We start from the raw sequence: 142,520 nt of genomic DNA on the forward strand, positions 1-142,520 counted from the left end.
TTGGTAAACCTTTGGATACATGTTAATGAACAAGCCCTGCCAGGGGTCAGAAGATAATTTGCTTCTCGTGTCAGGTGGGCCTCATGACATTGTCCTTTCTGTAAAACATATAAAAAAATCTCATCACAAGCACAAACCTCAGTGATCAGTTCTCAAAGCACAGCTGGGAAGGAAGGACACAGAGATCATCTGGGAAACTTGCACCAAAGCATGGTCAACTTGCTCAGGGCTGTGTCCAGTTGGGCGTTGAACATCTCCATGGATGGAGACTTCACAGCCTGCCTGAGTGCTTCTTCCAGTGTTTGGCCACCTTCATATTTAAAATGATTTTACTTATGTTTAAATGAAATTTCCTGTATTTCAACTTAGGCCCATTGCACTTTGTCCTCTCACTGGGTACCACAGAGAAGACCCTGGCCCCATCTGCTTCATCCTTCCCTATCCCTTCCAGAAATTATATATTCACTGATAAGATGCCCCTGAGCTTCCTCTCCTCCAGGCTAAACAGTCCCAGCTCTCTCAGCCACTTCTCATATGAAAGATGCTCCAAGCCCCTAATCATCTTCATAGCCCTTTGCTGGAGCTGCTTCAGTATGCCCATGTCTGCCTTGCACTGGGGAGCCTAGAACTGGATCCAGCACTCCAGCTTGTCACACCATAGAGCAGAGGGGGAGAACCATCTCCATCCACCTGCCTAACGCCCAAGGTGCCGCCCACCTTCTTTGCTGCAAGGGCATGTTGCTGCCTCATGGGCACTTCTTCTGAGACCCTGGGATGCCCAAGGCCTTTCCTGCAAAGCTGCCCTCCAGCCGATCAGTCCCAGACCAGGAGAGCTGCACCCTCCCTCAGGAGCTGGGACTGTATCCAGTGCAGTGCTGGGGCGGCTGCTGCACATGGTGCTGGAGAGTGTGTCCTGTAGCCTGTCACTGCCGTCACTGAACGTGTGCAGGGTGCTGTCAGCAGAGTTTCTCGGGAATCCAGATGCCTTCTTTTGACATCCGTATTGGGCTTTCATGGCAAGGTTGTGGTAGTGGAGAGCTGCAGGAGTGACTGCTGTGAGAAGGCACCAGGAGCTGCCCTTGTATCAGGCAGAGCCAGATCCAGGTGGCTCCAAGAGGGGCCGACCGCTGGCCAAAGCCGAGTCCATCAGCAAGGCTGGGGGCACCTCTGTGATATCATATTTAATAAAGGGTAAGAAATGCTGCACAGCAGCTGAGAGAGAGGAGTGAGAAAATGTGAGAGAAACAGCCCTGCAGACACCCAAGTCAGTGAAAAAGGAGGGGGACAAGGTGCTCCAGGCACAAGAGCAGACATTCCTCTGCAGCCCATGGTGAAGATCATGGTAAGGCAGGCTGTCCCCCTGCAGACCATGGAGCTTAACAGTGGAGCAGATATCCACCTGCAGCCCTTAGAGGTTAATGATGGAGCAGGTATCCACCTGCAGCCAATGGAGGACCCCACACTGGAGCAGGTGGGTGTGCTCTGAAGGAAACTGGAGGCTGTGGAGAGAAGCCCACGCTGGAGCAGGTTTGCTGGCAGGACCTGTGACCCCATGGGGGACCCACACCGGAGCAGTCTGCTCCTGAAGGACTGCACCCCGTGGAAGGGACCCACGCTGGAGCAGTTTGTGAAAAGCTGTCGCCCCTGGGAAAGACCCACGTTGGAGAAGTTCGTGGTGGATCTCCGGTGGGCTCCCCCTCGCTGGAGAGAGGGAAGAGTGTGAGGAGGAAGGAGCAGCAGAGATGAGGCGTTACGGGTTGATCCCAAACCCCATTCCCCACCCCCCGGGGAGTCCGTTGAGCCTGGGAGGAAGGGGGAGAGGTGGTTTTATTTCGTTTCGTTTCTTACTCTCCTACTCTGTCATCAATTGGCAATAAATTAAATTAACCTCCCGGAGCCGAGCCTGTCGTGCCCGTGCCTGTATCGGCTGACTGATCTTTACTCCGGCGCAACCGCAGGAGGGGCCGCCCTGCGGCCCACGCACAGGCCCCGGCACCGGCCGCGGGTGGGCGGCCTCTCCCCGGCTGCCCGTCACGGGCGGCGGGCGGCACCTCCGGGAGAGGCGGCGCGGCGCGGCGCGGGGAGGGGGAGGGCGGGCGGCCCGAGGGCGGCCCAAGGTCGGAGCGGGGCCGGCGGGGCGAGGCCAGGCGCTGCCCGCAGATGGAGTACGACTGGCTGGGCTTCGGCTACGCGGCGCTGGTGGCGGCGGGCGGCGTCGTCGGTTACGCCAAGGCAGGTGGGTACCGGCGGCGGGGCGGGGGGGGTGTCCCGGTCGTGCCCGAGGCGGCCCGGCCCCGGCCCCGGCCCCGGCCCGGCCGCGGGTGTCCGAGCGCTCCGCGGGGCAGGGCGGTGCCGTGCTGCTGCCGGGCCCCCGCCCTTCAGGGGCTTCAGTCCCGCCCCGAGCGCTGCCGCCGCAGCCGCGGGGGGCCCGGGCCCACCGTCGTGCTCCGCTGCGGCAGCCGTGCTGCGTCCGTGTGGCGTGGAAGCGGTGCTCGGCTGAGGTCTGCGAGGTACCTTGTTAACAAAAGCACCCCCGCGGCAGGCGCTTGTGTTTGGTTTAGATTGGGTTTGTGGTTTTTGGTTTGTTTGGGGATTTTTTTGTTTTCTTTTTTTTTTTTTAATAATGAATGTGAATGTGCAAGTGCTTTTGTTTGGTTTGCAGACGGGCTTTATGTGTGTTCTTTCACTGACTGCTTTATCTTTAATTTTATTTAAGGCAGCGTCCCTTCTCTAGCAGCTGGCCTTCTCTTTGGCGGCTTAGCAGGACTAGGTGCCTACCAGCAGTCCAAAGATCCAAAAAATGTGTGGCTTTCCCTCGGTAAGTTTGTTCCATGCCCAAGTACTAAGCATCACTGGTAGCAGTGGGAGTAGTATCCCTTTTTTCTAGCATGTTTCAGCCTGTCTGTGCCCTCTCCTTTATACGAATGTTGTAAGTGGTGGCAGGACCTCCTTCCTGCGCACAGCCAGGAGGTATTCGTGTAATGGCACAGTACAGGCTTTTAAGACCTAGGTTGCCCTTCTGGCAGCCAGCGTTGGTGAGAAATACCTACATCCTCTGGCAGACGAGATACTATGTTAAACTGATGTAGGCACAGGAAACGTACGTGAAAAATGTTTGGTTGTGAAGCAGCACTTTTAGCCTGCGGTCATGGAATAGGCATTTTCAGCAGTACTGAAAGCACTGCGACCAGCAGTATGTGGCTTTATGGGATATTGGTTTGCACAAGCATCTCAGAAGAAGAGCAGTATATGTTTTAATACACTGTATGCTATGGAAGAAACGGTCTGAATTATATAAAACAAAGGGGGGAATGATCTGTTCTCCTTGCTTATGCCAGATGGGACAAGAAGTTACTAGTGATAGGATGAGAGGAAATGGCCTCAAGCTCTGCCAGGGGAGGTTTAGATTGGATATTAGGAAAAACTTCTTTACTGAAAGAGTGGTCGGGCACTGGAACAGGCTGCCCAGAGAGGTGGTGGAGTCGCCATCCCTGGAGGTGTTCAACAAGTGTGTAGATGTGGCACCTGAGGACACAGTTTAGGAGGCATGGGGGTGTTGGGTTGACAGTTGAACTTGATGATCCTACAGGTCTTTTCCAACCTTAATGATTTTATGATTCTATGATTCTATTCTAAGAAGTGGTGGGCTTAGCTTGCAGTTAACCCTTCGGGTGAAGGAGAAGGATAAAATGACAGTGGAAGGTATTATGAAGCACTGGAAGAGATCAGGGGAACCTCAGGGACTTCCATCACTGCAGGACTTTAATAACTGGTTAGACCAGTATCTGTCAGGAATTGATCTTGCCTTTGGGCGCTAGGTTAGCCTAGATAACCTCTTGAGGTTTCTTCTAGGTCTGTAACTATGCTGTAATATTATTAATGTTACAATACTATAGCATTACAGTGATTTAAGACTACTTAAAACCAATAGGACTTGATCATGTAATGTACTGAAAGGCTTTATGAAGCCCCTGGTAGATACTCCAGAGGACCAAACTGCCTTGTCAGTAAGTAGTGAAACGTAACACACAGCTCAATAAGAAGCAAAGTTTCCACTTGTGAACTTTCTCTTCCACCCTGGCATGCTGTGGGAGTGGCTGCGCATCTGTGGCATGGGTTTTTAGCCAGTGCCATGACAGAAAGGTGAGCAGCTTCCTTATATCCTGATGTGTGGTGCAAGTAGTGCTTTCAAGCGGACCTCCTGAAAGCGGTGTTGTGTCCCAGTCTGGTGTCATCCACTCCTCCTCAGCCTTGCTGCGATGTGCAGTTGAGGCTCCCGCTGAGCTTTAGGTTGGTCACAGTACATCAAGGGTAGAAATCCAGAACTGTGACAGAACATCTTTTGAATCCCTTTTGCCGTGTCTGATGCAAACAAAGGTAAAGCTTTGGAGGAAGGTGGGTATGCAACACCTCCACCTGCGCTGCTTCTTTGAAGAAACCACAGCCCTGTAACTTTTATGAGGATGTTGATGGGATTTGTTTTTTTCCAGACCTAGAGATTAAATAATTTGGAGAAATGTTTAAAATGTTAGTTGCTCTTTCAGTTTGATCCCTTAGATTGCTTTCTGTTTGCTAATTCATATTTTGAGGTCAGGTTGTTTTATTTCTTGTAATATTTGTGCCACCTTCCAGCTCAGAATGCCACAGAGAAATGGGAACTGTAATAATATTTGCCTCTCACATAGTGAACTCTGTCACCATCCCAGCTTTCTGGCAGTTCTGAGCCTATCTGTATTCAAGGAAATAATCATTCTTCTGCAAGTAAGAGGAAACTGAGGGAGAGTTAGTGATCTGCCCAGAGGATTGGAGGTTGTGGGCGACCGGACAGCAGTCTCAACCCTGATGAGATCTCCTCGCTTCCAATGAGCGGCGGAGCGTGCTTACCACAGCTGCCAAGGAGCTAGCAACAGCTCTCCTGTTCAGCAAAAATAAGTAAAATATTTGGAGGCGTTCCTGCCTGCAGCCACGGGCCTGTTTGGTTGGCACTGCCGAACGTCCAAGCGTTGCCGTGCTGTGCCGGTGTTTCTGTTTCAGATAGATCTGACCAGGCTTCTTTTCCACAGTGGCGTCTGGAACTTTGTCTGCTGTTATGGGAATGAGATTTTACAACTCCAGAAAAGCAATGCCTGGGATAATTGCTGGCGCCAGGTAGTCACCTGTCTTTTGTTCTTGTCTGTATTTTTGAATAGGCATTTTATGTAACTGATTTGTGGATTACATTGTTTTAAAAATGTAACCTGGTAAATTCTGTGAAAAATGAAATCTTATGGTGGAGTTCAGCTAAATGAAATTGTGCCCCAGTGTTTTCTTCCTTCTTGTTCGTTATAGGATTTTTGCCTCTCCCCCCTTCTTTTTTTTGTAACGACTATTCTGTTCAACAGTTTACTGATGGTTGGACGGCTTGGATTGCAGATGATGGAAAAGCCTCTTAAACCATAATTCTGCATCAAGTCACTTGAAGATACGTGATTGAGAAGGCTGAAGATGCAACTGCCTACATGTGCTACACAAAAGCAGAAAAGGCACTGCTGTCTGTGCATTGTATTTTTCATATCCTAATGCACGTGGGTTGTGTTTTTGAAGGACTGACATTGAAAGCCCTTGTTACGTCTTCCAAAATGGTATTTGTCTTAATGTTTTCTGCACTGTGAAGCAACAACATAGAGTATAGCATTAGTTTAGCTTCTGGTCCTGCAACTTGCTGCAGGCAAAGACCTCTTGGCACAGTTGCAGGATTGAAGCTTAAATGTACATCTAAACTTGTCATTGTAAAATCATCTGTACCTCTAGAACAAGGGGAGAGGAGTTGCCAATTTGTCACTGGTAGTTAACGTAACAAACATGCTTATTTCGTTACCTCTCCCCTTCTGCTTCCCTGCCAGTTTATCTGGTCATCATGTTTGTCAGCCAGGGACTTTGTTCTCCCAGCGCTGTGCGTTAGAACCTGGTCCCACAAAACACAATCACAGAGCAGGTGGTCAAGGTTCTGCTGTAACGCAATGAAGGCAAACCTGTTACTTGCAATTACTGCTAAGCAAAAGTGCCTGGCTAGGTGTTGCTCATTTCACTTTTACAGATTATTATTCATAAATCAAAAATATACTTTATTAGATAATGCTGAATCGTAGGCATAGCTCTTGCTTTTCATGAGAATTAAAATGTTATTCTAAATAAACCAACAAATAATTATTACGAACTTTTGCGTTCTACACAACTATTTTTTTTGCTTTAATTGTTCATCTGGATACAGCTTGGTGCCTTTCCCGCAGGGTGCCTGGATGTAGCTGTGGACGTGGGTTGTATAAATTATCTCTACTCCATTCCCTGAATCTGCAGACTTTCAAATATAAAAATGCCATGAACTGGCAGGAAATGTAAAGAACAAAAGCATACAGACCATATATTCAGACAAGTGTTACTTTTTGGGGGGTGTTTCTTGAGAGGAATCATCAATTTTAGATTTGAAAAATGCTCTATGAAAGTTTATTTAAAGACTGAAGGGCTCAGTTGATCTTTATCCTCAGCTGATTCCCTTGATGCCTAAAATCATTCTAAATATAAACCTGCCACACAGAAGTAATCCTGGGAGCTACACATAGATGGTAACATACCCCTTTTCTGGTCTCATTTACCTTATGTCCCTTTCTGTGCAGATCCTGACCTTCAATTTCTTCAGCCTTTCTTCTCTGGTGGCTGGTACTGGAAGCAGTGGGATTGATCTGTTAGATTGGTGAGACCCTGTAATTGCTCTAAGTAGCTGGCTAGCACCTTGGCAGGAGGGTGACATCTTTTGGTCTCCCTCCCTTCCTTCCTTCCTTCCTTGCCGCAGCAACACGGGCAGGGCAGTGGTCCCGCGCTGCCTGAGCAGGGGGTGCAGAGCTGGTCGGGTGGCGGCAGCCAGGCTCTGTCAGCAGCGCAGTGGTTTGCCAGGTGAGTCGCAGCGATGAGGCAGGGCTGGGGTTGAGCCAGGATGCTGTCAGCGGACTGTGTTCTGGATCAGCAGGGGCTGGCTCTGGCAAGGGCAGGGGTCTCAGCAGCCTGGTCCCAGGCCACAGAGTTTGGGTCAGAGCTGGCTTGAGCACAGGCAGCGAGAACTCCTGGGGGGGAGCTGTACTTGGGGAACCTTACTCAAGCCGTTATTCATCAACCAGCAGAGGTCAGCTTCACGCACTCACCCCTATTTACTTTTCCCTTTTACCTCCCTGCATATAAACCAGGCGTGTGCAGATGGTGCGTTTATAAGTCGTCCTTTTAAGTGCCTAATCCCGGGCCGTGGACCCAGCGTTGGTGGGCAGGTGTCTGAATGTCTCTGCTCTAGCTTGAAAAGGTTAATAAGCCAGACATGGGCATTTAAGACACTTCTCTCTAAAGAACTGTAGGGTTATTTGCCTCTTTGTATTGCTTTTGGAGCAGTTACCTTCTGTGGAAGTAAGATGCAAAACTAAATGCATCTCCTGCAGTAAACTGAACAGCCATGGTCCAGCAATTTTCTAATTGTATAATGCTGGTCTCAAATCACATAAGTCGTGAATCTGGGCTGCAGTTGTAAAGACAATAGAAAGCAGGGATTGGACTGATGAGCTTTCAAACTCAGACCAAAACGTTAAGCCTTGCTGCTGTTTCGTGAGCTTTGGAAAGCAGTAGCTTGAAATGAGAACTGCTGCTGGAACTCGTTACCACTTTTCATGTTCAGGAGAAACAGCAGTAATCCTGACAAAGGGAAGGGAGAAAAGCTTGAGCCTTAGATACTTTTCCCCCCTTGGAACTTTATCAGCATATACTAAATTTCTTGAGCATCAGATGGCATTTCTGCAGTAACAGTTCAGTGTATCAATGAATCAGAGTTAAACTGACTGTACAAAGCCTATTAGCCTCTTACGCTGTTTTTTCCTTTCTTCTTGCTGTTTACAAGACGACTTTCTTAATGCTTGTCATGCTTTGGTTATGGACAAGTAAAGGCTGTTACGGTTATGTCAGAGCCGTTTCAATGTTCATTAGCATATGGCAAGGACAGCATGTTTCTTCTAGCCGTATTTAGTGCCATAAATAGTACCTATTTATTTTTCGGCTCTAGGTGACTTACGGACATGTGAGCTGGGGACACGTTATTAGTTAATTCCTTGATTAGAATGTGATTTTAGTCAAGTCACTGGCATCTTGTATGAGAGATGAGTGATTCATTTATCTTGTTTTTTAATTATAAACCCAGTGCATTTATGGCTGTTATAGAAAGTCTGAGGTTGTCTTTCATTAACATAGCCAGTTATAGATATATTCTACAGATTAATTAACATGCATTTAAATAGCATAGGGACATCAGTTACTACTACGGGAATGACAAATACTTAAGCCTAGGACAATGGCAATTGAATTAAAGTCTCTAGTGCATTACCAAGCAGATATCCCTGTATAGCTCTTGAGTATTGAAGTGGTGTTTTCTTTAGGTGCAGTTTTCATAACAAAATACTTGACTTTTTGGTACGACTGTTTTAGATTAAATTGATTTCCAGTAAGTTAACATAACCCCTATATTATGGCAACAACAGGAATTTAAATCTTTATATACAGTTATAAAAGCCATACAAATAAATTTTTTTATGATGCTTAAAGCAATCATTAACAGCTTTACACCTTTAAAGAATATACTCATTTCATACTTTCAAACGGCACGTTTAATCTAACTACTAAGTCTAAAGCATCTATTCTAAATGCAGTTGTTAATGGAAGCAGCCTAGCTCAACATGCTAAAAAGACTTTATTGTACATTGCAAGGTCCTTTGCAGGATATTACTATAAAACTTAGGAAAGATGCCAGGGAAAGTACTGAATGTATAAACATATAAACAGTGAGGTATTGCAAACGTAAAGTTTGTGTGTGTTTTCAGGTACCTAACTTGGCCTTTACGCTCTAAACCAGAAAGCAACTTCTTTGAAGAGCAGCCCAATATCCTCCCTCAGGTAGCTTATTCAACTTCTGTAGTTTAGTTTGATCACCCAGTAGAGACTTGTGCAAACAGGAGTTTAGAATCATTAAGATTGGAAAAGACCTGTAGGATCATCAAGTCCAACCATCAACCCAACACCCCATGCTTCCTAAACCATGCCCTGAAGTGCTATGTCTACACATCTTTTAAGTACCTCCAGGGATGGCAACTCCACCACCTCTCTGGGCAGCCTGTCCCAATGCCCGACCACTCTTTGAAGAAATTTTTCCTAATATCCAATCTAAACCTCCCCTGATGCAGCGTGAGGCCGTTTCCTCTCATTCTATCACTAGTAACTTGGGAGAAGAGACCAACACCCACCTCAGTACAGCCTCCTTTCAGGTAGTTGTAGAGAACGATAAGGTCTCCCCTCAGCTGCCTCTTCACTGATAATTTATGCCTTCTAAGTTAATTCACCCTTAAAATGACTGACAGACTACAGTGATTCAGGTTCCTTAAAATGCCACTGTGACACTCCCTTGACAGGAGAGATATAAATCTCCACAGATCTTTGACCAAAAATGGTCATAATTAATTGTAACAGTAGACTCTAATTTTTAGGCTTCACTACAGCTTGGTAAGTAAGTCTAGCATTCAGTATTTGTTTATTATCCACTATTGCTATATCATTCTATAGCTGTATATGGGCCAAATCTTTAGACCTTCCCTATGTAGTATTTATCAGTGCTACAAGAAGTTAGGTTCTCATTGCTAGTATGAATATTTGCACATTACAGCCCCTAAGTAACTCCAAGGTACAAGTGAGTTCTGACATCCACGTATGAGAGCGTGGGGTTCTTTACAAAGCCCCATCTGTGCTTTCACTCTCCTCTTTCTGGTAAGGAACCAGCCTAACACCTGAAAGCCTGGTGCTGCTCTGCTTTAGCCCTGCTTCTAGCTGCTTGTGTACTTGAAATGCCAGTGGACGTTGTACTGGGCAAACAACCGTAACAGTTGTTTTAAGAGTATGAGGATAGGAGATCTGCAGAAAAATGTTGAGCGAAATCTACTTTTCAGTAGCTTTGGCAATGTGTTATACAATATTTCAATATATCCTACTTTATAGCCAATATATTACAGGGTATTATATGTATTATACAGGTAATGGAACACAAGGGCTTTTCTTCTCCTTTACTGTTGCATAGTCTTAGGAAAAGTGAGAGCAAACAGGCATTTCAGGTTTCTGGTGCAGGAGAACCGAGCATAGCTCACACATTATCTATATAGGATGGCATTTTCTATCTGTTTCCTCCATATTTGGCCACCCAGTCTGTTCTTCCATGTACCGGCTGAATTGTTGGTGGGCGAGTTAAAACGGTCAAATTTTTTGCTGCTGAATTGAAGGTAGGACCTGGTAACTGAGCACGGGCAGCTTTGGTTTTCCAGGAATAATCTGAAAGGAACAAGAACTCAGAATTAGTTATGACTCAACAGGTATTTCACTCCTTTACAGATAAAAGAATGAGATCTTAAAGATGACTTGTGGTATTCAAGGATGCTAACATGGCAGGATGCTTTGGTCTCTGATATGCTGTCTCTGCTTGTTTTCAGATAAGGTTAATGTTTCCTATACTTTGTGTATCTTATTAGTAATTCTCATCTACTTGTTTTGCAACAATCCCTTAAGGAAACACTGAGACTGAAATCCAGTGGAAAAACTGATGTGTATATCTAGAATTCTTTATCTCCTATTACAAAATGGCTACAGAATGGAAGTGTTCTTTCTTCTATCTCAAATATTTGAAAAAGCATATAATTATAACACTGCTAAACTTACTAAAACCCAAACAGCCTAGACTGAAGGACAGCTTCTGGAGACCCTCTTGTTCCTTTTGAGATTTTATGCCTTCTATTCCCCTCCTGCTTAGCGGAGAACTCCTGGTGTACCTGGTAGCGAGCCCTTTTCATCTCCATTTCACATTTCTCTATCAATTTATTTGGATCTGTTCCAAGTCCTTGGGGTTTTTTTATCCCTTATATTGGCATCCACGTGGTCTCAAGCACTGGTAGGAGTGCGCTACTATATTCCCAGCCTTCCTGCTTAGATTTCCCCTTTCTGCATTTCAGATAGTCACTACTTCCTTGAGCTTCATGTGATTAAAGTAACTGCCCTGCTGCAGGGGCTGACTGCTCATGGTTTTAGTCATGTTCATCACCAATTCTGCCATTTCCCAAGCCTTTAAAGTCAGTCTCTTACAGTCTTTCTCTTACATATAAGAAATCCTATTGTATGTCCTGCCCCTTCTATCCCTGCTTTTGTAGTTTAGTCTTCTTTTATTGGGTATTACTGATACTTTTTTTTTTTAATTTAACATGTTATGGATAAAATATGGGGGGTTTTTTTGTGTCTATGTATCATTCTGTGTCTTATGGAAAACCACCTTTTTTTGGTGGTATTTTTCAACAGTGGATTAAGCCTGTTCAGGAACAGCTGAGGATCAAGACATTTAAAGAGGAGGAATCTCAAGGAACTGAAACTGGGGGTCAGGTCTCCACCTCTTTGAAAACTAATACTGTTCCTTTTTATTGTAGGCTGGCATTCCCTATCTTTTATCAGCAAGTGCGACCCCAGCCTACCCTCTCTTGGCATTGAAGGTCACTTTTCTCTGGTCCTGACATTGCATTTTGCTCAGAGAAACTGATCTGTTATAATACATTAAATTATTTAAATTATGGCATTAAAAAACTTAACAAATTAAAAGAGCAAAAACAATGGAGAGCATAACTTATTTCAGTTTGTGTAATACAAAGCAAAGGGTCACCAAAATGTTAATGTTCAAGTATTGACAGATCGGAGATTAAAAACTGCCATTTGCTTCATCCTTATCTCTCATCCCATGCAAGTCTGCAGAGTTGGCTAAATGTGAGGGGTTTAAGCAATAGGATTCTTGCTCTTCTCCAGGACATGGAAGAGTCTCTTAATTGACCTCCATCTGCCAGCCTTTCTGACTTTTACTACACAGTCTCCATTTCTAATTACAGATTAACAGTGAATTTATTTCCCTTTGGATCACCATAAGTAATTCCTTTTCATTCTCACTATTCACAGCAGTCTAGAGATAGTTGCAGATTTTGTCCTCCTGTGAACTTTTTGATCCACACACTGTGACAAATCAAAACTCTCGTGTTTCAGCGGTGAGTTGATAAGATAATGAAGTGCAGCTCCAGCCTTCCCCAGTGGGTTTCTGATCAATTCGGACTCAGAATATGCATACATTGAAGTGTATTTTAATATTTGTGTGCCATCTCCTTCCTTCCTTCCCTCGCTCCTCCTCAGAAGTCACTTGCAAGTTTCCTGAGAGAAGCACGTAACTCAAAAGAGCAAGTCAGCAAAAAGACAGCATCAGTAAGCAGGACCATATCAGATTGGTCTGCCATAGGCCCTTTAGCTGAACAAATCACTATTAGTTTAGGGCCTTGCTACTTCCTCTGAAGTAACTAGGGAAGTGTGCTGTTTGGTTTTGGACAACATCTCTGAATCTTCGCTCACAAACCAGTTTCTCCTGCATCCTGAGCACTTCTGTTCATCTTCTCTGACTCAGAAACAAACCAACAAAGAAGGTGCTCAGAATGACACCCATACTGCAGAGGATCCAAGGTAACAGTTACACTCAGAACAGATTTCACATTGTTTTTAACTGATGAATGGAACAGTCTTTTAAGGTGTTTGTTAATGTAATGTACAGCTACATCATTACTGTATTATAACTATTAAGAACTGTTCATTTGCATGCTCGTTTGGCTTTTACCATCTATAACATAGCAACATTGAAAGTTTCACTTCACAAAGCACCCTTGTGATATTTCATAGGTACAAGTGTAGCGTCACCTCAGTATCCACAGACTTGCATAGCGAGATGAAGACACAGTGAAAACCTACCTTACACGACCACTGCAGAAACCACAGGCCAACTAGAAAGGGCCAGTAAATAAGACAGCAAATAATTTTAAGCTACTGCTTGTACCGTATCTGTAACATTATTTGTGAATTTACAAAGTCACTTGATGAAGGTCTTTGCCTTTTTTTGAAATTGTTGAGGCCACTGTAAGCATGGATCAGCATCACTCAGTTGCATTAAGTGACATTAAACTGATGAAAGACCCATACAAGAGAGCCCCAAACTACATGAAAGTCACTGTAAAGAAAACTCCAAACTCACTCAAATATAAGACTCTCTTAAAATTTTGAATTTATCAGTTTTGCATACTTACTAGTTGGTGACATTACCGACTCTTACTAGCTACATAAATCATGGATTTATATTTGTGTCCAGTCTATGTGACCCTTCACTATGGAGTTACATATTTTTACAGTTCTGCTTAGCCGTTCACCACTAATGAAGAGCAGTTTAGCAAATGGCCCAAACCTTCTAGAATTAGAAAATGTTTGCACCTTGATTTTCTCTTTTACCTTACATACAATAGTAGCAATAGTTTCTCTGGGTACCAAGACTCCCTCTAGGCACCTACATTCAATTCACTTAAGAACAATTTGTGGCCAAAAATTTTATTTACAAAACTTGAGGGAAACCTTACTAAGGGCTAGTAAGTCTTTTAGGAATCATGGGAAATGTACATTTCTCTTTGTCTCAGATACGTATGGTAAAAGGATGTTTCTTACCTGACACAGGTGCACCAAGAGGAGCTAGCTGTATCCGCTGTCCGGCTGATCCAACTTCTTTTTTATGAAAGGAAGGGATATATACTCCTGATGGGTTGTAAGCGGCACCACTTACAAAGCCAGGATTTCCTGTTGACATTACAGAGTTTTAGTATTTTCAGCTGCATTCAGAAAACCTTGCCCACTTTTTATAGCCACTTCAAAATATATTTGCAATGCCACAAGAGTAAGTGTGAGTGTTCTTTAAAAACTCCCTACTGCTTGTTTGTTGAAAAAAAAAAATTCATTCTTTGCTTTGTATATTATTTGGACCCTTTACAGCACCTAATCGACTCGCTAAGTTGCAGATTCAGTACCTCTGATCTGCAGTTCAGCAGAGCAAGATGATTGTTTCATCGGTACTTTCATTAAACTTAGACCACATAGAAAGGTTTACACTGAGTTATAGAGAAAGGCAGGATCTTACCTTTTACTTACAGCTACTTGCTTTACTGGAAGCTGGTTTAAGCAGTATTTGAAAACTAGTGCTCAATAGTACTCTTGTTCTCAACATGTTCGGCCCAATCTATCTAAAATAATGGAACCAAACTTCTCTTGTGGGAAGTGGTGCACCGCCTGAATTTGACTTTGCTGGTTCCACAGTCAGACCCAATTACCTTCTTTCTTTAACCCTGGTTATAATTTTATTGTGTCTAGTTTTGGTCCAGATCTTTCTTTAAAGGAGTGCTACCTTGGGAAGGTTGACATAACCATCCTCATTTGGAAGCTGAGAAACATGGTGCATTTACACACAAAATTAGTACTGAAATTATTGTCCAATGGCAGAGGGATCTGTTACAGCACTTAGACTCCCTGGTCCAAGAAAATTTCTTACCTTCTCCATGTCTGTCATCACCTGGGGCAGTATTAAGACTGTGCTGGCACAATGTCCAGAGAGAAATGCTTTTCTCTAGTGGTGTGGTTCTGTATTCAGTAGTATTACATTTGTGAAATACAAGGCTGTACACAGTAGTTTTAATTTGACCTTTATCAATAAAGTGTGAGCATTTTTATCATATTAATATTCAGCGTGGTTTCAATTGTAGTTCCAGCAAAACATGCAAAACCGATTTGACAGCTTTTCTATCTCTTAAATTTCTGATTTCAGTGCAATCCCAAAACATTCCCCTTCACACAAATACTCCCAGTCCTCTGTAATAATTTCAGAGCTCAAAGCAGTGGATCTATAAGCTGCAAAATTGGTCATCTAGCAACCTGAAAAGGTATCCTCAGCTAATTACAGCTGTGCTGTGTCACTACATACTTCCCTGTTCAGGAGCACTAACAAAAACCATTCAGCTCAGTTTTGCCACTCTCCCCAAAATCTCACTTCTATCAGTCCCGCAAATAGTTGGGTCTCCACGTGGCTTCCCTGTGCACAGTGATGCCAGTCTTCAGTACAGTAAAGAATGACACAAAAGTCCTGGTTAAAAATACAATTTTATTGAAGTATTCTAATAAAAATTTCTTCCAGTCTTTATGTTGTTCTTCCTTTTCAGGAGTTACCCTGAAAAACAAAAGCAACACAATTTTAGTGGTTTGTTCACCTGCCTGTGCACATACACACATATTCTCTTATTCCCCCAGTTCCTAATTATTTCACTGGGCGTGGTTCATAGCCCTGACAGCTCAGTAGCATTCCTTAAAATTCTAAGGTCTGAAAATAAGAACATGACAGGCCTCAATTAATATAACTTCAAAAAGACTACTTCTGTCTGCTTCTTATCAATGGCCCAGTAAAGCTGTTTATCTGTCAAAAATTGCTCAACCACCTTTTGGTTCTCCTTACCTCTCAGTGTCCATCCAGTGTTCTTTCTGAACCCTTCTGCAGGAAATGGAAGAGTGCAGCCAGGAGGAACAGTCTGGGTGAAACAGAGAGGTCTGGAGGGGTGAACTCTTGCTGGATGAGAACAAGGGAAGGAGGAAAAAAATTCATTATAAAATAACAGAATAGCTACAAATAAAAAAAATCCCAATAAAAAGCACAGTTCCTTACCTCTGACCACTGCTGTAGAAGTACTCATCCATCAGGCGTCCCGGAGGTCTGGCAGCAGGTATATAGGCAAGCACTCATAGCCATGATGTCAGCAAGTGTAAGCATGGCCCACGCTGTGCTCCCTACCTCAAACAATGCATACTTGATACTTCATAAAGTAATTGAATCATTTGAGCTGAGTAGTGACTTCAAAAACCCCTATGAATGGTTGCAATGGCACGTATCACACAGACAGTACACACCAGAGGAGCCAGAAACCAAGGGAGAGGTGAAACTGCAGCAGCTTTACAATGTGAGCAGTGTGTTTAGATACAAACTAGGCTGTCAGGAAACCTGAGTTTCCACCCTCTTACACTAAAGTAACCACCAAAATCTCTGCAACCACTGTGCTGTAAAATTAATGTAACAGACAGAGAATCAGAACGCAATCAACGGTGCAAGCCCCAAGTGCTGTTAGGAAAAAGCAGTCCTTCAGGAGAGATGCATATGGTGCTTGTTTAGGATCATTTCTTCACCATTATCCAGCAACAATGCAGTGACATGCTATGGATTATAATTAGGGCAATAAAATATCCTCTGTCTTTTAAACCACAATAAGCACCAAGAGTCCAGAAGAAGCCACAATGAAGGCAGTAAGGCTTGACCAAACAGATTACAACTGAAAATAAAGTATATGATCATCTGGAATCTGCATTATAAGTGCAATTTTTACAAGAAAAATGTAAAACATAAATACAAAATGTGCAAAGAACCAGGCTATAATTACTATAAATTACCTTTTGGATCCTCTAATTTTTCATTCAACCTTTCTTTGCATGATAGCTTTTCAATAGGTATAATTAAGTTCTCATCTGTAGACAAGGAAAATGAAAGGAAGGAAAAGATGGAAACTTTAGAAAAAGTGTATGAAGAACCTCGCTAGGTGATGTAAAAGAAATGAGGGAAAACAAAGCAAGAAAGAATAAATATCTGACATTTTTATAACTATCATGTCTCATTCCCATATTTTCTTAAGCAGGAAATGTTACTCTAAAAAGTTCCTTTACAAGGTCCTTTCTAATAATGGAATAAAAACGTGATTCTCCAATAATGCAATCATATTCCAGTCACAGAAATACATAAATCACAAGTTTAAGCACTCAGGCATATCTGCAAAGTTGACAGATCATAACCTTACAATTCTTCATAAATAAAGCATTTGTAACTATTTGTTCTTATCTTATTTCACCTTAGGGCAATGTTGTGGATGAGGAAAAAAAAAGCACTTAAATAAACCAAACATAGTTATTTAAACAGTAAACGGCACAGCGTCAACTTTCAATTCTGTCAATATGAAAAAAGAAAACACATAATTTACATGTGTTGTATTTCCATGATCAGTGATTCCGCGATCAGCTATCCTGGTTTCATCTGCTTCTGTCTTAAATGTTGCCTCCCCAGTATATGAAACATCACACGCAATTTAAGATACTGATGGAAATAATACCAAGTATTTTCAAACATACAAAATACTCAGTTTTAGGGTTTTTTTCTGTCAACTTCTGGTAAATACCCAAAGTAAGCCAGTAAGACAAAAGCAGGATTTTTATCATTAGCATTCATCTTAATTTTATTTTCAGTCCAATTCAGTAGGTAGATGTCTAGCTTATTGAGGCGTGCTTTTGGAAACAGCTCTTTGCCTTTTTGTGCCTAATTCCCTTGCAAGACTACTTTATGAATATATTAATTAATTCTGAGGCACCCAGACACTATATTTTGGTAAACAAAAAGGTACTTATGATGATTGCTTAAAAATGTCTGCTCTATTCCATCAATATTCTGGAAAGTGCTGTTATTTTTCCACTTTGTAAAATCTTTCACATAATTTCAGATGAATATCTTAAGCTAACCTGACTTTCAGAGGGAAGATCAGGCTTGTTGACACTGCAGAATGGCTACGAAAGTTCTATTAAAAAGGGGAGCAGCATCTGCATGTAAACAAACCTCCTAAAGTTCTTTCTGTATAAGCATGTAAGGCTGGGCAGTTTACTGGCATTGAAGTGTTTGGGTGTGACTCACACTAGCTGGACGCTGGCTGCAAACTTGGTAACAAGGTAACCTCCTGTAACAGGGTGTGTATGTAAAGTATAGGGCTTGGTGGTCAGAAGATAGATTTTAGTCTTGAGTCTGATGCTTTCCTCAGTGAAATATTAGATATGGCGTTTAACTAGTCTTAGTCTTCACTCTGTAAAATGCTGGTAATAGTGTTCTTCACAAAACACAGTACAAAAAGGCACCTTATTGCAAGTTTCTTGCTGAAAATATGGGGACTTTTAATGCAGTGAAATATTTAGGACAAGGCTAAGAGATTGTTAAAAGACATGTTTGGAATATCAGGCAGTATTTTTATTACATGAGCACACCACCCACCGTCTTGTTTTCATGTGTGAGGCTGCTGGTTGATAGTGTTCCATGGCACACTGAGCAGGAAGTAATGAGGTCCAACTATTTGCTTAAATTAACACAGTAAAATAATGGTCTAAGAGGATTATGGACAAAATTCATCGTGACAGAACTTTATAACAGGGGCTGGTCTATACTTCCTTTACACTCTGAAAGCAAAATTCAGTTTCCATATGAAGATGTTGTTACTTTAAGAGTCTGTCCTTAAAACAAGGAAAAAATACGTTAGCCTAGAAGCTGAACCTGACAACAGAAATTAAACCAGATGGTCTTAACTAAATTAATTAAATAAAGTATGATGAGATACAATGTGACCACTTTTAATTACACTTTTACCTGTAGTATTTCTGTTGAAGGTCACTCCTCCTCCAGTATGTGCCATTGCTTTAGGAAACAACTGGTAGTTCCAGGTTCCATGTGATCCTTCTTTATTGACTGCTATTAAAGAGACACTCTTAGGGTTTACACCTTAGAAAACAAATGATGGAAAATGTTATAAATGTCAATTTTCAAACATTATTCAACCAATGAAAATGGACATTTCTAGAACAGTAAACCAACAATGAATTATTTGTGGTATAATGTAAACACCATCAATGTAAAAGAACAATGTCCATTGACTAGGTTAGATTTTTCAGCCAAACCATGAACACTAGAGTTACTCACTTAAGAACAATTCTCTTCATGCTTTCAAAAGAACTTTTAAACGCCTTTTCAGTACAGTTACTTGGTTTCTATACAACCATAGTCTTGTTTTTTGTATTTTTGACCTTCAAACAATTAACACAAATTAAAAATATCTATAAAAATCTAGGGTTCTCAGGGCTGAAAATAAACTATTTCTTCAAGGGATAAGTTTAAAAGTAGGACAAAGAGGTTCTTGTTACTTCAGCATGTTACGAGCATTACAAGAGTTAATGGGATTACACAGCATGAAAGCAGCTTCCAGATCTGGTGGTAACAGAACTAAAGTAATACAGATAAATAACAAGTATGATTGGAGCTATTATTCTCTTAAAAGTTGGTATTATTTTTTACATCTGTGCCTTTCTCACTGAAAACTCCACTAAAATCAGAGAGACAGTAGGAAAAAAAAAAAGATTCAAAAAGATAAGGAATACAGATGAACTTTCCATTTGTGTAACCTTTAGAGAGGGAACCCTCCCCCCGCCTTTTTTTTCTTTTTGAACTTAAACTCTTGAGTCTCTGGGCATCCTATTTAACATTCAAGAATGATTTAATACTCAGAAGTCAACACAAGCCTAATGTATTCCTGAGAAATTAGTGATACATTGTAACAAAGCATCACAATCAGGAACTCGTCTATGAGCCACCTGAATTCTCATATGCGGATTACAGTAGAAGTCACAATACACATACTGTAATTGTGCAAACCATCATGGCAATAAAGAGAAGATTCTAAGTGAGACACCAAAGCAATCATTTTATTATAGAATATATTCAGAATACTAACTGAAAGAAACATTCCCTTTTCTTTCTCCCATTCTTATTCCTAGCAATTACATAATTTCATGTTATTTTCCTGGTAAAACCACCCAGATTTAGACTAAGCTATCTATTTATTTTTAAGGAGGATAACTGCCTTGGGAAGGGAAGCGAGTGGGTGAAATCCTACCAGTGCAAGTGGCTGACATTTCTAAACACTTCCTACCAAGAACACTAACTGTGCTTATCAGAACTTTAAGGTGAAAAAACACCCAAACCTCCTGATACTGCAAAACTGGGAACTATGCACTATATATATAGGTAGTTTCTTTACTCCTCAGATCCACTTGCTCATGGTCAATCAGGATATATTCCTAGGAATCCAAGAGATCTTGGATTCGTATTACTGAGGGTTCTATATGTTACTGGTCATAAGAGGGCCTGTGAACTTTTATGGTATACAAGTAGTGTTGAGTTCCCTTCCGTGTTCACAAAGCGAGGACCTCCTGCATCAGCTGTGATGATACACCTTTCCCAGAATGTATTCAGTTCAAAACTTGAAAATTTAGGCTGGTTATGCAAAGTGAAATTACCCAGCGTGAAGCCTGAAGTTTAAAAGCATTGTACATAGATTGTTCACAGCTTGTATTTTCCATATGTATTGACTTTTACCCTTACCAGGTAGATATCTTGATTGTCTTAGATAGTACTGTTTTGCTGATGAATTTGATCTTCCAGAATCATTTGTCATCAGAACCTTATTTTCCCCTCCTGGCTGGATATAGCATGACGCTTTTGGTTCTGGCACGCTGAAAAATCAAAATGTTCAAACAATGCGACCAACAACTCCAGTTCAGAATACCACAGGCTGACCCTAGCTTGAAGAGTACTGTGCTCTTCTCTTATCCTGCCTTCATCAGAAGAACTTATTCTCACAGAAAGTAACAGCCAAATCTCATACCTCATGAGAGTTTGACCTGGGACTTCAAAGAAAAAAAAGTGCATCCAACACTACTGAATAAAAGCAAATGTAGATAACTGTAGCAGAACTTTCCCTAACGTAACTGGGAAAGGAAATGAAGTTAGTATATCTGATTTTAGTAAAACACAGTTTCTTCATAACATGACAAACACCTAAACCATACAGTGCCTGAAAATAAATTTAATTCAGTTTGGATATTACTGGTGCTATATCAACACCACACCCAAAGCTGGTCTGCTCATACAGCTCTTTGCATTCCTGCAGACATTTGGTGACTTAAATTTTAGCAGATTTGTATTAATCAATGTATAAGTCTGCTGGAAACTGTTTACTAAAAAAATACTCATTTTATAATTATAGGACTTACCTAAAAAGACATTCTTTGTTTTTCTTTTCTTTTAACAGTGCAATGCTAGGCTTCTTTGAACATGACATCCCAAATTCGGTGTCATCCAAGTCATCCCAGCTATCCACAGCTTTTACCAATGTCTGACCCCATCGTCTTCTACAGCTTTTAGGACCTGCACCATTCTGAGAGCCACTAGCTGCTTGTTTCTATTTTAAATAGGAAAAAAAAAGCTTCAATTCAATTCTAACGGTTTATATTTTGTAACTAGTTCACTTCCTGACTACCACTGAAGAACTTTGAGGGAATTTTTCCCATTGTGTTGTACCTATTTTGGTCACAATATTAGAATGATCTTAAGCACAAAACACAACAATAATGCTGGCAGGTATTTTCAATGTAGCTCTTTTTTTGACCGTCTTCCTTAAATTGCTCAAATCTACCTGAAGTAGTGAAGTTAATGTTCTATTTGCAGACCCAGTTCAGTGCTCAGCCTCTCTCTACTTCTGGTATCTTGCTGAACCCATGCTCTCGACAGCAGTAGATGAACTGTCAAGAAGTCAGGCACAGTAGTGCAGAACACTCACAGCAATCACACTCAGGGTCTATTAATGCCAATTGCCAAGGCTCCAAAGTAAATACAGCAAATAACAGAAGTTAGTCATGACTTCCCATAACATTCTCTTCCAAAGAAATTATTAGATTTTAAAGCTGTCCTTTCATCTGACTGCAATTTGCTTTCCAGTATTTTCTGAATACCTGTTACTTTTAACATGCCTTATATTTAAGTTCAGTGGGTATAAGTGGAAAGCAAAAAGTTAAATATTTATGTTGCTAAAAATCTTACAAGCTTAGGAGTTGAAGGGTTGAGTTCTATGTGATTACAAGCATTGCTCACTTTGCAGCTATCTACTAGTAGCCAACAGGTGATAGTCACGGAACTACTGTCATAAACAAGACTGAGCTTTCTCAGGTATTTTCCTGCTTGTGGCAAGTGAAGTTCTCACTTTCCACTCCTCTACTGTACACTTTTTTGTGAATTTGTTTCTCAAGGGTCAATAAACAATAGTTGTTGTAACTACATTACTGCATAAGCACATCAGTAAAGGCTATTATAAGTGAACACTCATTGTTACAAGCAATCTGTTCTTCTGATTTGCTGTAGAATTCCAGTAAGTAGCCATTTACAACATTGATTAGTCCCTAATAATCTATCTGTAGTTCCTCTAATAAAAAGTATGCCAATTTTCAAGGGATCCACTGGTTGAATATAGTATGAACTTTTAATAAAACCACCTAAGCATTTGTTGAAGACAACTTACTGGGGAGGAGTTTTTAATGATAGTTGGAAAAAACGGCTGTGCCTGTGGCTGCTGCTGTTTTGGTACTTGCTGGTTAGCTGTATTCTGAGGCAACTGAATTTGCTGGAGAGGCTGGTGGTTAACCTTTGACAGGGGCTGTGGCTGTGTTTTGTCAGGTACATCAGGTGAAGACAGAGGTTCTGGCTTAGATATAGCTTCTGGCTTAGATACAGCTTCTGGCTTGGATACAGCTTCCAGTTTAGGTAAAGCTGGCTTTGGCTCTGTTGGCTGAACTGGTTTAATAGGAGTCTGCTTCTCCAGGTACTGTGGAGGAGGTCCTAAAACTTGGCCAACTTGAAAGTAAGGGTGCTTCAAAGCCTGGAGAACAAGATACGCTAATTTTACTTCAAAAAGTTGACTTTGGTAACCTCATCAAAGATCTAAGCAGGTTTCTGAAGCCTTCGAGCAAGCTCTACAGCACAAATGCAAGATGGATGCATAAGGATATCATATGTAAACAGTGCGCATTGATAACTGTCAGTTGTGTATTTAAAACTCTTCCCATCATGTAATTCAGTAAGATGGATCACCTGTACATGTTACAGCAGTCATGCTTGCTCTTTCCCTCCTTTATTTCCAGGTTTTGTACAGTTGTTTTGTTCTGAGGTGCATTTTACATTCAACACTATTCTATACTCATACAGTAACAAATTTCAGTCTTATAACAGGTAGTCTCCACTACCTTTACCACATGCTTTATTATGTTTCCACTGCTCACTATGTTTTGGCAACTCTATGAACAGCTTTTTTTATTTTTTTAAATTTAAAAAACCAAAAACTCCCCGGAAATGTGATGATTCCCCACTTAATATTAATGCATTGGTTTTACAATTAGACGATGGTAACAAAGTTTCACCTTCATTTTCTTATCACCAGCTCTCCCTGTTTTTGTTTTGCTTTGAAGTACATTCACTGTGCTTGCTGTGCCTCCATGGTATTTATCAGGAAACTACAGTGTCTGTCTTCAGGCAGATGTGTATTTCATTCTTTTTCTCTGACCTTTTCATGTCTGCTGCTAGACGCACAGCACAGACATACCTTACTAACACAGCTCCTCCTGTATCACACTCTGCTACTCCTTCTGGGTAGGATCCTACTCTTTGTTAGTTCTCAAAGAGATATTTTGCCTCAGCTGCACTTGAGAATTGCTGTCTTTGTACACATTTCCATGTATGTGCATTAAAGTCTCCCTTTTGATTGTGGATTACACAACTGCTGCAGCTGCTTCCTTGGCAACTCACTTGGACAAAAGCTGGTTATTTGCTTTCATAAAGCACCATGCAGCATTCTGTGTAGAGATATATAGCACTAGACTACAGTTAGATCTCAGTGACTGTAAAAATATACACGCTTTATAAAGTGGAGAGAAATGGTTGCTCTACTTGGTACCATCTGCTTAACCACTTCTGAATCACTTACAGCCACCTAGGATAACTTGCAATATGTGTTTTTTCTTTCCCAACTGTACTCCGTCTTTATACCTTCTAAATAGGATTGCATTGGGTATGAATAGTCAAAAAAAAAAAATCAGTAGAATGTAACCATCTTTGGTACTTGAAATATGGTTTTTAAAATTAACTTTGAAAAAAACTGTGACCTTTGTGACCTATTGGTATGTTCTTCACAAAGTTCTTTCCTTAGCACTTGGTACAGGTCACATCTCCAAGTAAAAATAATCCTTAGTCCTTCCATACTGCATTCCATCTGCAGCTTCACAAAAACCAAAGCTTAATTTCCAATATCTCTCTTCATACAGATGGGGGAGGAAAAAGGTGGTGGCAGAATTGACTTATAGTGACAATTCAGGAAACTTGCAGCTCAGATCTTTCTCTATCCTGTACAGAAGACGTTTTAGAACATGCCAATATAGAAGACAACACTGCAGAAATAAATGAAGAGTTTACAATGTCTGCTGAGCCAGATTTAGAACTTTCTCTCCTGACTACTCAGACTCATTCCCACCAAAATGTTCAAAATGAGATGTTTCTCTTGCCATCAGTATTATGACAGCCTACAATTTTTTAAACAATGCAAGAAAATTTAGTCTTATACTTAATTTGGGTGCTCAGACCTGACTGGCTGTAGGTCTCTTCTTTGGATTCCAGTTCAGCATATCACTCATAAGCTGTATTGCTTCATTGCTTGCATTTGGGATCAGAGTTTTTAGGCTTATAGGGACACATTGTGGGAAACGGAAATTCATGGCAGAAGCAAGGTGGTATCCTTCTGGCCAGTCACTCTGTTCCAAAGGAAAGAAAAATGAGTACCAAAAAAGAACCAAGACTATATACCTTTGAGATATTAGATAAAATTTAATCTTATGCAGCTTGAGTCATGCTTGTTCTGCAAAGCTCCTTCCTATATAGTGGAAAACAGGCATCCCTATTTTCCATTACAATTGTTACACCACCAGCGAACTGCAGCATCAGTCTCCGGTGGTAGTCCTCCTCAAGCTCTCCTGTAGGTAAAGGTGGAACTGTCACTGTGGATACCACACTTGGACATATTCTATATGAAGGAGGAGAGAGTACAGCAGTACCAGGAGTAGTACCAAGCATCCCATTTACTACAGAAATGAGCTCAAACAGCTGATTTCAACATACCTTCTTTATGGAAATAGAGGTGAGGCCCTTCCACCGAGCATACCATGGTTGTGTAAGCATGATACAGCCTATACAATGTACCACTGATTCCACTATTAAGATAGTCCATGAACAAATTACAACTAGACACTATTGCAACAGAAAAAAAAAAAGCCATGACCACTAGATGAATTTGGTTTTGAGTGCTTAACTTCCCAAAAGTAAACCCTGAAGTCCTTAGTTGCTTCATAATTGCATTGTTTGAATACAGAATCACAGGAATTTCAAAGACCTCAAGAGATCATCTAGTCCATGCCCTTGTCCCTTCCTGACAGGCATTAGTCTCAAAAAGCTTGCAGTTTCTGGCACTCCACAGCCACTATAAAGAGTCTATTCTAGAGCTTAATCCTCCTCAAGATTAGAAAAATGTAGGTTTCTCTTTTGACAATACAGGACCGTTGCCAAATGTGCTGTCATCCATGGATACCAAGAAAGACTATTTCCTCCTTCTCTCTTGAACAGACTTTTTATACATTAGAATGCGTATTATTTCTATTTTCTTCCAGTCTTCCTTTCTATAGGCTAAAGAAATGTAAACAATTAAATTCCTGGGTCTAGGCTTTTTAAGTTTCTCTTCTTCTCTGGACTCTGATTTTTCTCTCCTGAAAGGCAAAACTTATAAATGGATATAACACAGCAAGTGGAACAGAAAGATTAGTTCATATGTCTGTGGACAATACTCCTTTCTCTACACACTCGTATGGTGTATGTCTTTGTGGCAAAAAAATACTGTTGACATACAAAGCACTATATAGCTCCTACATCCTCTTCTACAGATGTGTTAGTTATCCGCAGATATTTATGCGGCTGATTATTCTTGCTTAAGTACAGCGCTCCACACACTACTAAAGGGATTTTTTTTAAAAGCTACCTCTCTAATTTTATAAGAAACTCTGAATTCTAATCTTGACTCAACTTCTCTCTACTCAACCTGTCCCAGTCTGCTGTCTACCAACTTAAGTAGTAAGATCTATTCCATCAGAAGGCCTTTAGTACAATCTGTCTTTCATTTTGAATGTGAACACCTAAAGCTTACTCTCTAAATAAGGCTTTCAAAACAGGTATGCACTTACGTGGTTTGTTATATAAATATGCTAATGAGAATGTTATGAGGGACACTGTCGGAAGCCTTACTGAAGACAATGTATGATATTAGTGCTTCTCCTCTATCCACAAAGCTTGTTACACTGCTACAGTAGTACACTGGATTGATTTCATAGAATTTGGTGTTAAGATACCATGTTAGCCATTACTCAGTCTTTTTATGTACATCAACAACTTACAGTTTTAGCTCTGTTAACAGAGTCTATGATAATCAAAGAACTCAAATATAATTATAAACCCAGCCTGGTTAAAGTAAGTCTCAAGACTTCCTGTGACTTCCTCTTCCACACCTCAGGAATAATTTGTTCATTTAAATTAATGGAGGTAGGCTCTTTCCTCCTCTACGCCATCTCCCTCCTTTACTGGAGTCAGTGAAATTCTGTCTGCCAGAGGTAGTGATAAAGGAATGAATTAGAACAAAGTATCAAGGGCTGAGTGTTGAACTGGTGAACTACAAGGATAGGGTGAAAACAGTACAAGTGCAAAAGTGAAAAATACATTTTTATTTATAAAAAAATGAATTTGGAATTACTTAAAGTGCCATTGCCAACCTTCAACTAATGAAAATGCATTTCATTAATCTCTCCTTTTCACACTGTCATCAGTTTTTTCACTGAATTGGCATACTCTTAGTGCACCATCACGCCAGTACTCGAATGGTGCAACTTATTGCTTTATTTATTTAATAAATAAAGGAACATTTTATAAATAAAGCAACTTCATTTATAAAATAAAGCAACATAGTTGCCTGTCACTATTTAAAAACCCCAAACTCACAGAAGTCATTAGTATGGTATTAAGGACTTAGCCAAAGGAAGGTAAATTGGAATGAAAATAGCTTCCGGGCATAATTCCTGTAATTCTTTATTGCAGGATAATGTAACAAACAAAAATATATATCTGCAAAAAATACTATTTGTAAAACTATCTGCAAAGCCAGACTATTAAAATAACTGCTGATGTTTTTCAGAATGCAGAACAGTACTTCACTTTCAAGACATGCATCATCTGTTGTGATAATTCCTATCATAATATTTAAGTAGTCTTACACGGTGATCTCCCTGAAGAATGCCTTAGCATTGTCATAAGGAGATAAAATTCCCAAGTCTGCCCAGCAGAGGACAGGGGCACAATGGAACTAATCACAGCTTCCTGATCCTAGAGGGCTGATTTACAGTCTCTCAACCCATAGGGTCTTTAGATGAGGCTACAGTTTTCTCTGAAATACTCAGCTGGTAATGCTCCCAGATTTCTCAAGCAATCAGCTTGGTAGTCAGGGAATAAGAGAGTGTAAACAGTCATGATTTCCTTCTCTTCAGCTCATTATAAGGTTAGAGAAAAGCCACAGCAGACACCTCAGCACTCCTCTACTACTACATACAGTGAAAATCTCTCTCTGATCTCTCTGCACTTCCAGAACTTGTTTATGCTATACATTGAAAGTGTTCCAGAAGCTAGTATGTTGCTCTTTCACAGATATTCTTAATATACATCAAAATGTTCTTCTTACTATCCTAGACTTGTGAGCTGCTTAAGAAACTTAATATCCATGTTTGAAAACTCAAGTCTTAAAATACTGCTCATATGCATTACTTCTGATGCATAATTGTCATATCAAGCACTGTTTTACACATCATAGCAAGTTTCATTTAGTCCTCTGACCTCAATTTTTACTTCTACGACGTGTCATCTGTAACTCTCCACCTCTGACATTTTGTTCCCTGCTCTGTCATGAGTTTGCACCTCTTTCACAATATATTCTCTTGGATGTCTTCCCACCACTTCAAGCTCTGCATGTTCCTAACTAAGCTTAATATATTTCTGTTTAAGTTTTCTGTTCCTCACTTCTCTGTTGAAAACAGCTCCTTTACCGGACAAGAATTATGCTTTATTTTATATCAGTAGAACACCAATCAAAATGTTTTTCTCTCCCACCCTTGGGTTTTCCAGATCTAGAGACTGTGTTCAGTCACTCATTTAACAAAATTCTGTTTGTGCCTATAAAGTACTGATAAGCATCTGCCATCTCTTGTTCTCCAACAAATATTTATATCATACAGTCTTTTTTTTGTTTATTCAAAATTTTGAAGGTAAACTTATTATTTTCTTGCATGTTCATGTATCCATTTGCTAAAACAACTTTTTAACTGAAGTAAATATAATTGCATATATTTTTATATGCACTACCCAAACCTTCTTTGTAATTTTTAGTATTTAGTCCTTCCAGAAAATAATTGAAAATAATTGTTTCCTCTCTAAAATACTGCACATTTTTCCTCCATTATTTTTATTACTAATAATATTTTATGAGAGATCTGCATTTGAGATCAGTTTCCTTCATGCTTTCAAAATAAGAAAAGCATAATTTGTCTTATTTATCACAACTTCTATAAGGTCCAAATTCTGGGTACCAGCCTTGAAGGATTATACTTTGAGGAAAGAAAAGCAAACTGGCTGTGGCAAAATGAAATCCTGGGAGACGTCTGATTCTCTTTCCAATACACATAGTTTTAAAAAAACCTAAATTAAATTATTTTATCTGGCTTTCATCAGGGGAGAGCAAGGCTACGTTTTTATTTATGAAATGTTATGAAACACAACGGATGCTAATATACAACAAAAGACTAGCATTACATGCCTTAATGTCAGCTTAAAAGAAATACAATACAAATAAAAACAAAACAATAATTCATGTGTATGTTCTGAAACAGAGATAACATTCAAAGTTTTATAATAATTTCATTTAAATTTATTTTTTGTTTAAAATACTACTGTGTGATTTTTTCTAAAAGTCTTACCTTCTTCGGAGTCCCTAATACTTGGCAAATTTTGAAGATTTCATCTACTTCACTTGTGCCTGGGAAAAGAGGCCTTAGTGTGTACAACTCAGCCATTATGCTGCCAACTGCCCACATATCAATAGGTGAGCTATAAATAGATGATCTTAGCAAAACTTCAGGAGCTCGGTACCTGTAAGGATAATTTAAAATTATAAATTTTAAATTAAAATGGTAAAAGAAAGGTAATCAGTTAAGATAAAGTATTAATTTCTTAACATACATACCACCTGGTAGAAACATAATCTGTATAAGGTGGCTGAGATCTTAGTTCTCTAGCCAAACCAAAATCTGCTATTTTCACAAGTTCTGGTCCAATACAGAGAAGGTTTTCAGGCTTCATATCTCTATGAAAAAACCCTACAGAAGACCAGAGAGAAAAGAATATTGAATTATTGTGTCATCACTTCTTAAACAGCAACCTCTAACAGAGTAAACAAAAATTTACTTCAAGATGTTTTGGAAGAATATAGCTTTTTTTTTTTTTTTTTTTTTTAATTACAAATAAATGAATGGTAACCCTCCCCCCATGCAGCGCACATATTTTCCCTCCGGTGATTATTACACCAAGTGTTCTTAAAGTAACAAATGTAAAGTGTGTCACTAACACACTAAGGAAAATTAATTGGCTATTGCAGCAATATCAAACAACAATCCCATTTCAGAATGAAGTCTTTTGCAAAAACTACAACTGCTTTGTCAGTTTTGGATAATGGAAATTTGAGCATCTGACATACTTACTTGATTTATAAAATTCCTTGAACAATTTTTAACTAGTTTATTTACCATTGTGACAACAATCTGCAGACACAGACATAGAGAAGATAGCAAAATTCTGCTCAGGAATGCTAATATTAGTAATGCAGGCACATAAAGTTTCTTTAATATGATTACTGTTGGCTTGAGCACCTATACACCTGGACAGTGGTTAAGTCGCTAAGCCAATCAATTCTGCTGTTTAATTGGTATACACAATTTGTTATAATATAAATATAAATATAAAAATAAATAGAAAGGACTGAAAGGCCTTTGCTACAATAAAGCATTCCATCTCTGCATGCAGAAGTGGACAACCACTGTAAGAAATTGGCTGAAATTATTAGTGAAATGTAAATGTTCAAATTTATCATACCCGTCATTCCCAAACACTTAAGGTCAAAACAAAATATTAATATTGTAACTTCAAAATGGCACTTTTTCTTAAATTCTGATTTTCTCATTAATTTCATGTAGAAATGAGGAAGGAAAAGATGATGCTGATAATTAGAGAAAAGTATATGATCTTGATCAGAAAGACATAAAATGGCAATTTCTGGGTATTTGATAATACTGAACAGAACTAATAATTTATTGAATTCACCAACAGCCCTTTGCCAGGGTACCTAAAAGCCAGCGATCACTGGGAACACTGTTTCTTATTTCATTTTCAGCTAATATTTTATTGCCTTTGGAAATTTTTAGGGATTGTGTTGGGAAGGACAAGTACAAAATAGGAGTTGAGCAAAAGAGTAAATTACTACTTTTTTAAATGCAAAGGAGCTTAATGCCAGTATTTCAGAATGCAGTTTACAGATAGATATTAAACATGAGAATTAAAAGTTTTGTAAATGCTGTGAAACTTTTTGTTGTTGTGAACACACAGCATCTCTTATTTATACTGTACTTATAATTGCTAGAAAAGTCCTCTCTCTTACTATACTTATTCCAGATTGTATTTCATAAGGAGACTGTTTGAATTTCTTAGTGAACAAGTTATTTTAATATTTTTTTAGATGTAGGGTATCGTATTAGTTGTAATATCTCAAGACAGCAGAAACTGCCACCTGTAAAGTATCAATGCTCCTTACACAGATATTCTTGAGGAAACAGAAATGCATAGTGTAGCACAGCATACAGGTGTCTTTAGTTTGTTTATTTGTCTTGTAACTAAGGTGGAAAAAAGTACTGAACAGTGTATGACAAATATCCAATGCTTTCAAAAAGAAAGGAATATCTCATTACAGAAGAACAAGGTGTAACTTCAGCTATGGTTTAAAAATGCACCGTACTCGAAGCAGATAAGAATAATTTGTATTAGAGATATTAATAGTTATTTTGATTCATGTTATTACTGTGCATTATCTTATTTTCTAAAAAAAGTGCTACATAGCTAAATTCTAGTATGAAACCTACCGTGTTTATGGATAAAAGCTAGCCCTTGTAATATTTGATACATCATGTTTCTGATGACCGACTCGGGGAACAACTTGTTTCTGTGAAGGAACAGATGAACAACTTCACATAATTAAAAAAATAATGTATTTTCAGAACATACGTATTTCTTCATTTTGCACAACACATCATGAACAGATGAAAACAGACCCGTCAAGCCTTGCACACAAAGTAAGACATATGCAACTGGCTCATCTCAAAACTCACTTGCTGCCAGCCTTAATTTCACTCACTTGAAGTGCTGCAGAGGGACTTCCCTGCAGACAGGTTCATAATCCTATCTCACTGTAGCAGCTGGTTGGCCAGTAGTGTGCTTGACCAGATGAACATGGAACACACAGTAACGTAGCAAGGAAGAGACCGCACAGCATAGCACTGTGGTAGGTGTGTTACCCAGTGGTACCCTTAAAGGAACCCTGATTGAGAGCAGTGCTTCTCAGCTATAGGGAAAAATTGTGCTAATCTCTGTCTTGGAATGCGAACCTAAGAGCTTTGCATGTTAGGAGATAAAGGTGCATGACAGTGTCCAAAGGAAACACATGTCAAAGGCAAAAGAATTCAGCAAAGAAAAATGTTATTCAAAAGGCAGGTCCTGTTTCAAAGTCCACCTTGCAGGCTTGAACTGTTTGCCCAAGATTGCAACATCATAGTCCATATGTAGGTCTGCCTTAGGAGCATGCATGCATGTACACGCAGATGACCATCCCCACCCTAAGCCAAATCCATGACCAAAAGCAGAATGAACAGTTTATCCAATCCTTCATACATTAAAGTGAAGGCTAATAAAGAAAAAAAAGAGGTATTTGGAATTTCTCTCACGGCTCTACACACCAAAGACATGCAAACTATTGTGTTAACAACTGAACAAACTCTTATTTCCAAAAGCATTTACAATATCCAATATTGTAATGCAGAGCAATGCAGAATTCTACCCTCAGATAAGCAGGTGCAGCAACTCCTGTTTCCATCAGTGGGGCTGCAAGAAGAGCCAAACCCAGAAATTCCAATGTGTTCTTCAAGATAGCATGAGAACATTACATAACGCATGACAGCACACTATGTGTTCTGTGAAAGAGACATACCTGTCCTTCATTAACTGATAGAGATTTTCCTTCATATATTCGAATACAAAGTAAAGGTGGTCATTTTCCCGTATAACTTCTTTCAATTTTATTACATTGGCATGATTTAGCTTCTTCAGAGACTGCAATAGAGCAAAATACAGCTTCAGATAACTCGACAGTGACTTTGATTCCTTATCAGAACTAAATTTTTAACATGTAACAGTTTATAGCACAGAATTTACAAAACATGTCCATCTGATAGTCTGTATTTATCTTGCAATCTGTTTCAAAGAACAAGAAAATACATTTCAAATTAATTTCAATTTGAAAAGCAGCAACGATATTAATAGTTGTTTAAAACCTCTATTTCTAGGGATTATATCATAGCTGGGGTGAAGATCAACACAAAAACCTAATTCCCTACAATGAAAGACAATTCTGAAGCTCTAACAGCTCTTGCTCACAGAACTGAATAAGAAAACCCAGCAATTTTTTTTGTTATGAAACAAGGATTCTCTTACAGGTGTTCGTTTTGGAGATACTGATTATGTGCAATCTCCAGTAAGTTAAATTATGGATACCCAACTCCTTTGTTAGGGAGTTTTGTATATACAGAAAATCAGATACCCCAAACATGGGATGACGTGGAATTTAAGCCCATCGTTTCAAGTGTTATTCTATCATTTGGCTAGCCAAAACTCCCAGTGCTTTCTACAAATGCTCCAAATACAAGATATAAGGGCTGGATATACACCTAGAAGGCCACCAGTAAAATGAGAGAGCAGGATGGTGAAACACAGAGACACCACCACCCCCCCAAAATCAATTTCTTTACCTTCTCTCAAAGACAAGAGGCTTGTATATGAGACATGGCCACTGCTTGAGAATATCGGGATATTCCACAAAGCAGGAGGAGCTCTAGGAGTGCCAGCAGCCCATGGTTTTGTGGAATCTGTCACCCCCATTAAAAGAGTTCACAGAGTTTGGCCTTATGCTTGGACAATGTAGATGCCTTTTTCCTTCACGCAAACCTAACCAGACACTTTTTTGAAATGTGGTATGTTCACCACTTTACCTTGACTTCTCTCAAATTCATACATTCATCCCACGAATAGAACTTTCTTTTCATTCTGAAATACAAGTCCGAGATAAAGTATTTTCAGTGAAGAGTGCAGAATGTTTTTAGAACAAAAAATCTAAACGTGTTATTTTTCAAGTGTAGCATTAGCTGTATTTTGAACTCAATTTAAAACATTCTAGAACAGCCATCAGCAACATAATTAAAACCAAACTCAACTCTTATAATCGCTAGAAATTTAAATGTTCGATGATTAAACACTGCAAACATATTCTTAGAGTGGTAGTTAGCCAGAGAGACCATGATACTCCAAGGTATTTACAGAAACATCAGGGACACAAAATCCCTTTGTATCACTTCAGTTGTGCTCTTAATAACAAGAAAAGCAACAGCGACACTGCACATAAAACATGGATATTTCAAACCAGGAAAGTCACCTCTTTGTGCCGAAGTTGCACATTCTAGGGAAACACGAAAAGTTATATTTTTGAAATCTGCGAAGTATCTTGACTGCTTCACATTATAATTTAGCATCTGACTTGATCAGTCATTTTTACAAACTTGTTCCAACTTATTAAAGACCAAATTAAAACACTTTTCTTTTTTTCAAGCAATACTCATACATACAACAGTCTCTAACCGTTACATATAATGGTGTAATAGATTTATTTGTAAGTCTTGCAAAGATACAAACATGGGTATTCAGTGTTGCTCAGATCTTGGGAGGCGGCCGTGAATGTCATGTTGTTTGCTGTGTTTCTGTAAAATTTTAGCAACTAGAGCGAAGAGATTCAAACCCAAGATTTTCATTTAAAATAAATGTATCTTCAAGCAAAACTGTCCCCTCTCAAATCCCAAACTTAAAAATCACACAAAGGAATTCCAAATCCTGAAATCACGAGAATGAAAAACACTTCCCACAAAATATTGTTCCTTTTGTCTAAAAATAATTAAAAGAATCAATTGCAGGGTTTTTTTAAGCTTAGATTAATATTATTAATTTAGGTAACAGTACTAGAAGTATATGCAGAAACTGAAATTCTCAGAAATTCTTAAAACACAAGTCAGTCAGTTATATCACAATTATCTTCCTGCAGTAAATCCACAAGTGGAGAAGAAAAGTCTCAGTGACATACAATTTCTGGTATTTCAACTTATGCTTTACATCCTGCTTGCAATTCTGTAGGAATAGAATGGGAACTTCCTCACTTCTCTAGTACAACTTTTGTTGTTTTGTAAGTAATCTTTTTAGGTAAGTATGACAACGCTGACGATTATGCACAATACAACTTTATTAGATCCAAGGTGAAAACCTTTATTTACCTGACCAGATTGTTACCTGGTATTTATCCCTGTAGGAATAATTGAAAATTAACGCAGTACCTAAAAAGATTTGGGGGTGGGAATGTATTTCAAATCTACTTATTAAGATGGGTATTCTTACAATTGATATAAATAAACTCCCTAGTTAATCAACTGCACAGTTTTGCTTTGGTACTAGCCTAACAACATTTTTAGAAGGAAGCATGATTGAACTGAAGAAAAGCAACATGCAATTTTATAAGCCAAGACAAATCAGTAACTTACACAAACCGATGGGTCTCTCTATTGATCTGTTAGCTGAAGTCTGACCCACAATCTCCTTGTTAAGCATCTTAAGTAAAAAATTTCATTTTGTTATGTTAATTTCCTTAAAAAGAAAAGGGACATTTCTTTCTATTCTACACAGACGGCAGACAACAATAAAGTTAAAAGTGAAAATCTTTTGCAGGTACCTTTACTGAATTTAGATGTTACATACCTTTTGATAGCCACAAGTTCTCCTGACTCGTTGCTCTTCCCCATCAACACGCTGCCATAGGTGCCATCACCTAGTTGTTTCATGATTGTGTAACGGTTCATTTTTCTTTTTTTGAAGACTCAGATAGCCAAAAGCTCATGAAATTTTGAATGTCTTCTGTTTTGTTAAAGGATTCTCTGCTCTTCAATTTTCTCAGACAAATTTTCTTCCAGACTGTTTTATGTTGGTAAATGTCTTTTCATAACAGAGCAGGACATTCACTAGTCTCCTCTAAATTACAGCTACTTTGAGATCCAGATATAAAGTTCAAGAGACAGAACATGGCCATTCTCACACAGATCTTTAAAATAAAAAAAGGAAATATGTAATTTTACAGTTTTTTAGGAAAGAGACACTCTACTATTTGTATCTAACAACAAAAAAACCCAGATCTATATGTGTTCTTTAAATAGAACACTTCAGTGTAAACTAGTTCCTTTAAATCCTTCAAGCTACAGAAGGTGCCTAGTCTAGGATTAGGGTTAGAGTAAGCAGGGACTGGAGAATCAAGATTACTGTCGTAATTCCCTAGAACCAGAGAAGTATGTTTAAGGATGGTGTCCTCTGATGGAACTCCTTATTCTTAATTTGCAGACAGCAGCAAGTTCCTGATCCGTTACAAAGGCAGGGCTGAAGTTTGGGAAAACAGACAGAAGAACCTAAATTTTGCACAGGATGCTATGGTAAACCTGGGGTCTGAATGCCGTGTTTCGGATTGGTAGTGCAAGCAGGCTCACTATGCTTAAAGTTAGTGAGGAAGGGAGGTAGAAGAAGTGAGATAAATGCTGCATTCTTTGCCAAGGTAAATCAAGTTGTTTTAAATATACTTGGAAATATTGCTCTGAAGTTCACAGAATTCTTAGTCTATAGCCACAGTTAGGATTAGGCACAGTAATGGTCGAAGAGTTAAGTTTATTGTTCAGTTGTACAAGGCCTGCAGAGAGAAGTATAGAGCTCACATGCGTTGATATGGAAGGCTAGATCTGAATTAAAATTTGAAAAAGAATTTGTATTAAACAATGTTGAACCTTCATCTTTTAATGAAGGTAAACCTTAATTTGAATACTGATCCAAACTTGAATCTGAATCCTAGCTTTCATTATACACAATGCTAGCTGGCACCAACACTTCAGATGAAAGCCAGTTCCCATAGGTTCTACACACAAATCCTAATTCTACCCTTAGCACTGGCTGCCCACTAGACACAATCCTAAAAACTGATGCCGAGGTACTTAGGCAAACTCACAGTAGTCATCTACTTATTTATGCAGGCCTAGAAAAACTAACCACCAATCCCTGTACCATTTACTCACTGTACCCCAAATCCTTAAACACAGACAATTGACTGCTAACCTAATTCCAGCATTATCTCTACCTTTTGTCTCTGCTGTCTGAAAATGCAAAATAAAGCTCAAATCAATGGGCGTCCACTGTCAGCCTACCTTTATAGGAGATGCAGAATTCACATGCAACTCTGTAGTCCTTATCCTTATGCCAGAATTAGCTACAGGCTGGTAAGGCTGTCCAAACAGATTAAGGAACTCAAAGTCAGCTAGTAACAAGCCTCAGGTCTGAGATTTACAGGCCTGAGATTTACAGGCCTGGCAAAGTTCAGCAATAAAACTGGCCTCTTATGAGGCTACTCTTATGAGTAGACTAGCCTGCTGTGTAAAGGAAACATCTACCTAGGCAAAGCACTGATGTTTCTAAGCTGTTATTACTTGAAATGCTGCTTCTTTGGAGAAGTAACATGCACCTTGTTACTCCTTGTTGCTCCTGTTACCAGGGAGGAATCTTAGATCAGCTGTCAAGACGCCAGTGACCTAGTGGACATCTCAGTTTATAATCTTTGCACCAGACAACCACCAGTTTGACAGCAAAATATAAAGACGTTTTTATTCAGCCCCGCCCCAAGCCATTGCTAAGTAAAATAAGCTAGCTGGTTAATAGGGTATTCTGTAACAAAGCTAAAAACAAGATTAACAAAAAGTAAAAATCATAGACACTTAGAATTATGACTGGGTTTTAAATTGGACTTTCATATATTTAAGCCTATTGTTTTTCTCGGAATTCAGCTTTATATCTTATTCCCCAAAGTGCCTGCATGCACTCTAGTCTTTAATACCACGTCTTCAACAAGACTATTTGTTGACTCTGTAATAAGCAGATGATCAAGCGTTTATGCCAAGTTAAGAAACATGCTCATATCTTGCAATAACTTTCTGAAACTATTATAATACACATTTTAAAACACAGCATCTCCATCTAAAGCATCAGCAATGATAAAATGCATATGCATTTTCTGTATAGGTATACACAGGCACATAACAAGTGAAGTTAAATGTAACAGGATTTGGGTGCCCGCATTCCTCTGTTTCAACAAATATCGTACATTGTTTAGGACTTGGTTTTTGGAGGGGATTCAGCAGAATCTGCCGAAGATGTCCCTAGCCCAAACTCCTAGCATTACATACAATAAAAATTTGAAGAAGTCACAAGCATTTCATGCCCAGCCTTTTGCTCTCTAATGAAGTGAACCAAAATATCAAGATGCAAGCCTCTGTATTTGCAATAGACAGACCCCGATCTAGACAAAAACCTCAAGTTTTGACCTCTAAGTAATCTTTAAGTAATTTTGGTGCCTAAATCCTATCAGCTTTCCAAGCAATTTTTGGAGTGTAAGTTAATCACATACTTTTACAATTATTCCTTTTGTCCAATTCTATTTTTTCGGCATGTGCACTTGCAACAGCATCACATAAAGTGTTTCTTCCCTCCAGAAGCCCTTTGTAGTGTAACATCACAGACACAATGGTGCATTTTCTCTGTTTTGTAATATATTTTATTGCGTTATTCTTTTTCTGCTGTATACTGTAATTTTCAGGGTATGAAAGCAATCAAGTAAAGTACAGATATGTCAGCACATGCCTTCAGTAGTCAAATAGAAGTGTCAAAATCACCCTGCGGAAATGCATAAAACTAGGTATGAAAACTACATACCCTGACAACAGTATTTATGTACCATCATACGCACCACACACATTCACCACCACACTGATGCACACTAGGCCATTCCACTAACGACTCCCACAAAAGAGTTGCCTTGCCTACCCACACTTAATAAAAAAGGCAAACGAGGGAACTCTTCTAGTGAGACGTCACCAACTGAGAACCAAATGCAGTGAAAAGAGGACTGCAGGTGTCACACTCGACTCTAAGCTCTTCTCCAACTTTTTAGAGAATTCCTCCTTCATACTGAAGTACCTAAAAAAATTGATAAGACTTTTGTGGACAACTAAACAGTCAATATTATGGCAATGCTATGGCACGCAATAGTCCCTAAGAAATGCTGGAGGGTGACAGAGGTTTGCTGACCAAGAAGTACAGCAATGGATCTTGCAAGATTCTAACTGCCACTGTCCACCAATACTAGAATAAATAAGGCTGCCGAGCACATGTGTTCATCAGCCTGGTGTGACACTGGGGCCAGGAGCTTCTTTCGCTCTTACTGGAATTACACAGCACGATGAGTTAGAATGTAAATGATCTAGAGATTCATATTTCACTACAACAGACTTTTGCACACTTTGTACTTGCACCACACATACCCAGCTCAGGTGTGCAGTCTTTCTCTCTGTGGTCTCTATTTTTTTTTCGAATTTGCAGTTCAGTTTTCTATTTTATAGCAACCTGGGGAAAAGCAAGGCCTCAGTCTAGCTTTTCGAGTGAATGCAAGCCTCTGAAGTGGCCTTTCCCATCCTAAAGCTTATATATTACTTCCTCAGTGATATGAAGCTCTAAAATATAAGATTGTCATAATAGCTCCCAAAGTGAAAAGAGAAATCCTACTGTACATAACAGCTTGTTTTATACTCCTAACGACATAGTGCCTGTAATCTCTTCACACAGGATTAAGGAAGCATTAAAGCAGGGGACAAATAGAGGACAAAATACAATACCTTGATAGAATCTGGTAATTTATACCAATTTAGAGAATCTGAATAAGTACTAAATAATTTAAGCAAATTTTCAATTTTACTATATTACTGGTATTATATTTAAGCACTAGCAACAATTTTAAATTATTTTAGATGTCTGATTTACATTTCAAAATTTAATGAATAACAGCAAGTCATCTGCATTTATGCTGCACAAGTATTATGCATTACCGGAAGTTTTACATTTGCACCTGAAACAGGCTGCTCTCAAATTAAAATAAACTAGCACATATGACCTGATAAAGGCCACACACACAGATAAGCAAAACATAACCCAATTTGACCAATCTGCTTACAGTAACTGCTGAAATCACCAAAACCGTTCACAGAGCATAGTACTATTCTCAATGATCAAACCCGGCAGTATTGCAACAGTACAGAATGTACACTGATACAAATTCTAAAAGTTAAAGAAACATAACCCCACCCACAAACCAAGAAACAAATTGTTGCTATAAGAACCTTCTTTGTAGTGTCTGTATATTACTAAAGCTGACAGTAATTGGGTCCCATGAAGAGGTGGATCCAATTCTTGAGATTAACTACAAATCCATTACTCTAATCAAAGACCAGCTGTTATTTAAAAGCATGACTGCTCAGCTGCAAATAAAAAGTTAACAACATTGACCCTAAGTATTTGTACCTTCAAATAAACTGCATTAAATATTTTTTTTTTCCCAAAAGTCTCTTCAAAAGCATTGTTTCACTTATTTGTATCAGGCATTCAGGACCGGGCATGTAAAAAAAGCAGGAACTCCAGTTTGCTGGAAGTATTTTCCTTCATTTTGTTCCCAACCAGCTGTGGTTTCAAACCAAAACGATTCACGCCAAGTTTTTCAGGATAGTTCAGCAGTGACCTGCCGGATGCTGCCATCCCGTGCCAGCGAGGTTACCTCTTCCCACCCCTGCGAAACCTCCTCCCGCAATGCAACAAGCGGTACAGGAAGTTTCAGGGCAGTAATGGTTTCAGTGAGACCTACTGCTAGACTTGCAAGAGTCCAGCCTTGGGTGGTGTCCAGAAGGAACACGGACTACTCATCTTTCACATCCCTGCACCTGTTCCCATGCCAATTTTAGTTTCACCTGATGACATCCAGTTACCTCCCGAGCGTGGGTAAGTACCTCCTCCCTCAATACATGCTCATAGTAGAAAGGGGAGGGTAAGCCTGGCCTAGAAGTTTCACCCTGCCTCCCCTAAATAAAAATTCACCTCCCCTCAGTGGCTCTGAACACCTCAGGATGCCAAGGCCTGGACCAGCCCTACTGAAGCCAGCACCGACAGGGTCCCCGTCCGCACACGCTGCGCCTCCCATCCCGACAGAGCTTTCGCTCCCGAGCCCAGCACCGAGGAGCGGGCTAGCTCCTCACACACGCGCGGAAAGGCCACTGGTGGCCACCCGGCCCACCCGAAACCAGCCCGGGGGCCGGGAGAAGCCGTCCTGTCGGTGGACGGACGGCGGACCCCGGGGCTACCGGCCTAAGCCGGCAGTTCCCGCCGGGACCCCGGAGCCGCCGCCGGCGGCGGGCAGGCGGGCGGGACGCCACCACGCACAGACACCACCTGCTCGGGACGCCCACCGGCCGCGCCGGGGAACCGGCCCCCTCCCCTCCGACACCGAGCGCGGCAGCCCACTCACCGCGGTGCCGGCCGGGCGGTGCCAGCCGGGCGGCCGCCCGCCCAACCGCCGCCGAGCCCCCGGCCCGCCCGCCAACCGCCACCGGCCCGCTCTGCCGCGTCGCCAGGGCGACGGCGCGGGGCCGCGGTGGGTGGGAGGGACCTGCCGCTGGCCCCGCCCCTCGGCACGGGGCGCGGCAGGCGGGCGGGAGGGCCCGGCCAGGCGCGGGTGCACGCGGGAGTGCATGCACGGGTGCCTATGCGTGGCCGCGCCTATGCGTGGCCGCGCCTATGCGTGGCCGCGCCTATGCGTGGCCGCGCCTATGCGTGGCCGCGCCTATGCGTGGCCGCGCCTATGCGTGGCCGCGCCTATGCGTGGCCGCGCCTATGCGTGGCCGCGCCTATGCGTGGCCGCGCCTATGCGTGGCCGCGCCTATGCGTGGCCGCGCCTATGCGTGGCCGCGCCTATGCGTGGCCGCGCCTATGCGTGGCCGCATACGCACGGGTGTGCGTGCGCACGTTGAGGACACGGACGCCTCTCAGCGTCCAAACGCTGTTCGGGAGGGTTTTCGGACCCTGCTGGGAGGCAGTGGGCGAACACCAGCGTGGGAAGCGGTGGCGAGGCAGAACGCTGTGAGGAAGGAAGTGCCGTCAGACGGGATCTGTGCCCGAAGGCGGGAGCCGCGTCACAGGTGTCCTGAAGGTGGCACCATAATACGCGAGATCGTCTTGAGGATGTCCGTCATTGTTAATGCTAATTATATGTTAAATAAAGCCTCCAGCTAACCCACCGCGTCCTTAGCATTTGTGCAGAAAATCCCATCTGTAATATTCATAGCTGTAGTGAAGTCTGAAGGGTTTTTTTCCCCCTAGCGTTTTTCTTTCATCATTTATTGCAAGCAATTTTTTTAAAATGCACATTGCTAATATTGATGCAGGGGAGAAACTTTGGATGTATTCTAAATATATATATATATGTATTTCGAAAATATAGGTATTTGTATTATAAAAATAACCGTGAAGTTTCTCGCTCCTTTGTAACCTGCATTTCTCCAGTGTGTACAGAAGGCATGGTTAATAAAAACTGCATATTTAGTGGCTGAGTCAGAGAGCAACTGTGGCAGCAAGGTCTCATTTTAAGCTTTAATGCTCACCATTAGTTTGAACTTCCTATTTTTTAATGTTTTTGAAACCAAGGGCAAGAAAAGGAGGAGATCTTTTCAACACGATAACTGCTAGTGGCACCGTGGAGGGAAAGGCAGAAATTTGTTTCAGAAGTTCAGATTCATATCTGCTGCTCTGCTTCACCAAGCTGGCAGCTCAGGCCTGCTGAGCACGAACGGGAGGCTGTCGTAATTATACCTCCCTCCCCCCCCATGCCTTATTAACTGGTGCGGTAACTTTGTGATGGTTTAAGCGTCGTTGACAGATGAATTGCTTCTGCCTCAAGTCAACTGGGTGGAACGGGGCTATGGGAATCGGTTTTCTGGAATCCAAAGGATTCGACCACTCACACATAGAATCCTGAAATGAAAGTACAAGTAAACAACATTATATTTTCTGAAACAGAATATGCCCATTTCCTTTATTGAAATAAAACATCAGAGGTGCCTCCCGGGTAAAGTGAAGTTCAAAGGTGAGACCTGGATGTGAGAACGGAGAAGGGACCATCACCCAGGCGGGCAGAATTCAGGCAGAGAAGCAACAGGAGTTGATCATATGGAGCAAAGCATTTAGCCATGCGTTCACCTAGAAGGATGTGTTTGAACGCTATTGCACGCACACGTTACGTGCATGGAAGTACCTCTCCACCGGCAGTGGAAACGGTGCAGCCGTTGCCCTGTGATGTCCCCTCCCTGCCCTCGTGTCCTTTCCTGTCCGTCTCTTTGGCTTAGCCTTGTCCCACGGCTGCCCTTCCTTCCCAGTGATGGGCTCCCTCCTCCTCCTCTGGTGCTGCCACCCGATTTCCACAGCTGTCCCTCTGGCTGCCTTCACTGGCAGGGCCGTGGGGCTAACGTGAGATTTCCCAGGCTCTTGCTGTGCTTGCGTGCCCGAGTGTTATGTGGCCTGTAAGACTGGTTTGTGAAACTCTAATCCCTTCTCCAAAGAGATTAGACAGTGGCAGGGAAGGAAGCTACAGCTGCTTTCATGCTTTTATCTGGGGACTCCCTAGAACAATGTTCTTGGTTGCTTCTGGGGCAGTTCTAGTCTAATTACAGTCACTTGTAAGAGATCTGGCACAAGCAAGGGACCTGATGCTTAAATAATTTCAATATTATTTTTGCACAGCTGCAGCAACTAAGTCTAAATTCTGTTACAGGGACTTTGTGTCTGTCAATTGTTGGTACTTTCTGTAACACTTCCCGATGTTTCACATGCGGGAAGACAGAAAGGCTGTAGACAGAACTCGTCAGTGTTTACGTCAAACTGCAACATAGTGCAGAGTTGCAGGACAAGCACAGCAACCCCATCACTTAACACTTCATTTTGTCATAAAGATGTGAGAGAGGTGCTGTGCTGTGGTCTTGCTATGAACCAGGAAACTGAAGGAAAGGCAACAGACTGGAACAGACACCCAGGAGCTGCATGATGTTTGTGAGCCTTGTGGAAGGACCTCCAAGAACATCCTCATGCACCTGCTTCCCTGCTCGTTTTACACACCACCACGAGCAGACCCACTGCTAATTTTCTGTTGAAAGAACCCTCGTTGGTTGTGGTCCATAAAGGTGTCGATGCTTTGCTTAAATGCTAACCTAAGTACCAGAAACGGGCTTCTCCTAAACACCATCGCAAGAAGTGACAGCATGCATGTTGAAGCTAACAGGGGTTGGGTAAACTTCATTTTGTTTGCATTTGTTTGAATGAGTTTGAGTCAAATGAACAATGTTTCTGTGTGATACTTAGTCACACCTGTATCATCCCACTGATCCTCGTGCTGCATATGGACCCTCGCGAGCCCACGGAGGTGACGTGTTGAAATGCATTCTCAGTTTTGCACAATCCCAACTGTAGCACTACCTAAACAGTAACTGGTTTGCCCTTGCTTTGCTCGTGAGTGACAGGCAGTTACTTACTTTACACAGCTAGAACACCAAAGGCAGTTATCTATCCAGACATGGGACACCGCCGTACACGGGTCTCAATACTTCTCAGGCAGGGGGTTTTTAAGAGGCCTGGCCTAACTTTTCACTCTGCATGTTGGGAGGAACTACTCCAACATTGGAGGTACCCATTCTTCCCTTTTTATCTGCATGTGACTCCTACTGATAACGGTGGGAATGACATGAATTTTCCCAAGTGTGTAATTCATCTCTTCAGAAGGCCTCCTGCAACTCTCAAAATGCATTGTGCATCCTGCTAAATGGTCTCTCTCAAGAAGCATGATCCACTTTTGTAAATGGGAAGAGCTCGGTTGTATTAGACAACTTCCCCCCAAAAGACACAAAGAAACCCCCTAGAAATCCAGAAATAAAACCCCAGAAAACCCCCAGGAAAAAACCTCCAGGCTCAGAGATCATATTCTGCTCTGTTACACCATCAGTGTCTATAGAGTAGCTCTGGTTTCCACCCTAGACCTTGGAGGAAAACTTGCTCCTGCCTTTAAAGATGGTAGGCTGTACCCCAAGCAAGGGCATCAACTACTGCAAGCTCAGTAGGTGCAAAACAGTCAAGTTTCTGCACGCCTTGTATGCAGCATTTAGTGTATTTGAAAAGGCCAGAGGTAACCTGCTTTTGGAAGAGGAGCAAGTGCTAAACAAATTGCTCAGACTCCCACTGGAGGTCTCCGGCAGAACTGGCTGGACACAGATGGCCACAGCATGGACCAGCATGCCAGGCGCTGTTGTCCCAGCAGGAGGAGATGGGATCATGGAATGATGCCCACATGTAGGTGCACCCATCTGATGTGGGACATACGGCTGCATCTGGTGGGTACAAGGTTGAAGAACACTGTCAAGCAGCCTCTTGTCTCTCGGAGGGATCCATTCAACACCTGGGCTTTTAAAGTTTGCCACTAAAAGGCTGCTGCTCTGGTTAAAGGGCAGCCTCAGCATGGGGACAGATGGTACTTTGCCTCAGTAGGACCCTTGTAGTCTATATGAAGCCGGAGCCACAGGTGGCCAAGGTTTGAAAGCGGCTTTCCCCCCCCCCCCCTGTGGCTTTGCCATAACAACTGGAATTTGTTAGATGAAGATGTCTGCTGCAGTGCAGGATGCGGGCTGGCGAGGGGCTCCTCTCATGTGCTTGAGGCAGGACCAGAAACTACGCTTGAAGGGGACAATTAATGGAAGAGAAGCTGCTTATTCAGGGACTGAAGAGAGCGCATCTTTCTTCAGGGTGCTGTTTTGCTTGAGAAACATGCTTTTAAAGTCAATCCTGCAGCTAGATGAACCCACACAGAGGCTTTCAATTTCACTTTTCTGTTACAGAAGCTCACGTTGCCTTTAAATTTATATATTTTTGAGGGAAAACTATGTACAGCACTAGACTTTATCTATCTGGTCTTTTATCTGAAAAAGGTAACACACAGATATCTTGTCCCAGATGCTTGTGCATGAAGGGGAGCAAAGTGAAGAAAGACTGCAAGAACCTTTGGAGTGGTTTTATTTGTTCTAGTGCTACAGATGATGCGGTGAGGTAATTGCTACTGTAGCTTTTTACTGTGCTTAAACAGCTGTCATGTTTATTAGACTAAGCCCACACCCAAAAAGTAGCATCTTAGCACAATTGGCTGCATATTCTTAACCGATGCGCAAAGTTCTGCATACAAGGCTGTGTTTAAGAGCATGGCATAATGATTTAAGCATACAGCTACAACGACAAGTTTTATACTAGTAAAGTTAACAGCACAAAACCCCACAGCTTGTCTTAATGTTTTAATACACTTGAAGCTTGAGTTGTGGTTGTTTAACTCCTCTAAAATCGATATAAAATGGAGCAACTTACAGCTTTACAGATTTTTGTAGCGATTTTGTTTGGCTTTATTCCCCTCCAGTATGTTTCTTTTAAACTTAGAAGACTGTAAATCTTGATTTTTATTCTACACTCCAGATGCCTCAGTATGATTTGGAGTACAGATGAGAAATCTCCATTCTGTAAGCAGGTGTAGTGTTCTATATTCCCAAACTCTAAAATTTTTATCAGTCTTTCTGGGCAGTAACTTGGTGGTGTGGGTTGTTTTTTTTTTTTTTTTTTGTTTTGTTTTTTTTTTTAAAGTTAGTATATGAGACAATTATCAAACTGATATTGCTCACCTGAATCAGTTCTTGTCAGTAATTTCAAATACCTGGTAGAAGGATTGCCATGCAAGTTTAACAAGAGCCAAGTGAGGTATACAGCAAATACCCTAAAAGACAAACTAAGCTTGCTGCAGATGCAGATTAATTTAGTTTTGTTGTAAATTCCAGCTTCACACAGCTTGAATGTTTAAAATGCTGAACAATCCACTACTGAAACATGATGCTGTTAGCTAAGTTCCTGTGGGGCTCAATTTCACATACCAGAATATACACGTTGTTTCCAGAAAACTGCAAAAAAAAAACCAAACAAACTACACCAGAAATAATAATATGGTGTTTGTACCCCATGCTTTGCAAGTAATATTTGTTTAGCGGTTTGATGATAGCATTACAAGGTTCTGTATGTCGAAGCCAACTAGCCAGCTGCTCATGCTAGTTTAAGTGGTGCTCCGTTTTTAACCACCGTTTCATGTTTATTGAAAGGGTACAGTTGCATACCGTTACTCAAAGAATAGCAAAAATATACAAAACCCAGATTTTTTTTTCTGAAATATTTAAATGTCTAGAAAGTTAAAGATACTTGGTAACTTACTACTACTAATACATTCTGTCACCCTGACCAATCCCCTGTGCCTACATAGCTCCCTTGCTCAGCACGCGTGGTCTGGGTACAGGTTCCATTCCCTGGCACTAGGCAGCTTTCAAAGTACCCAAGTTTTAAACCAGTAGTGCTCCTCCATTCCTCCTCCTTCCTGGACTACTGGAGAATTAGTTCAATTCACTAAGAATCTGGAGATGCAAGTCCTTACGTTTTCTTTGTTTAGCTCAGGGTGTCTGGAAATGGTTTTGACCTCTCAGTTTGTTGGTTGCTTCATTTCCAGAACAGTGCTGTCATAGGGAGTTATGACTGCAGAGAGAAAAATGACTAGGAGAAGTCCCTTGGAAGAAGGAGAAAGATCTAACGGAGATGCAGAGCAGAAAGGCAACCAGAGAAGGTGCATTCAGCACTAACCTTTATTGCTAAGCAGCTAGGGTGTTGCAGTTTTAGACAGGAGGAGTTGTAGTTGTGGGTAAAGCGAGTTTCTGCAGGAATACCTGCACAGTATTGATTTGATCAGCTTGCAGAAAAAAAGCTGTTTCACTGCAAATGGTTTTCAGGACCACACATGCAACCCTGACACCCACACGATGCCGGGCATGCTTGGTGGGGGTCACCCCAGCCTTCTTGCCTCCAGGTTGAGTATTGCAGGGTGTTGGTTCCTGGTGGTGGTGGGTCTGTGCCTGGGCTTTCCCGCTTGCACAGAGAGGCTGGACAGTCTGTACTCTTGACTCAGGGGATCAAAAAGCAACATGAAGTTAGTGTGTAGGTTTTTCATCTCTCATTTCAGAGAAACCTAGCTGGTCTTTCCATTCATCAGATGGATCATGGCAGGTGAACAGACCATTCGTGTGAATTATTCAGCAAACTGCCTCGCTATAATTTCTTTCCTTTCTTTCATTTTCTGTAATTTTTTTTCAGTTGACCATAATCTATAGCCACCTTCCTTCATCCTTTTTTCCATTACCTGGTAAGCATTTTCTTTTTTAAAGGTGGAGCATTTCCTCTCAAAGCTGGAGGTGTCTGGCAGTTGTGGCTACAGGTGGATCTCATCCCCTGCCTGAGGAGGCTGTTGACTTCCAGGGGTGCTGTGCCTCCACGCTGCCTTCGCCCCGGCATGCTTGGGCTCAGCTCCCTGGGCCGTTTTAGAGATTAGGTGGGGCTGTTTTGAAATTTTGTGCAAAACACGCTTCACTCAGCACAGTTCCAGAAAGGCATTTTTGGGGGATAAGCTGTTGTGATGTACTGCTTCCTCGTCTCTCCTCAAATCCCACTAACCACTGGGTTTAGCATGCACATGGTCAGCACAAGAATATATTATCCCATTTGCCTGTATGCACCATTTAGGCAACCTTTAGTCAATATTCAGCACTCTCAAACCTTAAGGTCTGTCCTTCGTGCTCAGCATAGCTGTTCCCCAGCGGTGGCCCATACCGATAGGTCTCCATGCTCTCAGCTGGTTCTGACTTTGTGGGGAGCGGGTCATGCTGGTAGAGCAATGCTGACTTTATCATCCCAAAGTCTTCCTGAATCTTCATTCCTGAATAGATAGCACCTGAGACGTTTTCTGCCACATGGGCGTAGCTCTGAAGATTTTTCATATCGCAGAGGTTGTCACTGTATTTCAGCGCAGATGGCTTGTAGGCCTGGTAGGACACCTTGGTGGTGGTTGTGATGACGGTTTGCAACGGTGGGGCTATGGGAGAAGGGCTGGGACCATACCTGCAGGGGTAGTCCCCACCGTAGTAAGGGTGGTTAGCACTCATTTGCATCTGTCCATAGTCACTCCGGTCTCCGCTGCCAGTTTTCCCCCAAGGTGCTTTCAGTCCATAATGTCTGCCAGGGTTATCAAAGCTCTTGTCATGGGTGGTCACAGCATTGTAGTGAGATCCATTCAAACCAAGGGGGTCAGCATCGATGGCAGGACTTGTCAGATCTTTGTAAAATGCTGGGTAAGGGTTGGAGCTTATAAAGGTGGGAACTCCAAACTCATAGCTGCATGGCCTGGGCATGTAGATCCTTGGATTGGGGCACTTTGGGTATGGCGATAGCTGGTCCTCTTGGAAGCTGGCTGAGTCGTAAGGTGCTTTGTAGAGGTCAGCGTTTTGCAGTGAAGGGTAAGACTGGGCTGAAATCGAAAAATTGGTGTCTGTGATGATACCAACCCTTTCTGGGCCATCCATGCAGGGCAGATTCTGTAGGTTATTGGCGTAACCACCGCTGTCATGGTACCTTCCTGCCTGACAAGGACAAGTAGATCTTTGAGATTTGGGAATCGATACTGCCCGCAGACATGTATATGTCCCAACACTTGCTCTGTTGCTCACTTCAGCCCCAAATGAACAGATGTAGTGTGGTGTCAAGCTTTGTTTTGCCCTGGGATCCCTAGTATATACTCATGACACCTTTTTAATTGCCTAAAAAAATCTTGACTTACCTCTGGGTTGAGAGGTCTCTTTTTCTGGGAATGGTGAGAGAAGGACATTTGTTTCTTAATTGCACTTCGTCTTGCCTCTGCCTCCAGTTTGCTCTCTGGCCTGGGGTGGTCGTGGACTCCTTTAGCCTAAATTAGGTTTAACAAAGAATTAGATGTGAGGTAGAAGGGGATAAGAAGAGAAAATGCAGGAGTAGGAGAGGTAGCCACAGCATGGTCTGTGGTTTGGCACGAGAGAACAGGGGGGAGAAACTAAAACAGTGAGGGATTACATTTAAAAATGAATAAAATGAATCATGATTTGCAGGTAGCTAGAAGGAAAAAAGCAAGGGAGAAGTCAGCGACAACTGCAGAGGTGCAAGGCTGGATGATGAAGGAGCAAAGGTGTAACCTATGTTACTTTCAGGAGTAGCTGATTAGAACCAAAGATAAAAAAAAAAGATTTTAAGTTTAGTTTGGTTCATTTTCTGCAGTCCAGGATCTCGGTTCTTGTTTGTAACAGCCACCACTAAAAACAGCATAAATAGGCATTAAAGAGGTTTCACACTACCAGATGACAAATATTCTCTACTCTGAAACCAGTGAACACCTTCCTGAAGAGGACTGAAAAGTATACCCTGGAAAGCCATCCAAAGATGCTCTGCTAGCGAAACACATGTGGATATGCAGATCTATGCATCCAAAGCTATACTGGTATATAATAAAATGATATATTCCACATGTCCCTACACATTACATTTCCCTAAATGGACCTCCCTAATACAAAGTAGGAAACTTAAAATTGCTTTTAAAATGCTGTCCTTTCTCAAGTAAAAATTAACTTCTAAGCAAGGATTTATTTACTATTTTGATGGTAAAAATCCTCAGTTTTTGTATGTCTGTTATAGGATATCTGAATACTACTAGTACTACTACTAATAAAAAAAAAAAAACAGGTGAAATTTGGGATGTGGCCATTTGATTTCCATTTACTGACTGGAGAACAGAATTCACTGCAGTGTGGGTCAGGGGGAAATCATCCAGCAGAGAATATAATCTCATAGAACAGAAGCTTTTTGTGATTCTTTTTGTCCTAATGTGCTGAAAAAGAACAAATCATCATGCAAGTTCAAATTTTAGCTTTCTAAATTTTCTTTTTTTCTGGCAAGTTTTTAAATTATCTTAAAAATCAATTGTTATTGTCACATGAAATAGAATTGTCACGTTTCAGCTTGTGCAATTTAAGTAAGGCTTTCCTTTCCCCATTTATTTATTTTAACAGGAAATAAATATTAGGTCCTTGGTGAGATTCAGTCGCCAGACATGCCAGGGTGCAGGACAACCTTTGTGTTTATATTTGTGTACTGTAAACCCGAGAATTTTAGACACCTATAATGAAGTTATAATTAAAATTGAATATATTTAACCCTCAAGTACTGCTTTTAGAAAGACACTTAAGTATTATTATTTTATTTGTTCTTGCCATGTTTGTACTACAGAGGAATTCAGTCATGGACCTCAACTCCACTGGGCTCACCATGCTCAGTGTTAGACAAAAAAAAAAAAAAAAAGAGGAAAAAAAGGGGATGCGGAAGAAATATCTCTCTATATACGTATAGATATAATTTATATATATATAGATATAATTGATGTGTGTTTGTGCACATGTGTATGCATGCTTTTTACCTGGAAAAATATTGCTTTACCATCGAGCCTCCAGAAGTTAGTGACTGGATAGCCACTGTGTCCTCGGCAAGGAATCAGCTCAAGGGCTGAGTTACAGTTCGGGCAGGCTTTCTCTGCGAATAGAGATAAAGAAACTACTGAAGACACTGCTTAAAGATGATGGTGTCACCTGAGAGTAAACAGAGCTCAAGAGCAGCCTCCACCGAAATTCAGATTAAAATACGGTATCCAAGGAAATGCAATGTAGACTACCGAGCGTAAACTAACGGTATGGACTAGCGCTGTATACTTGATATAAATGCTAATGGGTAAAAGGATTGCAGATCCATTTCCCCCAAAGTATTTACAGACCGACAGACATTGATGAAACGTAGAACTAAATATATTCATCACACTCTTTGCAGTGGGTGATCCCAGTTTAGAAATCAAGCCTGCTGAAAGAAGCCGGGTCCCTCGGGCACCCTGCCTCTCTTCGGACGCCCCTCACTTTGCTGCTTCTGCCGAGCCTTGTCACAGATGGCGGGGCGAAGCTGCAGCCTGGCTCCGCCGGGCAGCGCGCAGCTCCTGGCGCACACCACCACCCCCAGGCAGGACTTCTTGAGGATCTGGCAGTTGTGGTTGTTGGTGTTGCGCATGGCCCAGCCGCTGAGGTGTCTCTGTGCGTTCTTCTCCTCGCTGGAGTAGATGAGCCGCACGTAGCCGTCGGGCCATTCCTGGAAGGCATCGAAGTGCTTGGGCTCCTGCGGCAGGGCAAGCGGGTTGAGAGAGCAAGGCAGCGAGGAGGAGAGCAAGACAATATTAGCGGGATACCACAACCTGAGGGTTTTGCCCTGTTAAAAAAATACATAATGGGAAAAAAAGGCCTTTTTCTATGACCACCCAAGCAGCAGTAAAAAAAAAAATTACTGAAAGACTAGCTTATTCAGAAATGCTCTATTAAAGGGAAAAGGCAGTCTGAGCTTCCACATTTCAAGAGAAAGTCAGGATCCTTCCTCTTTTGCATCATGATCTGTAATAACATGGTCTGTCACCACAGATGCCTCTTTGCAGTGAGGTTACCCAGCTGCAAAAGGTCAGCCTTGTTACCAGAACTGAATGAGTGGTCTACCAGATGTGCCCCGACAGGACAGAAGCTGCCCCACTCACACTTGCTATGAAGTTCTCCTCATCACGGGTTTGTGCACCTGCAGGCTGGAAACTAGAAATTTTAGCTAAGGAATGGCTTCTTATAGTGCACCTATTGTAAGTTGAATAAGGCTTCTACCAAGTAATAAGGAAAACTGCCATTCCAAAGATACTTCTAATGTATATATAGTAGTTTGGAGAAAGAATATTTCAATTTGTGATGTCGCTGGCTTTCTGGAGTTCCTTACCAAATGTAATTACCAGGGCAGTTAAAGAATCACTAAGATTTTAAACTCCAAATATTTATGGTGCAAGTAAAGAGTTCCTGCAACACTCGTTTAACGTACATATGTACCACACGTGAGCAATCCCAGCGAACGCAGCTAAGCTACCTGCATTTACAGCATTAAGCCATTCTACGATTGCATGGACTCCCTACAATTCAATAGGCTCCAAGATGAAAAAAAGTTGTGAATTAACAACGCATTTAGAGCTCACAACTAGAAAGAAGCAGAGTGCTCATTGACAATAAAATGCCACACCAACAAATTGATTAAATACTTAGGTAGCTTGAATTATAGTAGTGGAAAATAGTCGATCCAAGCTTCTTTTCAACATTTCTTTAAGTGGGGAATGAGGGAGAAGGGAACTGGCCAAACAGTGGAGCTGAAGATTGTTTTAGGAGTCCATACACAACTGGCCAAAGCTGCGTATCAAATCCATATTGTTATTACAGGCCATTTTGTAAGGACTGTTGCAGCCCATCCGCACCCACGTAATTACACATAAAAAGGCGCGGGAAAAGTAAACCAGCCATAAAACGAAGCTTTGCTCAGAGGGGACGTTTTCCCCTTGGCCCCCCCACCCTCGCGTTACAGCCCAGCCGGCGGAGGGTTTTCTGCTGTGTCGTGTGTCCGTCCGTGTGTCGTCCCCGTCCCCCCACGCCCCGTACCTGCGGCAGTTTGGGGTCGTTGATGTCCCAGGTGAGCTTCATGTCGGGGGGCAGCGGCGGGCGGCGGCTCCCGCTTTTTTATGCGCTCGTGGCGCCCCCGAGGAGGGGGAGGGGGGTCCCGGCCGTCCCCGCAGGCGGGGCAGCAGCGCCCTGTCTGTGTCCCCCCACCCCGGGGTGGGCAGGGTCTGCTCCCCCTCCGCCCCCCAAGCGGGCTCCGCTGCGGTTGCCTGCGGGGGTGGGGGGGTGTGTGCAGCCGAGGGGGTCTTGCTCGGATCCCCCCAAGCACCGGGGGCCGTGACCCCCACAGATTTGAGCGGGGTCTGGAAGGCTGACCCGGCTGGTCCCCGGGCGCCGCTCCGCTTGCATTTCGGCTTGAGAAGCCCCCGGAAGGGGCTGAAGGGGGCCGTGGGGGCCACCCTGCGCTTCCTTAAATGCACGCGCGCACCTGCTCTTTTTAACAAATTAAGAGGATTTTAACAAATTAAGAGTGATTAAGCATGTTCTCCCTTCACGCCGTGCTCTGTGACGCCAGGTTTAAAAGGCAAAAACCAGGGTCAGTGCCGTCTTATTGATCAGCCTGTTTTAACTTATTAGGAAGTTACAGGTAGCATTTTTCACTTTATTCTTTTAGGAAGAAGTAGCCGATGAGGATTTTTTTTTTTTTGGGGGCGGGGGGGAGGGGGGAGTTTACTCTTAGCTCTCAGAAACAGAGAGAAAAGAAGTAAAGTATGTATAATACTATGGAGACTGAACCTTTGAACAGTTAGTGCTGCTATAATCCTTTAAGTGATCCCACCTGTTCTCACCAATTTTTGCATTTGCTTCCATCCCCTTCTGGCCCACCTCTAAAAACTTACTGAACTTACACTTAGTTTTGCAAATTAAAAACCAGCCTCTAGCAGAAAACACTGGCTGTGGTTCCCCTGACAGAGAGCTGCCCCGCTGGGGTGGGTGTTGCACTCCTCTTTCCTACCCATCAGCTGGGATGGGGTTTTAAACCCCATCACCTGGATGCAGAGGGGCCCTTCTGAGCTGCTGCACAGGTGCAGCTTTTTAGTGTGAAAACCAGCTTCTAGCTTCCCCCCCCCCGCCTTTTTTTTTTGTTTTGTTTTGTTCTGTTTTGTTTCCTCTCTATGGGATTTACTGAGGAGAGAAGAGTGGAGCTGTGGGAAGTGCTCTGGTAGTGTCTCTCCTCTGCCCCAAACACAGGCTTATCCAAAGGTAAAGACCGTGATTGTGTAAGGGTTGTTGGGAAGGGAGTGAAGCAGCCCCAGCATTTTCTACTTCCCCCCCACCTGTTTCCTGGAGCTGCATATTGGAGCCCCCTGTGCCATGGCCCAGGTAAGAGCTGCTCCCTGGGGGGGCGTGGAGGGATAGGATGCCCCGTGGGATCCCATGGGGGCCCTGCTACAGGTTCTCCTGGTTGCAGCTTTGGTAAACCTCCAGTTTGGAAGTGTGGGGTGGTTTTGAAACTTTCCTTAGGAAATAAGGAAGGAAAAATGGCTTTTTGGGAGAGAGGGTGAGTCTTTATCTTCTGGGCAGAAAAAGTGGTTTTATTCTGTATTTTTCTTTTCCTTTTTAAAGGAAGAAAGAGGTGAAGAATGGAATAGAGAGGTGAACAGCAACATGGCAGCCAGAGGAGAAGACTATGTAAATATCTTTTAAATGTATCCTTAGTTTTATCTTACAAATAGCTGTATGTATACTTAAAGGTGCATTCTTAAGTGGATATGGCATGACCTACAATTTTTAGTAATTTAATGTAATGGGGGAAGTGCAGCAGACCCCATAATCTTTTCTTTAGTAAGTGGGAAGAAATGATTGTAATAGTTGCAGGACACGGTAAGAATTACAAATTGAGTGCACTGAAGGAGTTGCTTATTTCCTTATTCAGCATCCTTTAAGATTACTCAGTTTTGAAAGTCCTGTCTCTGTTGGAGATTAAGACTGATGTTTCACCTTTAGATGTAACAGTAAAATGGAAATAAACAAACAGAGTAAAACCAAATACACAAAAAGCCTACAACTTTTAAAATAACATCACAAGTATTTTCTCAAATCAGTGCTGTATCAATTCAAACGCCCCCTTATTTTAATCGCTAGTTGTTTGCTTCCTTTCCCTCCACAGCTCGAATCGCTTCTCACTGATGCTTTTGAGGGGAAGGGATTTCAGAAAATAAGTGGAGTGCTTGAGGAGAGAGAAATAGAGCCTCTCCAGAAATACAACGAATCTCTCTTCGGCCAGCTAGACAAAGCACTGAGAAAGGTGAGTACCATAAATAATCTTAACCATCTTAGCACCCAGCTCTATGTGTATCGGACTAATAAAGCACGGTGCTCTGTGTTGCTGTAGGAACTGGACAAGAATGAATTCCTGAATGTTTCGCTGCTGCTAAAATGTATACAGCTGTACTTAAAAAATGATCTTCAAGAAGGGAGGAGTTTGTTTATTGAGCAAGGACTGGTAGAAAAGATGAGTATAATACCATATACAAGTTACTAATGTGATTTAAGGTTGCTCGCATGAGGAAAAGAATGTAGAGGATGGCTTGTTGTCCACACAGAAAAAAAATATGGGTTTTAGTATATTGCATGAGCTGAGTGGGGAAAAATATTTACTTTCATTGCATTACTTTCAGTACAGCAGCTAACATCACAGCTTCACCTTATCGTGAGTTAATGGGTTTGTGGTTTGTTTTTTTTTTTTAAAGCTGACAGTGGAAGGAGAGGATGAGTTTCAATGAGCCCCATCTGTGAAATTATATAGAATTTCTAAATACATTTTAAGTGCTCCAGCAAAATACAATTTTAGGAATAGAATTGATGAGAAGTTTGTGTTTTTATATTTTTGGAAACTGACATACTCTTTATGAAGGTCCCTTTTTAGATACATAGTAGACCAGATGCATTCAATCTGAAATTGTATCTTATCTTCTAATGGCACAATACCGATTTCAGCTGGTAATACTGGTAGTAGCAGAAATGCACTTGTGCCTCAGAGGAGTAATACCTGGATCTAATGTAGCTGGGAAGGAACAGTTAACACTTGCTCTCTGCTAGCAGAGTTGTACCAAGGAGTCCTCAGTCCAGAACATTATAATCCTGCCGTGTAATCATGCTTTTCAGGGATACAGTTGCTCAAAATTCTGTATGAAGAGATTATTAACGAAATTTCAATAATCTGTGCTCTGTATCTCCAGTGAAGCATAGATTTCTAGTTAGCCACAGGTGTGTGATGCTATGCAATATGTTTAATAACATAAAGCATTAAAATAATTACTTTGAAAAAGCTTGATGGATTTTAAAATAATACTGCACTGAGAACTGAAGTCCTCTAGAAACTTCCATAGGAGTTACGATGCTACTAACACCGTGCGTTTTGTCAAGAGGGTCCTGAGCACCAGGAGTGTGTGCCTTGAGATAAGAAAGAATGACAGGAGGGAAATAAATCCTGCTGAGTGGGTGTGAAGGTGGTACTTTTCATGTTGTCTTCCTAGCAAAATTGAGCTCCGTAATGCTGTGTAGCTTTCGACACAGTACATGACTCTGAAGTTCAAGGACTTAAAAAACCCCGTCTATGTATATAATGTTTCCTGCAGATCTATTTAGTTTAAGGATTATGAACTCTTCTTCCCAGGTTTTAACTGATTCTTTTAATTTTTACCTGGTGTCTTGGTTTGAAAGAGCAAGAGCATTTGTGACTCTCATCGACCCAAATGAGAATAAATTTTTGATGTTGCTTCTTGAAGACTTCTTTGACTCTGCATTGGTATGTACGTGTATTAAGGGGACAGAAGGGCTGCCTTTATTGGATAGAAAGCCGTTGTTCACAAACAGCTTTCTATTAAAAAATAAATAGTTAAGCAGACCTTGTGCTCTAGGACTGAGCCAGGGATGCACCTCAGGTGGTGGGGACAGGCAGGGCCCAGGAGCCTGCTCTGGGCTGGCGTTAGGCTGAGATTTGATGCACCTGGGAGAAGTTGCCATGGGGTGGCAAAGGGCTGCAGTGTTTGTTCATTTTCTAATGTGAAGTCAAGTGTTTGTTTTTGCAGGAAAATGTGCAAGTTCTGACACATCTTGTAAACAAAAGCTTTTGTGCTGAAGCCCTTGTTTTAAAACCCAAGATACTGCCACTGAGCTGCACCTTACATGCAAATGTGTCTGCCACAGTGGTCTTGGCAATTTGTTCCTGCTGTGGTTTGAAACGGATGATTTATTTCTAAAGAGTAATCTGAACTGCTTACAATTCTCATTTAGGTTTCTATTTTAAATATTCATAACTTTAAAAGTATTGGAGGCCTAGTGACATAAGTTTTCAGTAGGAAGAATGTGTTTAGCTTCTTTCCCCAAGCTGTTCCCCTAGTCTTGCCTGTAGCTTACCAGAACTGTGTCACTTTTTGCATCAGAATTTAGTTGAATACTTAGGACTCTTTTCTGGAGACTTGAGAAAAAGTATTTGAGCAAAATAAAATTTTCTTCTTTCTCTACTAACCACAATAAAATTAAACACTCTACTTATTTGTCAAAATTTGATTTCTTTGTCTTCCTGGTCCACTTTTTCCATATGCTTTCACTGTGGAGGATGAAGTGTTGTTTTATTTGTGTTGTAGTAGTTATTTTTTTAAAATTATTTTTAATTTTCCTCAGTAGTCTTTGACATCCTTCAGATATCATATGCTATGATATCTGGTACTTTATGTGTTAACATAAAATGTGTTTCTACATAGGCCCATATGTGCAGTAAAAGTAATGAAGTGGTGCCACGATGTGGGTTTTCCAGGGAACCTGCAGGCTCTGCACACTCGAGTGCTGCTGAAATCCCTGGGGGAAGTGGGTGCTTTGCTCCCTTTACTGTCCCTGCATAATGCCAACCTGTATGCTCGGGGTGACCATACATGATATACCTGTATCAGGTGGCACTGCTTTTCCTGATGTGGGTACAGTAATGTTTTATGTTATTTTAGCCCCTGAAAGGTGTGACAGTGGGGGCATAAATGCTTCGGCACTTTGAGTACGGCTGTTCTTGGGTTGTGGTGTGTTAATGGAGGCTTCCTTTACTTTTTCCATCAGGTGATTTGCAGGTGTAGTAATGAAGGTCAGTATTGCTTTTCTTTCTATTCCTTGAAATCCTGAATCTCAGTCTCAGGAGCGCATTATTTAATTCTGCTTGAACTCTATTCCCTTTCTCTTTTCCCCTCCACTCCCTACCTCCTCCTTCCCTCTGCAATATTTTCTTTAAATCCTCCTAATTTCCCGCCAGCTAGCTTTCATTAACATTTATGTTGGTGTACAAAACATTTTATTGTTTCTCTTTATTTGCTTGTTTTGAATATGCTGGGGGAAAAAAAAAAAACAACTAGTTGTGGTATCTTGTTTAAACAATCCACATCAAGTATTTCACTTGCTCAGAGTAAGTGGTGCTTCTGAAAGGACTTAAGGTTAGACAGTCTGCTCTTGCACATCTATTCCTAGTGGCTTCAGATGTTATTCCCTTGTTGAAGGCAACCACCTCCACAGAATAACATGGTAACTCCTTCTGCCAACCTAACTAGGCGGACGGATGTCTGCGTGTGTCTCGTTCGTTTCAGTGGCAAGATGTTGTCTGTGGCTGCAGCTGGCTTTCCATTAGGGCAGGGGAGCAGGTGCTTTCAGAAAGAGCAAGTATCCACGTGCCCAGACATCCAGGCTCACTAGTCATGTAAAAACAAAGCATTAGATTGTGGGCCTGGTAACTTGAGCTTATTCGTCCTTGTAGCTTATTCTAGCGGGAGGAGAGTGGGCATGAGTGTCTTCTGGCTAATGTTCTAGTGGTTTGCTTTGACTTAGTCAAAAGCTGTATTTTACAGATTTATCTGTTGCACTTAGTAGCTTCTCCTTTCTGTACCTATTTCAATAGTTAGCCAGGTTGAAGCTTTGTTTAAAACTGAATCCCCAGCTGGGATATTCTTATTCCTTCAACACCACAAACTGTAGTTACTTCAACTATCTTTTATATGGACCAGCTTGTTGCTAGCTTGTAACCTTTCAACTGATTTTTCTAGGGAAGAAAGAGCTGGTGAATTTATTTTTACCTGAACTAGGGCATCTAGTGACAGAAGCAGATATTTGCTGTGCTCTGCGTCAGGAGGTAAGACTCTTACTAGGAGAAGAAGATACAGATATGTGCACACGCAAGTGTGTGTGATTAGATAAAAAAAGTGAAAAAACATGTTACTGAATTCTTTCCCTTCCTATTCTACTCCTTCCTCTGTGGGGGGAAAGGCATTGAGGACCCTCAACTCTATACTCGACAGTGTCCCGCGGGAGGAGAGAAAGAAATTCCCTCTGTCTGAAGAGATGTGCTCACTCACGTAAGTGGCTTTCCCTCCAAATCTTGTTGCAGGAAGATGGTGTTTAGCTACAGGAGTTAAAGTTATTTCCACTTTAACTCATTGCTTTATGTTGTTTCAGGAAAGACATTGCAAAAACTATACTGGAGGTTGGTGGTAAGAAGTGCTTAGTGGTTATTTTTATGAAGCTGGGGTTGTCCAGCTTTACTTAATCTGCTTATTTATTAAAGATGAATTATAATGTAAATTATTTCCTTATAGATAGTTGATTTTTGGGGAGGAAAATCAGATGGTACTTTAAGAAAATATTAATCAAAAATTGTTAGATGCAACAATGCATTAGTTCTTTCTGGTTAGTATTAGTAATTCATATTACCTAATAAGAAAAGCTGAACTGATGTATGCAGAAATGTAATTAGATCAGCTTTATGTACATGTTTACAAAATATGCTTGCTGTTAGTTAAAATTTATTTTTTGAAAACTACTTTGCCACAATGTGGACAGACTTCAGTCAATAAGGTTTATAGCCTCCTGAGGGAAATCTTGATTGGTTTCTCCCGGCAGTAACCCTTTCTAGGGTGTTACCGTTGTATGTCAAATGGAACTGAATTGGAGTGAGTTGGTGATGAGGCTTTGCTCTCATCCCCTCCCTGATCCTCACAAACATCTCCCAATGCATGCCTGTGTCTTATGGTTAGCAGTGCTCCGCACCTCGACCTCACTGAGCCTGGAGCTAATGCTTGGCTCTTACCCTCTGCTGTTTTCCTAGGTGAAACTGAAGCTTGCTGATGAATGCAACTGTACGGTATACTTGTAGCAATGCTATAAGCCTCTGTTATGCTGGAAGGGGATATTCATCCTGTGCTTATGTTTACCATGTAGATTATGACCTTCAGGTTGCCCTTTCAGAAGCACTTTGTAGGTTAATGACAAAAAAATGGAGGGATGACCTTGTTCACCACTGGTTTGAAGATAGCTATCTTGCTGAAGCTTTCAAAGAGATCAAGGATAGAGAATTTGAGACGGTGAGGGTCCTTATTTTGAAAACATACCTGACAAGTCTGTATAGGGGCTAGTTTTGGTTGAGTTCAGTTAGGATGTCCTTGTAAGAAGTTCCTAAAAAATTGGTTTTATAAATACACAAAGTTAGTTATTTGTGGATGGTGAGGTTTGTTTTTTTTTTCAATCTAGGAAATATAAAATGGCATATTGTTAAAATAGCTCTTGCTTCAAAATTATTTTACTTCTAAAACATAAATAAGTTAATTTTTGTGGTTTAGGTTTGGAGGCTTGCTGGCCATAAGTTGGGCCCAACCATTTGTAGCACTCTGAGTGTTTCTTCCCCAGTGGCCTTTGGCATCACACTGACTAGTTTAAGCTTTTAACTGGAGTAGAGGTCACAGCCCAATAAAATAACTTTGCAAAGGAAATGTAGCCTGATTTTTAATAAGATGTCATTTGTCTTGAAGGACTGCAGAAAATTTCTTAACCAGCTAAATGAAAGGCTTGGGGATGGAAGAAGGTAAGCTGTGAACCAACAGAATAAAGTGGTGCCGTCATTAGTGCCGAGAGGAAAATCTAGGACTGTAAACTGACCTGGGTTATATTAAAAAAACCCTGAAGGATTTACATCACGAATGTGAATAATTAAGTTCTTAAGACAGAGATTTCATTCATTTTAATGGTGGTTCTTTTGAAAGTAAAATCAATGAAGACAATGCAGCATTACTAAAATACTGTATTCTCTAAGCTTTTCCAAGCTTAATTTACTTCTAGGAATTTATTAATTCTTTTTTTGAAATCAGATTAGTAACCCATCTTAATGATTTTCTTTCATAAAGTTGAACTCTGGTGTTGAATGTATCACATGAAGTCTGCTTTTCTTCCAGAGTCTATTCATTTCCTTGCATATCTGCTTTTGCTGATGCAAACGAGGTAATAGTCCTTAACGCTGTGACACCTTCCCTACAGTCTTACTGCTGTTAAAATGTTACTTTCTGTGGTATAGGTGGGTTTTTTTCCCCTCCCTGTTTTTCATTAGAGAGCTTAATGTTCTGGAGTGTAGAGTCTAACCTTCTGTTCTAGTTGGAAAGTTTTCTTGTTTGTCACTTACCTCCCAAATTACAAAAGCAGAGTCAGCAGCAGTATCAGCCAGATAGAGGCAGTGCTTCTCTTCATGGTGATGACAGAAGAGAGATCTCTAATAGGAAACAGGAGGACAGGACAACTCTGATTCCTCTGGCAGAGCTGCTCCTGGGCTGCCAGAAAACAAGATTAGCATCGTGCCCATGTAGGGGAGGTCATAGTCTCAGTTACAGATCCTGCCGTTTGCTTTACTGGTCTTTAAGTAAATGCATTTGTGGCACCATTCCTGACCATTTTATCGAATCAAAACCAAGTTCCACTGCTTCTGCTTATTTCAAGTGCTCAGAAACAGAGAAAACTTTCACAGACTCTCCTGCCACAAACATGCGAGCATTTGTGCATTGCTTTTCCCTTGGTTGATGTAGAGCCCCGTCTGACTTTCTGGGTATGGTGGGGTGAGTGGTAAGCTGGCAACTCACAAGTTGATCCCAGCTCTTATTTCTGTACGGTATGCATATGTGTACAAACATGTAGGACAACTTTTTCCAATTTCATCTTGTTAAAGAAAACTGAGACTGAGACAGCTGTTGTGGGGTTTTTCTGGGAATGGCAGCACAGCTGTTCTTCTCCAGGTGAAGAAGCCATCGGATGAGAAGCTGGAGGAGTTCTGGATTGACTTCAACATTGGTAGCCAGAGTGTGACTTTCTATGTGGACAGTAATGAGGTATCAGTAAAGCCCACGTGGCCCTGGGTTAGCCCTAATGCAGCGTGTGCTCACTCAGCCCTTCTGATGTGGTGGCTTTGGTTTTCAAAGGGTGCTCTTTGGGACTCTGTGAGGCTGTCGAAAGAAGCTGTCAGCAGTTACAGCCTGAAGGGTAAGGTTTTCCAACCAGCATTATCCTATGTTTGGATGTGGGCCCACAAAACATAGGGAGCAAACCTAAAATCTTAGCACTGCTGAAGAGAGTTCCTGTGTCTTCTCTGCTCCCTGTCATGTGCTTTAATGGTCCCCTCGCACCAGCTCTGTTTGGACTGTCTGAGGGCCTGTTCTGCACAGTTACCTACCCTCCTTACCCAAGCAGGACATGTTGAGGGGTCAGTTTATAGGTGTGCTAGGGAATAGCATAATCATCTAGATCAATAAGAAAGAAATGGGTGAACAGGGTAGTTGGAAATGCATGGGCAAGTTGTAAAAGAGACAGTTTAAAAAAAAAAAACCAACCAAGCAAAACCAAACAAAAAAAACCCCAAACACTTATTCAAAAGTTTTTGGAGTGATAGACTGAATGTCTTGCTCTAAACAGATTTAACTTTTTTTTTACCCAGAGGATTATGGAGAAAAGATCGTTAAAATTTACATGAAGGATCCTGCTATTCTTAACAAAACAGAAGCAACAAAAATCAAATTATCTTTCAGTGCTGAGTTTGAAATCTTAAGTATACTTAGAAAAGTCCTGGGAGATGAAAAAATGATGGTAAGTAGCTACCTTTACTAGATAAGGACTACTTTTTGTAAGATCACTTTCACATGAGATTAATTCACACCAACAGATAAATGTGGCTGAAGAGTCTGTCCATGCTGGGATGCAAGCCAAGCAGAACGAAGCAGGTGATTTAAAAAAAAAACGTTATTTTATTTCATGAAATTTAAATCGCTCAGTTTTGAAAATAAGTATCTTCGCTTTCAATCCACAGCTTGCAGTTAACCACAATAAAAAAACAACGCAAAAACAAAGCAACCCCCAAGTTCAGTGTTCTGCTGTTCATATCTTGTGAGCTTTGTAACTGGTGTTTGTGGTGGGCACCATGGCCATCTGTGGCTGGGACTGCATGGGCGGGGGAACTGCTCACAGAGAGGATCTGTGCTCTGGCAGGTAGTCTTGCGAGGCACGTCTCAGCTGCTGGCTGACCTCTGACATGTTAAGTGTGCGCAGTAGCGTTCCTCCACCTGCAGGTGCAGTGCAGTGGGATGCCCCCATCTAGCCTCCCTTGCTTGGCCCACGCGTGGTTCCTGGTTTGGCTGGGCTGTGCAGGTGCCTGTGGGAGAATCCCTGCAGGAGGGGACAGTGGCATCTGTGTGCCCATGGAAGCGCAGGTCCTCTGGTGGACCAGCGCTTGCGCCTTGGCACTTAATGCGCCCTGCTCTGCGCAGTGGAGGTGTGTGGTGGGACGGTCCCTACCAAGGCTTCCCGCAGGGAGGCGAATTCTGTTTATCAACAAGGTGGTGTGATAGAGAATGGTGCATTCCAGTGCCCTCACCCTGCACAGAGTGGATGATGCCCTGGCGGTGCCTGGGACTGCTGCGGAAGCACATCCAGCGGGGCAGAAATGCTCACCCGCAGTCCCTGTTTGTAGAGGGAGATGAGCAGCAGCACAGCTCCTCTCTGCTGGAGGTCACCTGCTGCTGTATGCAGGGGCATCGCAGGCGCTGCAATAGATACCTTGTGTTGCAGGGCTGTGTCTGTGTGTGCCCCAACTAGAAGCATAGCTATGTGCCTTACAGTAGGGAAGGCTCTTAGCAGGGCCTGGGATAGCCGTTATTTCCTCCTTCTCACCAGCCTACAGCCAATGCTTTGTATTTCTTTGAATTGAGCACATTGAATTTGCTGTGATTAAACGGTGTCATTTCCCATGTTGTCAGTGAAGGACGACATCTGCAAGATGTCCCTTTCCAGGATCTTTTGGCTGAGTTCAATTTTGTTCCAAATGATAGACGTTGAGGGAACGTAGAGCCCGAAGCACAGGTGTTAGACTGGGTGCCTTACCCAAACAAATGTCTGAGGGGAAGAGAAAGCAGCTCCTTTTCCCCCTTTATCCCACTCTGAAGTTCTGTAAATCCCCACCAAGGCTGTGACATGGTTTGAGGAAAAGCTGCTTTCAGCACAAAAGCAAAAGAGGTGCACACAATCAAAATTGGTCTTAAACAGGAAATGTTTCCTTGGCTCAATTTCAGTATCAAAGTATTTGAGAGGTGGCTTTTTTCTGTATAGTGATCTTTGCTGTTTGAAGGCTGGTATATGTCCTTGCTGCAAAACTGGCAACTGTATTTCAGTTTTTAAAGTGATTTACTTTTTGTGGTAGGCTGTTCCCTGGTGTAACTTGCTTAACATATTTCCACATCTTCTAAGACTATGAACTCACAGCTTGCGCTGTACTGTTACCACCTGCTGCCTCAGGAATGTATCACAAGTTTGAAGAGCCCTTAGATTAGGTAGCGTTCTTTCTGTGCCAATGTTAAAATCCAATTTTTACTTTCCTCTTAGTTAGCTTTCCTCTTAGTGACTGTGCATTTCAGATTTCTCCAGCTGAATACTCAGAAGAGCTACTTCCAGCTCTAGATGTCTGAGGCAGTAACTTCTTCAGTAGTCCTTCCCATCTTCCTCTAGTTACAACCCAAAATGAGCTTGGAGGTGCAGGTGAGGGAGAAGCTCATTTATCAGTGTCCACCATGACACACACACAGAGGTACAAGGTGGGCACTACTACTTGAAGCAATCAAGGAGTACAAAGGGCAGAAGGTAGTTCATCTGTAGTGAAACGATGTTTACGGTGCCTGGTGGAGATTCAGTGGAGGCAAACAGAGAGATGGTGGAAGGTCTTGCTGGTCTGTTGCTTTAGCTAGACACAAAGGGTTTTTCTATGTCTTCTAGAACTAAAAGTCAAGGTAGCAATAAATACATACAAGTTTATAATATCTTATATAGTATCAAGGGGCTTAGAAGGGATAGGCTCAAGATGATGTTTATTTAGCATTGTTATTCTGCACTGGGTAATTTGGAGATGTTTATTTTTGCTCTCTTAAACATGATCTTGATGTTTGCGCCTAATAAGCTGCACTGCTATGTTTTTATGCACATGTGTAAGAATGGAAAGAGGGAGTGGTGTGTGTGTGTTCAATTACTGCAATGACATTCTTACCCCAGTTGCTGTTCTGCAGTGATACCCGAGTCCACTGATCCACAGAGGAGGAAAGATCCTTCAAACTCTGAAAACACGGAGACTGTATCAAACAACTTAGCCTCTCAGCACAGCCAGCAGTTAACAGGCAATGTAGCAGTAAGTGTTTGGTACATGGTGAAACCATCCTTGTGCCTCTTTTCCCCCTTCTCTAGTCTGCTAGTGGTTAAAACCTTCTTTCAAAGAAAGCTGGTTTGTACTCAAATCCGACACTGTTTTCAAACTCCATCTTATATTGCTGGGAAGTCAGCCTCCAGAGCTGAAATTTTGGCAAAACTGCTTTAAAAAGAACAAAGAAAATTTACTCCATCTTGTAAGGGGATGGTGGGATGCTCTTAGTGAGAAGCTGATCGTATCGCTTATACAACCTAAAATGTTTTATGCATGGCTAATAACAAACCTGTCATCCAGCTGTTGCCACAGGCTAGCCCTGAAAAACCTCTGTTCCTGAAAAACTCCCACTTCTCTATTGGTCATATGCATGCTCTGTTCATGGTTTCGTGTCTCTGAGCAGAAAAAGGTTAACTCTGGTGTCACCGTGATTGCAGTGAGCCAGCAGACTGACGCAGAAGATACTAACCAAGGCTCAGGTCAGGCATGGCTCCCTTCAGTTCCTTAAGTCTGACCCGGTTAAGTGTCACCCAAGTGACATGGTGAAGGCTCTGCTTTTGTGGGCCTTACAGCAAACGCAGTTGAAGCGTTTCATAGTAGCTCCAGAAGGTGAAGCTGTAGTTTCCTTGCCTTCTTCAGCAAAAAAGTCCAAAACTCCATCTCCAAGGACAAAAGCTAAGCCTAGGTGAGTGTCTTGCAGACAAAAAATTGCAAGGTGGTTTTATTTCCTGGGGTTTTTTTGTTCTGTTTTTCCTCCCCTGGGTCTTTAATGCATGTGATTTTGAGGTTTATTCCATCAGTTATTAAACAGAAAAAAAGCTTCTGTTTTGCCACCCTGGGTAGTAGGGCTGGTGGCCCAGAGTTACAGCACTTCGGACTTGCAGAATGGTGATGTTTGGTTACTGGCTCGGCTGCTACCTTGGTGTGACTTTTCTTTCTCATCACTGATTTACTCCAAATACAAGGTGAGCGTACAGCTGTATTACAGAGAGTTTAACTTCAGCTGTGTAACCGGAGCTCACCAGATATGTAGCTGTTCATAATGAAGACCATGAATTTTGTGAAAGATCATGTGAATTTGAGTTCAGTATTATATACTGAAAAAAAGTATTATATACTTTTTTTAGAGCTTTGCGGGACAGCATTTCTTATAGTTAATGAGCTGGACTTCTGTAGAGGGACTGATTAGCTTTTTTCCCTACACACTTTTTGAACCATTGCTTTGATGCTAATTGGTGCAAGGTTTTTTTTCCTCTTAGTGCTTCACAAACTGACTCTTTGGGCTTTAAATGAACAGCCCCCTCAGCACTACATTCCCCTCATGTGTCCTCTTGTCCCCAGTGAGAAGCCCCCAGAAGAAGAACCCATGGAGGAGTCACCACCAAAGGTATGTTTGCCTTGGGGCCCACCTGAGTGAAGAGACATGGGGCAGGGAAGAGATAATCTGGTGGAGTTGCAGAAGGTGGCTAGGGTGCACTGACCTGCTCCTGCCCTTGAGCAGTGTCATGAGCCCATGTGGTGTCATAGCTGATGTCATGTGCCATTGAGCACCAGGAAAGAGCCGCAGAGGCAACAGCTGACAACCTCATTCTAGTGTGGCCCAACCAAGTAGTTAAAGCTCAGCTGAGCTTTATTCAGTGTATATACCCTGGCAGTGGTGTGCTGTACTTGTGTTCCAGGAGCACGGTGTGTGGGCAACCAGCCCGGACCTGTGTGTGGGACACTCATGTCACAAGACGTATGCGTGGTCTGCAAGAGCAAAGGTTTGCTTCCTGAAGGGAAGCAAGTCTTAGAAAACTGAATAAACACAGCTGTAGACTTCCATCTGAGCTCTAATGATCCTCCCACATTAGATCCATCTCTGTACTCCTGGCACAGGAGCTTGCAATCTGTGTCAATTAACAAGTAACTGAGGGCCATCTGTAATTGTGTTTCTTCAGACAACTTGAGCACTTGGAAATTTCTACTGAGGTGTCCAGGTATTTAAAAAAAACACAAACCTATGCACTACACAAGAGAAATTAAATTCCCAAGGCAGTAATTTTAATTTGGAGTAGGTACTTACGTGTTATAAGAAATGCACATTTTGGGCTTGTCCTTGGGTTTACGTTTCCAGGTACTAGGTTTAGGGGTTGTTTTTTTTAAATAATTTTTTAACTGACAGTTCAAAGGTTTTGTAACACTTGCCCGCTGCACAATGAATTCAAAGCTTTTGAGCTACTACTTTTTGTATCCTCACCCCCTTGGCCCCCCAGTCTCAGCTCCAGGACACTCATACTTTCTGGTAGGAAAGAACCTGGCAGGAAACAGTTGCAGGTGGACAGTTGTGATAGGAGGAACGAAGCTTCCTGACACTCCTTACCTCTGCTCTTAGCAGCCTGTAGGATAAGAATATGATTTGGCATATGGTGGTCTGTAGATCCTGCAATTCTTTTCTTTTCAGAAGGATTCTACCTGGGAAAAGAGAAATAGAAAACCAAGTTTTGCCAAGCAGAGGGCTGAAGGCAGGTATGACACACAAGCCTTGTGCCCATGCAGCGTCTGGTGTACTGGGTGATTTTAGACCATTTCTAGCACTAATGGGGGGAAGGAGTGCCCACGGGGTGGGCTGTCTGAACAGAACAGACAGCAAAACAAGTGTGAGACTATGATGGGTCATAGCTGGTCTCAGGGAACCTTTGGGTCCCCAAAGTAATAAAGATTTCAGAAGCTAACTCATGTCTGCCAAAAATGCCCACACCTCTGTGATACTATGTCATGTTGGCTTTTCCATTTTTTCCTCAACCAACTGTATTCTTCCCATCCAACAGCGAGTGGCAGCTTCATTCACAAATACATAAGCTTTTTCTGATATTGTCCCAGTTTTTTGGCATCTCATGTCCTAGAGTTTCAGGATGGCCTCTTTCTCAGCTTGTCCCCCTCCCTCACCTGTATAAATCCGTCTGCTCATGTTCAAAGCTAGTGGGACTGAGGGCAGATGCACTCAGGGGTGTGAGGGCCATATGCAGTCTGTGGCACTGGAAGTCTGCCTTGTTGCACCCTCCCCCTGTGCTCTCTGCCAAGTGTTGTGTGCAAGTTAACATCTGCTGCTGGGCAACTGACCAAAATGAACCGTACATGAGGGTCCCTGCTGCGGTCCTGGCTGTTCCGGGGCTTCCTTGGGTGACTTGCTTCAGCCTACTGACCCTTAGCTTAAAAAAAACCCCAAATGTTTAGATGATTGTTTTTTTCTTTTGATTACTTGTAGATAAAAATGGGAAAAATGGGTGCAGAACTCTCTCATTTCTACAGGTTCTGGGTTTTAAGATCAAATAACTTGATGCTGCAAATATAGGTGTAAAATGGGAGTAGGACTGTAGAAGTTCGAGCTGGAGGAGAAGGTCGTAGTTGGTCACTCTGCTCCCTCTAGTGTTTCATATCAAAACGAGCATTTCTTTCCTTCAGGAAGCTTTAACGAGAAGAGCTCAGTTCTTTAGTCTTCCTATTCTTTCACTAGTAAGAAGGGGAGGATATACTGTATGTTGAGCAATAGTTGTAGGATTTATTTTTTTAAATAGTTATGACTTGGAGAAACAAATAAAGGTACAGTTAAGTTTAAATGTTGAAAGACATGAAAACAAAATCTAGATGCATATAGGGACGTGATTAGAGAACAAACATTAAATGTTAGAATTTTCAAAAGGGAATTAAATGGGTTTTTTGTTTTAAATGCTTCTGCAATTATCTTTCCATTCATGATTTCTTCCTACCATGTATTATTATTGGTGACGTGGGAACAAAGTGTCCACTACATAAACAGGGATAGGCTAACTTATACCTTCTGAATATTTATTGTAAAATTAAAAATCTACAATTGAAAGAGTGAGAATCAAGGCAGACAATAATAGAGGCTAAGTAGGAAAGGAACAAGTGTTTTTTCAGAAGCTGAGAAAACAGCATTTGAGGCATATGAAGTATCTGAGTGTTTACTATATAACAGGGTTCATAGCGGAGGGGGTGGAAACAAACCACTTTATCCCCCCCATATTCATAGTGAAGTTCTGTAGGGTGACTCATCATGATTGTACGGCACTGCCACATATATGTTGTTTTGCAGGAAGGAAATCTATGACTTTGAAAACTCAGACTCTGCAAGTCGTGAAAAGGTAAAGTTGAGACGGCTGTTAGGAGAGGGGCTGAGGTCCCAGCTCAGCACCTAATAGACAGCAGTAACTTGAAGCAGGGGATGTCTCTTACTGCAGGAATGCAGTAAGGATGGACACGCTGTTATAGTAAAACAGGCAACTCGGATTCTGAGGTTCCGGTATTTCTGTGTGGTGCTATACATGGGAATATTTTTTTGAGGCGGGGAGAGTGCTCATCACTTCTTGAATCTTGTGGTGTGTACTGTGTGATAAAACCAACCGCAATAGGAATTTGAGTGGTTGCTTGAGCGAGGCTGTGGGATATCTTTGTAATTGAAGGCCAACTTCTGTTTGCATTTTATGGAATATTGCAAGCAGATTGCTGAGCATCCTTCACTTTGTGCTCCTAGGCTAAACTAGAATAGACTGAAATCCATTTCAAGCCACACTTGGCATGTTGGGAATCCCTGGTTAAAGCCAGTCACTGCAAAACTTTTGTTGGAAATTCAGCTTGACTTATATTTGCAGACTTGGAAAAATTGAATAAAAATGAATCACTCTGCTTTGAAACTTTTGACCAGTTCAGATTTTCTCAGGAAGCTGAAAACTTGTTCCTGATGGCTTCTGTCAAGGTGGCTCCAGTGTACAAACCTTTTGGCTTTCAGCCTCTTCCTTGGTGCAGGTGCTCTTGCTGCTGCCTGTTAAATCAGAGATGATGGGTGCTTAATGGGACACTCCAAATTTGTTATAAACTGGACACTGTCCAGTCCTTGCTACTGCCACTGGGTGTCAGCATAAAACCCTGCTTCATGGTACCCTGCCCAACATCCCACAGCCCTGTCCAAAGGCTGTCCAGGTACTGTGCGCTGCATTTACAGCACGCTGCTACTAGTGGTGTTAGTGCTTAAAATGACATTTTTATGACATTATTGTTTAAAATAAGCATTATTGATAAAGCAAGTTAAAGAGAAACTAAGCCCATTTTTAAAAGCCAAATGTTTGTCTATTATAATTTGACACTTTCAATCAACAAATCCCACTCAATTAAAAAAGTTGAATTTCCATTCTGGACTTGTAATCCATTCCTCCTCTAGCCCTTTTGAGTCCTGATACATTTTAGTTTTGTATACTATTTTACAGGGTAATTGAAGTCTAAGAAAAATACCTGCTTCTGTTTTAGGTTGCTGAAGCCAAAGGAAAGATTTTTGGCTACAGAGCTTCTTCACAAAATCAGAGGTACAGGATTTTATATCCACCATTTATGAACCTTTTGCTCTGTGAAAGAAGAGTTCATTGCCTTAGTTAAGCTGTTATGAATTGGGATCAAAAAGGCTGTGTGATGTTTCTAATAAAATAGTTCGTAGAATGATAGAATAGAATCATTAAGGTTGGAAAAGACCTCTAAGATCATCCAGTACAACTGTCAACCCAACACCCCCATGCTTCCTAAACCATGCCCTGAAGTGCTGTATCTATACATCTTTTAAATACCTCCAGGGATGGTGACTCCACCACCTCTCTGGGCAGCCTGTCCCAATGCCCGACCACTCTTTCAGTGAAGAAATTTTTCCTAATATCCAATCTAAACCTCCCCTGATGCAGCTTGAAGCTGTTTCCTCTCATTCTATTGCTGTAACTTGGGAGAAGTAGTAACTTGCGTAGCTGCCACAGCATCTATGGATGTTGTCAATACTAATATTTAAAGAGTACCTGAGAGAATAATGACTCGTGTCCATTTTGGCAATAAGACTTAACTCTCAAACATTCCCCTTCTGTGATCGTATTCCTGAATTACTGATTTAATTTTCAAAACTGTATACACTCTTTGCTTTGCTTTGGCCACTTCCAGTTATAGCAAACTTCCAGGGACTTGCCACCTCTAAGTAAGTTGATTTTTTTCTTTCAAAAGCTGATGATTTCCAGGTATTCCCAGATTTCTTTGGTTAGTTTCTGAAAGTAGCAGAAAAAACTTCGCTAATGACTGTGCATTAACAGTTTTGTTTTATTTTTATCCAGCTTGCCTCTTAAGGAGCCCCCTGCCACTGCTATTTGGCTGTGCCCCTTCTGCATTGCTGTGATGTGCTGTCACAGCATCTGCTAGTCTAACTCTGGTCTTTATGGGTTACTTGGCAGGAATTATGAAACAGGAAAAAAGAATGAGGAATCAAACAAGCTTGAGAGAAGGCTGGTAGGTCACCTGTGCTTCTTCATCCCTAGAGCCTTTGATTGCTGTGTGTATCCACCTGTACAAATTGGTTGCATCCTTCAAGAGGCTGCAGTTCTAAGGCTTACCCAGCGTGGAGGTGGAGAAATCTGTGCCTGGGGTGCCTCAAAATAGTCTGCTTGTTGCTACCAAAAGCAGTGCCAGGGTGCACCAGGACTTGCCAGGCCAGCAAACGAATGTCTGTTCATTTTTTTCCTTGCTCCGCTCTTGGCTGCAGCTCAGGCATGCTGAGGCTTTCCTCCTTGTGAGAGCTTTTTATCTGGATGCAGGAGGGAGGGAGAGATGAGGATGGAGGATGCTGCAAACTCCACAAGGCAAAGGGCAAGAGCCTGCCTTTTGGTGTTTTTATACTGCTGGTTTTATAGTTAACTGTTGCTGTTCTTCTGGCAGATTTCACAACTTAAAATACTTCACGTGGTGCACTGTGGGGAGGAAGAAATGGAATAATTTGGTAGCAAATGAAGGGGAATGGCTGGGGGGCTTCTGGGTGGACGTGAGGGAGTTGACTGAGCAGGACTCACTCTTAGTAGTGTCTTTAGTCTGGTTATAGGAAACATCTTTTCTCTGAAAGCAACAATGAAAATACAAGCACTGGTCAGAGTGAAAAAAGCTGGATCCTTGACCCTCAGCAACGGTCACTGACAAAATCTCTTGACTATACCCGAAAAAGACCCAGGGTGAGAAGTAAATTAAAAGGTAAGCTTGGTCCCCTGTTGACACTTAGCTATGTGCAACGTAGTGTGCTGCAGGTAAGGAAATGGCTGATGGTGGTTTGAGAAGGAGGATTTGCCTGAGTCCTGGACTGAGTAGGAGAGAGCAAGCTTGAGGCTGACAGCGAGGGCTGCCCAAGGAGGAGGTGCATCGTGCATCCTTGTGCTCGAAGAACTGGGCTCTTGTCACCTTTGCTCCGGTGAATGTACCGGGGTTCAAATGTTCATTTGCAAATTGGGCCTCTAAATATCTGCATGGGTGCAGTCCTCTGTATAACAAGGCTGAAAAGCCTATGGGTACTGAACTGATGGCTGTGTTGGTGCTCTTGAACATAAGAGGAGGAAGATCTCTCTGGATCTGCCGTACCTCCTCCCTACAACTTTCACTCCTCTTGTCTGCAGAAATACAGTTGACTTGGGGAATAAACCTTGAAAAACCACAGTTTGCAGACGATGGCACGATGCTTCCCTATTTATATGCTGACAGGCCAATTGTCCTCTGAGTCACTTACAAAATCAGATACGATAATCTCTGATAGTATCCTCTGCTCAAGCCTGACTAACAGCAAACCTCCCCTGTGTCTTTGCTCTATGGCTGCCTCAGCTGCTGGGACCTCCATATTCAAACTGAATTGCCCTGAAAGAGTCAGAATGTCTCTGTCCCTCTCACAGAGGATGAGCCTGGCTCAGGTAGATGTTGGTTTCTGTAGGGATGAAAAAGCAAAAGAAAGTTGAGGGAGAAATTATGCTTTACACTGTGTTTCCGTGGGAGGAGTTGTTCTCATTCCAGTGTCAGCCCACGCACCCTGGCTGGGCCGTGGGGATCATCAGACAAGCTGCTGAGCCTACCCCTTTTTTGGCAACTGCTCTGGATGCAGCAAGTTGCATACGTTTGCATCATTTAGAAGGTTCATTTGAAAGGGGTTTTGAAGCTTAATGCAAGTGTAATGAAGTTTTCTCTTGCAAATGCCTGGAAAACCAAATGCAAAACTGGATTATTTAGCTGCAGTGCAATCCTTAACTGGGTAAGACATACAATTACACTGTCAGTAACCAGGTAATCTTTTCTTCTTGCAGTTCTTCCAGTGTCTTCCCCAAGTAGTGGCAGCGACCAGCAGACAAAGGAGGTAAGGAGGTGCCATGCCTGGGTGCCTCAGATTTAAAAACATTACATATGCAGAACATGCACAAATGAGTGGTAATTAAATAAACTGGTGTCATTTTTCTTCTCAAATGTTCTGATGGACAAATTTTCCTACTAAGTGCTGCTGAGACTGTTGAGCTACTAGAGGCTGGGGAAACAAGGACATCTTTAGGCAAACACATGAAACTTCATAGAAACAACTGTGCATGAGCCCTGAGTATAATATTTACCTGCAATAGGTAGAAAATTGGGGAGGAGTTCACAAGTCTGGTGTGACACCAAGCTGATGAAGGTGTCGTTCCAACAGGAACGAATTTGGCTTTAGGGACATGCCTCAAGAGCCAGACCTGCCTGTCCAAATACCTGCAGAAATCCCAGTTGGGTCCCACCAGTCTGTGACCCTGTGCTGTCCTCTGCCCTGTCCTGCCAGCTGGTGCCTTGGGAAAGCTCATGTTCTCATTTGCGTTTTGCTGGCAATTTTCAGGGCTATTATTCCAAGTCCTGTGTTCATGCTGCGTCCTGGTCGTCCTGGTTCATGCGCTGTCATTCTCCACTTTCAGCTATAGCTCTGGGAAAACTAACGATGGATTATACTGGTGGGGGAATTAGTGGACTAGATATAATCAAGCAAAATAAAATACAGTTTAGCAGTGTCAGAGTTTTCCAGTGGCCAGCCGTTAAGTGCTGTGTATCAAATGTTTCGGAAAGGTCCCCATGTAAATACAGAAAGTTTGGGGAAACCTCTCCAGAACTGGTGGTTCCATTAAAAGCTTTTATTTTCCCCTGGAAACATTTTCTTTTTTTCTCTTGACTAAAATGCTTTGATTTTGCATATGAAAAACTTCATTCACTATACAACTCTAATGACTAAATGGAGAACTTAGGCATGCGTTGACCTTCAGGGCACAGATGTCCTTGAGTGTTGGAGAAGGCTATCAGTATGTTAGGCACATTTCAAGTGTATCTTTGCTCTTATTGTGTTTAAAAAACCAAACCCTTCCTCCCCCCAAAAAACCGAACCCAAACCCCTACTTCTGTACTTAAAGTTTAAATAAAATACATATTTAACTTGGTTTTGTTTTAGCAGGGAACATCAAGGCAAAGACCTCAAAAGGTGATGCTACAGAAAAAACCCACATCCAGTTCCAAGGGAGATAATTTACCTACAGTAGATCTTGCTGGTATTTATTACTCTTTTTCAATGCATTAAAAAGGTTGTTTTGATACCTGTGGGTGTGTGGTGGTTTTGTTTTGGGTTTTTTGTTTGGTTTTTTTTGTTTATGAAGAAAATATGAAGGAAAAAGGCAAAATTAAAAAAATTCTGCCTTGTGATATTTCTTGTAAAGGCTATGGGGGTGGATATTGTTTGTAGATAAAGCCTCTTGAGCAGGGAAAGCATTAGCTGGGGCTACTGAAAGGTGAAGGAATGAACTTAACTGGCAGCCAGAAATAAAACACCTTTTGGGCTGTGTTTGAGCCATTGTCTGTTCCCTGTATGAAGAGAGGGTGGTGATTTCTCTTCTTCCCCCTCCGCACATGTCATTAAATTGAGGTTTCTAGTCAATACAGGATTCAGCCTGTTTTGCCTGTGCCATTTGGCTGATCTCTCATGCAGATGAAATGTCCTCAGAGGAGATCGAAGGGAGTCCACTATTACTTGATCTGTCTGCAAAGGCCTATTCCAGTGATGAGGAGAAGGCCACGCAGGTGCAGTATGCAGCGCTTAAACTCCTCCTAATCTGCTGTCAGCCTACTTCTCATCTAAAACAAATGCATCATGTCGCTTTGCTTCCTATAACTAGGCAAGTACCTGGCAGCTTGTCTGCAGTGCAGGATGGGTACCTTCTTATTTTGTTGTCCTTCTCTCCTTAGAAGTTTCATGATGCATCTGGCAAATTGTCAAGAGAAGAAGAAACTTCTAAGCTGAAGGACTCAGGTTTGTCAGTCTCAATAACATGGAAGAGCTGTTTAAAAAATAGAAGGGGGTGTTGATGGAGTTGTCATCTTCTTTCAAAGACAAGTAGGCACTGAGCTCTTTGATATTTGAAGGATACTTTTTGCATAAGAAATATCTACTGTTTCTGTTTTGTATATCATGATAGGCTACGGCAAGATGCTTCATGTATGTTCCTGAGTTCATTACTAACTCTTAAATCCTGTCCTTGACCACAGGGGAATGACTAGCATAGCTTTTGAGAGCTAGGGATTTACAAACCCAAGATAAAATAGGTTTTGGGCGGCTTTTACTTATTTCTCATATTTTTTAATGATTTGAAAGTGCAGTGCAGCTTCATTTTAAAAAATAAGTACCCCTGAAAGTTGTTGACTTTCTTTGTACCTAAGGATGTAGGCGTAGACATCATTATAAGCATTTAGTAAATGGTGACTTTTATTACTGCTGTAGCATTTTTTAGGTAAGTGACATTTAAGGACCTTTCTTTAATAGAACAGAACTCAGATGAACTAATTCAAAACTGCAGCACAGTCTCTGTGATGGGAAACAACCGACCCTCAAGAAAGTCAAGCAGCAACGGGCTGCCTTCATCCTAATTCTGATGCTGATATAGTTCTGAGAGAGACTGTCTTAAATTACTGCTGTGACTATGAACCAAGTCACTGAAGCTTTGACTGCAGACAAAAGCATTCTCATGAGCTGGCTGTATTCGGGTTCCCAATGTCTCTCACCTATTCAGCATTTGCAGAATATACCTTTGCACCAACATATCTGCTCAATTTTGGAGGAAGATAAGTGCTGAGAACTTAATTTTTATCACTGTTTACTGTACAGTCTTACAGTGGGAGAGGAGTTGATACCACATGAAGGCAGAAGTTAGGGTTATGTTCAGAAATTTCAGGTCTGCTCTGCAACTGCATTTGAACACTTGGGCCATGAACCCTAAATCTACTTCAGTGTGCTCTTCGTGTTCCAGCCGGCCCCCTTGTCCTGGACTCCACCACCTTCCTGCTTTCTGCCCTGTGGAGACTCCAGAGAGATGGTTGTTCAAAAACAGACACCTCACTGATCTCAGAAAAAGTGGACAGTGAGACAAAATTATTATTTTTTGCTTTTTCAAGTTTTCCTTAATGTACAGGCTGCAGCCTCCCTCACCACATTCCTAAGGGTTTTCCTGGGTTAAAAGTAATTGTATGACAACTCTAGTGAAGCTGCAGAAAAGGCGGCTGTTATGCGTGTGAATAGTTTTCCTCTGTCCTGTATATTTATGCAACTCATATTTAAGCAGTAACCGAAATTAGCTCAGGAGCAAATGAGCATAAACGGATTGTGAGCTTGGACTGGAAAAGAGAAGGGGAAGAATCTGGGCAAGAGTCTTCTTTCTGGTTAGAATAGTGGGCCAAGAAATGAAGTTGTCTCCAAGATGGAGATGTGGTAGCTTTCCAGTTACCTGCATAGCACTAGGTAATGTAGTTGCCCACTTCTGCGAGGGAAGAGACTTGCTGGTACAGTCTTGTCCTGTCCTGTAAGTGTGATGCCAGAACCTAAAATTAAGTTGCCTGCTTTTCTGCAGGATTGGTAATTCCAGTGGTGCTTTTTGCTTGAGTAGGTGGTAGGTACTGCCACGTACCTCTTGCAAAACTACAGGTCTGTTCTGAAACATCTTCTATTCTCTTTCTAGATATATTTAGCGGCACTGTCATAAAAAAGCCTAAATTTTCCAGTTGGGAAACAACTCATTTGTCCTCCGACGCTTCCTATACACCAAGGAAATTTCTTGATTCAGTAGAGAAAGAAGCAGAGAGCCAAACAGGTAAAGTCAGGTTGGCAATTAAGGTGAAGTGTTTAAATGCTTTCAGCTTTTCTTTTTTGATGATAGAAATCATAGTCATATGGAAGCTTAGAGATGAACATGTAGGGGAAGAGATCATCTCCAAAAGTCAGAATGTAGGAGAATACATGTATTGCAGCACTGCCATTTGATACCACATATGTAGAGCTGTGAATAAGGAAATTTGGGTTTCCTAACCACAGTCCACTTGGGAGGCCCCTCAATGATGCCAGCATTTTCTAGTCTTTCTGAATAGTGATTGTCCAGAGCTATTAAAAAAGAAACTGGAAAAAGCATGCAGATAATGGAAAAAGTAACTGCAAAACACTGCAAACTCTGAACAGAAGGGGTTTAGGGTTTCCTCGAAATTAATAAGTAGAAGACAGGAAAACGGTGGCCTGACTCTTTTTCGTTGTGCTGTACTTTTGCAGTGCCATATGCAAATATGTTGCTCTTTGTGTTTGGTTAATATCGTGCCTCTTCTCCCACATTGCTTTCTAATAAGTCTTTCTCAATGCATTTTGGAGCAGTTTCCGTCCTGTTTGTGAGCTCTAGAAGAGCAAGACTCAAATTCAGGCTCTCTAACAAATGTTGTTGTTCACATGAACGACAAACCCTTTAGTAGCAAAAGGGTTTATATCCCAATAAGCCCTCCAGCACAGCACTAACTGGGCATATGCTCACTCTTAGGTCAGGAAATGGACGATGGTGTAGATGATGTGTTTTTTTCCAAGATGCTGCCTGAAGACTTCAGTGATTCAGGGGTGATTGCTGCATTTGAAAGCTTTATCCACCAACTAAAGAAATTGTTCTGGGTAATGTGCATTCTCGTAACATATGTGCCATGTTTGGCGTTTTCTCATAGTAAATGAAATTACCTTTTTATCACCAGGGCAGTTTGCATAAATATCCCATATATATTTTGTGGCCAAGAACAGATCTGTACTGGATCAGCACTTTGTACTGTGCAACCATGATTATTTTTTTTTGACTTGGTGTTAGGTGTTCACACTAAATTTTTAGTACTAGTCCTAGAATCAAGGCTGGAGGTGGTTGCATTTACAAATCAGTTATGATTAAAATGCTTGTGTGTGTTTGCATAATGCACAGTTTGCATTAATGCTGGTCTGAAGTGGTGATAATAAAGACCTGGTTTTGTGCAGTTAAATGTGTGGAGTATAGGTGAAGTTTGCTGCTTTGCTGGCTGGAGAGCAGGACCTTGACCTGAAGTCACATGGGTTACATAGAATTCTGTTGGTGTAACTAGTGTGGCTGAACAAAATCAGTTCGTATTTGCAGTATCCTACTTATGTGTCATCTCACTTAGGTTTACATTTGACATAAGATGGTTTCCACTAAGCTGAAAGGCAGCCCACGGAGGGGTTTGCCTTCCAGGGAAGAGTTTTGCAAGCTAGACTTTGAGGTTCTGGCTTGGGCCGTTGCCCGTCCCCTAATGGCTTGTCTTGTGGTTAGTCCCGGTACAAAAGGATGGAGACCAGTGCGCAGAACGCCCTGAGGACTTCAGAGAAGAATGTGTCTGCCCTGCTGAACCAGATACACCAGTGCAGGTAAGCTGTCTGCTGCTGACTGAAAACAGCTTCAGCTTTGCGTAAATTTTGATGTGAAAAGAAATGCCTCTTTGTAAGTGAACCTGACAGTAAGCTACTGTGCTCATTATGGTTTGTAAGGCAAAATGGCTTGTCTGTGTATCTCTCCTTCCTTTTCCATAAGATGAGTTTCAGAAGCATAGCTCCTGGGATTTTTCCTGCCTTTCCTGAAAGGGTAGAGTGGGTGAATTAATTAATGCCAAGTAAGCTTGAGTTAGCAGCAGTTGATGAAGCAGTCCTTAGACTGTCTTCTGATTGCTATCAGTGTTCACAAATCTGTGTGACACAACCCTCTTGTTACAGTTAGTAGCCCCTGTTTCTACATCTTTTGAGAAAGAAGCCAGACTCTGATTTACTTAATGAAGTGGGCGAGAAGAAAAGTAAGGGGTCTGTTATAGACCCATTTCCATAGATTGTTTCCATGTGCATGAAACAAATGCCAACTAGTAGACTTCACAGGCACTCACCAGATAGGGCTTTAAGCAGGTCATTTTGCTTCACAGGCTCTCAAATTTCTCAGATAGGATTTAAATTAAAAAAAAACTATAATGGATTTATAATAAGTGAAATACAAGCATAGCTTGAGATGTGAGTAAGTCTATCAGCATTCCATATCTACTACACGTTCAGTTTGCAGGATTTGGATCAAACGTAATATTAAACAACAGCCTTAAAGTGCAAAATCCCTGGTATTAATAGGATGTCTGAGTAGAATTTGCTTGTCATTAAGGTACATGGAGAAATTTGAGTTCCAAAAACAAAACCAGGGAATGTTTTAGGACAGAAGAGTTGGTGGTGGTGAGCTGCTGCCATGCTTTGATGTTATTAACTTAGTAATATGGAGCCAACCAAAGCCATATAGGACAGTGGGGACAGAGCTGTGCCAAATCTGTCATACCCCAGTGGGTAGTTTCTAAAGTCACCATCAGATGATGGCTTGGCATCCCACTGCCAGGGGAAAGGTGACAAACCCAAATGGATAAGGCTGTTGCTGTTTAAGGTTTAGAAATCACTGGCATCCGGTGGCAGTACCATATGTGTGTATCGAACCCATGGTAAAAAAAAAACCATCAGAGGTTATATGTGCCAAGATGCTGTCTTCAGCTTGGGATGTCTCTGCTGAAGTCCCTGGAGGTTGAGAGAGTATGCAGGGCAAATATTGCACTGGGAACCCTGTTGTATGCTCTGTCCTGGCCCTCCATTTTTGGCTGTTGTCTAAGACAGTCCATTTAGCTAAACTCCTTTTCAGTTTGACCTGGTACAGCTATTCATGTGCTCTGTGACAAACCTGAGAACAAAACTGCCCTATGTAGTTCAGCAGGACGTTTGCTTCTGCCTAAAGGCAGGTTTGGTGCTGAAGGGCTTGTCATCTGCCTGGTGCTACTGCACATTAAAGTGTCAAACTTGTTTCTGTTCTTCATCGCTAGGCTGAGTAAACTGGAGACCTTCCAGAAGATTGTTGTTGAAGAGCTTGCCAGTCTAGAGAAGGAAACCCAAATCTTGGCAAACATGGAGAGGGATGCAGTGGTGTGTACAACTTCTTGTGTGCCAGCCTGCGGAGGTACCCCTTCCCAAGTAATGGGGATTTTCTTTGGGGCTCTTTTTAGGACTTCTGGAATGCACAGTTGCTCAAACTGAATTCTTTCTGCAACCAGCAAAAGCAAAGGTATGTCTCTACTGGCTGTCCTGCATGCTCACAAGTCCCCTCACGGTCAAAGAGGGGACTAGTTAGGCTGGTTAGTACCCTTGCTGGTATATTGGAAATTATTCTGAACCCAGTCTGGCATCTTCACTTGGTGTCCATTGATGGAGCCTTTGCAGCCTCATGAGGGTTTTGAATTGGGACTAGGGTGCAATGAGGGACTCTCTGCATGGGAAGTTGTGCAGGACAAGGCACATACCTCAAGAGATCTGTACTGGAATCTGGAACAAGGTGTGCACCCTTTTATCATGTCTGTATCTATAGGTCAGAGGAGGTGGAGGGAGGCAATAATTTCCTATATTAAAGATACTGTTGGTGCAAATGCTGGGCAGAAAATTGCAAAAGGGGCAATCCTCAGGTTCATTTTTATTGGTAACTATATCTGTTCAAGTTGCATCAGTAAGTACTAATGCTTCACAGACAAACTAGCCAAGATAACTTTTCTTCCAGAATTCAGTCTGTTGACTCAGCCCTGGGTGAAACAGCAAAGAGTTTTGCCAACGCTACCCAGAATACAACGGTATGTACAGTACGCAAGCAGCTCTACATGAGTGGACTCTGAGTTGTGGCCTGACTGATAAGTGTTGGAAGTGAGCAAAATGAAGCTGGAGTCCTGGGAGGGGAAACCCTTAGTTAGCTGAGCTGTAGGACCCCCACTTCTGATGCATGGAAAGCATTGAGAAAGCAGTGTTTGCCCTGCTAGAGACTAAGGAAAGTGGTCGAAAAGCAGCTGCCTAAGAGAGAAGGTAAGGACAAGGACCATCAGGCAGTGATGCTTCTCCTGGGTTCATATCTTGGGGTTTCCTTCATCCCAAGGCTGGTTTCTGTGTAGTTAGTAACCCCTGATGCAGTTCTCTTCTGTCACTTTGTCCCACTTACCCTTGGAGTTGTGCGTCCGTGACATACAGTGGCTAGGAGCTCTGCAGCCCAATAACACCATGCAGGCTTTCTCTCATCTGCTTTTTAGGTCTGGCAACATCTAGCCTTGATGCCTCCAAGTTTCATTTCTAAAAACCGAATCTATTCATTTACCTTATATCCCAGTTAAGTATTTCTGTTTAAGAACTTAAACTCTTCAGAGTCTAATCACTAACTTACGCCCTCATTTTAACTTGTAGGTTAAGCTGAATACTCTGTTAATTATGATACAATACTTAGTTTCCATCTTGTCCATCCCATCACGTGCACATATATTTTTTGCTGCTGCTGCTGTTCCCGCTTTTATGCACAGACCTGATGGCTTTGGGGTTTAGCATTCCTGCAATAGGACTGATGGATTACTATGACATGTGTGATGCCGTGTGCCTGCACTGCACAGAGCTAAAGAAAGCTCCCTGTGTTGAAGGAACAGCCATGTCTGTAGTCAGTCCAGTAGGCTGGGCCTGGGATTTTAGAAAAGATGCTGAAAACAGAGGGCTTGCTTCTTTTAGCTGTTAAAGCTGGAATACTGAGCCTTTCCCTAGAGAAAAGTTTCCATTACAAGCACTGAGTTGCTTGGGGACACAGGCTTTTCCCTTACCAGAGGTGCTCCTTATGGAGGACACCTTTGAAGAGGGGCAGGGCTGAGGAAGGAGCAATCATATCATGGGAGCTGCTCATCCTGCAGTATCTTGTTCCAGGGTGGGTGCTTGAGAATTAAAAGCTGAATCTACATGTGCTTCTAAGATCTGTATAGTTTCCTTTCTTATGCAATACAAAAATTTGTGTAAACTTCTGAAATGTTTTAATTATCTTTTTTTTTTCCTTCCCTGCAGTATGAACGCCCAATGAAGAAGGCAGTAGAAAACAATGTGTTCCTGGTTCCTTCTGACTAGCAAACCCTTGAATTCATTAAAGCTCTTCATATTTGAGCACCTTATGCAGTGTAGAGAATACATCCTGTGAAGGATGTTAATTTATTTTAAATGGAAAGGAAAAAAAGGGGAGAAAAATAACATTGATGTTGATCCTTTTTTTGCTTAAAAAGAATACACACTGCTGAGTGGTCTGGCTTTGACTCCTGGGTTGATAACATCAAGTTTTTCTGAAAAATTGCAAGATGGGTCCATTAAATATCAAAGAAATAGAAAATGAACTGAATATTATGATTTAGCCACCAAACTGATGCATGTACTGGCTTTCTTTGAGTATTCTGCTAAAACCTTTATCAAATGTAAAAGCATTTAATGATTAATTCTAAGTAAAATATTGTTTGCATAGGATAATGATCTCCTAATTTCTTTTGAGTCGATGCACTGTGCATGCCTGCAGAAAGGTACTCTAGAGTCCTGTTATACCCTGCGTGGGGTGTGTTAGGGGTAGCCTTTCTTGTCTGCATCCAGCACTGTGGGAACTGCTGGCTTGAAACCAGAGCTGCTCGATTCTGGATTGCGGAGATGAAAGCACAGAGGGATATACTGGATATTGGCCAGATGCCTGATGGCAAACTGGAGACTGTGGAGGGCAAGAAACTTGAAGCATGGCAGAGAAAATGGTAGGTGAAGCTCGAGAAGTTATTTTTAAAACCAGTGACTATTGGCTTCTAGGAGAGTTCAAAGTCCAATGAACAACGTTAGGATTAGATAAACTAGCTTCAAAGGTCTCTTGAAAGCAAGTAGCAGATAAACCATGCTATTTAACATCTGCTTCGACAGAGTTCCCTAAATCACAGTTGCTCTTCACAAACTGCCTTTAATGCTGTGGCGGACTTCACACATGCTAGTGTGTCTTAATGAATTTGTGGGAACATGGCATGTTTCCAAGCTCTGTCTTTCTATCTATTTATCTTAGCAATCTGAGGTCAGTTGTATATGTGGGTTGGAGTGGAAGGAGTCATTCCCTGAACACAATGTACCTTCATGACAAAAAGCCTCTTCTGCCAGGATTTGTTTCAACACTGAATGTCTTTTGGGGGGCTGGAATTGTTCCTTCTCAAGAAGAGGATGCAGGGTAGTGCAATAAGAAGCTGCTGTTGCTGTCCTGTAATCACTTTCTGGGGATTATGCTTATTCCTCTATCTTAAGTAGTCCTGACTGGAGTTGACATGGGTGAAGGTGGAATCCTGACTCATGCCAAGGGGTGGTTGGCTCTTTCCTTCTGGGCTGGTTTAAAATAAAAGACTTCCCAAAGCTCCAGATCCGCTAGTCTGCGCTCTCCTATTCACAATGCGAAGGGCTGAAGCTGCGATTTCACATCCACTACCTTGCACTTATTTCTTTTGAGGGCTGGCTCTGGTGACCTGACTACGCTGCATCCTCCTGTTGCTCTTCAGTGACTTTCCAGCTGTTGTTTGAATCCAATCTCTCAAAGCACTCAGCCAAAGCTGCTGTGTCTTCTGGGAGATGAAGCTGCAACCTCTGTGAACAGATCTGCTTGTGCCTGGTAAAGCTGATTGTATCCCACTTACAGAGTTTTCAGCATGCTTTGTGTCCTACTGGTGTGGTGGTATGCTGTGTGTGCACTAGCGGTGTCGTTAACAAAAATGGGTTTTAAGACATTAGCCCGAGTGATCTAAGCATCCATTCCTATTGTCTGGCTGTACCAGGTCCAAAATAGAAAACCATTTGGGCCTTTTACTACCTGAGTAGTAATGCCAAGGTCCTGGGCCTAAGAGTGCGGTAAGGGCTTGAACTGGCCTGTTGCTTGGTATCGTAACTCAGAGTTCACACTAGTGAATGTAAAGGGGTGGTTTGTGTGATGTTGCTCCCAGTCCTAAGTACCAAGGTGAGCCTCCTAGTAGTTCCTGGGAAAATGACTACATCCCATGACCTGGCCAAACATGGTGGATGCAACCAGGCCTAACAAGCTGCTTGATGTGAAGCAGACCTAAGAACTGAGAGGAGACTTCCACACTGCGGCTGCTCTTGTATACTGAACTCTGCAAAGCCACAGAAACAGCATTGATAACCTGCATCCTTGGGGCATGTGTCATCTCCCTCAGGGTGGATGTTGCCTTGGCTGGTGTAGCCTTGCTCACCTGCATCTTCAAGTATCTTTCTGCCCAAAGCAGAGGTTTGAAATAGGAGGAGGATGAGATGTGATGGCTGTCTCTGGTTTAAGGATTTTTTTAAATTACTTTTTAATTTTTTTAAACTACAACAATAATGGTTGTTCTTTCATTTCTGAGATGATGTGTGATGGGTTTATTGCTCTTTAAGTTAGAGCTGCTAAGTGTTTAAGCTTTGTCAGCACAATGGAGTAGATGCTTAGCAAGTCTTGTTTTGCTACATTTCCCCACCCTTCATGTGCGCTGGCAGAATGCTCTCTTCATGTCTCCTGTGACTGTAAAAAATTTAGGAATGTTTTTCATCTAAGTATCTTTGCTAGATCATTTACAGAAACAAGACTGTGTCTCTTGCTGTCAAATCCCTGTGTAACCTGTCACTACAAAGCCTGGAAGGTGGCTGTTGAGAACTTCAGAGGACATGGATGGATAAAGGAGAAATCAGGATCTCTTACTTATTAAAAATTATCATAATGTTGTATGTACCTACACTTGCTTTTAACTGTTTTATTGGAAAAGTCTGAATGCTGCTTGTATTGATAGGTATGGGAGAGTGGAAAGGGATGCCATACAGCTTAGATGTCTCTTACCCCTGCACTTCTTTTTCTATCCCCTCATATAAAACACTTTACCTATTGAGAAACTCAGTGAGTTCTAGCTTGGTAATCTGCAAACTGCCCAAGCTGGGAAGACATGCTGGAAGCTTAGGTCTCTCTTCAACCTGTAGTCAGTAGTAGTCGTGTTTGGAGAGAGCATCTGGGGCAGGAATTACCTTTTCTGGTCTTGGACAGCCCATCTTATACCCCTTCCTGCACTGTTCGGTCAGTTCAACGTGTTTGAACTGAAACCCCCTCAAGGTCGTAAGTCCACTTGGCTCCTGCAGATATCATCTTGGTAACACAGACCTGTCACTGGGCTGCCCTAACATTTCCTTTTGGAAGGTAGGTAGATGACTATGGCAGGTTTCCTTTGGTTTCTCACTTACGCTCTTTTATGTGTTATTTATTCAGTTATTTCTTTTTATTTTTTCTTCCTTTCCATATAAATAAACAAAGGTCAATTTTCAACCTGCTCTTCTGTGCCAGAAAAACAAAGATGGTGTGGGTGCCTAAGTGCAAAAACCATGCATTAGTACCCAGAAAAAGAAATGGGAAATACAAAGTGCAAGTTAAGGACAACTGCTTCATGCATTTTAAGCCCTTAACCTCATTTAATATTAAACCCTGTCATAGCCCCTGCTATCTTTACGCTCTCTCACTTGCAGGGGATGATGCTGTGCCAAGTGCTTGTTTACCTACACATTCTGTATTGATGCAATGGTCCATCCAAGGTCTAGAGGGCTACTGATACCTAGTGGCAAGGCTATGTGAAGGCTGCACAATGCCAGCAAAAGGGGTATCTGTCTGCTGTGGCTGGACTCGGGTGAAGTGACCAGCGGAACTGTGTGTTTGTTTGCCCTGGCTTGGGGTCGGCTCGCCCTGCTCTCAGTAAGGTGTGCTGATGTGGGCTGGAGTGCGCTGGGACAGGTCCCGCTTCTGCAAGCTGTAGGACTGTGTCTAAAAGAAGGGTGTACTGGAAAATACGGGTGTTTCCAGGAAGAGCTGAGAGCTGTTGTATATTGGAAACAAACATAGCAACAGAGCCTTTCCTGGGTCATATATTACAAGGTGTTTTTTGTTTATCATCAGCATGACTTGAGAAAGTGTTATCTGTAGCCAGACTGTGAAAGAAGCCCTGTAAAGCTGAGCCTTGGCACGCATCAGCAGCCTGATTTGCCTCCTTCAATTCTGGTGTTCCTGGAAGGATCTTAGTAAAGCTCATTCTTTGGGAGGCTACTAATATCCAAAACCTGTGAATTAAACTCAATAGCTTTCTTCTGCTTTACTTCCCTGTTCTCCCACACACACCCTCTGGTGAGCCTGAAACAGCAGGGTCGAATGTTTGCACATCTCCCCCGTTTGTATTTTCAGTATGAAAGAAATTATATGTTTGAGATTATTTTCAGTTGGGACCTGATGGTAGAAAGCTGAGAGGAGAGACAATGGAGGAATTAATCTGAGAATCAAAGGATGACCTGATAGGTAAATATAAGCTTTGAACAAGCAAGTTATCGCATCCTTCACTTTGTTCAAAACACCAAGTTTTTACAGGTAGTGGGGCTGTGTGTGGAGGGCTAGGAGTTCCCAGCTACAGTACTGTGTGATAGGAAAAAGGGCAAATATGCTTGGTAGTTTGGGCCGGTTTAAAATTGTCAGATGCCATGTGTATGGCATTTCAATGGGCACCATACCGAAGTCTAGACACTGCAAATCAGAGGTGGGAGTGTTAGTTAAACATAACTCCCCAAAACTCTGGTAGTTTATTGGAGAATACCCCTTGTTCTTAATCAATATGACTCCTTGTAGCAATAACTAGTTAGGCTTTAGGCTGCAGAGTTGTCCTTCTTGTGCCTCTGCTTCTGATATTGCAGTCTTTGCAAAGCTGCTAGCTATCAGCCTGGCTCACCTGAAGGAGTAACCTTGGAGCCAACTACAGTGGCAGAGATACTTTGTAATGAGTGTCTTATTTCACAGTAAATGAATTGGAAGTATTTTTGATGATTGTTCTGGTGCTTATTTGGCTGCTTCAGCCTTCATTTGCAAAGGTAGGAAGTGCTGCTGGACTTGTGTTTCGTGCTGGATACTTGTGGCTGAAGGAAGATTAAAGCACCAATGAGACTTGATGTCATGTGGGTGAATATAGCTGATCCCCTCTGCTTGCTTTATTTTCCTCCAGAATTTCAGATAGAAAGGTAGGTTTGGCCAAATTTAAGGAAACACTTTTGCAAATGGGAAAGTTGCTTATGTGGCTTGTACAGGTAGTTAAGCATTTTAAAAGTATTGGTAGGAAAAAATACTGATTTGACTGGCTTGTTTTGGACTTGAGTATATTTCAGTACTTTGTTGCCAACACAGTTCACAAACAACAGAAATTTAGGAAAACAATTCTAGCAAACTGTTAGGGAGATCATGAGTGACATTAGAAGTGCTGCAGGGCACCTCAGTGCCCTTCACCAATCCGTAACCTCTGCTTGGCCCATGCTGACACCTAACCAAGGGACTTATTTATCTGAGAGTCTTCAGGCTTGCTGTGGGTGAGAGTGCCTTTCCTAGGCTTGGGTACTTTGTAGGACAGAGGTGCTGCTGGCAGCATAAAGCTGTTTTCGCGTCCATTCAGAGGAAAGTCAGTGCCCCAAAAGCATATTAGAAAGGGGATTGGTACTGCCCTCGTGTTTGGAGTATTGCCAGAGGATGAGCTTGGTAAAATGCATTGGGGTTTTTTTTCCATACAACAAATGTTTCTTAGTGAAGGCAGGCATTGTTCAGTTGTGATTTTGCCTGTTGGCTTGCATGAGGAACTTCTTCCTCTCCTGTTCCCCTGGAGAGGTCCAAGCATGCTACCAAGTGAAAATATGCCTGACAAACTTCATTTTCAGCTGACAAAATGTGGACTTTCCTTCTAAACCATTTAAGGACTGGCAGTTCTGGCAAAGAAGTCAAATACAGAGAGACTGCTGCTTGCCATGAATAAAGCTTGAAGTGCCCCATGAACATGTAGTTGCCAGAATCCCTTCTTGGCCTATATGGTGGTAGCAGCAGCTTTCAGACTGGATCCTCTTTGCCACTATCAGCTGTTAGAGCTCTTATCTTGTTCCAAGAATAACACCAACTTCTTCCATCCATGGTGCTAGACACCATCTCCATGTCGTAACATCTAGTACAGGGCTTTACAGCAGCACTCAGTACTGCTCTAGATAAGCTTGAGATTGGTTGTTTTTTTTTAAATGAGGGTTTGACCAGGAGAGAAGCAATGGACTCACTGCCCATTTGAGAGTAAGCATGGTAACCATGGAACATCTCTGCTTTAACATTGTCCATCTTAGTATCTTAACACTTTCCAGGTTTCCCTTAGTGGCCAGAGCCAGGTGTCAAGGGTTCCTTTGCACACGCTTTCTACATTTGGTGGACCAGAAACTATAGTCAAGCTGAATGGTTCAATCCAGAAACACTTTTTCAGTGGGACTCTCTTCATGAAGGAGAAGGTTGCTGTATGATGTTTTTATTTTCCTTGCTGCCCAAGTGATTAAATCGCTCTCTTCTGGTGAAACAAACCAAACCCTATATCTCCCATGTTTCAGGAGACATGTATCAACTAAAAGCCTCTCATAGCTGCAAACTCTGCACAGGATTTGCTACAAATCCATATGCTTCTTTCTAGGCTATCTTGACTGCTGATTTACTTATTTTTGTCAGGTAGACCTCGCAAATGACACATTTTAAAGCCTTTATATAAGCAGAAACAGCAGGCTCAAGAAGCTGCGTTGCCAGTAAGGAAGCCTGGACTGACTCACAGGATTCCACATCTCGACAAATAACAGGTAAACCAGGTCACTCGCCCCAGCTAGGTATGTTTGGGTGCTGATGTTCTGTAAACTGTATCTCCACCATGTCTCAGCTGTGGTGCTGCAGTTAAGCATAACTGTGCTGTCACACTGTTGTGCGCAGAAAAATATGGAGATATTTCTGGTGTTGTGTGTGGGGCACTACTGAGTGCGTTTAATTTAATGTGAATAAAAACTGGGAGTCAAACTCTGAACTAATGAGTGGGATGTGATGGTTTTCCTCCTGTGCAGTATTTGGAAACTTTCTTCCATCTTCCATCAAAGTCAAGACTGCTCTTTTACCCTTTTGTAACAGACGACTCAAAAGGATCTCACCAGCCTAAATCTGCAAGGCGAGAGAGCCTGGGAACAGGGAGGCAGCAGAACCACACAGGATAATTTTAACGAGTCTTTCTGGACTGAAGTTTGGGCTGAAAGTGTGTTTTCTTTCCACTGGAATAGTCAAACTCAGTATGAGGTATTCACATCACCCACTTCATGCATCTGAAATAAAACCCAAGAGCAAAGGTGGGAGCCTGCGTTGCCTGCAGAGCCACTGTTAAGAAGCAGGACTGTCTGGGAGGGGCAGGGGTGTTCGGTCCACCAAAGACAGGTATCTCGAGCAGAAAGTGTAAACATGCTGTGCCTGCACACTGTAGAAAGCTGTCTCCTATCAGCCTCATTAGTGTGTCTGTGTGCATGAGCATGACATACAGAAATACCACCTGCCCAGTCAATGAGGAGGGCAGAGCACAGCCAACAGGTGTACAAAAAACACAGGGGAGCTTTACATCGGTGTACGTGGAGGTGGTGTGTGAAATTGTTTCTCAGTCTGAGGTGAATGCCCTGAGAGCTTTCTGAAAAAGTTTCACGACAAAACTGGCCTTACATAGCTGCTTCCCAGCAATCTGATGCCTTAAATAAAGGGGAGTTGAGGCAGCCTGATAGTAAAATTTGTTTATTTACAGTGTTATGTATTACAGGAAAAATCAGTTTAAAAAGTCAACGCTTCTCTTTCTTCAAAGTTGCAGCATTTTGAAGATGTTAAGACAGATATGAAGAATTTAAAACATACCTGATTCCAGCCTTCCTGGCCAGTCTGGATCTGCAAGGTGAGACCATCTTGGTTTTTCTTTTTTTTTTTATTTTATTTTTTAAATTTTTTTTCCCCCAGCCCTTTGAGTTTCAAGTAAGGCATTTACTTATTTCTTTTTCTTTTGAATGAGGTTTCAACAAAACAAAAGACAATATCTGTGGGTTTGGTTGCCATAGTAAACTTCAGCACTTAACATGCTGACACTGTCCACCTTGATAGTCAAATGCATGCTTTGTCATCAAAAGGTTATGGGCTCTGCTCAGCCCAAAATCCGCGCTGGGCCATGCAACTGTTCTGTTGCCTGCCTTAGATGAGCGGCTCAGCTAGTTGCCTTCTGCACGATCTTGTTAAAAGTGTTTGGGTATTGCAGTTACTTTGGTGGCCCAGTTCATGATCATAGAATCATAGAATGGTTTGGGCTGGAAGGGACCTTTAGAGGTCATCTAGTCAACCTCCCTGCCATGGGCAGGGACATCTTTAGATCAGGTTGCTCAGAGCATGACAATGCAGTTTAGAAGCTAGGCTCCCCAAATGTACTGCCTGTGCTGCAGCATTGTGGGGATTTCAGCTTTCTGCTGGAGCAGAAATGTTTTGTCCACATTGTACTGGAGCAGGAACTGCCTGGAGACAGATGGGATCCAACGGGACTTTCAAGCACAAACTTAAACTGAACTCTGTCCTGAGACACGCTTCTCTGTGCCACTTCCTTCTCTTGCTTTTGCTGGGACAAAATAGTCTGTGCTTCCCCCATCCTGTACCACTTACTCAGCCCATTCCTTTCCTATCCGTGAACCCTCCTGGCTGCAGCCTCTTGGGCTGCTCCCAGCTAGGCTGGCTGTCCTGTGCCCACACCGCTCCCCGGGACAAACTTCTCTGCCGTCTCCAAGACCCCCTGATCACAGATCATCTAGAGGGGATAACTGACGCAGGAGGCGGAGGAGAATTGGAGGAGCAGGTTTTGGGACAGCCTCCTCTCTGTGTGGGCCCTCTGTGGCTGCTGGGGCCCTCTGCGCTAGCTGTGCACGTGTTTAGTCCTCTTCCTGGCCTGGGACCCTGTGGGGTGACGGGAGGGAGAGGACACAGTCCCTTTACAGAACTGCTTCGGTCCAGGGGCTTGCTGGGCTGGGAAGACTCCGAAAGATATTTTTGTTGAGAAAATTTATGCACACCAGATTGGAAGAGACCAGAACTACTTCACTGTGAAAAAGGGAGAGGAAAAAGGCCGTGCCCACTTTTAGTAGAGATTTTGAAATGGGCTAAATGAGAAAAGGGCAAGGGCAGATCCCCAAAGCTCACCATGGGTATTCTTAATTTCTAACCGTTTAAGTGGGTGGTAAATCCAGCTAACATAAGCAGAGAATATGGTGACTGGCTATTGTGAGAGACACCTGTTACAGCTGCAGACGGCAAACGTCTCCTTGCTTTTCCTACAGAGGATTGTGCCTCAGTCCCATCTGTTTCTCCAGCCACAGGTCAGTCAGAGTAAGGCCCACCTAGCACAGAAATTCCTATATAATGTGATTTGCTCATTACTGAATTCACTTTTAAGATTTTCTGTGTCTTCCAGTCTATTAATATGTGGCATGTCAGTTTGCTTCAGATTAGCAGTGATTGTATAGGATTAACTTTGTGCACATTTACACTCAAGGGATTTATCTTCATTAAGTTGTTGAGCTCCTATTTCTTTCAATATCCACTTACTCAGAACTCCTATTGATTTAACATATCCGAAGTGTCTTGTTTTGCTCTGACTAGAGCTCAGAAACCTCATATCATGTGATATCATGTGTGTTGAATACCATACGGGGCACTCCCAGGTGCTGCCAGTGCAGCCCCCTGAAGTGGCAAGCCTCTTGCCAGCCTTTGTAGCGTTTGAGTTGTGTTGCTCGTATATAAAACAAGCAAGCACCGTGTTATGTCTGTCTGCAAACTATGGGATGGTTCACCTGGGCTCTGCCCTCTGTTACGTCCTTTCTCAGGGTTCCCACGGACCAAAGGGATGGCTGCACCTTGCTGGTGTCCGTGGGAGGGAGTGTGCTTTGGAGAACGGCTAGGAAGAAGCAGAGAGGGGTATGGTGATGCAAAAGGTACAATTCTCACCCCCTTTTTTGGTTGTTTTTTTTTCTTTCCCCCCTTCCTTTCCCTGACCTTGACCTCAGTTAGCTGAATGTGTTGGGTACACTGCAAAGCCCAGCCTCAAGACCTCTGACGTGCAAGAATGCGCTCGCTGTGTTAGTCTGAACAGAGTCCTAATCTTTTCAAGGTGTTGATGGATTTATCCATCAAGTGTTTTATAAGGCGTTTTTGTGTCAGCATGAGAGATCAGAAAGGTTTTCTTTTTCATATGAGAAAGATCTTGGCCTTCTTTGTTCTGATGGTGATCTCTGACAGGACAAGTAATTCTACTAGTTTTGTTAAAACCTAAATAGCAGTACATTAACAAGTGTCTGGTACAAAGAACTGATGAATGTAATCAAACAGGTTTTAAGCTAAAGCTTGTAACTCAGTCTTTTTTTTTTTTTCTTCTTTTAGAAAAAAAAATCATAGGAAATACTATACTTATTGTGCTTTCTTATTATTCAGGAATCCATTGGCAGCAGCGAAGTAGTCCTTATGGAAACCGTTCTTGATTTCTGTTGCGGCAGGGTGTTCCTTTATAGCCGTTCTTGAAGGCGCTTTCCGGTATGTCTACAAAAGCAAAATCCAAAGTAAATACTTGGATTTATTTAGTGCCCTCCAAACACTACTTATGGTTAACTGTAAAATGGAGCTGTCTGGTGTTTGTTGATGCAGATGTATATATTTCCTTCAGACTGCATTAAAGAAACTGTATTATTTTCACTGCTGTGGGTGATATTACCTTGCTAGTATTACTGTAATATTTCTTGACCTTAAAAGATTTTTAAGCCCCTTTCCCTAGAAGCTCTATGTATGCAGACAGGCTGGAGCAGTCCCTGCTAAAAAAAGGTTGAAATAAACAATGCAATGACAGATCTGCTTTTTTCCTTTTTCCAAGGAGAGAGGGAGACTCAACATTGCCCAACTCTACTGTGAGTGTGACAGAGCAGTGGAACCGGCTGCCCAGAGAGGTTATGGAGTCTCCTTCCCTGGAGATATTCAAAACCTGCCAGGAAGCAGTCCGGTGTCGCTGTTCAAGCAGGGGGTTTGGACAAGATGATCTCCAGAGGTCCTTTCCAACCCCTACCATTCTGTGATTCTGTGAACAGAACAAATTCAGACCACCTAAGTCTGTGGTACCTGACTTGCTATACAAGTGCAGAAGACCTGAGCTGCAATGGGGAGGTCATTATTACTGAATAACTGTCTCTTGAAGATGTTACTGTACGTATCATTCTTAACTGATATACATATTTTAACACAAACATATTTTAAGTGCTGATGCTCATTCTACATGTGAGTTCATCAAGACTGCTGTCCAAAAGGTTCTTTTGCGCCCCCGCCACCCCCCCCCCCCCCCCCCTTGCCAGAGAGCTCTTGGAGGACTGCTTACCTTAATGTAGAAGTTAATGAAGAGAATGACCAGTGTGGCCATGTAAGAGGACTGGAACATGAGGCAGCCAAATGGGAATCCACATGGCTTCACAGCTGCACTGAGTGTGTGCACAATAGTGAGCAGAAACTGGATCTGTGGAGGAGTGATCATACATGAGTATTTGCTGAGAAAGGGTAAGTTCTAGCTAAATCAGATATAACAGCGTCACCTAGTCCTGCTCTTTGAGAGTTTGAGTACTCTTGAACTATTGAAAACTATCCCTTACTGAACCTGTGAATGTTTTGTGAGGGTTAAGTTAAAATGGGGCTCTTATGAAATTATAAAAAGCCATCAGGGGTCAGAGATTTCTAAAAATGAGTTTATAGATCTAGTTGGCAAAATGAAAGCGCTTTTTCTTTTTCTTAGATAGGGGTTGTTCTCTCTTCCAGACCATGTTGCGCCAGGTACAGCATTGTCTCTGTCACTGGACAGAAACTGGAGAAAGCTCTGAAGACTCCAAGCAATAGCTTTAGAAGTCTGAACAGAATATGGAAATCCCAGGTCAGAGGGAAGTTCAGGTAGGCTGGCATTTACATTAACAGAGTTAAGATGGGGGAAAAATGCAGCAAAAATGAGATGGAGGAGAAATTGCAGAAGGCTGGCTGTGTTTAGGACTGTGAACCACAGCCCACGCTGGTGCATCTGATTCTCCCCAGGCAGCTGAGCGCGCAGTCAATTCAGTGTGCTGAGGTGCATTTCAAACAGGGCAGCGTGTTTCAGCTGCAGGGATGGTCTCAGCTCAGAGAAGAAGCATTTGCTAAACACATTTCTACATGGGCATTTTTAAGCTCACTGCAAACATCTAAACTCCCAAATAATATGAACAGGGCCTGAGATAAAAAAGTGAAAGGAGCTTTACGTCACATCAAGCATTATATCTTGTTGATAGAAGCTTTTGGTGCTCAGCCTTTTGGGTACAGCAACTGCTGAGGTAGACTTTTAGAAGTCACACTAATTCTGTCTTGTCTAAGAGTTCATTTACATAATTTTGTAGTTGTACCATGGTGTAGTGGCTTAACCTTGGTTGGCTGCTGGGTGCCCACCCAGCTGCTCTCTCACTTCCTCTCCTCAGTAGAGTGGATTGAGAAAATAAGAGGAAAAAAAACTCATGGGCTGAGATAAGGTAAAACTTACCAACTACTGTAATGGGCAAACCAGACTCAACTTCAGGAAGTTTAGTTTAATTTATTGCCGATTAATAAGAGAAGGATAGTGAAAAAACAAAACTAAACCCACCTTCTCCTAAGCCCCTGTTTCTTCCCAGGCTCAACTTCACTTCTGACTCTTCTATTTCCTTCCCCAAATGGTGCAGGGGGATGGGGAATGGGGGTTGCAGTTCAGTCCATATTGCTTTGGCTCTGCTGCTCCTTCCTCCTCAAGCTCTTCCCCTGCTCCAGTGTGTGGTCCCTCCCATGGGAGACAGTTCTTGAGGAACTGCTATAGTGTGGACCCTTTCCATGGGGCGCAGTCCTTTGGGAATGGACTGTTCCAGCATGGGTCCCCCACAGGCCGTGGGTCCTGCCAGGAGCCTGTTTCTGCATGGGGTCCTCCATGGGCTGCAGGTGGATATCTGATCCACTGTTGACCTCCATGGGCTGCAGGGGGACAGCCTGCCTCACCATGGTCTTTACCATGGGCTGCAGGGGAATCTCTGCCCCTCCTCCCCTCCTGCTCTGACCTTGGTGTCTGCAGGGCTGTTTCTCTCACATTTTCTCACTCCTCTCTCTCAGCTGCTGTGCAGCATCTTTTACTCTTTATTAACTATGATATCACAGAGGTGCCCCCAGCCTTGCTGATGGGCTCACCTTTGGCCAGTGGTGGGCCCATCTTGGAACTGGCTGGAGCTGGCTCTGTCAGACAGTTTTTATAACTTTCTAAGCAGTCTATTTTCCATGATTAAGCAATGTCCATTTTCCATCCAAGACATTAAAAATAATGGAAATTTATGGACTGTAGAGTTTCTGCTGTATTGTAGAAAATATTTCTGAGCATCATTTCCTTTAAGTTATACAAGCCGAACTAGTGACTTAATCTAGATGATAGTTGATGTTTTATATTTGAATTTGAACTGGCTTAATTCTTCAAATGACAATATTTATCTGTCACTCGACTCTGGTATTTTGAAGGATGTCTGGTCATTAAAATCTGGAAATTAAAATAGAAACATACCAGTTGTGCCTGAGTGAGGTATTTCTTCCACCACAGATACTTGCGCATAGAGGGGATGACTGACAGTCCGTAATAAGAATACATGAGCACGTGGATAAAGCTATTCAAAGTAGGTCCAAAGAAACCTATAAAAATCCAAAAAGTGAAACAGCAGTTGGCATATAAAATAAGATGTGAGAGAAGATATTATTGTTAGCAATGTCCCCTGCATACAGTAATTCTTCCCTTGGTGCTTATCCTTTGCTAAAGACGTTCCTGATGTGAAGAGATGCTTTCTTAGGGACAACTGACACACCAAATAATACTTCCTACAGGGTTTTTCTCATGCTGAATATTGTATTTTCATCCTGTATTTTCATTTTCTCCACTTTTCTATTCTGTAGCTTACAGGTTATTGCTTTTGTTCCCCTCCCAAATGTTATTTGCATGAGTCTCTCCATTATTGTCGTGGGTGACTCTGCCGCTGATACTGCAGCTTAGTGCCCTGGGAGGCACCTGCTGTTCTGCTCCCTGATACATTAGTAAGGGCTTCACTCTGGATTAAATTAGCCTCGTGTGGCTGTGTTTGAGCAACGCGCTCTCTTCTTCAGTGGCTCTTCTGCTAGATGCGGATTTCCAGAATTTCACCTCAGATAATACCTTGACAGTCTAATTATCCGTGCTTGACCAATACTACTTCTGGAGCAAATGAATTACCCTCTGTACCTTACAGACTATTGTGAAGTAGCAGCACTACTCTATCTGCTGTACAGGCATGTGTTTGATGGCAGTGCTTGACAACTACAAGATGGTCTTACTAATTATTTTGATTTTTCCACTGATTAATTACTTAATAATTACTGATTAATTACTTAGCTACTGATTTTTCCACTCTGTTAATTATAATAGTGCAAAGCTAGTGCAAAATGTGAGGAATATGTTCAGACACAATAGAAAGCACAAACCCCCACTAGTTTGTTTACACCTCTGTAGAAATGACTCATGATGGCTATAAAATCCTTGACCTCTGCTTCTGCCTGTAACAGTGATCTACTTTGATTTTGTGCTGTCCATAGTAAATACCAACAAATGTGAATTCTGCTTTTTGTTTGGAAAGATACCTGCAACCAAGTGCTTTACAAAATATTACAGTGGACTGAGGTAACTCCCTTTAATAGCTCAAAGTAAGAAAGTTTGTCTTCTCAACCCTGACAGCAATGCCACAAGAAGCCTCCGGCTGTATGAAGCCCTGGATGTTGAGACACCTGACGTAGTTCTCTGCTGTTTGGACTTAGCGTACAAATGCCAAGTGACCAGCCTGTGGCACGGTACATCTTCCCCACCTTGAGGGGGGAGATAATGACAATTACAACATCCTCCTAAGAGCCAAGTCATTTAGAGATTGCTGTTTTGAAATATATTGAACCTAAAATATAACAAGGCAAAGGATGCTGTACTTCTGCTATTTCAGTATGATATGCAAGATGGTATCAATCAGTTCTGGCTGCCTATTAGTTCTACTGCTTGAATGAGAATACATCTCATTTAAAACTAAACAAACTCAAACTGGTATTTTAATTAGTGATTATGAAGTAACTTGCTAAAGCAGAATGTCAGATTGATGCATACAGGAGGTAAACTTGTACAAATGCTATTGAGTTCATTTGTTGTGATTGATGCTGACTTTTAGGGTCATGATTTCCTCCTATAGCTGCTTTTGGAGTAGGTCTTGTATGTGATCACTCTTGTGTACTACTCAGCAGTGTATCCTGTCTAAAAGTGGTTTGAAGAGAAGTAAATATGAGGGATTGTGGCAGCTAAGTGGAAAGTCTAGGTATATACTCAGGTATTTTTTTTTGTCCTGAACTTTTAACAATGCTTTTAAATTTACTGCAGTCGGCAGGTGTTCATCAGTTCTGAAAGGTTATGAATGCTAATGGTGCTGTCAGTGGTACACTTGCTTTGGATGGTGATGTGATTCTCCTCCAGCTACAGGTGACTTATACCCCAGGTGATGAAGTGAACACAGACTTACTTTGCCCACAAGGTATCCAGTTCAGAACACACCACCAAATGTTAAACATAGAGGCATGGTGATACACATGAAGGAAGGTGATCTGGCTGCTTTTCTTTCTCAGTACAAAGAAGATAGTGTCCATGAATTCAATTACTTTGGAAAAATAATACCACCACAGCACCTTGGCTACCTGTGCAGACAAGAACAGAGGAGATCAATATCTGTCCATAAAAGGGCAAAATATTGTACTTGATCGGTCCCTAGGCATGCAACTTCTCAAAGAGCATTAGTGTTCTACTGAAGGAGGAGCACAAGCCCTGGCTTCATTTTTATTTCCCTTTTGATTGAAGCAGCTTAGAAAAAACCATATACTTTGAGGAAGGGTTTTCTAATTTTCTGGGGGTTTTTATCAAACAAAGTTGTGAGGGTGCTTTTTTTTTTAAAGGCTGTTACCATTTATACTTTCTTGGCGATGAGCAGATTTTGCTGCCAGCTTCTTAAACAATCCAAATTTGACACTCAACACAATGGAATATACCCTCCTCAAGTTGAGACACTTTATCAGAGCTCAGGATATGTCCTAGGACAATTGAAGACAGTTAGTTAAAACAGAAAGAGGGAAAACACCTTGTTGATAGGAAAAGGTATTTAACTGACCTTTTCCTTGACGTAACACAAATTTTGAGGGTTGGTGAAAGTTATGTAAGTTAACCAATCTTTCTGCCCTTGAGCTCTAATGTCATCTGGAAAGTAAGCCTGACATGGGGAATGACAGAGGGTTAATACATGGAATTGCTGTGAGGCAGAAATTAGGGTTGAAACTAGAGATGAGCCAAGCCAGCAAAATGCCTCTGCAGTTTTCCAGAGTTTAGAGCTGGGCTTAAATCCATTCCCAGCTACAGCCTAATGAGTGTTACATTTTTGATGACTGATTTTTATTCCAAGTTTTTAAATGATCCATGTTCTCTGTTTCAATAGTCAGGCAACACTGTTTTGCTCACCGATCTTGATATATCGGCTTTTCAAAATACTGTCATGCTTTCTACAGCAAGCATGCATCTGTGTTGACTCAAAGATAGTCAAGCTGCAGCAAACAAGAAGTGTTAAAACCCGCATGTTAAAGACGTCCTCAGTAACATTCTTATAACTGCCGTGAATGCAGAAGTGTTACACTGAGGACACGGAGGGAAGGACTGCCATAGATGGTGGGCGCTGAGCTGCTGCGGTTCTCTCACCCGGATGTCGGCCTCCCCTGCGCTGTGGAGGTTCTGGCACTGCAGATTGTAGCCTCCTTCCAATGTGGCAAGGATGAGCTGGAACAGAAAACATAGCAATTATGCTCATGAACAGACATAGCAGTTTGCTTTACCCCTGCAGTTGTCCTGTGCTTATTGAAAAAAGCAGCACAGAAGTACAGTAGGTTCCTACTCCTTCTGTGAACTGATGCTCCTAAACCAGACAGCTTAGAAATATCTTCTGTTTTGAAACGGAAAAGTCATCAGGTTGTGTTGGAGATACACGCTGAAATGGTATACCTTTTACATTTTTCTAGCTTTAAAGCCTTCAAGGCATCCATTAAAATCTCTCATTACTTAGTGTAGTGATCCTCACTCTAAAGCTCATGCTCGAATATTGTATCTCTGTCCCGAAGCAGTATGAGCAGAGCTTAACATAGCCACTTGTGCAAAATCGTCCTTGAGAAAAATTCCCTAATGCCAAGCAAGCAAACAGAAGGCAAATCTGAAGTAGCGCAATGGGAGAAATATTTCCTAATGCCATACACATGCCTCTCTGCCCTACACTGTTAAATGCAGGAGGAAGTAGAGGAGAGCAGGGATAATGCTGAATGGAGACCTGAATAGACACACAAGCAATTTCTTAGATTCAGAGCATGTCATACTGGGAAGCAGACAAAGCAATGAGATGTCAGGCTACCACACTATGATGGAGCAGAGGGTTTCTAGAAAGCCATATGGTACTTTTTGAGGTGGAATAATTTTATGGTAACGACCACTTAAAGCATTCAGCAGCCCTTTTGGAACAGGAAGCATAATCTGTTGTCCATAAATGCTATGTAGAGTCCATTGATTTTGGAAAAAGGTCTTGCTTATTCTTGAATATGTGAAAAGTAGTTTATGAGGGCCAAACTGAGCAATTAATGTTCTGGGGTCTGTCTCCCACTTTAGAGAGGATGCAGTGGGTGATGGTGGGAGAAATACGTTGAAGTGTGTTATGCTGTAAGCAGAATTGCAAGGTGCTGTGAGAAGTGGGTTACTCAGGGAAGGTGTGTATTAGCGTCTGTACAGGCTTTTTCCCTCTGCTTCAAAGTGAAAAGTAGTCTCCTGTGTTGCATGTGTGACAGTCTATACAAAAGCGAAGCAGAGGTTTTCTCAGTGATCAAACTGAATTAATTCCTAGAGTAAAAAAATTTGTTATTGCTAATATTATCTGGAGAATTAGTAAATAGCCTAGAATGCTTATTATAAGTTCACATGAAAAAGCAATGAAACTTGGAGACCCAGGGTCTTCTGTTACTTTTCTTCTGAACTGCAATTCTGTGACTGTCCCTGTAATTCCAACATAGCTGGTATATGTGCCAAAATAACCGATAGAGATTGCAGAGAGAGATGAAAAGACAATAAATAAGTATTTTGCTGATAACTGCTATATAAAACTGAAACAAACCCACTCCTTTTTGGAACAGTCTTTGTTTTGGTGGATTTGCCTAAAACGTGTGTCAGAGGTCACCAAACCAGACAGGATGGTACCGGAGTCTAAAAACTGGGGAAACAACAAAAACCCAGCTAGGGTTCCTCATACAAATGCTCAGTGCAGCTGAGATCACTAGTCTTGCCAAGCTGGCTTCTGCTTGGGTGTTGTGCCTACAAGCACGCAGGGCTGGGATATGTGGGCTCTTCTCCTTTCCCTGCTGTGGCAGGCGGGTGGGAAGGGGAGGCATGGATTGCTCCTCTCCAACTAACTTAACTTGCAGAAGTGCTGAAGAGAAGGGGGTTAAAACTCCTTGAGAAGAGCATATTATGCCACTTCATTTCCCTATTATCTTTCAAAAAGCAGCTGAGTGGGAAAAGGGTCATTTCTGTTCTCTAAGCAGGAGGCAGAGGGCATGTAGTTCCCCAGCTGTCCCTCCTGTGGCACGTCCCTGGTCCCCAGATCTGTGCCTGTGCTGTAGCTGGCAACAGGTGGAAGCTTCATGGGGGATGGGGAGATGTTACTGCGTGGTTGCTTTTCTGGGTAGCTCATCTCAGTGCCACCTTTTTGCACACTCCTGCCTTGGATTTTCTCTCTAAATGAGAGGTGACTGAGTCATCCAGGAGAGTGAAAAAACAAGGCACTGAGAAGATCCATGCTGGATTTCTTATGCTGCTGGAGCATCCTCACTAGAAGAATACTGGTTATTCCAGAGCAGAGGAACTAAGTGGTCCCATGCTTTCTTATTTTGAGGTCAGAAAGTTCATATTACAGTGGCAAAATTAAAAGCTCCTTACCAAATGAAGTTTTGATAAATGTCTGAATGTTTTTGTCAACTTTCATATGTAAAGCCATGTTGTTGGTAAACTCCCAGCCAGTTTCATTTAATACCTCATAAGTAAGTGGGAGAAGGATTAGTGAACTAATGACTTCAAAATGACTTGAACTTATGAATGATGATTTCCTCTGTGTGTTGCTGTTGCCTGGGTAGTGGAATAGGCTGAAAGAAATCCCTTCTAGGCTTGTTTTCCATGAATCTTTGATTATATCTCCTATTCTGAGTAGCTCCCATATGTTACTTTGTGATACTAGTGATGGTGTTGGAAGCTTTGCATGTGTGAAAAATCTCATCACATGAATTTTTACTCTTGATTTCCAATAAAGTTCTACTGAATTCTATATGAATGTGCAGGTGAGATTCAGAGCACTGCCTTTTTGATGAAGAGGCTAAATGTTCTACCTAAATGCAGAGCTCAGAAAGGTCAGTAGGAAAGACATGGAGGGCTCAGAGGATGAAAACTGAGATGCGAGGACGACATGTCCAGCTACAATAGCTGCAGGCAAGGACCGCAAAGTCAGCTCCTCAGCGCTCCAAACAAATGATTTGATTAAGATAGAACACCTAGGAATCTAATTCTATTCAGAAAAAGTTCTTGTTCAAAAAAACTGTTTGCTTTTGTCCTTTCATTTTACTGCTTCACACTGCACTCTCAGTGGTCTTTTGCTGTCTAGGTTTTGTTTTGGTTTGTTTTTTTTTCCCTCACTTCTTCCAAATGATAGAAGAGTGCACCTGATCTCTTCTGGTTTCTCACTTCATTCTTTTCTTCTTGCTCCCCTAAGGGTAAGACAGTCTTTCTGTCCCAATTAAAGAATTACTTCAAAGGAAGCCTTTACCTCAAGCACCATTATGGATCTAGGATCATTCCTTACTTCTCTGCTAAATTTACATTTGCTAACTTCTGAACAATTAATGGAGTAAAGAACCATTTATGACAATCTTTAGAAAAAAATCATGTTGAAGTTGGATTTCTATAGTAAAATTCCAGGACAGTTCAAACCAGCTAGGATCTATGTCTTTTTTTCGCCTTTCCTCATCACTTGCACTGTTAAAACTTTACTTAGACCTTCTGCTACTCAAGCTCTATCTTTTTAACACTTGCACAGTTAGGAAGCAAATCTTGCTGATGTCAACCATTATAACGATGGAATAAAAAGAGTTTAAGTACTGCTTTTATTTTTGGTTTGTTCCTTTCATTTTGCCCACTGTTATTTCAAATCCAGGCATTTTACAAGGCTTTCTAGTAATTTGTGAGATGTAATCCTAGTTGCAACGTGTAGGGCTAAAAACAGTGGCTGGTGGCCCTGATTGTGCCAGCCTTGTGCTTCTGACCTTTCCCTGCTATCAGACAATACAGACAAGGCAATTCTGGTACTCCTGGGAATCCTCACATCACCTTGGCACCTATGGATCTGCAAGTCATGACTAAAATTCAGAAGTTGGACTTAATGTGGGGTGAATTTTCATCTCCTAGAAACTGGTGAAGTGAGCTAATTTACTCCTCCCCCCCCCCCCCCCCCTTTTTTTTTTAATCCTGTACAGTAAAAGACTCTTCTTCTGGCTTCACTAAAAAGCTTAATGCACTGGGCTTGCGATACTTGCGCAGTTCTGCTCTTTCTCCTTTCCTCAGAATTGAGGGGTCCTCACATGCAAGTCCTGCTTCCCCACATTGGTTGGTAGGTTGCTTACAAATCCCATGGATTTATAATAAGTTTGTGAAGCTACCTGGGGATACAGGCAGCTTAAGACATCACACCACCCCTATGCTAATGACACATATCTCTAGATCTCCTTTTTAATCTGACCCAGATGGTACCAGTGTCCTGGTTTTCTCAGTGCCTGATCAACAAAAGGACTTGGGTGAGAGCTTGATGACTAGCTGAGATTTAATTTAAATAGGGCAGATGTGATACTTACTGCTGGGAAAAGCAGCCTAAGACCATGGTAGAGATTATGTCTTTTCCTATTAATGAGAGAGAGTATTCTCACCTCAGTAATTTCACAATTTGGAGATCAGCATTGGTTGTCTTTGTTTCCAGTTTTAATTTATCATTGGAGTTGTGACAGTTTTATCCTGCGGTGAACTTCAAAACTTTATCCTGGCCTCTCGTGCCTCACACTGCATCCCTGAAGTGTGGTTTGTGAGTTAACTTGCACATGAAAGAATTTTAAAATATGCAGAGACTTGATTGCTTTTCAAAGTAAGCTGGTTTTCTGTTCATGGTTGGTACTTTTAGGATCTTAGGCAGAAATTTGTGTAGAGGAAGGGCATATTTTTTTCAGTGAAATTGCTAAAAGTTTTTATTTTTATTAAAATAAAAAGGTGGTGGTTGTTTATGCACATTTTTGGCAACATTACTAGAAATTATTGGAACAGTAGACTTGATCTGGGTCTATGACGGCTTATGGTACAGAAGAGTAGACAACCAATAACAAAGCTCTGATGCAGGTTTCACTTGTAGCAGGAAGGGTGGACGAAATTGTCCTCTGGCCCCTCAGCATTGCACCTGCAGCCTGCCTAATTTAAGCACAGGACTTGTGTCTAAGCTTCAGGTACTTGAAAAAGCCGTGCTCCAAAACTAAGTGCCCCACTTCACCATTATATTTAATGGGGAGAGGTAAGTGCCTTTGACAACTTCAAGAAAATCTATTTGCCTAACTCAGAAGTCTAAATTAAGGTCTAGTAAACTGCCCTTCTGAGGGGGCCTTAAAAGACACCTAACTCTTTCTTGACACACAAAAATTTATACATCTCAGTAGGACAAGGACAGCTGGGCAGAGCTGTTCTTCTGTAAACCTTGTCCTTTGGGGATAGTAGGGGTATCTGACCTTATGCTAATGGCACATCTTAGAGTTGTCCTGGAGCTGTTCCTCCAAGTACTTTAGGGATTGGTTGACCTCAAAGCTTGTGATGCTAAAATTGGCTCCTAGATACTTCAGGCCCATGGTGCAGTGCATGGAGCTCTGGCTCAGAAGAGGAATCTGCCCCTGGAGATTTAAAACCAGACTTTTTGTTATGACTCCCTGCTGTAACCTTTGTCATCTTGTCTTGAGGTTGTACAAATCCACTGTACTCAAGGGACAGCTAAACTAGGTCAGATGAAGGTGAGATGAAGAATTACAGCATGGCTATCCCTATCATCTGGTTTACCATGTTTCTCATTAAAGCCATTACGTGGGACAGTCTGCATTTGAACATACAGCCTTTCTTTTGAATGAGGTGTTTTTCTTTTGAATATTTGAGAAGCACCCATTTCATTCTGGAGCTAACACAAGAAAAGGTGTGTGGCACCTTATATACAAAACCAAGAAGAGGTAAGAACAATGCCAATTGGTGGTTCTGGTTTTGGTTTTTTTTGTGTGTGTGGTTTATGTCTATTATAGAGCTTATTATTTTGTGATTTATCTCTATTACAGAGACCAGAGGGGTTCAGGTGCCATGGGAGGGTGGAGGAATAAAACTACTATTATAGGTGTTTCTAAGTAGGAATTAATCCTGAATCATACTCACTGGAGGGATCAGTTGTGTTTACATAAGAAACCACTGTGCAGAATGCTCTAAATATAGGTAACTCTTGCCTTAAAGAGCTTACTGTCCATAAAAGGCAGAGAGAATAAGGGCCAGAGAGAAGCTTCGGAAATGAGACATTTTGAAACATTGAGTCACCATAACTGTATTCAGTACTGAAAATTACTTCTGCTCTCCCATTTGCCTGCCTGCCTTCAGCAGGGATGTGCAAGCTACCTCAGGCAGGTCTGCAAGTCTTCCATTCTGCTCCTTCACAGGAGAAGCTGTGATAGGAACCAGGCAAGTAGACTATGAAAAAATACAGAGCTACTATTATGGAAGTGTTTTGTACAGTGTAAAACCAGCCTGGCTGACAGTCCAAAGCTGAGAGTGCAATCTGCAGTAAAACAGCTGGCAGTGCAGATCAGTTGTGATGTCCCCTAGGTTCCTAAAAAATGTAGAATGTGGAGCTCAAGACACTGCCAGCCATGCCTGGCTGCAGCCTGGGAGGCATAACTCAGTCTCCAGCTACAGAATCAAGCTCTAAAGGGACTAATCTGAAGACTAACGCAACTCAGTGATCGTTCGTAGCGAGGTTAGCCTCAGGAAGGACAGGGCAGTGAGGCGCCTGAGCAGGAGCTGGCTCAACAAAATTCCTACAAGGATGTGAAGGTGGCAAAAACTAAGTTTGCTGCATTGAAGTGAGACCTGCTAAAATTCTCTTTATTGATTCATTTACTTGTGACAGCCCAAATCAGCCTGCAAGGGGAAGGGAGCAGTATTGTGTTCTATTCAGCTAATCCTTTTTGCTGAGTCCTGCTACTGAAGACAGTTACCTATATACCTTCAAGCAAATGGGGATTTAAACATCAAAGTGCTAATTTAAATTCAGGAGGACAATCAGTATGGAGTCATCAAGCCTTCCAGCAATTGTGCTGGTTTCTCCTTTGCTCTGATCCTGCACTTTCAAACACTCACAGCAACCACTGAAGACAGCTGGAGCTTTGACCAGGGTGAAGCTCTGTGCAGCACAATCGGTCCTTTGCACAAAGGTGCAAACTTAAACTGCTGTTCAGCCTTTTGACCAGGCCAGTCACCTGGTGCTCAGCTCAAATTAATTTAAAACTTGAAATATCTGGGGCCCTGTTTGGCTTCTGCAAAGTTTCTTGTCCAGCTGATAGAACAGTCGGTCCTTGTTTTTCTCGTGGAAACTGCTGTTGTGGCTGGGAGCCCAAGGGGTAAGCAATGCTGTGAGGCTGTGCGGGCAAGGCTCACACCTCCGCAGGTCACATGATGAAATCAAGCACAGCTTTTGGGCAGGGCTTCTCAAGCCCAGGGTCACTTTTTAAGCCAAGTCAGAAAATGTTTTGCGGTTTTTGTTTTTTAGTGTTTGTTTTTTCTAGGGCTGCAGGTGATAGGTGTTTACACCTTAATATTAAAAGTACCTCAACTATCACAAGGCTGAGAATGGGGATCGCCCAAATAATATCAAAATAATTACTTTTGGCTTCTGGTCCCCACTGGGGAGGTGAAAATGCACATCTTTGCTGAGGAACACCGAGTCGTCTGTTGTTGCAGAATCACCAGATGCATTAAAATCTCTCTTCTGGTTCTGAATGGATCCTGATTTCTGTGAGCATGTTCCTTCCTGATAAATAATATGTGTGACCGTGTTCAGACTCACAGCATTTTCTTCTCCTGAAGTGGCAGGTTTTTAACATGTCTCTTAATGTCTGACTACCTGAGGAAAGCTTCTTAGTCAGGAGAACAGAAAATAACACTGAATTGCCAATACCATAAATCAGTACTTACTCTCATCTATAAATCCATTCACATTTAAGCATGAGCATTTGTACATAGAACAATCATTCCATAGACACTCATACGAATAAAACCCAACCCATGGGGATATTCATGGGCGCTGAAGAATGAGGTCTAGGCACATTTGAGATGACCAATTGCTGCAGGTTTGAACTCGTGCTTGTAGACACTGTCCTGGTAGCAGCTGGCTGTGCCCAGGTGTGGACTGTAGCTCAGGAAGGACAGTTAAAACATGTCAAGATCTAAGCTGAGAGGTGTACTGTACAACTCACTGTCCAATTACTAAGGAAACTTTCTTGATCTTAAATTTACTTCGCTGCTGTTGATAAATTTTGTAGCAAAATTATCTGTTGCTAAGATATTTCTGCTAAAAAATGTACTTCTCTCACCTTTCTCAGCCGCGCTGCATGGAAGAATACTTACCTCTATGAGCATGTATAAAGAGAGCAGTGTAATCCCAAGGTTATATACAATGAGGTGAGCCCTGAGAGAGAAGGGAGGCCTGTCCTTCATGAACTTGTTGCCCAGCCATATGCAGAGTAGGTATGCTCCAGTGAGGAAAAACGTGGGAAGGTAAGAGTCCAAAAGTAACCATCCTCTAACCCTGGCATCTGAAAAGAAGCACACGCAGCAGGCAATTAAGAAGGCTATAGTAAAGTATTGCTGAAACAAGGCAGATCACATAATGAAAAAAGTCTGCTAGAAGCGTGAGAGGGAATCTGCCATGCCTTGCTCGCAAGAGCTATCCATTGCTTTCTACCTCCCCAAAACTGCATGCTAATTCAGAGAATGTGTGCTGAAAAATGCATGGAGTTCCCTAATGATTTAAGGTCACTTAAATATTCTGATTTTAACAGAAAAGAGAAAATGAAGAAGGGAACATTCCTATATGCATTTTAAAATTTAATTTAATGTTTTAACTTAATATTTAATTAAATAATATCTTAATCTGCTCAATGGACAGTTTGCAGATAGTATTATGTACAAAGTATGCATGTAAAGTTTCCAGTTTATATATAATTTTAATTCTGTATTTGCCATATAAGCATGAAGGTATACAGTATTTGCTAGAAAACATTTACACAGGGAAGATTTTTGAAAAACATTAAATATGAAAAATAAATGGCAAATGTTTGCTTTGACGGTTATTAAAGATATTTGATAAGGCCAGGACACTCTTACAGTTTCTGTCCCATTTGCTTGGTTCTGAAATGAAATATTAAGGTTAAATCCTGCTTGCCTTCTTCACACAAGTAATCCCATTGGCAGTAATCAGATAGTTCAGTGTATACGAGCAAAGCTTAATCCAATGCCAATCTGGAAGCACCACTTCGTTGTCTTATGAGCAACTGGATGTCTTGAGCAAAAGGAGCGTGGGGCTTTTTTTGTTTGTGTGTTGTTTTGTTGTGGGTTTTTTTTTGTTTGTTTGTTTGTTTTTTTTTAAGATGGAGCAAAATTTAGAGTTAATTTTCCACAGCAATGATCTTCAGACATTTATCTATGGAAAGAACAAAGGGCATTATGGCTAGTTTTTTAAAAAGGTTACTCTAAATTTGTTATTATTTATGAAGTGAAGAAATAACCCAATGAGAAACTATTGTGCAGGCCACGGTAGTTTTCTGCTCTTAGAAACTGTTTTAAATGACTTAGTTTATTTTTAACAAAGACCAAGATCATGTTAAAATTGTAAAAGAAGAAAAGGTACTTAGAGTACATGAAAAAAATGTTTTACTATTTTTCCATCTGTATTGAATTTGGAAGGGACTAAGTGATAGATGATGCACAAACCAAATGTGCCCAAGCATTTAACGAACTGTTGCTGACCTCAATTTTACTGCATTCTTTCCCACTATTCTTTCCTCAGAAATATATGCATACAGGTATATGCAAGGTGAGATTTCTAAGTGAGTTAGCATAACCTGCTTATGAACAGGGTTATGAACATCATTTTTCTTTCTCATTACAGTCTCCCTCTACTTCCCACCTTGCTTCCATTGCAGTGGCTCTAACACTCAGCTGTTGGATTAGGGCTCTGCATGGGATGTTAGCTCTTTTGCAGGAGAGACTTTCAACCAGACCTAAGTTACTGTGGACGTCTAGTGCTTTCCTAGTTTTGACTCTTCTTTCTGGACTCCCAAAACCTTTAGGAGAGGAAAGGTGTAGAATTAAAGCAGCCACAAGAGCACAGCCATCTATGACAAAGCACCATCCTTCCTTTAGGGTGGCCTTGCTTTGCTGTGTATTACCAAGTTAGAACACCTGGTTTTTTGTCTTCAGATCTCAATGTCTATTTAAGATCACCTCAGTGTGAGAGTAAAACACTTCCAACAGCCCTCTTAAAGTTCACAAGCCACGTGTGAAGCTCTGGAATGGATGTGTTTGAGGGGATTCTGCTCCCTTGTGGGCTCCAGATAGGTTCTTCTCCTATACGGGCTCTAAACAGGGCACAAGAGTCATAGGACAGGTAAAGGTTGGGTGTGTAAGTGTTGATCTAGTGTATGTCTGAGGAGCGTAAGAATTTAATTTATTTAACTGGTATCCTAAATGAAGATGTAGAAAGCAGTCATGTTAGGAAGGCTGCTATGTAAAGAAGGGTCCCCCCCATCTGAGGATTGCAACACTTGGTACGTAAAGGTAACTTGCACAAAGGTTAACTGGCATCAGTAGATAATGAAATAGCATGTTTGCTCAAAGTGGAAAAGTAATTGGAAAAGATGAGAATACAAATTAAACTAAACAGCATTAAATGCTGCCCCAGCATGCCTTCAGAAAGTTTTCACTCTGCTGTGAGTGGCCACAAGCATGTGGGCTGATCTGAACAAATCAGACCTCGTGTGCTTGTTCAGGTCAGCATGACGAGTATTTTTAAAATCTATACTATTTCTGTTTCAAGAAAAATTATTAAAACATGTACCCTTACTGATTATTTTCCACCCCAACCTCGGTACCTTGAAGGGTATGACAGCTATTGGCAGAAAGTGGTTTATAAACAGCAGCCAAGGAACGTTACTATTTTGTTTCCACTTACACTTACCCCTGAATGACAAGAAGAGGGAGGTTTTAATGTGTCAGGAAGGGAGAAGAAAGGGAGTGTATTTCAATAAAAGGTTATTGGAAGAAGGAGAGATCAGAAGTATTTCTGTTGACTGATGGTTTGATCTCCATGTTCAAGTACTAAAAAGGTATGCTGTCAATAGGAGAGAGGATTATTTTTACAATGTTGAACCCACACAGCATCTGAACTTAAGACCAAGGCAGTGAATAAAGCAGTAGGAAAGTAGGAAAGCACTGGACTACAGCAGGGGAAGGAACAGGCGCCCAAAGCTCTGATCACTCCATGAATAAGCTCGTTCATGGTCACTGGCCATGATGTGCCAGGCCTTTGGGGTGAAATCCTGGCTCCTTTGAAATGAGTGGCAGGCATCCCAGGCTCTTTAAAGGTATCAGGCTTTATTGGTGAGGTTTAGAAATGTTTTGATTCAGGTTTCTGTATAGCTTTAGCCAGTTGGTGTCTGAGTAGATTCAGACCTTTTTAGGTGCAGGGGGTAGATGGTTTTGCACCAATGCCTTGCTACTGCTCATACTTAATTGAGGAGAGGAGTGGTGCTTATTACTTTATCATAACTTTATTAAAATATATCTATTCTTGACCACCTCTCTTCCTTTCACAGATAAAGCAACCAATTAACTAGATTTAGCTCTTGCAATTCAATATTCCTTAATTTTGTGTAACATCAAACCATACTCTGCAGATAAAGGTGACCCTGGATATAGCAGATATAGCCCTTTGACTGTTTCTTATTTTGCCTTGAGCCTAGATAATCTACCCAGAATAATATGGTCCAACACCAAATTGTAAGACCACTTCTTATTAAGAGATAAAACTGATGGGCATGTATATGGCTTCCATTCCCTGATTCAAAGAATTTGGTCTGCTAGTTCAAAAGCAAACACTGAGATAAATTTGTGTACAAAGTCCAGCTGACACAAATGAACAAAGGCACAAAATATGCCTATATAGAAATCAAATGCAGATTTTTGATAGTACATCTCTTATTCTAGTAGTTCAGTACTGCAGCTTGTGTTAACCTGGTACTACCAATGTGAGCAGAGATTACCTATGGGAACTAGCATGTGGCATTCTGTCTTTTCTTGTGCCTCAGCCACATCTGGAAATGATGACTAAAACCAGCATGGTGGTACCAATATTTCAGGAGTTACTGCCTAAATATAAACCATAAATATTGAGATAGATTTTTAAAAGAATAGAGCACTGTTATCTGTCTATCCTTTTAAGCCATCTTGCTGCTGAATGAAGTGCGCGCTGTGGATGAAAATTGGTGGAGAGAAAGAAGGGTTGCTGGCTTCAGACATTTGGGGAAGCTCTCAAGGACTCATTAGATTTTCATTTGTGGGTCATTCTATCCAATTTAAAACTGTCTGCAGTTTATTGTGAATTATTTATGTGTATAAACACATTAGAGGGAGCTATGTTATTCACAAAATGTATGATACTGTGTCATCATACCACCAGTTAAATTAAAGATTGTAGTGAAGAAGCACGGACAAACAAATGCTATCTTCAGCATTGATGTCTGGAGAGGGATGGTTATTTACATGGCAAGTAATACAAATAATACTGTTTAACTAAAGTGCTCTCTAAAAGCCCAGAGGGGTCTGTGTGGTATTCTGCATTGGATTAACTGCAATTCATTCCTTCAAACAATTTGTTCTGGACTAATGGGGAAAGAGGAATGAAGGAGAACATCATGTCCATTTGAAAAAAAAAAAAAATAAAAAAAAGTCGTACCTTTATGCTTGTGATCACATTTCTTTGTTAATATTAAAATGCAGTATTGTAGAAGTTACTAATAAAACTTATTCTGTTTTAATCACTTCTGCAGTTCCCAAGCTGTTCAGTGTTTCTTCACCTGAAATCTGTTTTCCAAGCTTCATATCTACTGCACAGATGATAGAAAACATTTTGTAGCTGTCCAGCCAGCTAAGAAAGGTGATAATTTCTTGGTTTTAAGAATGCTACAGCTTGCTTTCCTTTGTCTTCCTAATTAAGCAAGAACTCCTCCTGCGACCTGGAGGATATTATTGCAACAAAATGGAAATGCATAAGTATATGTCCATCCAAGAGGGCAGCAGTTCTTGATTTAACCACGGGGAAAAGTGTGTAAGGCTATTCCTGAAGTTGAGTGTTTAAGCCCAGTCCTATCAGCAGCAAGGTGACCATAGAGGGACCTTCTCTGAAGACTGTCTGCTGTCTAAGCTCCTGTCTTACCCCTTTCCTCTAGCTGCTTGGCTCTCCTAGCCCTGACTTTGATGCTGTATCCTCACCTTACCATAACCTTTCTCTTTGTTTCTGCAGGTCCTATTTCAGGGGTTTGGGTTTGGTTTTTTTTTTTTTACTATTACTTGTTTCAGTCCTAACAAAGCATGAGGCGCCTCCAAACTACAGTTATTCAAGTTTTCTTGTACAAACTGTTTTAGAAAGTAAGAATAGGAAGTAGAAAGATGCATCTGTTCTCTCACCCTGTCTATTGGCTTACTGAAATTTTGGATGTGATCCCGTAGGGAGCTAAACGCCCTTTTTTGCTTTTGCTCTGAACATCCTTCTGAATTAGGCTATTTGATAGGTAGCTGGACCAAACAATAACTGGATTATGAATGAGAATCAGTCCTAAAACAGATCTTCCACTTTCAGAAAAATCCAGGGTTTCAATTTTTGAAATCTACATTAGGATGTAATACTGAAATCTTTTGAAAGTCTCAGAAACAAAGGATTCCCAAATGTAGCAATTTTTAAGTTAAAAAAAAGGTTTCATTTTTTTTCACCTTCAGTATAATCCACGATTGGTTTTAATTTGTATTACAGATAATATTATGTCAAACAGGCAAAACAAAAATCTATTGGCTTTCTATAAATGCAGTGCACTGATAGATTTCCTACAATAATGCTGTGTTTCTGCAAGTACTGTGATTCTGCCTAGTCCACATTTTTCAATGAGAAATTATTCAGATAGAAAATTTTGACTGACTCTGTTTATTATATTTTTGAGTGGTAATCTGGATAGGCATTATTTCCTAAAAGAGCTATGGGTAGAGTAGCTTACCTCGAGGTCCAAACATATAGTCCACAAATGCATTTACTTCCTGGTCAAAAGCTTTCAGGTGCTCCTAAAAAATATAAAAAGGATATGTGACATTATCTGATGGCTCACATAGAGCATACAATTTAAAAAACAAACAAACAAAACACCAACAACTGGTGAAGAGCATGTCATGCCAAGTATTTCCGAAGTATGAAACATCATCTCTACTGAAAAAACCAAACCTCTTTAAAAATTAATTTAGGACAGATTGTGGTCTAGATAACAACAGAGGCCTCGGTTACTGGAAACTGCCCAAACCAGAACTCTTTAGGAAGGGAAATTAAGGTTTTACAAATGAAAAAGAACAAGTATCACAGCAAGCACATCTGTGATGGATGTCATTTTCACTCTAATAAACATGCCTTTTTGGTTTGTTTTTGTTTTGTTTCCTCAACTAAAATATTTTTTAGAGGGGAGCTGGCGATTCCTCTGGTACGCTTCACAAAGCTGCCTGGCTGCAAACAGCCTAGTGGCAGCGCATCAACTGAATATCTCTATGCTTTATTTTTAAAGGAGGAAACCTTTGGGGTGAGTCAACTGACATTTCTCTAGATCAGGCACTGAGTTCCTTAAAAAAGTCTGCAGGAGAACCCAGACCTCCAGTAATGAAGTTCAGGTGATATAGGGAGGGAGGAAGAGGAGGGCTGTGTTACAGAGACATTGTGTTTTGAAGTCTAAGTCAACGAAGCTGCTCAGCTGGTAGGCAAGTTTTTGTCTACTTGACTGAGTTGGGAGCTAAGCCATGATCAAGATGACCATGGAAGTCCTTCCAGTTGGATGTGGTGGCTTCTCCAAAATACTTCTTCGCAGATTCCAGTTCTGCGCAGTGGCTTCCTACGTGCCAGTGCCTGAACAACTCTGCCACAGCCTGAGGTCAGCCAGGTTCATTGCTCCACACTCCAGCACCTCCATATCCTTCTTGTAGTGAAGGCCCCACAACTGAACACACTTTCTGAGGTGCAGCCTGACCAGTGCCGAATACAAGGGCATGATCACTTCCCTACTCCTGCTGGCCACAATGATTCTGACACAAGACAGGATGCTGTTGGCCTTCTTGGCCACCCGGTCACACTGCTGGCTCATGTTCAGCTGGATGTTGACCAACACCCCCAGGTCCATTTGCACTGGGCAGCTTTCCAGCCACTCTTCCCCAACCATGTAGTGTTTCATGGGGTTGTTGTGACCCAAGTGCAGGACCCAGCACTAAGCCTCGTTGAATCTCATACAGTCAGCCTTGGCCCTTCGATCCCACCTGTGCAGATCCCTCTGCAGAGCCTTCCTACCCTCCAGCAGATCAACACTCCTGCCCAACTTGGTTTCATCTGCAATACATACCAAGATTGCTTTTTGCATAAGCTTTATTTTCATTAATCCAACTTGTGGCGGTTGACCTCTTACACCTGGTTAGGATGAGCAGACAGCATGCTGAGTAGATGAGCCGATCTAAAGTTAAATCTACCTCCTTATGAATGTGCTTAAAAGACACAGTGGGCACTTGTACCAATTCCCAACCCTGCTCTGTTCTATCTTAATTAGCACTAGATCCATTTGGTGCCTGGTTTACTTTCACTGGTAATTTATGAGTAGAAATTTTTCTATGAGGTGCAGCAGAAGAGAGAAATATACTTTATGTCCCAGCATTTGTCTCCCTTTTAGCTTTTTTTACAGATTATCTTAGTTTACAGGACCAAAAATAGAGATTTACAAGATATAGAATTATGATGATGTTAAAATAAATACCTTTGTTTGTATACCTAATACTAGTACTAATAGTTTGGGAAAAAAAATTCTTACTTTAAAAAAGTGGGTCATTTTTTGTGACTAGCCTTGTCACCTTCCTGTCAACACCACTACAAGAGACCATGCTGTATTTCTGGGTTTTAGAATGTGTCCTTATATAGTGCCTCTGGGCAGATTAGATGCAAATGTCTTGCTCAACATGATCTGTTGTATTTCTAAAGAAAAGCAAATAAAAACAGCCTGAACAAAACCACATGCTCAGACAACGCTCACTTCTCTCTGGCAAATCACTGTGACAGCCTTTATCAATGAAGACATTTGAGTTACAAGCTAAAGATTAATGTGTATTTCATGTTTTTTCTTTCTGTTTTACAGGACATTTCTCTGGGCATTGGCTATGCTAGCAGTTTGGCAGGATTTCGGACAGATCTGTGAAAGATCTATTTACCTATATCTACTAAAAAGACATTAGGTTATCATCTGAGCAAATCAAACCACCCACATGGAAAGATGGTGAGGGAGTGCAAAGCCAATGATACTAAAGCAACAAAGAGCTCTTTAATGAGTTTTAATATTTTTGCAACAGAAATGGAAATAAGTGAATAAGTAGGATGGTGTGCAGATGTGAATTACTGTTTTCATGTAAAACACTATTTAAAGGTCAGCACGTATGGAAAAAAAAGTCACTTCGCATGTCTCCTTGTTTCCTAACAGTTTTAGTAAAACAGCTATGCAAAACTTATGTACATGCTATCTAAACAATGCAGGTACCAAAATACCTTTGATTCGTCCAAAATACCTTTGGTTTCTCAAAATACCAATGGTCTGCCCACTAAAAACACTGCCTCAAGTGACTCAAGTTTCCCTTTATATAACTATAAAAACCAGGCTACCTGGATCCAATATAAACATGTAAAAACTGCTTTCTTTTACAGAAGCAAGTGGATGCTATTTTTCCCAGTGACAATCTTAAAAAAAAACCAACCAGCTGCTACTTTAATGAATTAATACCACAGTCTAGAAACAAGGAGTTTATAACCAAAGTAATGGGTTTGGGACCAGGAATGACCACCAACAGCTCGGGAGCCCACCGAAAGTCCTAGGTCCTAGTGGCTGCAGTCACAAACCCTTCAGAGAAGAATTTGCCCACAGGCATGGGATCTCTGTAAGCTGTGTTAGTCTAAGGATGGATATTCTAAAACTAAAAGCTTCTTGAAATTCAGAGGCAGCGATACCAGGCTTTTCTGAGCTGGGATGAGGAGCTCATATTCAGTTGTTCTTCATGTGTGTGAAGTATTGTTACAGACAATAGCTGTGATTAAAAGACAAAAGGCAATTATTCAACATATGCATACACGCTGAGGTATGTTTTTGAGGCTTTTTGTTTGATTATGTAGATTTTAAACAGCTTTCTGAAATAAACTTCCTACAGATGAGTAAACTGCATTCAATCTTTCTTATGCTATATGGTAAACCTTTTGTATTAGTGGGGTTTTTTTCATGCAAAAGACTTGAATGTCTTTCAGTATCTCAAAAATCCAAGTTAATTTGTTGCTTGTTCTTACAGAGCCATATAGGAATTATAATGCTCTGTATACAAAGAGATCTCATTTCAGGCTTCAAACAAAAACCAGAAATAGGTGCCAGCCCCTGCTCTCCAATACAGCTCCTGGAAGTAAATGTGATAGTTGAAACAACCACAATAGAAAATACATATATTAACTGTATGGTTATTTTCATTATTTAGATGGCAACTTTTCCTTAATTCCCTGAAGATTTCTGCTCCATAAATAGTTGGTGACTAAGCAGTACTGGAATTAATTTGAATTTATCAGAATGTTTAATTTTAGATGTCTGCACATATTTGAATATACAAATATTAAGGAAGTACTGGAAAACTATAGTGTTGGCTCCAGAATGGCTGAAACAGGGGATGAAATGAAGCAAAGGGAAGTCAAAGTTAAATCCCAGGGTTGTGCCGTAACTGCTCATAAAATTAATTTTTTAGCTTTTTATTGCTCGGAGCATTTAAATTTAATCTGGAACAAAGATGTACAACGAGGGACAATTTTTCATCAACGGATTGTTTCAGACTACCTTTTAGGTTTTTGTCGTCTTTATCTTCTATGATTTGTGTGTTAGATTTGTAGGGGAAAGCACTTCTTTAGGGATTATTATATACAAACAGCAGAGGAAGACGAAGCTGAAGGCAGAAAGGTGAGCCAGAGGTCGCTATGTATAGTGTCACTGTACCAATGAAATTGGGAGACAGGACATCCAGAAGTTGATAATAAACTCTTGCTTTATGTAATTTATAATTAATATATGGAACCAACTGCTAGGTATTCTCACTGAGAGTAGGAACAAGCTGAAGTGAGCTCATGAGAGAAACGGACAACTAGCTGGGTGATGAGATTGTCACTACGTCCCATGGATGCACAGCGAGGTAAGGAGGGAAGGAAAAAAATAGCTAGAAGGGATGCTATCTCCTATCTTTTTTAGCATTTCAGATTAATCGTTTCAAGAAACAGAAACTGGACTCCTTACCTGATATGGTAATTTCTGTGTCCCATGTTCCGGGACATTCTTTCAACTGTGATGGCTGACCAAGATTAGGAGCTAGCTACGTTACGAAGCCTTAACCAGCGCAGCTGTATTGCCAGAGCTCCCCATAGATGCACAGCCCTCTGACTGCGGTAAACTGGGCTGGCTAAAGGGCTCTTTTGCCAATGTCAGATGCGTCCACTTGGGATGTTTTTGCTAGCACAGCAATCTCACTGCCTGATCCTTCCTAACGAGCAGCATTGCAAAGCTGGCAGGCTTTTGTAACTGGATCTGTCCTACGAAGGCATGTAATTTTGGTGTGGCAGAAGCAACTGAAGCTAGGCAGTACTGCAGCAAGGGAAGTTCCGCTAGTGGTCCGGGTCCAGTGAGGTGCCCATATAATATGTGAATGATGTTTGGTAATGCTCCTGTTTTGTGGAAGATAACCAAGAATAGCTAATACAAAGAACACTGATGACTCCATCTAAAGGTATAGTTATTATGAGTTCAAAGAGAAGAGATCTGTATCTTTGTTTTGGAAATGCAAGTTGTATAATACTTTTTCATTTAATGCAAAAATCTCTGTTTGAAAAATACAGTATGGAGGAGAAGAAACAAAAGAAGGCTGTTCCAACTTTAGCACAGAAAGTAAGAAAAATAATAATCATCTTCATATATTTCTCTTCCTATTTCCTTTCATCTAAAAGCTTTCACAATAAACCGTTAGCACTCGAGGAGAGAAAGATGTTATTCTGGTCAGTAAATTATTTAAAAGACTTCAAGAACAGCTTTGAAGGTAACAAAGAATAACACTGCTTATACTTGAAAAGCACATCTTTCTAAAAGATTTCAGTAAGAGTATATCTGGCCTGAAAACAATTTATTTGATTTTCAATTTTTTTCAGCCAGATTACATTTTATTCCTATTATTTTCTCACACTATGCAATACATGCTCCATTACGCTGCTAAAGACTGCATGCATACGTGCAAATATCTGGACATTTTTTAGTTGACATCACCAAATTCAGCACTTTTTGTGACAAAAAGGGCAATATCTTTGCAGCTGAGGGTTATTTTTGCATGTATTTGGAAATCACTGACTGCAGGTTGGCATCCTGTGCAAGGGTGGTAGCTTGCAGGCCTGCCTGTTTTCTAACAGACTAAGTCAGTGGGGGAGCTGATTCATCAAATAGGCTGGTTTTCTCTAGAGGGGATTGAGAACAGCTGTTTGAACAGTGATTACAGCCAGAAGTGCTGAACACCACCTCCTCTGCTGATTTAGTCACTGCAGAGAAAGCTGAGTTGAAGATGGTGTCACTGAGGGTGAAAAGGGGAAGGTGGCTGTAAAGGAAAGGGAGGTTCCCAGATTTTCACTGCTCAGCCTACACCACCTGCAAGAAAATTCTGTGGTTTTGGTGGCTTCCTCAATAAGAAGACCAGCTAGCAATTTCTGATGTGAAAGCTTAATGGAAGGATGTAAAGTTTGGTAAGCGTGGAGAGACACAGCTAAATGTAGCCAGAGGTTTTAATCTTCAGCAGTTGCTGCATTTGGGCTGTCTATGTGGCTTTACTTTGAACAATAGATATTTTTTTCATGAAACACATAGTTTCTTCTCCGTTCTTGTAATTTTGAAGTGTGAGCTCTTGTGTCTAAACGTTCTCTTGTTTTATTGCTATTCAGACAAATTCACCATGTGGTTTAGCAATGCCTGCAGTAAAGGTGTAGGCTGCCAGCAATACCTGCACTAAGCCTGAAGCAGAACATTTGACTTGTCTAAGTTACCAGGAGCGTGCTAAAAGATGCTGCTTACACAGGCAAACTGAATTTCTTCAATTTAATTTTTATTTTTAGTTCTGCATTCTCTCTACTCAAACATATTTTTCAAGGAAGAGTTAAATCTTCAAGGAGTTCTGGGGTGTAGTGTTGTGGTGCATGATGCTGAGGTGTCTTGAGGAGCTCCACAGTCCCAAGTGAGACGTCCAGGCTCCCTACGCAAGGCACAAGTCCTGGGTACCTGGGTCCCTGTGCTGTGCAGACAGATGGGCTCGGGGAGGGTAAGGGAGCTCCCTTTCTGGAGGGTGGTACCTAAGAAGCTGGTTGCCTGCCCCTTCTTGCAACTTACAGCCAGGGACTGTTCCTGGAGCTGGGTACCTATGCAAGGCTTTGCCCTTGCAAACCCAGCCAAGATAAGCAAGGGGTACCTGTGTACAAGCAGCAGCCAGCATGCCAGGTGCTTCTGTGATACTGGTGTTCACATCTGCCCCGTCTAATCTGTCAGTGGGCTTTTTGGTTGTATTCTCTATCTGCCCTGAGTCTTAGACTAGTAGTTAACTCTGGGATTTATTTTTCTTCGTTTCTTTTACTGCAGCTCTTGTCTCCCTAAGAAATGCTTCGGTATATGTCTGAGCAGGGACTGGAATCCAGATGTTGAGATGCATGACTTCAGTTCCAGCTTTTCCCCTTACTTTGATGCTAGTGATGGCTGACTGTTCAGAAATGTAGGTGAATGTGCCAGGCCAAGTGGTTAGGGAGGTCATAAAAAGATGTGAGATATGAATTCAAGTTAGGTAGAAAAGCAGTTTGAAACTTGCTCTCTCATACAGCAGATGAGAACGGTACACCTGGAATTAATGGGAATGATAAAGCCGTGGGCTTCACAAGCAGTAGTAGTAGTGTTACTACAGTAGTAGCAGCATCACAAGCACCTAGTTTTGGTCTGTATGTGGCAATCTCAAGTCCAGGCTTAGAAAACCATGTCCCACAGGGAAGGGAAGGCAGGCATGGCTCAGTAATGTTCCCAGGGTTTAGAAGCTCAGACCAGAAATACAGGTGTGTCTACTACTGGAAATGCAAACAACTAGAGAATTTAGGAGCTTCCAACATCATGTGGCAGCTGCGTTCTAAATTTTGGGCATAGGTACCCTGAAAAAGATGATCAATGATTGAAGGAATAAAGCCAACAAACAGCCCTGTGCAGCATCTAGCTCTCCCTTCTCCACCCCTGCTTTGACAGCATTTTTGTAGGGCTCAGTAATTCCCTAACATATGTGCTTTATCCAAGCAAAACTCTAGTGTCATGATGCTGACATGTCAGATTTAAACTGCAGTTCTGAAAAGGAATCCAGAAAAATGGCATTTCAAAGCATAAATGCTAGCCTGTTTGGTTTTTTTTTCGTGGTTTGCTTTGGCTTTGTTAGCTATTTGCTGTATTTTTATTTTCAAAGCTATTCTGCTTTCTACTTTACCTCTAGAAACAAAAGAATCACTCAAACTGTCGCTTCTGCAGTTCCAGTCAGTACCCCCTAAAAAACGCAACACAAACAAAAAAAGAAAAAAACACCAACCCCCTACCCGCCCCCACCCCCCAAAAAAACCCCAGACCCAAACTGCTTTGTATTTTGTTCATTTACCACAAGCTGTCTTTATTAGGCCTGGGCTTGTAGAAAAATCTTAAAATGTACTGGAATCTCTCTGTGAGACTCCCTGAAGAGGATTCAAGGAAAAAATATTCCTTGCTCCAGTCTGGATTGAGGACCACAGCATTTGTGCCGGTTAGTATTTGAAAATAAGAACAATATTATGTCGTCTTGTGCTGTAAAATTGCATCCTCAGCAAGCCAGCACTCTGTAGCAGCCTCCAAGGACTGATATTAGGGATCTGCTGTACAGGGAACCCCTACTATCCCTTTTTTCCTCCCACTAATTTCTACCCAAATGGGGGGTAGTGCTGGGTTCCAGACACATTGCATAGTGTCTTCAGTGGCATTAAGTAGACTACTGATTCTCAGGCTAATTTTATAGGGAAAGGCAATTTGCTCTCAGATCTCCTCTTACCATGCTGCCGGATAGCAGCCAGAATAGCGTTCTACGTGCTGCCTCCTATAGCTTGTGTGTGAGTCCCAGCATGCTGAAGTCTGTGGAAGGTATCTGCATGTCTCTCTAAAGGGAAAGGATGTTTTTGGGGCCTGAAGGCCTAGAGGTGTGGCCACTTTATATTTAAGCAGTGGCAGTCTTGAAATCTTCTACTTTTTCCTTGGAGTACAGGCAAGCAGTCCTGAACATCCTCTGTTGTAAGGAAGGGTGAGGTGAGGCTCTTCAATTAGCTTCTCCCACCAGAAATAGTATTTCAGAGTGCCTCTGTCTTCTGTATTGGTTTCCTTCATTATTTCACATAATCCCAAGCTCATATTCAATATTAAAATAGTCTCTGCCTGCCAGTTGATTGCAACAGTTCAGCAGAAATCCTTCCTCATGATAATATACCTCTGTTCTTTGGGGAGTTAGAAACTGGTCATTTGGCTAGTGTGCACATAAGCCGAGTTTCCCTGTGGTCTCCACTGGTACCTCTGGTGAATAATGCAGTTCCACTTGTGCTGATGGTACTTTCTGTGGATTTTCTCTGCCAAACAAGACTGGAATATTAAAGCAATAGGAACTATGGACCCAGAAGACATCCCTCCTTATTGCCCAGGGTGCAGAAACAGCAGGGTCTTGCACCAACAGTTCCTGTGGGCAGGTTTAGAGGCTTCCACAGAAAAAAAGTAAGGCTAGAAGGGACTTAACCTGCCCTGAGTTAATTCCTACTTTCTGCTAAATCAGCTAGTAGCAGAAAGTCAACCCCATCCTTCAGTATCTGTCCCAGTGTTACCTTCAGTATTTTAAAAGTGTTTTCCTTCAGGTAAAAGGGAAGTAGATGACTTTGAGGCTTGAAGGTTGAGAAACTTTAATGTCCTCCTCTGTGAAGTGTGAGTTTGGGTGGCCTGCATAAGAGTCAGAGGAGACAGCTCTCTTAACAACCCCCTGCTTAGGCATCTTATGGCTCTCGGGATATTATTCATGGAGAGCATTGAGAGAAACAGTGGCCTACTAAAGGCAGAGCCTTTGCTGTGCTGCCCACGTGGCACTCATACCCGCTCACACTGAGGAAGCAGAGCCCTTTCGTAAGCTTGCTCATTACCCCCTCAAATCAGCGTGTGATGTGCAAGGGGCTCTCTGTTGTCTTGTAGACTGAAATGGGTGTCTGATGCAATCGGCTGTTAGTAGTGATGCACTTTCATCACTGAGTTTAATACAAATGAGTGGAGGGGGGTGCTAGGAGCAGAAGAGGGCTTAGTGATGGGAGAAGCGATGTGTTTCCCTGTCTCCCTTCTGCATCTCGGCCCAGTTTCCAGCCACGCTTATGTCAGTCATAGTGAAAAAATACCCACGCAGAGCTGTGGAGCTAGGCGACGGAGTTTGAAATACAGCAACAACCACAAACTCCGGGTTCATGTGCTGAGTGCTACCAGAAAGCTAGCAGAACATATCAAAAACAAGGTGAGTGCACATTTCTCTCAGAGGTTCAACACCCTTGACTTCTGTGCCGAGACCTGTTGTTACCGATGTTTATCAGTGAAAATGTCCTGATAGAGCAGGAAGACACCTCCTGGGCTTGGCTTCCCTGCCTGCAGCGGCTGGTCCTGGAGCAGAACAGGGCACACACCTGCTTCAGGTTTCTGAGCTCCAAGCAGGGCTTAAGCTGGTCATCTCAGGATGGGAGACCGACCCAAGGAGACCAACCGTACTTGGTCTTTCACACAACATCCCTGCACTCCATCCCGCTCACAGTTGTTACCACAGTGCAGACACACACCCCACATCAGCTGTAATCCATCTCATCCTTACCTATAGCTACAATATCCGCCCTCAGTGCTGACTGTTTTTCTTGGTTTTTACAGGCATAAATCTATAGGCAACCCCTGCTGCTGCTGCGATGCTTCTCTGAAACAAAAGCTTATGAAATGACAAAATTTTCATGTTCATGAGGTGGTTTTGGGAAATGCAGTGGATGATAATCCAATGCAATGAAAGGGAAAAAAAAATAAATTTACTTTTGGGCTTTCTTAACATTTGCCTTTCTAAAAAATGTCATATAAAATGAAGATCAAACTGTAAAAGCTTAGGATGTGTGTTTTCATTCTCTCTTTCTAACTAACAAAAAATACCCTGATTTTTTTTTCCTTCCCCCTCCAAAAGACTGGGCTTTAACTCTTGATACTGTAAAGCTTCACAAACCATCGGAGTTCTTATGTCTCCCTGAAAATGCTAGGTTCTAGCTACAGTGAATAGAATAGCAAGATCTGCCTTGTACTGCTAAATTTATAGTAATACGTGAAGAGAAACCAAAACCAGCATGTACTGCTTAGCGCAGTCGTATTTGCAGAGTGAGTTGTGCAGCATTTTACTCAGTATAGAACTCCTGAAACCAGGTTGCCTGACTGTGGGGGGTGCCACCAGAAGCGGGCATCTTGTGAGCACCTCAGTTCTGTGTGACAGGCCTCCACAGCCAGGAAGCTCTGGAGAAACACTCTTCTCAGGCTTTGTCTGTTGATGTTTGGTTTGCTCCCATAGGAAATAGGAGTTTGAGCTGTTTTCAGCTGAGGAGCCAGCATACTCTAGGCTTTTTACTTCTAGAGAAATTGCACTAATATTTAGGCTCCTTCTGCTTTGGGATTCTTAGTTTTGTTTAACAAGAGGTCTCTTTTCACTTGTTTTTTTCAGTCCTGCTTAGTGCTACGTGTGCTCATCCCACACATGGGAATAAGGGCCTAGGTGGAGAAATATCTGCTTTATGGCTTCTGTCAGGACTCAAAATAGGCTGAAGCACCATCAACACCAAAGGAGAGTGAGCCCTAAGAGGGAGAACAATTTTTCAAAAAACATTGTAACTAATTGAGCTATTTCAGAATCAGTGCCATTTTCTGGACTATTCAACCAGCTCAGAGTCATAGAAAATATTAATTTCTCACATAAAATAAGGTAAGCCTTATTTCACCAGCCATGGTACTGTCAGACCATATATTGGTCCATATATCGTTGTGAAATAAATTGTTCTTACAAAATTAATCAGCTATTTATTAAGCTTGAGGAAAAGAAATTTGGAAGGTTTTTTGCACTACAATTGCATGGGATAGTATGAAAGTCACTTAAGAACCAATTAATATTTACTTGGTTTCAAAAAATCTATTAATAATTTAAGTACTTGAAAGCGTTCAGCTATTGCACTTTTTTTCATTGCTTTATCTTGTAAAAGGCTGAGTGGTTGCATTGTCTCCAGGATGAAAAAATCCCTTTCTAGAATAACTTCTTGTAGGATTTTCCTTCTACAATTTCCAAACTTTTTTTGCTCTGTTCTTTATAGTCATATTAAGTAACCGCTACAATAAAATATAGCAATGACAGTGCTCAAAATAGAAATCAGCTGGCCTTAAAAGAAGAGTGGAAAGGAAGGGTGGCTGCTGTGGCCCAATTTGCGGTATGTGTCAGTCATGTACACTCCTGAGAACTGTATCTTTATAATCCATCCTCTTGCTTGTTATCAGAATTTCAAGATGAAACTGTCACCAAAGCAGATCAGTGCAATCCTTTTAAAAGTAATCCTGCTCAACTCTACCTTCCACACAGGGGAACATCAGCTTAACTTGTAATTAAAGGAGATTTCTTTAGGGAGACCTTAGATGTGGCCTGTCAGTTCCCAAGAAAACGGTAGCAATTATTGACCTCATTTTTGCTTTGCTCTAACAATCAGATTTAAAATGACGGTATGACCTAAGACAGAGCATAATTGCTGTCAGTGACGGTGTGAAAAGACCGTATGACTGTGAGGGAATAAACAAAAAGGAAATGAGTCAAAAATTAAAGGGTATATAAAAATTCTGCCTCCTTCTAATAGCCTGAGTGAATAAATCACTTTCTCAGGCAAAGCAACAATCACTGGGAACCGGTCCTGGCTTGAATAAAAGAAAGTTTCCTTTGGAGCAGGAAGGCCCTTCAGTTACATGCAAAGGGAGGTTTCTACAGGGAGGTTAATTCTGTTACGGTTGCTTCCTTAATGGTCTGTTCAGCTCTTCTTGACATTACAAAGGAGTGGGAAGACAGATCAATATCAGAATTAATTTTGCATCAGCAATACGAAAGCCTGCACAGCCTAACGTACGTGCTTCCAAACACCTAGACTTGGTAAAGGACACCTAACCAAACTATGTAATGAAGAAGCAGTGTATCACTTCTCATTATATAAAGAGCAAGACAGCCAGCTGCACCTTGACAAGCATGGGAAGATAAGTCTACCAGATCAAAGGGGGGTAATTATCCTTTTAAGGCTTTGGATTTACCAGATGATTTTGTTTTGGAACATAATATTCCCTAAAGATGTACCTGCATGTACAGCGTCTGCCCAACATGTATGCAACTACACAGGTTTTGCAGCAAAAAGTTTGCACTGTAAATTTAGACCCATACAATGAATAAACAAGACAGGGACACGGAGCAAATGAAATCATAGGGGAGAATTACAGCAACAAGTTTACAAGTGTGCTGCTTTTGACTGGGGTAGAGTTAATTCTCTCCATAGCAGCTAGCATGGGGCTGTGTTTTGGATTTGTGCTGGAAACAGTGTTGATAATGTGGAGACATTTTAGTTACTGCTGAGCAGGGCTTACGCAGAGTCAGGGCCTTTTCTGCCTCTCACCCCACCCCACCAGCGAGCAGGCTGGGGGTGCAAAAGAAACTGGGAGGGGACACAGCTGGGACAGCTGACCCCAGCTGACCAAAGAGGTATCCCATACCATATGACGTCATGCTCAGCATATAAAGCTGGGGAAGAAGGAGAAAGGGGAGGATGTTCAGAGCGATGGCATTTGTTTTCCCAAGTAACAGTTACGCATGATGGAGCCCTGCTTTCCTGGAGATGGCTGAACACCTGCCTACCTGTGGGAAGCAGCAAATGAATTCCTTGTTTTGCTTTGCTTGCGCACGTGGCTTTGGCTTTACCTATTAAACTGTCTTTATCTCAAACCATGACTTTTCTCATTTTTACTCTTCTGATTTTCTCCCCCATCCCACTGGGGTGTAGCAAATGTGCGGCTGTGTGGTGCTTAGTTGCCGGCTGGGGTAAAACCACAACAAGGCAGCTCAGATTTCTCAGTGTATCGTATCTTGATAATTTTGTTTTTCTCGCTATTTGCAGACAGATTTTGTCGCTGCTGAGAAGCTGATTTTGTAAGTTAGTATAATGCATGCAGGGCTTTATTTTGTACTTAATGTACATGTTTGGCCATTTTTCTGGAGAAAGCAATAGAGACAGACAACATATCCTTTCTAGTACTGTGAAAATCTCTTCATTTTCTACTGTAACAAACTTCAAGATCTAAGATGAATAGAAGATCCTAAGCCTCTGCACAGGATCTCATGGCTTGTTGGACAATGAACGTTAAAAAAAAAAACCAACCCCAAAAGCAAGAGCTCTGGTTTTCCCACAATCCTGGCAGCGCAGTAAGACAAAGGGCACTCTATGCTGGAGAAGTAGGTTTCTTGGTTGCCGTCCCAGATCTCTGCAACGTAACACTGTGTCCCCATGGCGGGGATTAATGTGCAAGGGACTGCCTGCCCTTCCTGTTACAGGCAGGGAGGATCAAAAAGGATTTTCTAAAATGTATTCCCTGACCAGGGCTCTCCCTGGCTGAACGGTTTTGCCTGACTTTCTTAAACAGCTCGTACTAGTGCTGCGGGGCACTCGCCTGCTGGGGGTTGACAAGGCAGGAGCGCTTGAAAAACCACGTGGGTGGCACTTCTAGTTCCTCTGGGCAGACATAGAAGTAGGGCTGTGGGGCTCTGTCTTTAAAATACAATAAATTAAAATAAAATATAAAACCATACACATGTAAAATCCAAAAGAAAACCTTAGGATTTTCTTTATATCTTATACTCTTTGACAGACAATTGTCCGCAGCCCTTCAGAAAACTGTAGGTCAGAAACTCAACTTGTAAAATATTAACTAATTAATTGCTTAATTAAGACTTTTCCCTGCAATGGTAATTCCCTTTATAGACACACTTTTACTAAGGACAATAGTAGTAGAAGACTGAATACAGCCTGTGGAGCACGTAACACAGATGAAAGATGTTGAGAGCTGTTGGCAAAACTGACAGCTATATACATATGTGTAATTAATACCTGCTTTTGTACCAAAGCAATAACTGATTCACCTAGTCAGGATGCAGGGGATAAAATAGGCTTCTAATATATATAATGCAAAAGGTACTGTACATAGGAAAATTAAATGTAGCACACTTTTTTTGCGTCATCTGTGTACTGTATATACAGTCAATGTATTACGAATTTCTGAAGTTCACTACTAGTAATTTCATGCTTCTAATGTATTTTAAAATTGCCGTAGCAACTGAATGTGTTCAGAGAATATTTTAGCATAAAAACGTCTAGAGGCAAACAGACAATTATAGGATACCTTAGTTTTTTAGAAAAAATAACAGTCCTGAAAATACTTTCACCCTCAGGAGCAAAACTATCTCCAGTTGATGCAGATATTAAGCTGCACTGAGCTCCTTATTAACCATAAATATGACCCACGTCAGAGCTAGAGAGCTGTTGTGTTTTAGGCACCATGAGAGTCACTGTGCTGACTGCAGAGTTGGGTTCCTGTGCACCAGCTTCTCAGCTGTGCTTCCTTTGGGCTGGGAACACCACCTCAGACCTCTTGGCAGTGATGGTTGTATGGCTGCTACGTATTTCTGTTAAAGTGACTCTGGTTATTTGAAACTATGCAAATAGGTGCTCTTAAAATAAGTTATGCAAAGCTCATGTGAGGAGGAGCTTTGCAGGACAGTGACCTGCAACAAAGGGATGGCGCTGTGTGACTGGGGGCTGTAATCTCAGCTATTGGCACAGCTGGAACTGGAGCAGACAGATGTTCACATCCTTGGCTGGCTTTTGTAGTAAATTCTTTAGTAGACATCCCCCAAACCAAACTCCCTCCGTCCTGCGTTTTTACTGAGCTAAAACACTAACTTCTTGTTTTCATAAATTTACATGCTCTAGAGGTTACAGTCACAGTTTCAAGTTTTTCACTGCCACAGTAAAACTAGAATTATATTTAAAAGCAATACCTGTAAGCTGAGATTATTACTGACCTCTGTAATGTCAGAAAACCCAGAAAGGAACAAAGTGGGATTAAAAATTACAAAAACATATCTATAATAATGCCTATGTGTTTGCTTTGTTTCCCAAATGCTCCACTGAATGTCTTAGTCCTCATGTAAAACTACTGAGATGAATTCTGCCCAGCCGTATTTCCAGCTATGTGGAAAATAGTACTTGTAAACACATAGTTGAACCGGGTTAATTACCTTCCCAAAGGCAGAATGCATAAAAATCTACCCTGAGATATACCTTGTATAACTTGCTCAAGTTATTGAATTATACAAGGGATATACCAGGACATACTCCCATTGCCTTGCCTCATGGGAATGGACCTGGAAGAAGCAGGAGATTTACGAGGGGGAATGTTCATTGCATAATTATAACCCAACGCGTATGGGTAAATGCTGTGCTGGCTGCTGAAGAGACCAGCAAAGCTCCATATGGGTGTCATGGTCCACTTGGCCAGACTCACTGGACCCACTACCAGGAGTGGAGCCTTTGTATTTTAATTTATCTTCAAAACTTGGAATGAAGGAATCTGGCAAAGTAGCATGGCACTCCAGGTTAATGTATGTGTGTGCGTGTTTTCCTTCCATTGCTCTCCATTCAGAGATGGGTAAGATAGGTTATGTTGTAGCCTGCTTTAGCCACAGCCTTAGAAGTAATGACACTCAAATTTACAGATTTGTTCCTGTTCCTACAGTTTGGGTGAAGCAAATCCACCTGTGTTTATTTGCCTGTTAGAGAAAACAGTTGTTCTTGTTTTGCAGTCATTTGCTACACCTTTTCTTGCCTAATTGCTGTCCAAACACATAGACCCTTCCTGAACTATTTGTAGGGATAGAAGTAGAAAAAGGGTAAGGAAAAGAATGGAAGAGGAGGAGGTGTTTGTAGTATGTTCCTGTGGATTAGAGTCCAGATCCCAGCTTCTAAGGTTTTGGCCTTAATCTCCCAACACATGCAAAGCCTTTCAATCCCGTGGAAAATTCTTGGTTCCTTCAATGGTTAAGTCAATGGACAGACAGAGAACAGGAGGAAAACTGAGTTTCTGGTGAGGTCAGCTGGAACTGCCTGAGACCTGGTATACATCACAGGCACCGATCAAGTACCTCTTTCCACAAAATGAATATCCTCATGAGCTCAAGTTTCCAACAAGTGAAGCAGATGCTCCAGGTCTCTTTACTCTTACTACTGTTTCAATGAAGGAGAAGCATCGTGACTTAAATTTGTGTTAAACGTGTGTTGTTGTTGGGAATAACTATTTGAAGAGATGATAATTTCTTACAAGTAAATGTAATAAATACATTTGTTTTACAGGACAAGTTAGAAGTAGCACTGATGGTACCTACAGGTGATATAAGTATCACTACAGATATCCTTAAAGATGGATAAAATGGGAAGCTTTTTTCCTCAAAAAAAAAAAATTAAAAAATTAAAGACAAACTAAGTAGCAGACACAGAATAATTATTTGGCAGCAAAACATGTTGTCTGACATAAATGGCAAAGGTAGCGATGGTAAATCTAGTTATTAAATATCATAGACAATTAGAGGGTTACAGAAAAAAGCAACACAAGACCTACATTTCCCCTAGAAAACAGGCTGTAGCAAGAAATACACGTCTCTCTTTAAGTCTGTGTGATTTGTAAAAGCGGTGAGGGAGCCAATGTGCAATAGCCATGAGAGTTAAGTAAGCAAGTAAAATAAAAGAAATGCAAGTATTCCTAGTTTTTAAGAAAATCCATCTACTTGAAATTATTTCTTTTAGCAAGATGCTAAGAAAGAAACCAGGAAGGAGGTGTCTGAAGAAGTCCTCTGTTAATTTTCCCTGCTAGGTCTAAGCACAGTGTTATTTGAGGGATCTAATTGAATTTAACACCTACTTCATTAAGACTGTACACATTTCTCCTACATAATTTAGATTCATTTACCTGCCGTATTAACCTGCAGGTCTGATCAACTGAACGTTGGTCAAAATATATCCCAAACTGGCTTATTGAGTCAAGTCAATTCTCAAACCTCTTCTAATTCTGGGCTGATGAATAAATTAATCACAGATGTTTCATGATCTTGCTTTGCTTTCTGAAACACAGATATCCATGTTGCAGTGAGTACTTTCATTGTTAACCTATATGACATACTTATTTCAACAATATTATGTCCTCTTCACTTAGAAAACCACCTTATTGCATCCAATGAGAACTGCTGAGAATCGCATTTGCATCAGCATCTATAAATGCCCTTCATGCTTGGAGGAGGAGCAGTGAGGGGTGAAGGGGATGACTTTGTAAAAGAAACAAGAGTGCATGAACCCCCAAATTTGCTGAAGGTATGGGTTTCTTGTTTTCCACTGATCAGGGTGTTCCTTATCCTACTGAGTGCTCAGGACTTGATGAGTATTTTTGAGTGCTTGCAGCATGCATACCAAGTTTCAGCAAGACCTAAGGTTTAATGAGCCAGAATTTTGAAATACTTACACTCCTTTAAACTCATGAAAACACACCTGGAGGCAAAATGGGATAGTGCTGTGTTGTTTCTCCCTTCTACACCTGTCCTCGTGACATTGTCCTCTGGTTTGGCTTTCAACTCTGAACCTTTTTATCAAAACACTATCCGATCTGAATTCTGCCATCTCCCAAAGCTGTCTGGCAAACAGAAGGAAATTGCTTCCTGTTTGATGAAAAATAAATTATTTTGTGAAAAAAACTGTATTAAATGTAGTCCTGAGGGGACATTTCAGAGCTACCTGATTTGAAATAGAATTATGCTGGTAATTTAGTAAACGTAGAAGGGGGAAAAAGTGGTGCTTTTTCCCTCCAGGGTAGGCTCTGGGGGATATTTCAGAGTTTTTCTTTAAGTTATTGTAAGCAAAATAACTCTCATCTGGTCTTTCATCTTTCAAGGTTTTTTGCAGAGGCTATTATAATGCGGGCTTATGAAGTCTCCGGCAGTAACGAAGAAATAACTGCCTTAAAACCAAAAGGTTCTCAATATCACTTTTCACTGAAATGGAAAACTACTGCTATTTTACAGAGGAATAAAGCTAAATGCTACCTTTTCTATTTCTCCGCACAAATTGCCTATTTCTGAGCCAAGCTTCAAATGTGTTTCAGCACCAAGAAATCACAAGCTGTATCTCAGCTTTCAAAGGGGAGCATGAACATCCTCTGATGCTTTTGACAGGAAAATAAAAAATAAAAATCTTAGAGAGGATATGTAACTAACATTCTGCCAGAAAAGAGAGCTCTGAAAATTGAAGAAAAGAGAGCTCTGGAAATTTAAGAAAATGCCATAGAAATAGAGATGTCATATAGTTCGACTTCTCTGGTTTTGTGGGTGGACCAATTCAGTACTGTCTTCTCATGGCTCTTAATCATCAAGCTCCAGATAAAAGCAGAAGCTCCAGTATTTGAAGAGGCAAAATTTCCAAGGGTGATTTTGAGGGTGGATCCAGTGTCTTCGAATACCTTTTTCAATGGAAGGACCTGATTTTTGGGGGGAGATTTGGATTTCCTAAGTAGCTTGTATAAAATAAGGTGTCTACTATTTGGACAGTGATGATAACTGCTGAAATTGAAGCCACCTGCGTACTGGCAGGTTGGAAGACATCTCTGATTTCTGCTTTCAGCAGTAACAGAGGGTGGGAAGAAGAATGGCATTTATAAACACTTTGCTAATCTGAACTATTTTTTTATATACTTGTTTTCTGATGTCTTTGATTTTTCTTTTTCCTCCATAAATTTGAAATGATGAGGCTTTTGCCTGGCTTCATGCATAGCTTTCTGTCAACAGTAAAAGCTACATCTCAGAAAGAAGACTCTAAAGACTCCTAGATAAGAAGGGCTGATTTTAAGCACAGTTCATTCTCTGATGTAACAGCAAAGTGACTCTGTAATGCCACTCCAGTAAAGTGCATAATCCTAACAGCTGAGAGGAGGGATGCAGCTGTTCCTATAAGCATTGCACAGATTATTTTTATATACTAGAAAAGCCCCTGAATTTGGAGAGTAGGGTAATTTTGAGTAGCCAGTCAATAGTGCAAACTGATTAAACTACTTTGTACATACGGATATTTGAATAATGAATTGACAGAGAAGTACATGTGAAAACAGCCTTCATGGTTTTCCCCCTGGAATTGCACGGACTATTAATGAACACTGAGAAAACTAAACTGTGTGCATTATAAAATACTCTTCTGCCACAAATACCAACTTCTACCAGATGCAGAACTCACACAGCCTCACACCTAACCTTTTAAACTGCAATAGAAGTAACTTGTCTGGCTTCAGGCAGCAATTGGAGAGAAAGTGGGTGTGGATGGTATTATTCAGAACCGCCTTACCAAAAGATGTGCCAATTCCCTGACAGGGAAATCACCCTCGACACCTCTGCCAACCATTTATTCCCTGCCAGTTTGAAGGCACATTGCTTTTTGGAACAGTTTTATCCATGCTTACAGCAAAATGCAAGAAACAAAGTATTTTTTTACTTCAAGCTGGCTGTGAAATTGCATCTGTAATACAGGGAAATGAAGAAACAGAATCTGATGCCTGTTTTCCAAAGTGTCACTTGAGAACACAAAATAACATTTGAAGAGGAAAATATCTTCTTGTTCTGTTAACTGGTCCTTATTTTATTTCTTCCTTTTCTCCTTTAGACCCTTGAGGGCAAAAACCTGGACTTCAAATGCTAATTCATGTTTTGGACTTCAATCATAATTAAAGAAAACTGGGTGAGGAGAGGAAAGCAAATCACGGTTTTCCAGTTTAATAAGGAAGACAAAAGGAGAGTGTAGAATTTCTCTCATGCCTCCTCCTCCAAACAGCTCTACATTTATCTCTTTTAAAACCTTAAATCAGGCCAATGAACTCCAAAGACACCTTTTCTTAAAAGTGTATGGAACCCCAATAATAAAGCACAGTCCACTGGCATGGGTGCATAAACCAATTCGTTCCCTTCCTCCGTTAACCCCCACAGTAGGTATCCTAGAGTTTAATCCACATATAACTGGAATTTGACACTTTTCTCAAACCAAAATAAAAATGCTAATGACCGTGCTGCATGGTAAGGCCCTAATGACACGAAAATGTCTGTAAACTGCATCAGTTATTGCCACATAGGGGAAATAAAAACAACTGTAAACTTTTCTTCATGCGTAGAAGTTAATCCCCCTGTTAGGTTGCTGTACCACATTGTCTTTGCTAGCTGCGAAGTGTCATGAATGCTAACTAAGCCACTAGCATACTTTAGGGAGCCTTTAAGAACTAGGGAAAGAATGGTTCTGTTGAGCCTCCTTATGCTTGGATTTAGGATATTTATTTAAATCTTAGCCACCCAGCTTCCAACTTCCACTTCTTGCTGTGTTTGGCTTTCAAATAATGACACAGGACACGAAGTAATTCTTGTTTCATTTCCATATCTGTCCTCCTTAGGGGAAAAAATCAGAATGTCTCCCAACAGTGATGAAAACAATCTTAATATTTTATTCTCTAATTATGCATCTTTATATAGCAATTTCTGCCACATAGGGTGTGATTTCCTTCAGTTTGGGACATCTGACCTTTACTATTTTATCATGGTCAGTTTTGAGTAAGGCAGAGGAGATCCAATGCAGTTTAAAGTCATTAGCTGGAAAAACAGAATACTTTTTTAAAATCACTCAGTTGTTAAATTGACATCTAATCAGAGTACTTCCAGTATTAATGCCAATATAATCTTAATTATTATATTCTTGAAGATGTAGGATGTAAAGTCTTGCCTCTTACCCTCCTAGATCTGAGCATAACTAGCCCTCAAAAACTAAAGTAGTTTTTGCTGCTACTTAGGCAGATAAGAAGCCCCACAAAGACATAAGGATTCATTTATTTCGTATTGATCTCTACTTGTCAGCTGTGCAGCAGTCCTGTGGGTAAAGATGCAGTCACTCAGATATTGCAGCCCATGTATTTAGCATATGATAAGGCAAGCCATGGGGGGTGTATGCAGATAATGGATTTATAAGCTCAGCTGTTGCCAGGCGCTTACAAATTGACTAATAAATTTTATATGCTTGAAGTTGAAGCATGGCATTTATAATGCGACAGAGCTGCTTGCCCCAGTCCCGCAAGGTGTTTCTTTTCTGTTGTAGCTGGGCAATCCTTCTTGTGCCCTAGCAGCGTTCTGGCTCTGAACAACCAGTGGTACTCTCAGTTTCATCCTCCTAATTTCCCTCCCTTCTCCTTTATTTTCTTTAATTACAAGTCAGGCTGCACTTGTGACGTATTTATCATTGATTATGGACTTCAGACTCAATTTGTATGAGGTTTGTTTCTAAATGTCTGTCAAAGCCTCAGCTTCTAAATCAGTTTTACAGGCAGCGATTAACAAAAGCTCTCATATAGCCATGGCATGCAAACATCAGGCAAAATTCCTGCCTGATGTAATTCTGTTAATTTACACTTGAAGCTGGCTTAAATCAGGTAATAAACCAGCCCTTTATACTTACATTAATCTGGAGTTTAGTAATACCTGAGGAAAATACTACTGCAAGTTTTTGTTTATTTTTTTCTCCCCCAACTTCTAACCGAGTCAGAGGTTCAATTTTAAAGTGTTTGTATCTGATTAAGTTTTTGCTTTAATAAAATCAAACTAAATGAACGTTGAATCAAGTGCCAGATGAACAACAGGAGTCTGTTTCTTCTTACAGGTCAGAGTGCCTGCAATGAAGATACGATGATCAGTCTTAAAGAATCAAAGAATTTTTCGAGAGATGCAAGGAATCAACACCAAGTCCAGCATGCCAGTTTTTATAAGCAGGTATCCATAAGTAACTATGCAAATGAAACACTGGACTCATACTTGAGATCCTGGAGGTTTTTTCTAACCAACCCCTTGTCACTGCATCATGTGCGAATAGCTTCAGCGCATCTCGAGTTGCTGTGCAAGTACTCATGTCCCTTTGCCTGTTCTATATGCAGTCTCTGAGCATGTTTTCTCATAGTTTATTAATTCTCTATCAGCTGGCACAACCCTGGCTTGCTCCCATGTTTCTGGATGGCAGGGCTGCTGAAGTCTGCTACCTTTTCACTCTGTTGGAGCTGGAGAGATCTTGTTGGCAGTGGGTGCTGTATCACTGGCTCCTGTATCAGTCATAGATTTGTGCTGGACTGATCCCTGCCCAGAGAAAATCTTCTCTTCCAGTTTGTGTGTTGGTGTCCAGGGACTCCAAAGGAAGGGGCTGGAACATTGTCTTTGCAATATTCTTTTTCAGAAGGTGCTCAGGGCAATTAACAAATACCGATGGATAATAATCCAGGGTTTTCTTTGGTTACCGCCAACAAAGAAGAGAGATTTGTTGCTGTCTAGGACCCTTTCTGTATGTCCTGCAATCAATGTATGCCCACATCAAGCATCACATCCTGATATGGTGGCCACGATGCTTATGAATGCTTAAGAGTTAGGTGTCTTTCTTCATTGATTTCAGATTACACCAGTTATCAAAGCCTCTTAGGGAATTTAAAAAATATTTTAGCTCCTGTCTCTACACCCCCTCTGCAACTGGATTATTGTAGAGGTACAGATACTTGAACTTATTAAATACAGCTTCGTGCAGTCCTCATGTTTATGCTTACCTTAGTGTTACCTAGCCTCTTTGTAAGCTTTAGTTGCCAAGTTGCAAGGTTATACACACTCTTACTCTGTAAAAGTGGGAATTGACCCCATGGAAAATACACTGACAAATCAAAATTTATAATCGGTTTAAAGTTCAAGGGTGCAGCCAAATCCTGAGCCAGTGTAATTTGACCTAGATTTGCTGAAGTAAGTAGAGCTGCAATGCACTACATAAACAGAAGAACCATCCCACTGTGGTTGCCCTCATATGGTGGGGATGACAAGGAAATGCTTAAAGCCTCATGAAGGCCACGGTTTGCTGCTTCAGCAAAATGAAGTTTCAAAAAACATGTTTCTTAATGCTTAATTCTACAAATAACAGTGGTTTAACACCCAGGATGCTGAGGAAACTCTCAGCTGAGTTGAAGGGACACTAGCAACACACACCTGCTTATTTCTATGCTACTAGAGAAGGGAGCGCTAAAATACTCTTCCCACTACTTGGCCCAAAAATCTATGTTTGTCATTAACTTGCTTCCAATATCTTTGGTAGTATCCTCCCGTGTCCGTGTGTCCCCCTGCCCCCAAGCTCCAGATCCACCTAGATATTGATGTGCCGTAACTTTTAACCCTGCATTAGTGTCATTGCAGCAGTTTTCATCAGAAGTGCAATTTTATTTTCAGTAGCTAACGCTCCAAGGACACTCTTTAAAACTTTGAGAGCCAAAGCAAACTTCAGCCTTTATACCACTTTAAGGATTTTCCCAAATCGGCCATCCTCCCCCAGAGTATGCCTGTATGTGTGAAGAACGAGGTTTGTGAAATCTCAGCAACTTTTCAACACTAAGGTTACTGGAGAGACAGAAGAGCAAAACTTGCTAATAGAAACCCATGCATAGCTCTGAATGGTGATTTCTGGATATTGCTGCCAGCTGGTTCAAGAATAATTTCAGATCAGTTAAACAGCTCTAAGAATCAGAAATAACAGGTAAAGGATAGGTCTCAGCTATCATTTCCATGAGTACAAATACAGAGTTGCCAACGCTCATATTACCAATGAATTATTTCCTTGATTTGCACCAGTACAACTGACTTCATCTTAGTCCTGGAAAGAGTCAGAATGAAATATTTTAACTGGTTCAGGCAATTTTAACTTTCCAGTTGGCTCAGCACTTCTGAGCTCCTGGATGTTAGCCGTACCAGTTATTGACAAATAATGCACATTACCTTCTGTAACAGCTGGTGTCTTTGTAACTGCCTTCACTATACCATAAGGAAGGTTTTATCAATGACTGGCGTTAATTTAGGCTTTGTGCAGTTATGGTAATTTAGTCATACATTTTGTATTGATGTCTCACCCTACACGATAAGAAATAGGAATTCAGTAACATAGTGGAAAGTCATTCTGGGGGTCCCAGACAGCATAAAGTGCTGCACCATTTCTGGTCTTTTTCAACAGGGTCTTTTCCTATTTATCATCCTGAGTCTGAGTTGATCGCAAACACATTAAATAGGAGAAATAGATTCAAACTGACAACAGATGGATACATGACTGTTAGGAAGAGAACTCATGTTAATTCATGGAAAGACTTTTAATATTATTGATGTCTGAATTGGGGCAGGGAGATTTCAAGCTGATTTTTATGCAAGGAAGGCAGAATTTACTGTATATGATTCAAAGACATTGGAAAAAAGAGTATTTTTGTTGTTAAATCGTATGAAAGAAAAACTAGGTTCTGTTGTTAGTCATGTCCCAAGCTTCTGATATGACAAGCTCGTATACGTTATTCAGCCCCACTGTACCTCAGACTTTAAGGCTGCAAAATACCTGTATGATACTGTCCTACTTTGTAAGGCCAGTGTCACACTTAATATATTACTGTTTGTAAACAGGATGAGCTCCTTTGGGGAAGTTACTACGACTGCAAAGACACGATGGGCTATGGGGAAACGGTCCTGGTCGCTAAATAGGAGACTGCATTGTTCCTCTCTAACTCTTTTAAATGCTAAACTGGAATCTAAAGCTCTATTGTTCATTCACTACGTGGAAAAAAGAGAAAGCGTTCCGCTACAAGTTGTACGCCTAACACAAACCCTTCTATACTAACATATCGCCAGGAATAATCTGTTTATGTAACGTGCTCAAGCGCACCTCAAAATAGAGGAAAACCACACCTGCTCGGAGCGGGGAAGGGCCGGGGGTGCCCCGCATGGGGGCCCTGGGCACGGGGGCTGCTCACCACTTACCCCCTCCACCCAGGACCCCCTTCCCCGCAGGCCCCTCGCCTTCCACGGGGCTGCGCGGAGCTCCCCCTGCCACCCCGACGGGTGCCTCGCCGTGGGGGGTGGGGGGCAGCAGAGGGCATGCCCCAAGCCCCCCCCCCCCCAAAAGAAAAAAGGACGCCCCAAATCTGACCCGTAAGAGCGGGGGGGCGCAGTGCCCGAGAGGGAGGGCAGTGGGCCTCGCCCCCCACCCCCCACGCTGGCAGCCGGCCCCCGAGGAGCGGGGCGAGGGAGGCGGGAAGAGCGGCGGCGGTCGGCCCCGGGAGGAGGCCGCGGGGCTGCCATCGGCCCCGGGAGGGAGCGAAGGGGAGCGGAGGGGAGGCTCCCCGGGGGCGGCCGGGGGACACTCACCATGGCGGCGGGGCTGCGGCGAGGCGCTGTCCAGGGTATCGCCCGGCTGGGCTCCGCCGGCCCTTCCCGCCGCGCCCCCCCGTCAGGCGCCGCCTCCTCCTCCCCGGCCCGGCCCCGCCGGCTGCCGGCGGCCAACGGGGCGGGAGGAGCGGGAGGGAGGGCCGGAGGGCCGGCTGCCGGTGGCGGGGCTGCGGCGGGCCCCGGGGTGCGCTGACCTCCTCTGGGTCCCCGCCGCGCCGCGGGAGCGGGGCGGGGGAGCGCAGAGAGCGTCGGCGGGTGGCGGTGGGCAGCGGCGGGGCGGCAGGAACGCCGCAGCCTGGCGGGGAAACAGGTTAAAGCCGCTGTTCATAGAATCATAGAATCACAGAATCATTAAGGTTGGAAAAGACCTGTAGGGTCATCAAGTCCAACAATAACCCAACACCCCCATGCCTTCTAAACCATGCCCTGGAGGGCCACGTCTACATGTTTTTTGAACACCTCCAGGGCTGGCGACTCCACCACCTCTCTGGGCAGCCTGTTCCAATGCCTGACCACTCTTTCAGTAAAGAAATTGTTCCTAATATCCAACCTAAACCTCCCCTGACACAGCTCAAGGCCATTTCCTCTCATCCTATCACTTGTTACTTGGAAGACGAGACCAACACCTGCCTTGCTACAACCTCCTTTCAAGTAGTTGTAGAGAGCGATAAGGTCTCCCCTCAGCCTCCTCTTCTCCAGGCTAAACAGTCCCAGCTCCCTCAGCTGCTCCTCGTAAGACTTGTTCTCCAGACACTTCACCAGCTTCGTTGCCCTTCTCTGGACACGTTCCAGCACCTCAATGTCCTTCCTGTACTGAGGGGCCCAAAACTGCACACAGTACTCGAGGTGCGGCCTCACCAGTGCCGAGTACAGAGGCACGATCACTTCCCTACTCCTGCTGGCCACACTATTCCTGACACAAGCCAGGATGCTGTTGGCCTTCTTGGCCACCGGGGCACACTGCTGGCCCATGTTCAGCCAGTAGACTCATATTCCCCCACCTCAGGCCTCGCTGTTGAGAGTGGCCATAAGCCTTTGGCAAAACCATTTGGAAGACGCAATTCGGAGGGGCATCCATTTACAGCCCAGCTGGGGAGCTGATGGGACTGCTGGCTGGCTACCATGACCCTGACATGTCTCTGCTGTATTTAACAGAAGGTTGGGTCAGTAGCAGAGCACTTGTATTTGCAGTTGAAGTTCTCTGACATGAAGCCCTCAATCTTTCACGCAGCGTGCCAAAGTGAGACCAGTGTCACCCTGCCACCTAACTGTGGCATCTCCCTGGAGATCTGTCTATTTAGGAGGAATTGATAAGCAAATGTTTATTTAGGTTGGCTAGGGAAGAGGCAAAAATAACATGGAGCGGGAGCTGCTGACCCCGTCACAACTCTGCCACTGATAAAATGGAGAAAAAGATCAGGGAAGAAGAAAGGCTTTGTGCTCAGTGGAAAAAGCACAAAATTTCATGCCTTCAGAACCGATTTTTGTTCTAAATGCTGACAAAGCCTTGTATAGCCTATAAAACATTTATTGAACTTATCAAAGCTGATTGAAAATGTCCTGCTTCTTTTCCCCTGTTTTTAATATAGCAGTCTTTGGCATGTGAACTCAAAATAACTTTTCTTAAAATATTAAAATTCTTCATTTTTATTTTATTTTCTAAATGAAAACTTGTCAAAAAGGACGTCTTCCTACATGCATTCCCATTGCTGCCCTCTCAGTTCTGTCTGTTCATAGTTTTGTTAACTGGAGCTCAGAGAACAGTCTTTCCTGATTTCAGTGGCACAAGCAGTGGAAATAAGCAAAGGGGACCACATGTGGTGTAGGACAGGTAACAGCTTCACAAACTAAAGTGTACTTGATGGGCTATGTCTGTCCAAAATATAGCACTGATGTTCTAAACCTCAGGCCTTCCTTCCTGGTAGGCTCTTTTTCTATGTACTACTCCACACCTTGCTTTCTCTTGGATCTAGATGCAGAGATACTCCAAAGGCTGTGAGGATGGCCACCTTCCCAGGGTTGCCTGCCTGCCCAGAAATCATCCTGCCAGAAGCTTCATGTGAAAGCATGTCCTCATGTAGCTTCTAGCCCACTTTTATAGATGCAGACTTGTTTGCTCGAGCTTCCCAATTCCGGTGTGTTACACTGAATTGCCATCATTCCTGAGGTTGACCTGCCAGCCTTTCCTCTAATTAATCTTTTTGATAGACTATTCATTTAATTTGTTCTGTGTTACTACAGACCATCTTAAAATATTGAAGAGAAATACTTTTTGATAACCATTCTGTCCCCAGAGAAGTTGTTCCCCAAGCAGAAAGCTGTCCACTTTGTCCAAGAGATTACTCTTTAGGGGCTGTAGAGCAAGGAGTAGTTTTGAAGCTGACTGACAGAGAATCATGGTGGTGACTCAGTGCATTGGAATGCTTCAGCCTCACAATTTTTATTCCAACTTCTTTCTAGTCCAAACAGGCTGGATTTAGTCTGTCAAGCCAAATCCAGACCTAAGAACATGGCAATACAAAATATTTTTTTCTTTATGCTTGCTTTACTTTGTTTAAAACAGAAACATATCTTCAAGTTTGATAATTATATAACATTTCTAATTTCTTGAATTCCTTGTACCTGAAACATGATATTTATACTAATTAGAGTAGTTCCCTTCTGTAGTAGCAATTTTGGTTTTTTATGAAAACAATAATATCTCTAACAAAGTCATACATAGGAAGCAAACAGGATTCTGGTGGTGTTGTGGTTTAGCCCCAGTCAGCAACCAAGCACCACACAGCAGCTCGCTCACTCCCCCCTGGTGGGACGGGGGAGAGAATCGGAAGAGTAAAAGTGAGGTAACTCATGGTTTGAGATAAAGACAGTTTAATAGGTAAAGCAGAAACTGTACGCGGAAGCAAAGCAAAACAAGGAATTCATTCACTCCTTCCCATGGGCAGGCAGGTGTTCGGCCATCTTCAGGAAAGCAGGGCTCCATCACGCGTAATGGTTACTTGGGAAGACAAACGCCACCACTCCAAATGTCACCCCTTCCTTCTTCTTCCCCCAGCTTTATATGCTGAGCATGATGTCATATGGCATGGAATATCCCATTGGTCAGTTTGGGTCAGCTGTCCTGGCTGTGTCCCCTCCCAGCTTCTTGTGCACCTGGCAGAGCATGGGGGGCTGAAAAAGTCCTTGACTAGTGTAGCTGCTACTTAGCAACAACTAAAACATCTCCGCATTATCACCACTGTTTCCAGCAAAACTCCAAAACATAGCCCCATACTAGCTACTACAAAAAAATTTAACTCTATCCCAGCTGAAACCAGGACAGGTGGTATCTGAAAGAAGCTGTAATACTATTACAGATACTTTTAACACCTATCTAATGACCTGAATTTGGAGATTTAAGGGCTGTGGCAGGATTTGGATTCATCTGTTTTTTATGGACGGTGATGCCATGTATTTAGTTGGATCCTGGTCACTGAGCATAGCAGATCTCTGCCATGCACATTAGCTCTGAGTGGTTGCTGAACAGCACGTTCTGCTGGAAGGAAAGGCAGAAAAATAAGTCAACACATGGAAAAATGGAATTGCTTAGCCCCAGCTCAAATTCCCTGGAAAAAAGAAGAGTAAGTAGAGGCAGTTAAAACAGGACTTCATTCTGGGGTGATGCTGTTACACAACAACTACTGTTCATGGTGAGATAACACAGGGAGTTAGCTTGAGCCCTGCTGGTGTAGGGGTTGTTGTAGGTTGGACTTCATCACAAGCTACCTAACTTACAGCATCACGGACTGGTTGAGTTTGGCAGGGACCTCTGGAGGTCATCTGGTCCAACCCATCAGCTCAAGCAGGGCTACCTACAGCCAGTTGCCCAGGCCTGTGTCCAGCCAGGTTTTGAATATCTCTCCATCTTAGGACAAGCACCTTTGAGTTGCAGTGATCTCAGAGCTGCCAGGTCCGCTGTGTTTGTAGCTCAACAGTGAACAGGCTGGATGAGGTACCACTGATCATCCAACTATGGGCAACTCTCAGCTTCTGCTAAGTTTTAACCAGGATAAAGATTTAGTCTGGGAAAGAAGAGTGAAATCAGCCATGTCTCCCATTACCAGTCACTGCTCTCGACCACGAACTCCTCCAAAACTTGTAATTTAAACTCAGGATCTGCCTGTTTCACTAAACAGTCATGTCAGTACCATCTGTCCAACTCACTGGTAAAATGTCTCTTCTTTCCCTGAGCAGCTAGCTCACATGAAAGAGGTTATCTTTCCTCTGTTATCCATTCATTTTCTAATGTCACTGGCACAGAACAATGGTTATGTGCCTAAAGATCTCAGTTCTGCTAGTGACATCACAGGGAGTTATGAGGTTA

General features: G+C 41.9%; 5 protein-coding genes across 8 annotated transcripts; 2 read left to right on the forward strand and 3 right to left on the reverse strand.

Moving 5' to 3' along the window:
* The first annotated feature begins 2,075 nt into the window (after positions 1-2,075).
* On the forward strand, positions 2,076-6,197 carry LOC104043247 (transmembrane protein 14C). Its single transcript, XM_064443587.1, has 4 exons — positions 2,076-2,236; positions 2,717-2,818; positions 5,064-5,148; positions 5,382-6,197. The coding sequence occupies exons 1-4, from the start codon at positions 2,161-2,163 to the stop codon at positions 5,437-5,439; spliced, it is 321 nt and encodes a 106-aa protein (XP_064299657.1). The 5' UTR covers positions 2,076-2,160; the 3' UTR covers positions 5,440-6,197.
* Positions 6,198-8,738: 2,541 nt separating this feature from the next.
* Positions 8,739-40,765, reverse strand: MAK (male germ cell associated kinase). 4 transcript variants are annotated; one of them, XM_064443583.1, is made up of 15 exons: positions 40,629-40,765; positions 34,955-35,294; positions 33,151-33,205; positions 32,094-32,215; positions 30,973-31,052; positions 29,028-29,160; positions 28,762-28,933; positions 24,289-24,456; positions 22,179-22,535; positions 20,878-21,065; positions 20,207-20,337; positions 18,419-18,520; positions 16,417-16,491; positions 13,606-13,734; positions 8,739-10,377 (listed from the first exon to the last, which is right to left on the reverse strand). In XM_064443583.1, the coding sequence occupies exons 2-15, from the start codon at positions 35,053-35,055 to the stop codon at positions 10,223-10,225; spliced, it is 1,968 nt and encodes a 655-aa protein (XP_064299653.1). In that variant the 5' UTR covers positions 35,056-35,294; positions 40,629-40,765; the 3' UTR covers positions 8,739-10,222. The 4 variants fall into 4 exon arrangements, with proteins under 4 accessions (XP_064299653.1, XP_064299652.1, XP_064299656.1 ...); XM_064443582.1 differs by having other exon boundaries at positions 18,419-18,550; XM_064443586.1 differs by lacking the exon at positions 40,629-40,765 and adding an exon at positions 34,741-34,807 and having other exon boundaries at positions 18,419-18,550; positions 34,955-35,031.
* A 7,034-nt stretch (positions 40,766-47,799) lies between these two features.
* Positions 47,800-52,659, reverse strand: GCM2 (glial cells missing transcription factor 2). Its single transcript, XM_064441733.1, has 5 exons — positions 52,618-52,659; positions 51,028-51,280; positions 50,541-50,653; positions 48,879-49,004; positions 47,800-48,681 (listed from the first exon to the last, which is right to left on the reverse strand). The coding sequence occupies exons 1-5, from the start codon at positions 52,657-52,659 to the stop codon at positions 47,800-47,802; spliced, it is 1,416 nt and encodes a 471-aa protein (XP_064297803.1).
* A 3,691-nt stretch (positions 52,660-56,350) lies between these two features.
* SYCP2L (synaptonemal complex protein 2 like) lies at positions 56,351-82,836 on the forward strand. The gene is made up of 32 exons (XM_064441734.1): positions 56,351-56,386; positions 57,688-57,712; positions 58,659-58,744; positions 58,879-58,967; positions 59,068-59,102; positions 59,830-59,972; positions 60,417-60,469; positions 60,837-60,882; positions 61,665-61,757; positions 61,848-61,908; positions 62,360-62,508; positions 62,585-62,642; positions 64,971-65,089; positions 65,505-65,574; positions 65,741-65,786; positions 66,443-66,488; positions 67,548-67,609; positions 69,198-69,246; positions 70,406-70,461; positions 71,359-71,413; positions 71,989-72,145; positions 73,237-73,286; positions 74,388-74,484; positions 74,919-75,010; positions 75,176-75,239; positions 76,939-77,070; positions 77,779-77,903; positions 78,562-78,656; positions 80,123-80,222; positions 80,303-80,361; positions 80,848-80,917; positions 82,152-82,836. Exons 1-32 carry the CDS (start codon positions 56,351-56,353, stop codon positions 82,209-82,211), a joined length of 2,478 nt encoding a protein of 825 aa, XP_064297804.1. The 3' UTR covers positions 82,212-82,836.
* A 6,905-nt stretch (positions 82,837-89,741) lies between these two features.
* ELOVL2 (ELOVL fatty acid elongase 2) lies at positions 89,742-138,196 on the reverse strand. Its single transcript, XM_064443588.1, has 8 exons — positions 138,137-138,196; positions 112,612-112,675; positions 106,913-107,100; positions 98,849-98,926; positions 97,632-97,803; positions 95,618-95,742; positions 93,407-93,541; positions 89,742-92,583 (listed from the first exon to the last, which is right to left on the reverse strand). Exons 1-8 carry the CDS (start codon positions 138,137-138,139, stop codon positions 92,455-92,457), a joined length of 894 nt encoding a protein of 297 aa, XP_064299658.1. The 5' UTR covers positions 138,140-138,196; the 3' UTR covers positions 89,742-92,454.
* Positions 138,197-142,520: the final 4,324 nt, after the last annotated feature.

Source organism: Phalacrocorax carbo, chromosome 2 (genome assembly GCF_963921805.1).
Source record: "Phalacrocorax carbo chromosome 2, bPhaCar2.1, whole genome shotgun sequence".
In the NCBI taxonomy this organism is placed as follows: Eukaryota; Metazoa; Chordata; class Aves; order Suliformes; family Phalacrocoracidae; genus Phalacrocorax; species Phalacrocorax carbo.

What these genes read in the sequence shown, in the direction of transcription:
- LOC104043247 (XM_064443587.1), top strand. Translation starts at nt 2,161, where the DNA reads ATGGAGTACGACTGGCTGGGCTTCGGCTACGCGGCGCTGGTGGCGGCG. An exon ending in CGTCGGTTACGCCAAGGCAG is followed by an intron (nt 2,237 to 2,716) that starts GTGGGTACCGGC and finishes ATTTTATTTAAG; the next exon opens with GCAGCGTCCCTTCTCTAGCA. An exon ending in GGGATAATTGCTGGCGCCAG is followed by an intron (nt 5,149 to 5,381) that starts GTAGTCACCTGT and finishes TCTGTTCAACAG; the next exon opens with TTTACTGATGGTTGGACGGC.
- MAK (XM_064443582.1), bottom strand. Translation starts at nt 35,055, where the DNA reads ATGAACCGTTACACAATCATGAAACAACTAGGTGATGGCACCTATGGC. An exon ending in TGAATTTGAGAGAAGTCAAG is followed by an intron (nt 32,216 to 33,150) that starts GTAAAGTGGTGA and finishes GCTCTATTGCAG; the next exon opens with TCTCTGAAGAAGCTAAATCA. An exon ending in GATTATGTTTCTACCAGGTG is followed by an intron (nt 28,934 to 29,027) that starts GTATGTATGTTA and finishes TTATCCTTACAG; the next exon opens with GTACCGAGCTCCTGAAGTTT.
- GCM2 (XM_064441733.1), bottom strand. Translation starts at nt 52,659, where the DNA reads ATGAAGCTCACCTGGGACATCAACGACCCCAAACTGCCGCAG. An exon ending in GGCTCGGCAGAAGCAGCAAA is followed by an intron (nt 50,654 to 51,027) that starts GTGAGGGGCGTC and finishes CTCTATTCGCAG; the next exon opens with AGAAAGCCTGCCCGAACTGT. An exon ending in AGAGACCTCTCAACCCAGAG is followed by an intron (nt 48,682 to 48,878) that starts GTAAGTCAAGAT and finishes TGTCCTTGTCAG; the next exon opens with GCAGGAAGGTACCATGACAG.
- SYCP2L (XM_064441734.1), top strand. Translation starts at nt 56,351, where the DNA reads ATGTTGCTTCTTGAAGACTTCTTTGACTCTGCATTG. An exon ending in GCTTCTTCACAAAATCAGAG is followed by an intron (nt 70,462 to 71,358) that starts GTACAGGATTTT and finishes GTTACTTGGCAG; the next exon opens with GAATTATGAAACAGGAAAAA. An exon ending in AACCAGATACACCAGTGCAG is followed by an intron (nt 78,657 to 80,122) that starts GTAAGCTGTCTG and finishes CTTCATCGCTAG; the next exon opens with GCTGAGTAAACTGGAGACCT.
- ELOVL2 (XM_064443588.1), bottom strand. An exon ending in CTATATGTTTGGACCTCGAG is followed by an intron (nt 107,101 to 112,611) that starts GTAAGCTACTCT and finishes GCTTCTTTTCAG; the next exon opens with ATGCCAGGGTTAGAGGATGG. An exon ending in CAGGGGAGGCCGACATCCGG is followed by an intron (nt 97,804 to 98,848) that starts GTGAGAGAACCG and finishes TTGTCTGCACAG; the next exon opens with GTAGCCAAGGTGCTGTGGTG.